Source organism: Bos indicus x Bos taurus, chromosome 13 (genome assembly GCF_003369695.1).
Source record: "Bos indicus x Bos taurus breed Angus x Brahman F1 hybrid chromosome 13, Bos_hybrid_MaternalHap_v2.0, whole genome shotgun sequence".
NCBI lineage: Eukaryota > Metazoa > Chordata > Mammalia > Artiodactyla > Bovidae > Bos > Bos indicus x Bos taurus.
The window spans coordinates 9,334,957-9,479,135 of NC_040088.1; the positions used below are offsets into that span (position 1 = coordinate 9,334,957).

The 144,179-nt window shown below is 43.0% G+C and overlaps 4 protein-coding genes across 6 annotated transcripts; all 4 read right to left on the reverse strand.

The window, feature by feature from the left end:
- Positions 1-25,568: 25,568 nt before the first annotated feature.
- Positions 25,569-33,940, reverse strand: LOC113902975 (trophoblast Kunitz domain protein 1-like). 2 transcript variants are annotated; one of them, XM_027558437.1, is made up of 6 exons: positions 33,767-33,940; positions 31,554-31,637; positions 30,301-30,360; positions 28,990-29,073; positions 26,597-26,789; positions 25,569-26,134 (listed from the first exon to the last, which is right to left on the reverse strand). In XM_027558437.1, the coding sequence occupies exons 1-6, from the start codon at positions 33,858-33,860 to the stop codon at positions 26,101-26,103; spliced, it is 549 nt and encodes a 182-aa protein (XP_027414238.1). In that variant the 5' UTR covers positions 33,861-33,940; the 3' UTR covers positions 25,569-26,100. The 2 variants fall into 2 exon arrangements, with proteins under 2 accessions (XP_027414238.1, XP_027414237.1); XM_027558436.1 differs by having other exon boundaries at positions 26,597-26,792; positions 33,767-33,895.
- A 14,517-nt stretch (positions 33,941-48,457) lies between these two features.
- Positions 48,458-65,258, reverse strand: LOC113902976 (trophoblast Kunitz domain protein 1). Of its 2 annotated transcripts, none has more exons than XM_027558439.1 (15): positions 65,156-65,258; positions 62,889-62,972; positions 61,749-61,820; positions 60,437-60,535; positions 59,858-59,941; positions 58,722-58,793; positions 57,409-57,507; positions 56,832-56,915; positions 55,652-55,723; positions 54,351-54,449; positions 53,771-53,854; positions 52,274-52,345; positions 50,986-51,084; positions 49,487-49,679; positions 48,458-49,041 (listed from the first exon to the last, which is right to left on the reverse strand). In XM_027558439.1, coding segments are annotated over exons 1-15 (1,308 nt in total). In that variant the 5' UTR covers positions 65,250-65,258; the 3' UTR covers positions 48,458-49,040. The 2 variants fall into 2 exon arrangements, with proteins under 2 accessions (XP_027414240.1, XP_027414239.1); XM_027558438.1 differs by having other exon boundaries at positions 49,487-49,682.
- A 40,388-nt stretch (positions 65,259-105,646) lies between these two features.
- On the reverse strand, positions 105,647-125,623 carry LOC113902865 (trophoblast Kunitz domain protein 1-like). The gene is made up of 11 exons (XM_027558208.1): positions 125,497-125,623; positions 124,141-124,224; positions 122,986-123,057; positions 113,090-113,188; positions 112,509-112,592; positions 111,351-111,422; positions 110,099-110,197; positions 109,529-109,612; positions 108,377-108,448; positions 107,084-107,182; positions 105,647-105,846 (listed from the first exon to the last, which is right to left on the reverse strand). Exons 1-11 carry the CDS (start codon positions 125,621-125,623, stop codon positions 105,647-105,649), a joined length of 1,092 nt encoding a protein of 363 aa, XP_027414009.1.
- Positions 125,624-126,047: 424 nt separating this feature from the next.
- Positions 126,048-136,197, reverse strand: LOC113902866 (trophoblast Kunitz domain protein 1). The gene is made up of 8 exons (XM_027558209.1): positions 136,104-136,197; positions 132,310-132,393; positions 131,844-131,915; positions 130,535-130,633; positions 129,955-130,038; positions 128,807-128,878; positions 127,499-127,597; positions 126,048-126,244 (listed from the first exon to the last, which is right to left on the reverse strand). The coding sequence occupies exons 1-8, from the start codon at positions 136,195-136,197 to the stop codon at positions 126,048-126,050; spliced, it is 801 nt and encodes a 266-aa protein (XP_027414010.1).
- Between the last annotated feature and the right edge of the window lie 7,982 nt (positions 136,198-144,179).

A 144,179-nucleotide genomic window follows, 5' to 3' on the forward strand; every position in this document is an offset into this window, starting at 1 on the left:
TCTTTGGGAGTCTAACCTCTGCTCTAGATTTTTAATCTCTGCTTTTTGGTATTTGTTATCAATTTTCTACCATTAAGAATCTAATCTTCAGTACCCATTTTTACTTAGGGGTGTGATTCATGGCTTGATTTCTCTCTCCTCTTTTGACTCTCCCTTTTCTCCCCCATGTCACCTCTATCTCCTCCCTCCCCCTTCTCTTCTCTACTGAACTCTGTGAATCTCTTTGGGTATTGAGGGCTGTGGAGAACAATTAAATAACTGATTACTGCCTAGATTGGTTGTTCCCCTTTTGAGTCCCTCTCTTTTCCTTCTGGTCAACTCTCTCTCCCTGCTCCCTTCTCTCTTCTCCATGTAATTCTGTGAACCTCTCTGGGTGTCCCTCACTATGGAGAATTTTTTCACCATTAACCTAGATGTTTTATCATCTGTGCTGTATGGATGGAGAAGTATTGAGGCTACTGTAAGAATAAGACTAAAAGTCTGAGGCAGGAAGCTTAAATCCAAAACTTGAGAACCCCAGAAAACTCCTGGCTCCAGGGAACATTAATTGACAGGAGCTCATCCAAAAGCCTCCATACCTACACTGAAATCAAGTTCCACCCAAGAGCCAACAAGTTCCAGAGCAATACATACCATGCTAATTCTCCAGAAATGCAGGAACATAGCCCTGTGCATTAAAATACAGGCTTCCCAAGGTTACACCAAACCCATAGACACCTAAAAACTCACTACTGGACACTTCATTGCACTCCAGAGAGGATACATACAGCTCCACCCACCAGAACACTGATGCAAGCCTCCCTATCCAGAAAACCTTGACAAGCCAATAGTCCAACCCCAGCCACAGGAAGCAACCTCCACAATAAAGAGGAACCACAAACTTCCAGCATACAGAAAGGCCACCCGAAACACAGCAATCTAAACAAAATGACAAGGCAGAGAAATATTCAACATCCAAACCAAACAAAAGAGGAGGAGATAGGGAGTCTACCTGAAAAAGAATTCAGAATAATTATAGGGAAGACGATCCAAAATCTTGAAAACAAAGTGGAGTTAAAGATATATAGACTAGTGACAAGGATTGAGAAGATGGAAGAAATGTTTAACAAGGACCTAAAAGAAATAAAAAAGAGTCAATCAATAATGAATAATGCAATAACTGAGATAAAAACTGCTCTGAGAGAACCAACAGTAGAATAACTGAGGCAGAAGATAGGATAAGTGAGGTGGAAGATAGAATGGTGGAAATAAATGAAGCAGAAAGGAAAAAAGAAAAATGAATTAAAAGAAATGAGAACAACCTCAGAGACCTCTGGGACAATGTTAAACACCCCAACATTGCAATCATAGGAGTCCCAGAAGAAGACAAAAAGAAAGTGCATGACAAAATACTTGAGGATATAATAGTTGAAAACTTTTGTACAATGGGGAAGGAAATGGTCACCCAAGTCCAACAAATCGAGAGTCCCAAACAGGTTAAACCCAAGCTGGAATACCCCAAGACACATATTAATCAAATTAATGAAGATCAAACACAAAGAGCAAATATTAAGAGCAGCAAAACAAAAACAACAAATAACACACAAGGGGATTCCCATAAGGATAACAGCTGATCTTTCAATAGAAACTCTTCAGGCCAGGAAGGAATGGCAGGACATACTTAAAGTGATGAAAGAGAAAAATCTACATCCCAGTATACTATACCCATTAAGGATCTCATTCAAATATGAAGGAGAAATCAAAAGCTTTACAGACAAGCAAAAGCGGAGAGAATTCAGCACCACCAAACCAGCTCTTCAACAAATGCTAAAGGATCTTCTCTAGACAAGAAACATAGAAAGTGTTTCTAACTCAAACCGAAACCAACCAACTAAATGGCAACAGGATCATACTTATCAATAATTACCTTAAATGTAAATGGGTTGAATGCCCCAACCAAAAGACAAAATCTGACTGAATGGATACAAAAAGAGACCCCTATATATGCTGTCTACAAGAGACCCACCTCCAAACAAGAGACACATACAGACTGAAAGTGAAGGGGTAGAAAACGATATTTCATGCAAATGGAGACCAACTAAGAACAGGAGTAGCCATACTCATATCAGATAAGATAGACTTTAAAATAAAGGCCATGAAAAGAGACAAAGAAGGAAACTACATAATGATCAAAGGCTCATTCCAAGAAAAAGATATAACAATTATATATGCACCCAACTTAGGAGCACTGCATATGTATGACAAATGATAACAAGTATGAAAGGGGAAATTAACAGTAACACAATAATATTGGGAGACTTTTATACTCCATGCACACCTACGGATAGATCAACTCAACAGAAAATTGACAAGGAAACACAAACTTTAAATGATGCAATGTACCAGTTAGACCTAATTGATATCTATAGGACATTTCACTCCAAAACAATGAATTTCACATTTTTCTCAAGTGCACACGGGATATTATTCAGGATAGATCACATCCTGGGCCATAATTCTAGCCTTAGTAAATTCAAAAAATTGAAATCATTTAAAGCATCTTTTCTGTTCACAATGCAGTAAGATTAGATATCAACTACAGGGAAAAAACCTATTAAAAATACAAACATATGGAGACTAAACAACATACTTCAGAATAACCAACAAATCATGAAAGAAATCAGAAAATAAGCCAACATATCCATATAAATGAATGAAAATGAAAACATGAGAACCCAAAACCTATGGGATTCAGTAAAAGTAGTGCTAAGGGGAAGGTTCATAGCAATCCAAGCTTACCTCAAGGAAGAAGAGAAAAATCAAATATATAACCTAACCACACTTAAAACAACTAGAAAAAGAAGAAATGAGGAACCCCAGGGTTAGTAGAAGGAAAAAAATCATAAAAATTAGAGCAGAAATAAATGAGAAAGAAACAAAGGAGACTATAGCAAAAATCAACCAAACTAAAAGCTGGTTATTTGAGAAGGTAAATAAAATAGACACACCGTTAGGCAGACTCATCAAGAAAAAAAGGGAGAAGAATCAAATGAACAAAATTAGAAATGAAAATGGAAAAATCACAACAGACAACACAGACATACAAAAGATCATAAGAGACTACTGTCAGAAACTATATGCCAATAAAATGAACAACTTGGAAGAAATGGACGAATTCTTAGAAAAGTATAACCTTCCAAAATTGAACCAGGAAGAAATAGAAAATCTTAACAGACCCATCACAAGCACCAAAATTGAAACTGTAATTTAAAAAAAAATCTTCCAAAAAACAAAAGCCCAGTACTAGATGGATTCACAGCTGAAATTTACCAAAAATTTAGAGAAGAGTTAACACCTATCCTACTCAAACTCTTCCAGAATATTGCATAGGAAGGTAAACTGCCAAACTCATTCTATGAGGCCACCATCACCCTAATACCAAAATCATACAAAGATGCCACACAAAAAAAGAAAACTACAGGCCAATATCACTGATGAATATAGATGCAAAAATCCTTCACAAAATTCTAGCAAACAGAATCCAACAACATTTTAAAAGATCATACATCATGACCAAGTGGGCTTTATCCTAGGGATGCAAGGATTCTTCAATATTGGCAAACCAATCAATGTGATACACCACATTAACAAATTGAAAGATTAAAAACTGTATGATTATCTCAATAGATGCGGAGAAAGTGTTTGACAAAATTCAACACCCATTTATGATAAAAAAAAAATCCTCCACAAAACAGGCATAGAAGGAACATACATCAACATAATAAAAGCCATATATGATAAATCCACAGCAAACATTATCCTCAATGGTGAAAAATTGGAAGCATTTCCCCTAAAGTCAGGAATGAGACAAGGGTGCCCACTCTCATCATTACTATTCAACATAGTTTTGGTAGTTTTAGCCACAACAATCAGAGAAGAAAAGGAAATGAAAGGAATCCAGATTGGAAAAGATGAAGTAAAACTCTCACTGTTTGCAGATGACATCATCGTCTACATAGAAAACCCTAAAGACACCACCAGAAAATTACTAGAGCTAATCAGTGAATATACTAAATATGCAAGATATAAAATTAACATACAGAAGTCCCTTGCATTCCTATACACTAACAATGAGAAAACAGAAAGAGAAATTAAGGAAACAATTCCATTCACCATTGCAAAGAAAATAATAAAATACTTAGGAATAAATCTACCCAAAGAAACAAAAGACCTATATGTAGAAAACAATAAAACACTGATGAAAGAAATCAAAGATGGCAGAAATAGAGAAATGTACCATGTTCATGGATCAGAAGAATCAACATAGTAAAAATGAGTATACTTCCCAGAGCAATCTATAGATTCAATGCAATCCCTAACAAGCAACCAATGGTATTTTTCAGAGAACTAGAACAAATGATTTCACAATTTGTATGGAAATGCAAAAAACCTCGAACAGCCAAAGCAATCTTGAGAAAGAAGAATGGAATGGGAGGAATCAACCTGCCTGACTTCAGACTATACTGCAAAGTTACAGTCATCAAGGCAGTATGGTACTGGCACAAAGACAGAAATATAGATCCATGGAACAAAATAGAAAGCCCAGAGATAAATCCAGGCACCTATGAACACCTAATCTTTGACAGAGGAGGCAAGAATATACAATGGAGAAAAGACAATCTCTTTAACAAGTGGTGCTGGGAAAACTGGTCAACCACTTGTGAAAGAATGAAACTAGAACACTTTCTAACACCATACACAAAAATAAGCTCAAAATGGACTACAGATCTAAATGTAAGAGCATAAATTATAAAACTCCAAGAGGAAAACATAAGCAAAACCCTGTCTGACATAAATCACAGCAGGATCCTCTATGTTCAACCCCCCAGAGAAATGGAAATAAAAGCAAAAATAAACAAATGGGACTTAATTAAACTTAAAAGCTTTTGCACAATGAAATAAACTCTAAGCAAGGTGAAAAGACAGCCTTCAGAATTGAAAAAAATAATAACAAATGAAGCAACTGACAAAAAATTAATCTCAAAAATATATAAGCAGCTCATGAAGCTCAATACCAGAAAAATAAATGACCCAATCGAAAAAATGGGCTGAAGAGCTAAACAGACCTTTCTCCACAGAAGTCATACAGATGGCTAACAAACACATGAAAAGATGGTCAATATCACTCATTATCAGAGAAATGCAATCAAAACCACAATGAGGTACCATCTCACGCCAGTCAGAATGGCTGCTATAAAAAAGTTTACAAACAATAAATGCTGGAGAGGCTGCGGAGGAAAGGGAACCCTCATACACTGTTGGTGGGAATGCAAACTTCTACAGCCACTGTGGAAAACAGCGCAAATATTCCTTATAACTTGGAAATATAACTGCTATATGACCCAGAAATCCCACTGCTGGGCATACACACCAAGGAAACCAGAGTTGAAAGTGACACATCTACCCCAGTGTTCATCAGAGCACTGTTTACAATAGCTAGGATATGGAAGCAATCTAGATGCCCATTGGCAGACAAATGGATAAGACAGCTGTGGTACATATACTCAGCAATTAAAAAGCACACATTTGAATCAGTTCTAATGAGATGGATGAAACTGGAGCCTATTATACAGAGTGACGTAAGTCAGAAAGAAAGCCACCAATACAGTATATTAATGCATATATATGGAATTTAGCAAATGGTAATGATGAAAGAAGAGGGTGAAAAAGTTGGCTTAAAGCTCAACATTCAGAAAACTAAGATCATGGTATCTGGTCCCATCACTTCATGGGAAATAGATGGGGAAACAGTGGAAACAGTGTCAGACTTTATTTTGGGGGGCTCCAAAATCACTGCAAATGGTGACTGCTGCCATGAAATTAAAAGATGCTTACTCCTTGGAAGGAAAGTTATGACCAACCTAGATAGCATATTCAAAAGCAGAGACATTACTTTGCCAACAAAGGTCTGTCTAGTCAAGGCTATGGTTCTTCCAGTGGTCATGTATGGGTGTGAGGGTTGGACTGTGAAGAAAACTGAGCACCGAAGAATTGATGCTTTTGAACTGTGGTGTTGGAAAAGACTCTTGAGAGTCCCTTGGACTGCAAGGAAATCCAACCAGTCCATTCTAAAGGAGATCAGCCCTGGGTGTTCTTCAGAAAGAATGATGCTAAAGCTGAAACTCCAGTACTTTGGCCACCTCATGTGAAGAGCTGACTCATTGGAAAAGACTCTGATGCTGGGAGGGGTTGGGGGCAGGAGGAGAAGGGGATGACAGAGGATGAGATGGCTGGATGGCATCACTGACTTGATGGACGTGAGTCTCAGTGAACTCCGGGAGTTGGTGATGGACAGGAGGCCTGGCGTGCTGCAATTCGTGGGTTCGCAAAGAGATGGACATGACTGAGCGACTGAACTCAACTTAACTTGGGAAGATCCCCTGGAGAAGGGAATGGCTACCCATTCTGGTATTGTGGCCTAGAGAATTCCATGGACTGTATAGTCCATGGGGTTGCAAAGAGTCGGATACAACTGAGTGACTTTCATTTTCACAGATAGGTCACAGTATCAGTATTCCCTCAATATTTCTTTATTCCGGTGCCAATAACCTAAACAAAATTAACACAATGATGGGTTTTCTTCCATGCCTTTCTTCATTAAATCATGATGCCTTCACACTTTCTTTTTAATAGTGGAAGCTTTCAACCAAACACATGTACAGAAAATAGTATTATAAACCCGTGGACCATTGTCCAGCTCCAATCATAATCAACATATGGAGAATATTCTTAATATGTATCTTTTATCCCAGATAATCTGGATGGTGTGATCACACACCTAGAGCCAGACATCCTGGAATGTGAAGTCAAGTGGGCCTTAGGAAGCATCACTACAAACAAAGCTAGTGGAGGTGAGAGAATTCCAGCTGAACTATTTCAAATCCTAAAAGATGATGCTCTGAAAGTGTTGCACTCAATATGCCAGCAAATTTTGGAAAACTCAGTAGTGACCATAGGATTGCAAAAGGTCAGGTTTCATTCCAATCCCTAAGAAAGGCAATGCCAAAGAATGCTCAAACTACTGCATAATTGCACTCATCTCACACGCTAGTAAAGTAATGCTCAAATACTCCAAGCCAGGCCTCAACAGTACGTGAACCGTGAGCTTCCAGATGTTCAAGCTGGTTTTTGAAAAGGCAGAGGAACCAGAGATCAAATTGCCAACAACCACTGGATCATCAAAAAAGCAATAGAGTTCCAGAAAGATATATATTTCTGTTTTATTGACTATGCCAAAGCCTTTGACTGTGTGGATCACAATAAACTGTGGAAAATTCTTCAAGAGATGGGAATACCAGACCACCTGACCTGCCTCTTGAGAAATCTGTATACAGGTCAGGAAGCAACAGTTAGAACTGTATATGGAACAACAGACTGGTTCAAAATAGGGAAAGGAGTACTTCAAGGCTATATATTGTCACCATGCTTATTTAACTTATATGCAGAGTACATCATAAGAAACGCTGGGCTGGATGATGCACAAGCTGGAATCAAGATTGCTGGGAGAAATATCAATAACCTCAGGTATGCAGAAGACACCACCTTTATGGCAGAAATTGAAGAAGATGTACAGAGCCTTTTGATGCAATTGAAAGAGGAGAGTGGAAAAGTTGGCTTAAAGTTCAACATTCAGAAAACAAGGATCATGGCCTCCAGTCCCATCACTTCATGGCAACTAGATGGCAAAACTGGAAACTGTGGCAGACTTTTTTGGGGGGGCTCCAAAATCACCGCAGATGGTGACTGCAGCCATGAAATAAAAAGACACTTACTTCTTGGAAGGAAAGTTATAACCAACCTAGACAGCATACTAAAAAGCAGAGACATTAGTTTGTCAACAAAGATCCGTCTAATTAAGGCTATGGTTTTTCCAGTAGTCATGTATGGATGTGAGAGTTGGACTATAAAGAAAGCTGAGTGCTGTAGAATTGATGCTTTTGAACTTTGGTGTTGGAGAAGACTCTTGAGAGTCCCTTGGATTGCAAGGAGATCCAACCACTCCATCCTAAAGGAGATTAGTCCTCAATGCTCATTGGAAGGACTGATGTTGAACCTGAAACTCCAATACTTTGGCCACCCGATGCGACGAACTGACTCATTTGAAAAGTCCCTGATGCTGGGAAAGATGGAAACCAAGAGGAGAAGGGGACAACAGAGGATGAGATGGTTGGGTGGCATTACCGACTCAATGGATGTGAGTTTGGGTGAACTCAGGGAGCTGGTGATGGTCAGGGAGGTCTGGCTTGCTGCAGTCCAAGGGGTTACAAAAAGTCAGACACGATAAAGTGACTGAACTGAACTGAGGGGCCTTGTTAGGACTTCCTATGGCTCAGGGGTAAAGTATCTACCTGAAATGCAGGAGCCACATGAAATGCCATTTCAATCTCTGGGTAGGGAAGATTCCCCTGAAGGAGGGCATAGCAACTTACTCCAGTATTTTTGCCTGGAGAATCCCATCCCAGACAGGAGTCTGGTGGGCTACAGTCAAAAAGAGTCAGCATGCACAGGGGCCTGGTTGCCAGGTTCTTTTATGGATCAGAGAAAAGAGAGGAGGTGAGGAAAAGAGAGAAAAAACTATTCAATCCTTGCAAATGTCCCCTAGAATGACAAGCCTCAGGCAGGGGAGTGTTTAGTTTCACCTCTTTACAGTCTTTTACAGGTGGGTGACTCAGGTTATCTCCCTGAGGCAGGCCATTATGTATGCCTCCAATAACAAGAAATCTGCAGGATGAGGGTTAAAGTCACAGAAGCAGATCCAGCATAAGTTCAAAATTAACCCTTCCGGTTATGAAATCAAGCCCATTACTTTGGGATGCTGTGAATGCACTTGAGAGAATGAATAGAGAATGCTCTGCTCTGTGCCCCTGGGTGATAGATGCTCAAAGATTCAGGGCTCCTCTTATGATCATCAGTATGACACCCAACTCCCAGTAGGAACATCTGGATCCTATTTCATGCCTGTGTTGAAATAAATATCTAGACTCAAGTTGTCCAAGGTGCCATGTCAGCAAACTGAAAAATAATTCTGTTTTTGTAAATGATCTACAGTTCTTTGAGTCCTTGGGAGTGGAGACTGCCCACTTAATGAAGTGTTAAGAAAAGTTTGAACTATCTTTTTTAAACATTTTTTTTCCTTAATCATTTTTAATGTGGAAAATGCCTCTTTTCTTTTGGGCTCTGGGACTTCCCTAAGGTCTAGGGCACAGGCAACGTATGTCCATGTGCCAGAGCACAGTAAAAACTCCCAGCCAGGAGTGAGCTTCTCTATTTGGTAACACCAAGGACATGTTGGGTTGAGGGAACCCAACAAACAAAAGCCTGGGCCTGTGTTCTTCCAGGTTCATCCCTTGCACTTTCTCCCTTTATTGATTCTTCTCTGCATCCATTTGCTATTAACTCAAGTATAAAAAAAAAAAAAAAGCCTTTGTGTCCTGTGAATCCTTTAATGAATTAAACCTGAATGTTGAGAAATGGAGTATTTCCTACCGTATCAGCAAACAAAGGATGTCACAGTCATCCACCACTGGAATGTGAGCTGGTGAGCCCTGAGGGAACTCAGTAAGAAAAGAATACTCTCCATCTAAACAGATAACAGACAGTAGCCACTTCCTAAGGTGAGCCCTTAGGAATGATGTAAAAACACAGAATACTGGCCCCTGATAGAGGAGATGCATATCAAAGGAATGACTTCAGTGAGCCCAGATTCTTGCATCTTTTCACACATAGAAAAGTGCTAAATTCCTTAATTTGAAATACTTGGTTTTCTTTAATTTACAATAATCCTTTGACATTCAGACTACCTGCTCTTTGTTGCAAAAGTTCTATATAACCTGACTCCCCCCCACCTTGCCTCCTCATAGCAGTTCTCTGAGGGTTGGTTACCTGAGATGCTGCCTCCTGGGCTTAAAGTCTTAAAAAATCGCACTGGATAAAACATAACTCTCAACTTTAAGATTGTGAATTTTTTTTTAGTCTACGGTGGTCTTAGGGATTCTAAGCACAAATAGCTGTGCTGTAGCACAAACTAGCTGAAGCCCCCTCATTATGTTTGTCCTTATTAAGCCCTTACGCTTTTCACCCATTCAAATCGGCTCCTACAGCTGGTGTTTACTCCCCCTCTTTCTTGCTTAATTGCATGCTGAAAATGATCTCTCGCTAGCTACAATTGTATTATGCACCTGATGTTTACTTCTCCAAGACAACATTACCTAACACTTGCCCTTTGTGAGCATTCTCCATCCAGAAAAAAGGTCTCAGAATGATAACTTTGAGACAACCAGAACCTGTTCCAGAACCACCTAACGATCTCACTGTCTCCAAGAGAAAAGAAGAATGCAAGACTACATCAGCTCCATCCTTATCTTCAGCCCTATTTTGTGGCCAGAAACTCTAAGACTCCTTCTTACTTCCCAGGAAGGGGTGGGGGAGGGCACTGTCTTGAGTGTTGGCCTGCTGTGCCTGGAAAAGTAATAAAGCTGCTCCTTTGTACTCCTGCAAAGCTCTGTCTCTGTGTTTTCTGTTTGGTACAGGTGAATGAAGGCTGGGTTTTCAGCAACAGTTTCTCTTATTTTCCCCAAATAGAAATTACATCCATAGAAGTTAAATAATTTGTCTGGATCACACAGATCATGAACAGTAAAGCTGGAATTTAAATTCCTCTATCACCAATGATGAGGCTTTTAACAACTACTGAACCACATGTGAAGCTAATCTAACATAACTGGTTTCTCATATAGAAAACTCAAATGGAAAAGAAAACTTTATTTCAAGATAGAGTATTGGTTTGGCAAAAAAAAGTCTCATAAGATGTTACAGAAAAACCCAAACAACTTTCTGGCCAATGAAATCAGTATAAGAAAATTTCCCTTTAAAAATATGTAGATTAAAAAACCATTCCATATTTCAGTACCAAAAAAAAAAAGATACAGAATGATCCCCAAATATGTCATCTTGAGAATAAGCAATGAGGCCTTTGTTTAGGTTTTCAGGTAGGAAAAAAGTCATCTCTAAGGCAGAAAAGCATTCTGGCCACTAAATGGGGACATTCCATGGCAGGATTCAGTCAAGGTCCACAGTTGTTCTGGGAAAAGAAAATCTGATCAAGAGTTTTTTATCCCATTGAATTGTCCCTGAACAGCCTGGCTGGAAGGGGGAGTTAGGGGGGAGATGGATACATGTTCACGTATGGCTGAGTCCCTACACTGTTCACCTGTGACTATTACAACTTTGTTAATCAGCTATAACCCAAACAAGATAAAAAGTTTTTTTAAAAATTGTCCTTCAAGTATAAAATCAATAAGCAAAACTAAGGGAAAATAATACCTATAAACCTTTTGTTTTTGTAGAATTGCTTAATCTACCTAACAAAATGTTTATGAGGATACCTTGTAAAGACACTGACTTCACGTGGTGGAATTTGACTGTCCACCATGGTAGCCATCAGCCACATCCGATTACTGAGCACAGGAAATGTGACTGTACCCTAAGTGCAAAATACACTGAGATTCCAGACAGTATAAAGAAAAATAAAAATCATATTACTCTTATTACATGTTGATTATATGTTGAAATTGCCCTATTTTGGATTTACTGAGTTGTTCTTTAGTCGCTCAGTAGTGTCCGACTCTTTGTGACCCCACGGACTGCAGCATGTCTGGCTTCCCTGTCCTTCACCATCTCGCGAAGTTGCTCAGACTCATGTCCATTGAGTAGATGATGCCATCCAACCACCTCATTCTCTGTCTTGGGTTAAATAAACTATTATAAAAAGTAGTTTTATCTCTTTTTTTTTACTCTTTAAAATATTGCTACTTAAAAAATGCTGGGAATTTCCTGTCAGTTCAGTGGTTAAGACTCAGTGCTTTCACTGCCCTGGAGGCCCGGGATTAGATCACTGGATGAAGAACTAAGTAATTCCATGTTCAGCACAGCCCCCCAAAAATGCTGGTACTAGAAAATTTAAAAGTCTTTTTGTGGCTTGGATTATGTTTCTGCTGCACAGCACTATGGTAGATTTGGAGGAGGAGTGATTTTGCCTTTCGCTTATGCTATTCATATTCACTATAGCTTGATCTTTTAGAAATAAATATGATGATGTATGCTGTGCCAAGTTGCTTTAGTTGTGTCCAACTCTCTGAGACCCTATGGATCATAGCCTTCCAGGCTCCCCTGTCCATGGGATTCTTCAGCCAAGAATACTGGAGTGGGCCACTATGCCCTCCTCCAGGGGATCTTCCTGACCCAGGGATGGAACCCAATTCTCTTATGTCTACTGCATTGGCAAACAGGTTCTTTACCGTTAGCACCATCTGGGAAGCCTATGAAGATATATATGAAACAATAAACTCATTATCCCAAAGTGAAATAAATAAACCAATGAACGAAGAGCTGTGTTCTCTCTCTTGGGATGTTGAGACACTAGCTGGGAGGCTCTGAATGGGAACCAATAATAATAGAATGGAGAAGAGCTGTGCTGGGCTTTCAGGGACAACGTGGTCCAGCCCACCTGTTTTACAGACAGGGAAGCTGAGGTCTCCAAAGGTCCCTTTTTAGTGCAAGGTCACAGGGACTCAAGTCTGCAATAGATGAGGCTGGGGAACACCTTCTAGATGCTACAGAAGCACCATCCTAGAGGACTTGCCCAATGCCCAGGAAGAATCTATCCAAGGACATTGGCACTGCCTCCAGGTAAGAAGTCCAGTTCTTGCAGCCAACACCTCTGGCCCAGGGTGCTTCTTATTCCAAGTAATGAAAAGCACAATGCTTCCCTTAACCCTGGGAACAGGGCGCCTTCTCTTTCAGCTGCAGCTATAAGTTCCAGCTTCCCAGCCTCACCCCAGAACATGAAGCTACTCACACCATGAAGCTCAGCTGCCTACTTGCCCTTTGCCTCACGCTCTGCCTGGTGGGCTTGGCGAGCTCAGGAGAGACCTCAGGTGAGCTAAGGTGCTGGACACAGGGTCCCTGATCATAGCCTGGTGGGGGAGTATTGGGTCCAACCAGCCATCTGGTCACTTCCACCTCAGGAGAAAACAAGGACCTAGACATGGGAAGAGGTTCCCTGTGGTCAGCATTCAGACTCAGAAAAATCTGGGGCTAGACCTCCCAGATGTCTCTTTGACATCAGCAGATTTTAATTTTTCTTAAAAAGCAAGACATATGTTTTTTTAAAAAAGACAAACCATATGTAAATGTGTGAAGTTTAAAAAGTGGGTTCCTTGTTTTACACAGCCCCAACAATCCTGCTCTCCAGAATCCTACTCCCTAGAATTCTTAAGCAAGAAAAGAATATTGATGATGCTTTGGACAGGAGGCCAGATTCTCAAACTTGGCTGCACACGCAAGTCCTCTGAGGTCTCTCTGGGTCCCACATTCAAAAATTCTGATTTAATGGGTCTGGGACAAAGCCTGGGCATCAGGATTTTTTTTTAACTCCCTCAAGAGGTTCTATTCTAACCAAGATTGAGAATTTGCTGCCTAAATAGAAGGTCTCGAGTTCCTTTCTACAATGCCTCTTCCCTATTCCAGGTTAAACTTCTAGGAAATCCAGCATGGTCAAAGTCACTCTCATTGGGGATTCACAAAATGGTTTGGTGGAGCTGAGTTGACATTTGTGCTTATAAGTTTGAGGAATGCTGTCCTTATTAGGGAAAGTGTCATTCTCAAAGTGCTGTGTGCTATATTCATAAAAAGATACACTGAGGTCCTGAGTGTCCAAGGCAGATGGTGTGGGATGTGTGTGTGTGTGTGTGTGTGTGTGTGTGTGTGTGTGTGCATGTTTGATAAATCACTGAGTTTGATACCCAGAGCTAGATGTGAAAGGAGTTAAAATCACAAGTGATTCAGTAAAAGAAGCCTGTTTCTTTATTTGCTGATTACCCATGATATTAAAGATTATTTAATATGAATATCTTTTTTCTGGCAGTGAAAAATGAAACTTGCCCATTGTCATTCAACTGACACTAAAAATAATTTTAGAAAATAAAAATCATTTGAAATTCCACCACCCAGAGATAACTGCTCTAAATATATTGAGGAATAACCTTCATGTCATCATTCTATGGGCTTATATGTATATTTTATAACCATAGGAACACACCAGGTGTCTTATTTTACAATTTGTTTTTTTTTATTCAACAAAAGGTAAGTGCCTCTCTCCATGTTGCTGTATATCATCAACTCTATGCTTTTTAGTGACTGCATAATGGTTCACTGATCCCCTGTTGGTAAACATGTACATTTTTTCCAAATTAGAAATTTTTCCCATTATAAACAAAACTCCAACCAATATCTTGATATCAAGTTATGAAAGGATACAGCACTTGGGATTTGAAAATGGATCTGGGTTTAAACCCCAGGCTTCTCTCAACTTACAGGCTTTATGATTTTGGGAAGATTCCCAAACCTCTCCAAGCCTTGGTTTCTACATTTGTGAAATGGGGAAGGTAATACCCTCTCCATTTGGTTGTCTAACTAATGGCAAGTATAGCAAATACCTAGGAGGGTGCTTGGTGTAGAGTAGGTGCTGGGAAAAAAGTGTTGATCAGTTCATTAACAAGACACATCAGTGACCATTCTGTTCTTTCTTACCCTTGCAGACAACCTTCAATTAGAAGCTTCCCAGGAGTTGTTTCAGACCACCCCTGCCATGTGCCAGCTTCCCCCCAGTCAGAGTCCCAGGCAGAGCTTCTTTGTTCTGATACTTCTATACCTCTACATCCAATGTGTGTGAGCCCTTTACCTACGGTGGTTATCAGGGCAATTATAAGAATTTTGAGACCACAGAGATGTGTTTGATGGTTTTTCAACCAGCTGGTGAACCCTCTGATAGACACAGGAAGAGTAATGGAGGTGATAGGATGCTGGGTGTGAAGGGAGAGGGTATTGGTGAGGATGCTGATGGAGATTCAGGGGGTTATGTTAATATGGGAGTTGGTGATGATGAGAATACCTGTCACTGAGTGCTGGGGTGTGAAGGTGTTGGAGGTGTAGACAGCATGGCTTTGGTGGATGATGACTTGGATAGTAAAGACGAAAGGAAGATTGGTTATTGTAGCAATCCCTCTTAAAATACATGGTGAGGGGTCTTCCCTGGTGGTCCAGTGGCTAAGATCCTACCTCCCAATGTGGGGGGCCTGGATTTGATCCCAGATCAGGGAACCAGATCCCTCATGCTACAACTAAAAGATAGCCCATGGCACACTGAAGACTCAGTGCAACCAGATAAATAAAAATAAATAAATAAAGTACGCAGTGGGGATGGCAGAGGTGAAGATGGAAATGTAACCTTTATGGGTGATCCTGTTGGCAGAGATGATAAACATGGTTGTAGTAATGATCATGGTGGGACGTGATAGAAGTGAGGAGGTCCCCAGGCTGGTGGATGTTGAAGGGGTTGGGTAAGGAGTCCAGCTTGATGGCTCTGGCTCTAGGATGCCAATGGGCCAGCCAAGAAGGGAGCAGACCGTCATCTCCATCACAGAGACTGAGGACAAGAGCTGACGGTGACACCTGCATGTTCCCAGGCTCTGACCAAAAGCTGGCTTGGCTGCTCTTCTTGCTCAGAGGCTGTTTTGAACCCATCCTGTATCCCTCCAGGACTGGATCAATAAAGTGTTCAAAGTTCATGTGGCTTGAAACCTTCCTACAAGGGCCCTGGGCTTGTCCTCAAAAATCACTCACAGTCAAAGGGGTGATCAAACCTGCATCACCCCACACCCAGCCCTCCAGGTCCTCACTGTCCTGTGTTCCTAGAATGAAGACAGGACAAAGGACAAAAGTTCCCCTTTCACCAGGGGCTCCTCAAGGAAGCCAGACTGAATGGAAATTTGGGGACCTTGGATGTCCGTCCCTGGATCCTGGCCTGCCGCTCTTTCTTATCCAGGGCTATATGATGGGCCAGAATGTTCTTCCCATCCAGCAGGAACCATGGCCTGGAGGAGTGTGGAGGGGTACAAATTCAGGGAATCTTGTTTTTCTCTTCTCCACCCAGAAGAATACTGGAAAAATTTTTTTACATATTTTAAAAATTGTGGTAAAATATGTACAACATGTAGCTTCCCAGGTGTCGCAGTTGTAAAGAATCTACCTGCCAATGAAGGAGACCCAAAAGATGTGGGTTCGATCCCTGAGTCCTGAAGATCCCCTGGAGGAGGAAAAGGCAACCCACTCAAGTATTCTTGCCTGGAAAATCCCTTGGATAGAGGAACCTGGTAGGCTAAAATCCATGGGGTGGAAAAGAGACACACAACTGAGCACACACAACAACATACTACATGAAATTTACCATTTTGACCATTTCTAAGTGTACCATAGAAAGGTCGTTGCTGAGCAAAAAGACGCCAGGATTCTTGGCCTCTGGAGAAGAATTCAATCCGGGTCCAGAGACGAGGCTTGATCACTCAGAGCTGCTGGGGACCAGCCCCAGCTGATCCAGGGTATTCGAAGGAGAGACGGCCTAGGCGACTATTTATATGCTAATTAGAGATATAAAGAATAATAGAATGAGGATAGCTCAGTAGGAAAATTCAGTGGAGAAAAGAGGCTGAATAGCTTGGTTTACGCGGGAAACCAATAAAACTTCAAGACAAGAAGTTTGCACCACTTACATAGGCCGCAGGCGCCCTCTCGAATAGCGGAAGATGCCTCACCCTAGACACCTTCTCGAGTGGGTCTTAGAAGCCCAGGCATAATTAGTAAGCGTGGTGGGTTCCGCGCTCCAGATGGAGACTCAGCTGGAAGTTAAAGGGAAGAATGACATGGGGAGACCAAGCGTTGGTGAACAAGGCCCGTAGCTTTATTTTTAACAGGGGCTTTTATACCCTAAGTTACACATAGAGGATAATAGGGGATGCAAAGTCAGCAGTCTTTGATTCTTATCAAAAACCAAGGTTTCTTTCCTGCAAATTTATCGTATACAAATGGTTTAGGTGATTTACATCATCTTCTGGCCAGAAGGCCTACTAACATTTTATGACTCTTGACAAGGACTTATCAACAAAGACTTATTTTCTCTAAGAGTAATTATTTTAAGGTTTGGCACCATCTTCCAAAGATAAAATTGCATTCCTATAGGGTGGATGTGTAATGGGTTTACAACAAAGGAAAGAATTTATTACCTTAAGGGTCTAAAGTTACTAACACCAAGGCCACTACTTATTTTTTTCTATATACCAACTATTAATTAATACACATTCAAGGATACAATTCAGGGGATGTGAAAACTTGGCAACAAGCATTGGCTCATCAATGAAATCCTTTACTAGTTTATTCTGACAGTTTTTAACTCTCTGAGAGGCTCTAAGCTATTTGAATATCTTAAGCTTCCCATGCCTCTGGAGGCTAGGAGACTGTAAACAATCGTATGCATAGCTGCAGGAGTCCGGCTAAACTTGTCAGGCGAGTTAGAGAGCCATCTGAGGGGTTTGGATTTAAACACTCGTAATTGCCCAGGAACTTTATTAATTGGAGCTGTAAGTTAACTCTTTGACAGAGAGAGCGAGATGGTGGTGGGGGACAGCCCCCAGTAAAGTCAGAGGTGAGAGCACAAAGCAATAAAGTAGGCAGACTCTGGTTTTTTGGGGGGAAAATGCTCGAGAATATCCGGGCGGACTCCTGAGGCTCGATCCCGCCTTTGCGTATGCCGAGCCTCCTTCCTCATGACCTTTGTCACGAGCGGAATGCCTCACCGGCTCCCGGCACAGAGCTTTTGTGTAATAAAGTTTTATTAAAGTATAAAGGAGATAGAGAAAGCTTCTGACATAGGCATCAGAAGGAGGCAGAAAGAGTACCCCCCTGCTAGTCTTCAGCTGGTTGTTATATAGTCACTAGCAGTCTGTTAATGAAAGAAAGGAATGTCTTAAAACTCAGAATGGCGCCAGGCCCCTCACCCATAAGATGCATTTTGGGATAATCTTGGCACCAAACGATTCATTCCCGGCCATAAAATGATTAACTTGAATCTTGTAGAAGGGCAGATTACCATACAAATAGTTTCATTTACATAGATGAGAGGAACTATATCTGAGTATAACATACTGGTTTGTCAAGTAGGTTCTGAGCCATTAGGCGGAACCGACTTGAAGACAGAGTTTGGGGTAAATGCATAGTACACTAACATAGCTTAAGACAAACATTTCCATAAGAAAAATGCTTTGGTTATCTCAAGGTTTGAGAATAGTTAACTTCAGGTGAAACCAGGTGTCATTATGGCAACACAGTATTTTAAGAGAAACCTTCTTTTAAATTTGTATAGAGAAGAAAACAATATTGATAGTTTGTTTCCTCCTGCCGCTTAAGAGAGATAAAAATGTCTGACACTTGCAGGCTATTTCCTCGATTTGGAGACCCCTGGCTGTCACCTCTCACCATTTAGTGGCATTACATAAACACACATTGTTGTGCTACCATGATCATCACTCACCTCAAGAACTTTTTCACCTTCCCAAATTGAAACTTTCTACCCATTAAAAATTAACTCCTCTTTCTCCCTACCTGCCATCCCTGGGTGCCACCACTCTAATTTCTGTCTCTATGAGTTTAACTACTTCAGAAACCTCATATACATGGAAGCATACAGTACTTGTCCTTTTGCGACTGGCTTGTTTCACATAGCATCATGTCCTCAAGTTTCAACCACGTTTTAGCCTATATAAAAATTTACGTTCTTTTTATTTGTTTATTTATTGGTTCATTTTGTTTAGTTGTTTGTTTTGGCTGCTCTGGGATCTTAGTTCCTTGACCAGGGATTGAACCTGTGCCTCCTGCACTGGGAGCTCAGAGTCTTAGCCACTGGACCACCAGTGGCTAAGAAGTCCCATACTCACCTTGGAAACCCCATACTCACCTGCATTCTTATGTCACACAAGGGGTGTTTACGGCTTGGAAGTAAACTTGAGTAAAAGCGTCTTGACCCAGTTGCTTTCGCCCATGGTCTGGACTAGCTCACTCATGCCACCTCTTGTCCTACACATGCACACACATCGTTTGTACATTCTAGAAGCTCTTGGAAAACCTTCAGAGGGAACCTGAACAGCCCCGTCTCTGTTAGCTGTACACTGGATGCATGCAGTGTATTAAAGACCCTGCACTCACACTGGTGAGGTTTCTAGAGAGCCCCTCGCCTTACCCATCCCTACCTGTAGACCCCAGGCCCCAAGCCACAGTAGCCCACACCCACTCATACAATCACGTTTGTTGACTGAGCACTGACAGCTTGTCCTGAGTGCTGATGCGTTCAGGTGGAAGACAGCCCCTGTGCCTCCAAGAAGCTCCTAGTCTAATGGAAGTTAAAGGACAGTAACAACCAGGGAGATAAGGAATATGAAAGCTGTCCAGGGAGGGGAGGGGCACCTACAGAACCTTGGTGTGTCAAGGAAGCCTTCCTGGAGGAAGCAACATGTCACTTGGTTTCGTAAATAGAGTAGGCCTGGCAGTTGAGAGGACCGTGGTGATTAGTGGAGCAAGGCCTTCTGTTTGATGAGTAATTCACAAAAAGACTGGGATGGGAGAACTGGGAGAGGGAGGGGCGGGCCACAAGTAATGTACACATTTGACAAACGCGTCAGAGGAAGAGAACGAAGGTGGGGGCAGGGCAGACACTTGCCAGAGGACTTGTTTCACAGGAATCTGGGGTTACACAGCCAGGACGTGGGCAGGGGCAGGCTTCAACCCAAGGGCCTCAAAGCCTGTGGGTGGTCTGAGGACCACCCAGAACACAAACTCTTGAGGAGCCAGATAAAAACTGAAAGGCTGGGCTCCACCCAAACTGACTGAATTCACGGGTCTGGATCCCAGGAACCTGCATTATTTCACAAGAGCCCCAAATGGCTGCAGTGCAGAATCTGGTTGGAAAGTGGTCACCCAAAGCTCTTCTGTGTCTCCAGCATCCCTCCAGCACAACCCCTGGTGATAGCCCTCTCAGGGCTCCTAAAAAGCACAGGATGATTCACTTTCATGGCCGTGGAGATGTTAACATAAACACTCCCCGTCAAACCCAGGGAGTTCTGGGAACCACTCAGAGGAGGATGCTGGGGGAGGAGGGAAGTGGGAGATGAGAAGGAATTTCTGGCAGGGGTGGGAGGAGGCAGGGGCCTTTGGTTGGTTGGTTGGTTGTTTTTTTGGCAGGGGAGGGGATTGGACAGGAGATCCAGTTCAGGTACCTCCCAAACACTCCCTAGGCCCCAGCTCTCCCCAGGCCTCAAGGACAGGAGACAAAGAACCAAGGAATTAGATACTTTTTATTCCACAACCAGTAATCTCCACCTACCACACAGTGGTATGAATATTTTAGCAAATCCTGTTACCCAGGCCCTTGTTGTCCAACAGAACTTTCTGCAGTGGTGGGAACATTTGTGTTCACGATGCCCAGTACAGCAGCCACTAATCACGTGTGGCTACTGAGCACTTGAAATGTGGCTAGTACACCTGAGGAAATGCACTTTCATTTTAAATTAATTTAAATTCAAATGCCATGTCTGACTCATGGCTACTGTCCTGAACAGTGCAGCTCTAAGTCTCCGGGGTAGGGGGAGGGGAAACTCCTCAGGCTCGTCGGATGAGTTTGGCCAGCCACTTGGTCAGGCCACCCTTTCTCGCCTCTTTGACACGGAAGGTGTGGGTGAATAGGCTGTAGGAAGAGCCATGGCACACGACCACCACCATGCATGTGAGGCAGATGACGTTGTAGGGTATGCTGAAGTCTGGCATAGGCAGGCTTACCAGCAGGGGCTCCAAATAGAGCCTCATGAAATAGCTCGAGCTGTGGGAGACTTAAAAGGTGGGCGTCAGGAGAGGGCAGTGAGGTGGAACCGGCTGCTTCCTCTCATCTCAACCCATCCCACCCCGTCCCCTCTCTCGGACCACACAAGGCCAATCTCAGAGGTGAGGGTTTTCAAGGCTTTCTTAGCCTCAAAGCCTTTTAAAACTCAATACAGAAATCAGGAAGCTCCTCTGGAGACAGAAATGGCAACCCACTCCAGCATTGTTGCCTGGAAAATCCCACAGACAGAGGAACCTGGAGGGCTACAGTCCAGGGGTTTGCACTTTAGCAGTGAAGTCAACATGGTTCTCAAAAGTACCCAAACCCGCTTATTGCTTAAGACAGATGCCATCATTCTATTTCACAAAGAAAGAATCTGTGACTCAGAGAGGTGAAGTGACTTGCCCAACATCACACAGCAACATAGTGAGTAACTGAAGCTAATCTTTCATTAATACCAAGTCATTTCATGATGCCGCTATAAACTAATAGCTATTAATAAAAATTAATATATATTTATAATATTACTATTACTTCTATCAGGAGAAGGCAATGGCACCCCACTCCAGTACTCTTGCCTGGAAAATCCCATGGATGGAGGAGCCTGGTAGGCTGCAGTCCATGGGGTCGCACAGAGTCGGACAAGACTGAGGGACTTCACTTTCACTTTTCACTTTCATGCATTGGAGAAGGAAATGGCAATCCACTCCAGTGTTCTTGCCTGGAGAATCCCAGGGACAGGGGAGCCTGGTGGGCTGCCGTCTATGGGGTCGCACAGAGTCGGACACGACTGAAGTGACTTAGCAGCATTACTTCTATCAGATCTGACATTCATTAAACAGTTATTCTGCCAGGACTTGAACAAAGCATTTAACACATACAACTTTTTTCTTCTTATCAGACAATATGAGATAGAGAAAGAGAAAAGCAACCTCTGAGTGTCAGGACCTGAGCTGGTACCACAATGGTCCTATGTTCTTCTGCTCAACATAAATATTTTACAAAATTTCAACATCAGATGAGGCCATTCTGCGTTTGTGAAAAATCTAGACTAAAATAGGACTTTGAATTATCATGCTTGAGCACTGATGAAAGGAGTTAAATTACACAAAGCACCAGTACGACCAAGCACCTTCCTATCTTGAATGATTGCTACTTCTTGACCAAGTACAGCTCTCACCTCTATCTAGTCTCCCCTTAGTAGAGTTAAAATCAAGATACCCATTTAGAGAACTGTCCCACTTCTTCACAGCCTTCATCCATGTAAGAAAGATACGATTTTTTCTATCAAAGAATTTATAAGAAATAAAGAAGCGATTCATTCCTAGAATAGTTGAACAGAAAGGTATATAGCCTAAAATGGCGGCTAGTTGGCAATTCTTTGTTCTTTTCATTTCCTGATTCTCCTTCTTCACAAGAACATTTTGGCGGGCTAATTTCGTAGGCTTTGTCCTGGCATCCTAATTTTGCGGGCTTTAGCCTGGACATGCGCAAAGAACTAAAAGGGTGGGGGAAATAGTTACTGTAAGTCGTCCAATCAAAAATTTAGGCAACATCAAGAAAGATAGTAACTCTGTGACTCTCAGCCTATGAGGCGCCGGAGGAGGGAACCTGCGTCTTAGGAATAAAAACTGAAGGGACTTTCGGCTCTGTGTGCTTGCTCCCAGACCTTCCTTTGTAGCGTGCCCTTTTGTAGAAGTAAAGACTACCTTGCGGAGCATTTTTGATTGTCTGTTCTATTCCTGCAACACAGTTTTGAGAGCATTTCCAACATCCAGAGCAAAGCCAAATTCCTGAAATCCTCCCCCAAATCACCTAACACAGCCCACATCCTGTAAGTTCTTTCTAACGTCTTAATGAGACAGCATATTGTTCCAAGATGATTCCTGTTCCTTGCTACTGTGAGTAATAAATCCAACGAGTTCAACTATAAATGGGGCATTAAACTAGGAATAGGGTGTTTCTACTGGTCTCTGGGTAGAAATATTAACAAGTAAGATTGTTATCCTTATTTTACAACTAAAGAAAAGAGAGCTCAGAGATGCTGAGAAATTTGCCCAAGACTACATGGGAGTAATAGCATCAGCACCATCTGTGTTCTTGTTTATTGCAATACTGTGCATACTGTATGGAATGAGGTTCGTGACATTGTACAGGAGACAGGGATCAAGACCATTCCCATAGAAAAGAAATGCAAAAAAAGCAAAATGGCTGTCTGGGGAGGCCTTACAAATAGCTGTGAAAAGAAGAGAAGCAAAAAGCAAAGGAGAAAAGGAAAGATATAAACATCTGAATGCAGAGTTCCAAAGAATAGCAAGAAGAGATAAGAAAGCCTTCTTCAGCGATCAATGCAAAGAAATAGAGGAAAACAACAGAATGGGAAAGACTAGGGATCGCTTCAAGAAAATCAGAGATACCAAAAGAACATTTCATGCAAAGATGAGCTCGATAAAGGACAGAAATGGTATGGACCTAACAGAAGCAGAAGATACTAAGAAGAGATGGCAAGAATACACAGAAGAACTGTACAAAAAAGATCTTCACGACCCAGATAATCACGATGGTGTGATCACTGACCTAGAGCCAGACATCCTGGAATGTGAAGTCAAGTGGGCCTTAGAAAGCATCACTATGAACAAAGCTAGTGGAGGTGATGGAATTCCAGTTGAGCTATTCCAAATCCTGAAAGATGATGCTGTGAAAGTGCTGCACTCAATATGCCAGCAAATTTGGAAAACTCAGCAGTGGCCACAGGACTGGAAAAGGTCAGCTTTCATTCCAATCCCAAAGAAAGGCAATGCCAAAGAATGCTCAAACTACCGCACAATTGCACTCATCTCACACGCTAGTAAAGTAATGCTCACAATTCTCCAAGCCAGGCTTCAGCAATATGTGAACCATGAACTTCCTGATGTTCAAGCTGGTTTTAGAAAAGGCAGAGGAACCAGAGATCAAATTGCCAACATCCACTGGATCATAGAAAAATCAAGAGAGTTCCAGAAAAACATCTATTTCTGCTTTATTGACAATGCCAAAGCCTTTGACTGTGTGGATCACAATAAACTGTGGAAAATTCTACAAGAGATGGGAATACCAGACCACCTGATCAGCCTCTTGAGAAATTTGTATGCAGGTCAGGAAGCAACAGTTAGAACTGGACATGGAACAACAGACTGGTTCCAAATAGGAAAAGGAGTTCATCCAGGCTGTATATTGTCACCCTGTTTATTTAACTTATATGCAGAGTACATCATGAGAAACACTGGACTGGAAGAAACACAAGCTGGAATCCAGATTGCAGGGAGAAATCTCAATAACCTCAGATATGCAGATGACACCACCCTTATGGCAGAAAGTGAAGAGGAACTCAAAAGCCTCTTGATGAAAGTGAAAGTGGAGAGTGAAAAAGTTGGCTTAAAGCTCAGCATTCAGAAAATGAAGATCATGGCATCCAGTCCCACCACTTCATGGGAAATAGGTGGGGAAACAGTGGAAACAGTGTCAGACTTTATTTTTCTGGGCTCCAAAATCACTACAGATGGTGACTGCAGCCATGAAATTAAAAGACGCTTACTCCTTGGAAGGAAAGTTATGACCAACCTAGATAGCATATTCAAAAGCAGAGACATTACTTTGCCAACAAAGGTTCGTCTAGTCAAGGCTATGGTTTTTCCTGTGGTCATGTATGGATGTGAGAGTTGGACTGTGAAGAAGGCTGAGCGCCAAAGAATTGATGCTTTTGAACTGTGGTGTTGGAGAAGACTCTTGAGAGTCTCTTGGACTGCAAGGAGATCCAACCAGTCCATTCTGAAGATCAGCCCTGGGATTTCTTTGGAAGGAATGATGCTAAAGCTGAAACTCCAGTACTTTGGACACCTCATGCGAAGAGTTGACTCATTGGAAAAGACTCTGATGCTGGGAGGGATTGGGGGCAGGAGGAGAAGGGGACGACAGAGGATGAGATTGCTGGATGGCATCACTGACTCGATGGATGTGAGTCTGGGTGAACTCTGGGAGTTGGTGAGGGACAGGGAGGCCTGGCGTGCTGCAGTTCATGGGGTCACAAAGAGTCGGACATGACTGAGCGACTGATCTGATCTGATCTGTGCATACTGTGGTCTCCATGGCTCACTTTACTCATCTGTCATGAAACAGATACTCTGTTTTCCCAAAGTGCCTCTATCCTACATCTTCTCTGACACAGACCAGGAAAACATCATCCACATGCCTCTACTTGAGAGTGGGAAGCTGCCATGTTAGGAAATGAATGCAGCAGCTAAGCGTCATCACTATGCCTCCATAGCCTCTCTTGAAGGACTCTTAGGATGGTTAATAGAACCGTGCAGGCAAAATGCAGGCTAACACAGAGCCTGGGGCACTAAAGGGTACTTGCTCTTCTTTAACTGAACTAAGAAACCTCCTCCCCACAAGTCACCTCAGGGTATTGGATTCTTTAGAAAAGTGGACAATAGAGCCTAAAGCGCATTCTCCTTCTGAGAATCCAGTAGGACAACTTGCCCCCAAATTTAACTGAACTTAGAAGAAAGGAATAAAAGCTGTCATGTAGAGGTGTCTGTCTCCCAGGTTTTGTGTAGCATGGGGGCCTACTAAGAGGTCGATGATGCTATAATGGATTTGCTTCCTATACCCAGTAGTGCACAGTCTGTGGACTGGGAAACAGGAGGTGCCCACTACTCTGCAGAACATTGAGAAGGACCACCATTTCCATGGACCCTATTGGTTAAGGTTTGTAGTTGCAAACTCCAGTCAGTTTAATTTTGAATATGCATTTATTGAAATATAAGCCACAGTGTGTGAAGCCACAGAAAAGAAAATGCAGCAAGGAGCTTCTTTATCCCAAACTCTTCTCTCATGACTGATGCTGAAAACTGGAGGCTGGAAATTCCACCTTGGCCACGCACAAAGAAAGCAGTGATGGTGGGGAAGGGGTTGAAAGTGAGGATGCCGTGAGGATGGGGGTTAAAACAAAAATCCTGTCGTAAAACCGCCAGCTCTCTAGTTACTCTGGTCATGGGGAATGTGTTTCTGCATCCCTTCCTTCCTTCCTCAAATAATTATGAACTGTCTCCTTAGCCAGGAACCGTGCAAAGTGCTAGGGATAAAGGGAAGACATGTTCTCATGGTACTGAGCCAACTGGATGAGACAGAATTAAGACATGTAGACCCATGGAGGAAAGGAAATGGACACGTCTGGCTGATGAGGGTAGAGGAGAGAACTGTGAGGAGACTGAACTGTTTCAGAAACAGCCAAAGCCCAGCCCTGCAGGGGTCCTCCTCAGACTTCAGGGTTTCTGGGGACCACTTTTTGCATGTTCCCTGCAAAAAAAAAAAAAAAAAAGAATTTGCTGAGTGCCAACATTGTAGGCCCAGACATCATTCTAGGCCTGTCATCTTGACAGATCCTATGTTTTCAAAAAAATATGGAACTATGGTCCCATGACCCAAATCACAAACAAGATGGAAGTGAATTTTCCAAGCCTAGGTGGGGTGCTCAGGAGCACTGCAGACCTTCCCTGGAGGGTGGCTGAGTCAGTGTTCCCAACTGAGAAAGGGGAGCATGTGATCAGTCTGAGATGATCACAAAGAGGCCTCCAGGGTTGACCTTCTGCCATCCTCTCCCTGGAGAACTCGCTCAGTGTGGTTTCACAGGACACTGCAGCCTCTCCTCCTGGCAGCAGTGAGGAGGAAGACTGTGCAGGGTGAATGGTGTGTGGTCCCCTGAGCTCCGCCCCTTTCCCCAGCCCTTCCCCTCCTCCTGTGCCCCGGGCCCTGTCTTACCGCAGGGAACCAGCCCCTTGACCGCAGGTCTTCATGCACTCCTCTTCTGTTATGAAGTTGTTTTTGTTCCCTCCGAGGCCGCCATATGTAAACTGCTCACAGTGACCGGTTTCGGCATTGTAGAAGTACCTGGGCCATGAGGACTTGCTGTGACCTGTTACTTTAGGCTCCAGGCAGAAGGCAGGCTTAGAATCTGCTGGAATGAGAGGGGAATCATCAGTTATGATGATGGTCATCACAGCTCTGTAAGAGGTCAACAACTAGAACCACCAGTTTGTTTGGAATAGAGAATGTTAGGGTTGTGGGGGGTGGTCAAATTGAAAAGCCCATTTAAATTGAAAGCCCAAATTGAAAAACCTCTTTCTGGAACGTAATTCTGAATGTTGCTAGGCATGACATGATACAGTTGTAGTTGTTCATTCGCTCAGTCGTGTTGGACTCTTTGCGACCCCATGGACTGCAGCCAGGCTTCCCTGTCCTTCACCATCTCCTGGATACAGTAATCATGTACAAATGTATACTTTTTCATGAAGTACCAAGCAAAATTGGGATAATGCCTTTGATTCACCTTAAAACTTCTATAAGGCTTCCCTGGTGGTCCAGTGGTTAAGAATCTGCCTTCCAAGAAAGAAATTCTGGGTTCAATCCATTGTCAGAAAACTAAACCCCAAATACTGTAGGCACTAAGTCGGTATGCCATAACTACTGAACCTGGGGTCTGCAACTACTAACTCACCCCAATAAACACAGAAATGCTCAAAAAAAACCCCCACAACTCTACAACATAAACAGGTCACAGGTAAGAAATATTCCTTATGTGTCACTAATTACTGGGTCTGGATGCCTGAGTTTTATAATACTATTAATATTCTCTGCACTTATGTGTATGGTTATTAATAAAATTTTAATAAAATCATTAGTAAAACTAATCATTAATAAAAATTTTGAAGGAATCGTGCTATAATGGAAAAAAGCATGAAGAAAACATAACACTGTGTTTACTTCGGTTACCTCACAGGGATTCTATAAATTGAATATTGATACTATTGATACTGTGATTGTAAGAAGAAATGTACGTATTTGTTTTTTCATGCTTTTCCTGACACTGTTCCTAAAAATCTTAATATTTCTCATGTGATGAGAACAATAAAAGTGTCTTTTGATATGTGAAGTTGATGAGTTTGGAAGACCCTCATGAGCCCAGAAAAGTGAAAGTGAAAGTGAAGTCACTCAGTCATTTCCAACTCTTTGCGACCCCATGGACTGTAGCCTACCAGGCTCCCTTGTCCATGGGATTCTCCAGGCAAGAATGCTAGAGTGGGTTTCCGTGCCCTTCTCCAGGGGATCTTCCTGACCCAGGGATCGAACTCAGGTCTCCCGCTTTGGCAGGTGGGTTCTTTACCACCAGCACCACCTGGGAAGTGGTAATAATCGTTATATGGCACCTAAATATACTTTCTTACTCGAACAAGTAGGTAGAGAAATTGTTTCCAGATTAAACTTCTTGGTGGAAAATGCCCAAAATTCACCATGAAATGTGATTCAAATCTTTATATTCATGACTGGTAATCTCTTCAAAAACCCATGCAACCTGCATCCCCTGTTTAGATGAGAAAATTGCAGATGTCTTGCCCCAGGACATGGCATGTGAGTGGCAGGGCCAGGACAAGATACTCTCAAATTACAACTCATCTGATACACTACCTGATTCTGCCAGGAAATCTGGAAAAATAGATAACTGAGAACAGTTTCTGGATGCAATGCCCTATTGTCATTGCTTCCCTTTTTTAGAACATCTCTGAGCCCCTGAATCACAAGGGAGAATGAGTCTGGGTTTTTCCCAGACAACAAATATGTGCTGTCCCTACAAAGACAAACCAATTTCCCAAACACCCACTGGGTGTCCAGCTAGCCCATTTACTTCTGATTTGAAATTCATGGAGTTACTGCAGATTCTGCAGGTTACGGGCTCAAGACTGTCCTCAGTTCGGCTGCCAGCCACGAGGTCTCAAGTCACTCATGCTTGTGACCAAATGGCTAAAATCAGGGAATCCATATCCCACCTTCACATTCAACAACTAAATAGAATCTGCAGCTAAACTGAGGAAAACCTTGCTTACTCTTCCCAGATTGATATACAAAATATAATTCAAGGCAGTACAATGGAGGAGATGTGTGGGGATGGGAGTGTGCGCAGCCTCTGTCCCCTAGTGAGCAGAACACCCTTACATTATCTTCCAGTATTTGCCAACCCACAAGCTTCCTGACCCCAGCGTTTATGTATTTCTTCCTAGATTTCACTAAACAGGCCTAGTGGTTGGATCATTAGCCATTGGTGATTGCTGTCATTCCCAGTGAACTTTCCTCTCCCCAGAGGTGCAGAAACTACAAACCTTTATTCTCTTCTCTGAGCGTTTGTGTTGGGAACACCTCTACTGCATGGTTCTCCAGTTGCCTTCCAGAAATCATCATCTGACCTATGAAAGGGAGTAAATTACAAGTGTGTCCAGGAGGCCTGGTCCATGAAACGGGGAAAGGATCAACGTGGATAAGAAAATAACAGTCAAAAAAGAACAAGGGAAAGGGCCTGGAGACTTTCGTAATATTGTACCAGCTTTGGTCCCACAGCCTACTACACAAGGGCTGTTTCTTGCTTTCCCTGAAGTTGCTTCCCTCCGTGGTTCCACATCTTTTAATTAGTTTTTAATAATAGAGGAATAATCATTACTTGATAAAGAAATGTTTTTATTTGTCCAAAGCAAGTAGGTAGAGAAATGCTTTTCAGATCAACATATTGTGGTGGAAAATGGACAAATCTGGCCATCAAAAGTGAATAAACTTTGTATTCGTGACTCGTCATCTGTTCAAAGAACTCATGGAACATGTTTCCCTTGTTCAGATGAGGAAACTGCAAATGAAGTTTCCTTGTATGTTGCCCCAGCACACAAGCATGTGGGTGGCCTCATCAGGACAAGCTTGTCAGGTCACAAGCCATTTGATACGCTACTGATTTGCTAGGAACTTGAGAATACAGATAACTGGTAAGAGTTTCTGGGAGACGTGTCCTACTTTCACTACTTACCTCTCCCCAAGCCTCATGTGAGCCCTCAAATCACAGGGGAAGGTGAATCTGGTTTTTTCCCTGACATGAAATACATGGTTTCTCCACAAACACCATCCAGTTCCCAACACTCAAGGGGTGAACCACAGTCAGCTGACTTCTAATACCGTATCTGTGGAGTTAGTGCTGATTCCACAGGTTGAGGGATCAATATTGTCCTGACTTCAGATATCAGCCATGTGTTCTCGAGTCACTCATGCTCTTGACCAAGTGACTAAAAGTGGGAGTTTCCATGACCCCACCTCAATGCTCAATAACAATAGAACAGGAGAACGAGCTCAGGAAGACTCTTATTGTTCTAAGGTTAAGGTACAGGATAAAACTCAGGAACCACGAACTGGAGGAGATGTTTAGGGCAAAGGAGGAGTGGAGGTGGGTGGAGCCTCCATGTCCTGGTGAGCACAGCACTCTCACATCACCACCACTGGTTTCTACTTCATAAGCTCTCTGAGCCTATATTGATGGATATTTTTTTGAGGTTTCACTTAATAGACATATTTATTAAATCATTGGCCAGTGGTGACCAATTTCAATCTCAGATCCCTCCCTTCTCCCCACAAGTAGAGAAAGTTCAAACCCTTACTCATTGTTTGAGGCAATCCTTTTAATTCATCGAATCCCACTCCTTTAAGAAGCTCGGCAACTATAAAAGACAAAAATTCCAACATTTTCATGAGTCTTGGACCATGAATCAGGAAGGGATCAAACATGGATAATAAAATGATAGTCAAAAGTGGACAAGGGAAAAGGCCTGGAGATTTTGCTAATATTGTATCAGCCTTGGTCCCATGAACCAGCTATAAAAGGGCTGTGTTTCATTCTTTCCCTGCAGTTACTCTGCTCAGGGGTCCCAGGTCTTTCTGATTAATTTTTATAATAGAGGGATAATCATTATTTGACACATAAATATACTTTCTGGCCCCAAGGAAGTAGGTAGAGGGATTTTTTCAAATGTACATATTGTGGTGGAAAATGACCAAATTGGCCATGGCATGCAAATAAACTCTTTATGCCTGGTAATATGTTCAAAGAATCCATGTAGCATGTACCTGCTGTTCAGATGAGGAAACTGTGGATGACTTGTCCCAGAACACACAGCATGTGGGTGGCAGGATTGGGACAAGAAATTGCCCTGTTTCAACTCATTTGCTATATTACACTATTCTGCCAGGAACTCTGAAAATATTGATAATTTGTGAGAGTTTCTGGGTGCAGTATTTTCATTACTCCCCTTCCCAAGACTCTCGCCAGCTCCCAAGCACAGGGAAAGTGAGTCTGGGTTACCCTGACACCAAATATGTGGTGTCTCCTGTAAGAAATCCAATACTCCAAACACCCACTAAATGTACAACAAGTCAATTTACTTCTGATATGAACTGAAGAAGTTAGCACAGATTCTGCATGTTGAGGGCTCAAAGTTGTCCTCAGTTCAGATGACAGCGAAGTGGTAGTGATTTGATAAAGTATACAAAACACAAAAGTTTCATTACCCCACTCCATGTTCAATAACTCAGTAAATCTGATGACCAAACTCAGGAAGACCACTCAAATGCGGATCTCACATTATTATAAAGGATAAATCTAGGCACAGCAAAATGAGTGAGATGTGCAAGGCAAAGTGGAAGTGGAGGTGTGGGGAGTCTCCACGCCCTAGAGAACACAGAGCCCTCAAATCACTGCCATGTGTTGCCACTCGAAAAGCTCCCTGAATGCCCACATTCATGGATTTGTATTGAGGTTTCACTAAACAGGTATATTGACTGAATCATTGGCCAGTGGTGACTGTTCTCAATCTTAGTGCCCTCTCCTCTCCCCAGAGGTGCAAGAAGTTCAAACCTATAACCATAGCATCCATGAAAGCTGAAATCAGATCTGTTACTGAACGCTTCTCAAGTCTCCTTCCATGGCTTGTCTCCAGACCTACGAAAGACAGGAAATTCCAGGAGTTTCAAGAGGCCTGGCCCATGAACCAGGGCAAGGATCAAATATACATTATAAAATGATAGCAGTTAACAAGGGATAGGACAAATGTGGATAATAAAATCATAGTCAAAAGAGGACAAAGGAAAGGTCCTGACTGCTGCTGCTGCTAAGTCACTTCAGTCGTGTCCGACTCTGTGTGACCCCATAGATGGCAGCCCACCAGGCTCCCCCGTCCCTGGGATTCTCCAGGCAAGAACACTGGAGTGGGTTGCCATTTCCTTCTCCAGACTTTACTAATATTGTATCAGCCTTGGTCCCAGGGGCAAATCTACACAGGGCTGTGTTTCTTGTTTTCTCTGCAGCGGCTCTGCTTATTCATCAGGCCTTCTGGTTGTTTTTCATATTAGAGGAATAATCATCATTTGAACCTAAATATCTTTCTTGCCCAAAGCAAGTAGGTAGAGAAATTGTTTTCAGATTAACACATCTTGGTGGAAAATGCACAGAATTCACCATGAAATGTGAGCCAACTCTTTATATTCATAACTGGTAATGTGTTCAAAACCCCATACAACATGTACCCCTCTTCAGATGAGAAAATTGCAGATGACTTACCCACGTGGCATGTGGGTGGTAGGGCCAGAACAAGATACTATCATGTTGCAACCCATTTGATACACTACCTGATTCTACCAGGAGTTCTGAAAATACAGATAACTGAGAACAGTTTCTGGGTGCAATGTCCTACTTTCATTACTCCTGCTTTCGAAGCATCACCTGAATCCCTAAATCACAGTGAATCTGGGTTTTTCTCTGACAACAAATATCTGGTATCTTTACCTACAGCAACCAGTTTTCCAAACACCCACTGGGTATCCAGCAAATCAGTTTACTTCTGATTTGAAATCTATGGAGTTAATGCAGATTCTGCAGGTTGAGGGCTCAAGACCATCCTCAGTTCAGATGCCAGCCATGAGGTTCAGAGTCACTCATGCTTGTGATCAAATAGGGAAAATCGGGGTATCCATGACCTCACTTTCAAATTCAACAGCACCATGGAACTGCCGGATAAATTTTGGAAAATGCCTTGCTAACTATTCCCAAATTAATATACAAAATATAACTCAAGCAAGTAGAATGGAGGAAATTTATATGGCAGAGAGGGAGGGAGGTGTGTCCAGCCTCTGTGCCCTAGTGAGCAGAGCACCCTCATGTCATCTTCGTGTACTCACCAATCCACAAGCCCTCTGAGACTAGTATTTATGTATTTCTTTCTAGGGTTCACTAAACACCCGTACTGGTTGGATCATCTGCCTTTGGTGATTGATGCCACTCTCAGTTCCCTCCCCTGTGCTCAGAGGTGCTAGAATGAGAGGTGGTGAAAACTGTAACCTCAAAATGGATATTTGAGGTTTCTTGGAGATCAACTGCATCTTGAGGTTACCTTGAGTCGCATTTTTTACTCTGTCTATAAAGTCAGTAAATTCCAAGAATTTTTAGGAGGCCTGGACCATTAACCAAGAGAAGGAACAAATATGCAACTTTCTATTACTACACTACAGTGAGGTTCAGGGACAAGGTAGGGACCAGGGATAGAGAGTCTTAGAAATGGGGTCCCTGATCTGGTAGACTTGGGTGGGATATATACATATTTAATATAAAATTTTAATATATATCCTTATGAGAATCATGATGCCAATGGAGACAAAAGTTTGCAAATTCAGACTTCCCTGGTGGTCCAGGGGATAAGAATTGGTCTGCCAATTCAGGGGACATGAGTTTGATTCCTGGTTTGGGAAGATTCCACATGCCTTGGGGCAACTAAGCAGGTGATCTGCAACTACTGAGCCCAGATGCCTAGAGTCCCTGATCTGCAACAAGAGAAGCCACCACGATGAGAAGCCCACACACCACAATGAGAACGTAACCCTGTAACTAGAGAATATTCTCTCTTAGGCAGGAAGACCAATGCTGCCAAAACCAGCCAGACAAACAAAAATCCTGGCCAATGTGACAGGAGAAATCCAGAGAGGGTTGGCAGCACCCACCTAACACCTGCCCTCCCCATTCCATGGACTTCCATCATTTCCCCAGAACCTGTAGAGGAGAGGTGAGCCTGGACCTACCTTGGTCCTGGGTATGGTGTTCATACACCGGAGTGCTGTCCACCAGGATAACCAGGAGGAAGAGAAGGGCTGCAGAGAGGCAGAGCCGGTTCATCTTGGTGGCCTTGCAGGAGGGCTCCTGAGGATGCTGGGGACGGACTGAGCTTCTAATATCCTGGCTGAGGGGTGGGATCAGGCAATGAGGAGGGGAGTGGGGAAGGGGAGGAGCTGGGTCAGTCTTGTTTATTGCAAAATCTCCCTCCAAGGCATGCCTCCTGCTTCTGTCTGCAGGGGCCAAATGTCCAGGAACAGCAGTTCTCAGACTTGCCTATGCCTATGGTCTCATGTAGACACAGATTGTGATCAGGCAGATGCAGTTTTGTCCAATATGATCCCTCAGGGAGCATCTCAGCACCTACAGTAGTGCATGGCACACGATGTATGGTCAATGGGTAGATGAGAGCAAATCACAAGACATGTGAGTGAAAAGTAGTGTGTTAGCCCAGGTCCTCCTTTTCAGCCTCGTGTAGGTGTCATCACATCTGGGCCTCCATGCCCTGACCCCCCTCACCTACCTCAGATGACAGGTGTGACACAGGTCACCTTCCTACAATCACTGCCCCAGCTTCTCCACTGGATGGACATTTGCCCTTCACCAGGCACTGGTCCGGGCAGGGACTTAGCTGGAGAAGGTGATTTTGCTCTGGCACATAAGCCTGTTTATGCATTGAAAAAGCAATAAGGGGAGGGGGCAGAGGGGGACCTGTGAGCTGAACATGTCTCCACAGCATAACCAATAGCTGCTCCTCACGTGGTTTCACCAACAGGAGAGCTGCCTGCCTAATTGGACTTCAGGGGACCTTGGATGATCACCTGGAGTCACCCCCTTACTCCTGCTCTCTCCCTCAGTGGTTTTGGGGTCAGATAACCTCAGTGTGGGAGCCACCTCTGCATTTTCCTAACTTTATTCCTGAGGATTTAAATCTCCTAGAATCCCGTGTCTTCAGGTATCACGTGAGATCCGCGCTGCCCACATCATGTGGTTGCTGTGGGATCAACGGATGCAACAGGCATATATTCCTTCTCCTTGAGAAGTCAATGTCCTTTGCAGTGTTAGTAATAACAGTAATGAGTAATTACTCCAGGTAAAACTTAAATTCTTCATTGTGGCAGGCATTATGCTAAGCACCTGACAAATATAACTCATCTAATCCTCAAAAATCTTTAAAGGGGAGAAACTGTTAATATGTCCTCATGTTACCTAGGAAGTACCTGAGATAAAAGAAATAAAGCAATTTCCTTAGCTCATAACTTGTAGAGAGAGGGTTGGACCCAAAGATCTGACTTTAAGAGTCTGTGCACATGCGCTCTGCTGCATTGCAAGCTGTAAATTACTGTGCACATGTGAGGGGTGTTGCTGCTGTTTAGGCGCCCAGTCATGTCCAGCTCTCTGAGACCCCATGGACTGCAGCCCATCCTCTACCCCTCTACAGTGCTGCCTCCTGTCTTAGCCCAGGCCCTGATAGCACCACTGTGGGTCAGGATAGTCCTCCCCCATCTTGACATTGTTCTTCTTTGCTTTGAAGCTGACAAATACAAAGGACTCAAAGATCCCAGACTTGGTTATTTTAGCCTTGCAGGGATCTGTGTATGGAGACTGCAGGCAGAAGTCAGGCCACAGGGTTGTAAAGATGGGAGGATCTTGGTCAAATAGAGGATGGTAATCACTGTTTGGTCTACCAGGTGAACAACTGAAACCACCAGTCTGTTTGCAATAGAGATGGTCGGGGTGCAGAGGGTGAATGTGGAAAGGCCCTTTGATATCCTTCTGTCCAGGGCATTATTACCAATGTTGTTAGGCATCACAGAGACAAGATAATGCTGCAAATAATTACATATTGTTGCTGAATATCTATAGATTAATTGGCATAATGCCTCTGACCAGCTCCAAAAGAACAAAAATAGAGGATACATATTAGGAATGTTCTCCACATGTTGGTAATGATTAGAGCTGAAAATGGTCTGTGGGTTTATAATACTATTTTCTGGATGTATATGATAGGAACTTTTCACCATTACCAAATAAAGTGTGAAGTTGGATAACCAACAAGACCTATTGTATAGCACATGCAAAGCCTCTCAGTGTTGTGTGGCATGTTTGATGGGAGGAGAGTTTAGGGGAGAATGGATACGTGTATATGTATGGCTGAGTCCCTTTGCTGACCACCTGAAACTATCACAATATTGTTAATTGATTACACTCCAATACAAATAAAGAGTTGAAAGAAAAAGTGGGAAGGCATTATGCTGTACTAGAGAAATGCATGGAAGAAGAGCCACCAGTGTGTTCACTTTCGTTACATCATGGGAGCTGGAATAATGGCGTATTGAGGCAATATCGACACTGTGACGTATATAAGAGATTTCCTGCTCTCCCTGCACTTGCCTCTGCAGGGCAGAAGCTCATTTGCCACTCAGTGTTCTGATGAATTTCATAACAGAAATGATCATGATTTGATACATAAGTTTTTTTAGAGGGGTAAAGAAATGTAGGTATACAAGTCTTTTGGAGTAAAACATTCTGGTGGAAAATGGACACCATTGACCACAAATGTGCAAACTTTTTGTACTCAGGACTGGTGATCCTTTCAAAAAATTCATGTAACTGGGTCCCCATGTTCAGGTGAGGAAACTGTAGATGACTTGCCCCAGGACACAAAGCATTTGAGTGTTAGGATCAGGATAAGTCACAACCTGTTTAATCAATACCTCATTCTGCCAACTATTCTGACAATGCAGAGAATAGGGAAGGGGTTCTGAGTGCTCTGCCCCACATAATATAATTGCAGAGCCCTGACCCTCATAGTAGACACAAATGGTAGAGAAGAGTCAGTTTGAGATTTGTCCCTGATTCCAAACATGCAGGGTCTCCACCAACAGTACCCAGTTCTCTCAAACCCACTGGGCATCCAGGAGTCAATTCACTTCTGACACTAAATCCACAGAGGTGACCCAGATCTCACAAGGGAGGGCTTGGTCTCTGAGGACTGTCATACCTTCAAGTGTTGATAACAAATCCTGCTGTCATTTACGTGTGTGACCAACTGGCTGTAAACTCAGAGGTTCCATGACCCATCTGCCGTATTATTTATTAGAAACCCTCACAGAACTCAGAAAAGCCCTTTACTTACTGCCCCAAGTTATTATAAAGCATAAAACTCAGGGAAAGCCAAATGGAGGAGAAGTGTAGGATAAATAGAGAGTTGGAGATGCTGAGCCTCCAGGCCCTTTTAGGGTTCTCCCTGCTCTCAATCTCTTGATGAGATCATCTCCTCTGAAGCTCTCTGAACCAAATGTTCATGTATGTTAATTGAGGGTTGGAAGTAGGAAAGTTGATTGAATCTTTGGCCACTGGTGATTAAACTCAGTATCTGTCCCCTCTCCTGTTCCCAGAGGGAATAGGGGTTAATAGTTTAAACCCTCTAATTACCTGATGGTGTGTTCTGGAGTCCAGTCCCATCCAGACTCTATCTCAGGTCCCATCCTTCACTCATCTCATGATTTTGAATATACCGAAAATTCCCAATGTTTCAGGGGTCCTGGGGCATGAACAGAGACAGGGATCAAATTTGCAACTTGTTATGACACTACAGTAGGTACAAGGCAGGGACCAGGACTAGGATCTCGGTTATGAGGTCCCTGATCTGATAGAGTCAAGTAGGATTTTGTTGTTGTTGTTGTTTACACTAAACACATAATTATACCTTTTGAGATCAAGAAATGTTCCTGCATTAAAAATGCCTAATTTGCCAGAAGAAATCCAGAGAGGCTTTGCTGCAGCCACTTGTAACCCCCTACTCTCTCCCCTCAACTCCTGTCTCGCCTCCTGTGCTTTTGGGGTCAGAGGACCTCAGTTTGTGTCCCAGTTCTGCCTTTTCCTAACTGTGTGATCTGTGGCCTGCAATTTCCCTCGTTTTCATTTGTTACTTGAGATCATGCTGCTGACATCGTGGGGTTGTTTTGAAAGCAGTGTCTATGGCCTCCATAGACATATATATTCTTTTCCCAGCAAAGCCAAAGTCCTTTGAAATAATAATAATGGGTAATTATGATAGTTAACACTAACTCTTTTGACCAGAGAGTCAAATAATGGCAAGGTGGGGTGGAAAAGGGGCTAGACCTGGGTAAGGTCACTCACTGAAGCAAGAAGGCTTTCAGTTACCTCTAAGAAAGAAGGAGACCTGTTTGGAAGAGACACCATGACTCCACTATGACACTCGGGGAACTTCCTGATGGTGAACTTCATCCTATTTGTCCCTTTATTTACTATAGTTGACAGCACATTTAAAGAGCAGCAGGAGCCGAGGAGACTAAAACTCGATTTGGTTCTAGACGATTAGCCTTGTTCTGTGGTGTTCAAAGCACATTAGTGAGTAATCAACATGATTTTCAAAAGTAACTGAGTCTGGCGATTTCTTAATGCAGACACCATCATTCTCTTTTACAAAAAAAAGAATCTGTGTTTCCAGGAGATGAAATGACTTGCCCAAGACCACACAGCAGCACAGTGAGTTACTTAAGCAAATCTCTTTTCATTAATACCAAGTCATTATCCCACTCTTGTTGTTGTTTAGTCCCTAAGTCCTCTCTGACTCTTTTTGTGACCCCATGGACTATAGCCCTCCAGGCTCCTCTGTCTGTGGGATTTCTCAAGCAAGAATACTGGAGTGGATTGCCATTCCCTACTCCAGGGCATCTCCCCAATCCAGTGGTCTAACCTGCTCTCCTGCATTGGCAGGCAGGCCCTTACCCGTGATGGGGTAAAGGCCGTTACCTCCTGAGGGATGCCCTCAGGAGAAGTTTGTTGTTATTCAGTTGCTAAGTCATGTTCCACTCTTTGGGACCCCATGGGCTGCAGCATTCCAGGCTTCCCTGTCCTTCACTGTCTCCAGGAATTTGCTCAAACTCATGTTCATTGAAACAATGATGCCATCCCACCATCTCATCCTCTGTTGTCCCCTTCTCCTCTTGCTTTCCATCCTTCCCAGCATCAGGGTCTTTCCAATGAGTCAGCTCTTCAAATCAGGTGGCCAAAGTATTGAAACTTCAGCTTCAGCATCAGTCCTTCCAATGTGTATTCAGGGTCGATTTCCTTTATCATTGACTGATTTGATCTCCTTGCTGTTCAAGGGACTCTGAAGAGTCTTCTCCAGCACCACAATTTGAAAGCATCAATTCTTTCGCACTCAGCCTTCTTTAAGGTCCAACTCTCACATCCATACAGGACTACTGGAAAAATAGTCATAGCTTTGACTATATGACCTTTGTTGGCAAAGTGATGTCTCTGGTTTTTAATATGCTGTCTAGGTTTGCCATAGATTTCTTCCAAGGAGCAAGCAAGTGTCTTTTAATTCCATGGCTGCAGTCTCTGTCTGCATTGATTTTGGAGCTCAGGAGAATAAAGTCTGTTACTGTTTCCATTTTTTCCTCATTTATTTGCCATGAAGTAATGGGACCAGATGACATTGTCTTAGTTCTCTGAATGTTGAGTTTTAAGCCAGATTTTTCACTTTCCTCTTTCACCCTCATCAAGAGGCTCATTGATTCTTCTTCATTTTCTGCCTTAGAGTGGTATCATCTGCATATCTGGGGTTGTTGATATTTCTCTGGGGAATCTTAATTCCAGCTTGTGATTCATCCAGCCCAGCATTTCGCATGATGTACTCTGCATATAAGTTAAATAAGGAGAGTGACAATATACAGCCTTGACGCATTCCTTTCCCAGTTTTGCACCAGTCTGTTAGTCAATGTCTGGTTCTTACTGTAGCTTCTTGTGGATTGCCATTTCCTTCTTGCGTGCAGGTATCTCAAAGATATATGAAGTGTTTTCCACAGTTTCCTGTGATCCATATAGTTGAAGACTTTAGCATTATCAATGAAGTGGAAGTAGATAGATGTTTTTCTGGAAATCTCTTGCTTTTTATACCATCCAAAGGATGTTTGCAGTTTGCTCTCTGGTTTCTCTTCCTTTTCTAAATCCAGCTTGCACATCAGGAAGTTCTCAGTTCACATATTGCTAAAGCCAAACTTGAAGGATTTTGAGCATTACCTTGCTAGCAAGTGAAATGAGCACAATGTATGGTCATTTGAACATTCTTTGGCATTTCCCTTCCTTGTGGTTGGGATGCAAATTGACATTTTCCAGTTCTGTGGCCACTGTAGAGTTTTCCAAATTTGCTGACATATTGAGTGTAGCACTTTAACAGCATCATCTCTTAGGATTTTAAACAGCTTAGCTGGAATTCCATCACCTCCACTAGCTTAGTTCATAGTAATACTTCCTAAGACCCACTTGAATTCACACTCCAAGAAAAGGTAGCTTGTTCTTATTTATCAACCTTATGAGTGAAGTATCATTATTCCTATTCTGGGGCTTCCCAAGTGGCTCAAGACACTCTTCTGTCACAATCCACTTAATCAAGTACCCGATTCTTCCAGAAATTCTGATGATGCAGAGAACTGGAAAGGGGTTCTGAGTTCTCTGCCCCACATAATATAGTCCCAGAGCCCCTGACCCTCACACCAGGCACAAATGGGAGAGAAGAGTTCCAGAATCGAAATATGCAGGGTCTCTGCCAACAGCAACCAGTTCCACAATACCCACTGAAATTCTAGGAGTCAAGTCACTTCTATCTAAATCCCTAGAGGTGACCCAGACCCCACAAGGTGAGGGCTCTATTTCTGAGGATGGCTACATTTCAAGTGTTGATCACAAGTCCTGTGATCATTTATACAAATGACCAATGAATATAAATTCAGAGGTTATATGACCCACTTCCACATTCAATAACGTATTAGAATCACTCACAGAACTCAGGAAAGCCCTTTACTTAGTGCTCTCAGTTATTATAAACCATAAAGAAATGTAGATGTGTAGGGAAAATGGGGACTTGAGGGTGCCGAACCTCCAAGTCCTCTCAGGACTTTTCCCTCTCACAATCTCTTGAAATGTTCACTTCCCCTGAGGCTCTCTGAACCCAGTATTTAGGGTTTTAATTGAAGATTGGATGTAGGCAATTTGATAGAATCATTGGCCATTGGTGACTGAACTCAGTATCAGTGGCCTCTCCTCTCCCCAGAGGGACTGAGAGTTGATAGTTCTAACCCTCTAAGCACCTGAAGGTATGTTCTGGAGTCCAGTCCCATCCAGACGCTATCTAGGTTTCCATCCTAGACTTATCTCATGACTTACAGTTAGACAGTAATTTCCAAGAGTCTCAGGAAGCCTGGGCATGAATGAGGTCAGAAAACAAACGTGGATCTTGTGATTCCACTACACTGATGTGTACACAGAAGATTGTGTCCAGGAAGGAAGTTTCAGTGATGGGGTCCCTCATCTGCTAGAGTTAGTTGGGATACTTTTGTTTAAAAACTGAACACATAGTAATACCTTTTAAGAGTCAAAAATTGTTCATGGAGTTATACTGCCCACTTCCCAGAAGATATCCAGAGATGGTTGGCAGCACTCACCCCACCCATGCAACCCAACCCCTTCCATAGACTCCCCTCATCCCCCACCTCCAGAGAGGAGAGAGGACAGACTTGCCCGGGGCCTGGTTGCTAGTTTCACACCCTGGTATACCAGCCACAAGGCTGCCCAGGAGGGCAAGATGGGTTGCCAAAAAGCAGAGCTGGCTTATCTCCATGGCCTGGTAGGTGGGCTCGTGAGGAAAGATGGCAGCTGACTGAGCTTCTCACACCCCAGTTCAGTGACTGGAAGAGAGACAAGGAGGGGAGTGAGGAAGAGAAGGGCTGGGGTCAGCACTGTACAGTGTGTACTCCCCCACTACGCACTGTCCTGGTTCAGCCTGCTGGGGAAAATTGTCCAGTACTAGCGCTGCTTAAACTCGACTTTGCTTGTGGGTCTCACGGAAACATGTTTTGTAGTTGTACAGGTGGAACTTTGTCCAATATGGTCACCCAGGGAGGATCCTAGCACCTAGAGCAGTGCACGGCATGAGTGGACAATCAGTGAGTGGATGAGAGCAAATCACAGGATGAATAAGTGAACAGCAGTGTATGAGCTCAAGTCCTCCTTTTTAGCCTCCTGTAGGGTTCATCACATCTGGTCATCACGTCTGGATATCAATTACTTCCCCCCACACACCCTCACGTAGCTCAGAAGACCAATGTGAAACAGACACCTTCCTGCATCCATTGCTACAGCTTCTCTACTGGATGGAGACCTGCTCTTTACCTTGCTGTTCCCTGTAGGAACTTAGCTGTGAAGGTGATGTCCTGCTGGGGCAACAACCCTGTTTTCTGTTTCAAATAAGGAGTAAGGGAAGGGGGCAGAGGGTAAGGATGGAGCTGAACACGTCTCCACAGCCTGACCACCTGTCCTCCTTCACCTGGTTTCATAAACAGGACAGATGCCTGCCTGAGTGGACTTCAGGGGACCTTGGAAGATTTCCTGCAACCACCCACTTCCTCCTCCTCTCTGTCCCAGTTGATTTTTGGGGTCACACGGCCTCCTTTTTATGACCGACTCTGCCTTTTGCCATCTTCGTGTCTACAGATGGAAATCTCCCAGAGTTCTCCTGTCTTCAGGTGTCAGGTGAGGTCAGCGCTGCCCACATCACGGGGTTGCTATGGAAGCAATGGACACAGCAGACATATGTTCCTTCTTCCTGAGAAGTCCGAGTCCTTTGTACTATTAATAATAAAAGTATGAGTAATCACAACAGATAAAATGTAAATTCTTTTATATGTCAGTCATTATCCAAGCACCTGACACATATTTACACATTTAATTCTCAGAAACTCTAAATGAGGGGATGAAGAAGTATTGATAATTCCTCATATTATAGAGGAGGAACCTGAGCTACACAAATAATGTAAGTTGGTTACAGTCATCGAGTGGAGAGAGAGGTTTTGAACCCAGGAATCTGGCTGCAGAGTTTGTGCACATGCACTCTGCTGCATTGATAGCTGTTATCTACAGGGGAGGTGTGAGGGGTGACACACCCACAGTCCCTTCACTCACTCCTGTATATTCACTCCCAGTTACAATCACGTAGCACTAGCCTCCCTCTGCACTCAGACAAGCATTTTCCACTCATGTGCACGCATGCAGGCACACACACACACACACACCCTGTGCTCCACTCCAGGCTCAAGGAGGAGGGAGCTGGGCTCAGTGCCCAGAAGCCCCAGGAGCAAGTCCATCCAAATGTCAAACAGGCACAGAGCTGGGTGATGAGCTGCAGAGGACGCAGGGGGCTGCCTTCCTGCACAGACACCCTTTCCCTGGAGAAGGGCAGGAGCTCTCAATAACGAGCTGCCCCAGGACAGAAGGGCATCAGTAGCCAGTAACTCACCAAACAAGCCACTGTGAGTGGAGGGTCTACTCTCTCCTGAGACATATCACATGGATGATTTCATTTAGCCTCATGTCCATCCTACAGCATCTGAGATTCTCATCCCGCTGTGTCAAGGAGAAAGCAGAGGCTCAGAGGTGAAGCCACTTGCCCAGGACACAAACCTGCAGACGGTACAATGAGGATTCTAGTTGGGGAGGCCCTCTGCCGCTTCTCCTCTTCCTGCCTCAGTCTCTGCATCTGAGACCAAGGAGTAGAAGAGACTCCCCTTAATATCAGAAGCTCCCCCTTCTCCCCCTGCCATCTGTCTTTTTCTCCCAGTGTCCTCCGCTCATGTTCCCCCCTCACTCTGGTCCAAGTTAGAGACCTCAAGATCTGCGAGCCCCCTGATGGGCCAGTTCTCCCTCCCTCTCCCCGTTCCCTGCTCACGGAAGTGTGTTCTCTAATTAGAAACAGTCCTGGCCCCTGCAGGCCTCTTTACAGAAATTACAGGACAGGAACAAAGCTACAGCTGACTTCTGGATGAAGACAAGTGATCTAACCCTCTGGGACCCCAGATCATATCTCTGTTTCTTTTTTTCTCAGTATCTCCTTCTGAAAAATGACAATCTAGGATTCCATGCTATCTAAGGCTGCATCTTCAAATGGATGGAATGATCTTGGGGCAGACAGAACATATTTAGATATTTGAGATGCTGTGCCCTCTGAGAGGTACATTCATATTCAAGTAATAGGTAACCATTGTCTCACTACATGATAAAGCAGCACCTCAATTTTTGGATCACATAGTATGTTTCTTAAAGATTATTATCGGGATTAAACAGAAGAGCATAAACCAGAGGTTGCAAAACTGGCTAGAATATATGTATGGTGAGCCCACAGAATATATTTTACCATTTTAAACATTTATACAATTTCACAAAGGAAATTTTCATATTAAAAAAATCATATGAATGCTGGAAAAAGTTAACAAACTGACATCACAGTCCTATAATTTAACAAGAGCCAAGGAGACAGAAATGGCAACCCATTCCAGTATTCTTGCCTGGAGAAACCCATGGACAGAGGAGCCTGGTGGGCTACAGTCCACGGGGTCGCAAAGAGTCGGACACAACTGAGCGACTTCACTTCACTTTCACTTAAGGGTCTATCTAAAACTTGCATAAGCATCAGAATCCCTTAGCCATTTGGTCAAACAGATTTGAGATCTTCATCCCCAGAGTTTTGATTCAGGAGTACAGGTTGGGACCTGAGTAGCTGCATCAACAAGGTTCCCCAGGTGCTGAGGGTGCTGCTCAAAGGACCACACTTTGAAACCCATATGGTAAACTAAAGAGAGTGGCTCTGCTCTCAGGAGGGGAGCATCTCTCCAGTTTCCATACTCACCGCCATTCTTTACGGTCCCCACGCTTCCATTTATATTACTCACATGTCCTGGAGGGCATTTAAACTTGTGACCTGTCACGTGGGCTCACAGTAAGTATTGAAAAAGAGATAGCTTATTCTTCTTTAACAATCTTATCACCTAAGTATTATTATTCTTTTTTAGAGATGGAGACACGGAACTACAGCTACGGAAAAGTGACTTGCTAGAAAGACAAACTGCTGAAAATCAGGAGGAAGACACTTGCCTGTTAGTCAAGTGTCTCCTGTTAGTCAGTGTCACTAATACACAAGCATACAAACACCACCCAGGCAAACCTGTTTGATATTAACACAGATGATGCATCAAAGATTTTGGACATGACTTCATGAATGTCAATTATATTTACAAGATTATGAGGTGGTCCCAGCCTTTCTGGCAGCATCCAGGCAGCCACGTTCCCAAGGCTCTCGAAGTGCTGCTGGGTGGAGGATGAAGGTTGGGACGTAGAGACAAAGAAGATTGCAGCAAGAATCATGAATTCACATCCCAAGCTCTACTCTCACTGCAGTCACGGGGAGCTTTTCTCCTGCACTGTTTCCATCCTTACTTCTATATTTATGGACTGTATCCTATGTGCCTGGAACTGTGCATGATTCTAGGGATAAAGGGAAGTCATATTCTCACGGTGCTTAGAGCCAACTGGATGAGACAGGAGTAAAGTAGTCCTATGGGAGAGGAAAGAGGCAGATTTCTGCTGAAGAAGGTAGGGTTGAGAAGCAAGAGGGAAAGGCTGAATATTATCACAAGCAGCCAGAGCTCAGCTCCTTGGACTTCAACCTCTCAGAGAAGCCCAGTTCCCACGGCCTCTGCAAAAGGAGTGGAACTTGCTGATTGAATCTCTGAAGCCCCAGACCTGTGTACCTGGACAGGACCTAAACCTTCCTAGAAATGAGCAACCACAGTGCTCTCAGGATCACAATGGCCACCAAGAAGGAAGTAATTTGTAATTATTTAAGGAAGGAGTTTTAATTCCTACCTTCTACTTTTCCCTGCCCCGACACCTCAAGGAAAGGAGAGGGTTTGGAGAGTGAATCTATCACAAATGGCTAAAGATTTAATGAATCATGATTGAGATGAAGCCTCCACCGAAACCTCAACAGAGCACATTATTCATGTTTTTCTAGTGAACTGAGATCGACCCAGGAAACAATGTGGGTACAACACTCCATCGTGGCTCACTGGACCACTGCAGCAGCCTGCCCAGGGGCCTCTGTCTTTGCCCTTCACCCCTTAGAGGTCATTCTTCAGCTGCAGCTGCAGGATTCTGTTTCAAAGTGAATCCTAGCCTATGTCCCCATGACCAATCCCTCAGTGACTCTGGTTTTCTGAGTCAGATCCTGATTCTTAAAGTTCTAAAAGGTTCTCCATGATCTGTCCCCATAGCCTCTCTGTCTGATTCCCTTCCGCTTCACTCCCCCTTAATCCACTCAGCTCCAGTCACCCTGGTCCTATCTGCCTCTCAAACACACTAAGCACATTTTTTGACAGACTCTGCTCAATGCCTCAGAGAAGGCAATGGCACCCCACTCCAATATTCTTGCCTGGAAAATCCCATGGATGGAGAAGCCTGGTAGGCTGCAGACCATGGGGTCGCTAGAGTCAGACACGACTGAGCGATTTCACTTTCACTTTTCACTTTCACTTTTCATGCATTGGAGAAGGAAATGGCAACCCACTCCAGTGTTCTTGCCTGGAGAATCCCAGGGACGGGGGCCTGGTGGGCTGCTGTCTATGAGGTCGCACAGAGTCGGACATGACTAAAGTGACGCAGCAGGCAGCAGCAGCAGCAGCTCAATGCCTCTTTATCACAGAGGGTTTCCCTGACTCTCTACCACCTTCTGAATTCCCATCACTCCCTTTCTTCATGACTCTCATCAAGACCTAGCATAGGATTTTCCCATTTTTATTGTCTGTCTCCCTCATAGAAAGATATATTATTCTTATTTACTGTATTTTGTTTACAGCTGTTTCCCTAATCAAGAAACTATGCTCTTGAAACCAAAAGGATAAATTTTGATAAATATTTATAAGTAAATGACTCTCCTATTTAATACTCATGCTAAGTGCCCCATCATTGAAGAGAGTGGATAAAGTAAAATTCCTGTGAGTCTCTATGAAGATGAGCCCTGTCTATAATTATGCATGTAGCTGTCATTGATATCATTATAGGAAAATAAAATATAGTCTGATAGGGGAGCAAGAGGAAGAACATTGAGTCTTGACTAACATCATACCAGTGTGGAAAAAGCTGTCTTGACCCCACAAGCAAACTCAAGGAAGTACTGCATCTTGCTCTGCCTACAGTTAACTTTGGAGGGAGTAGCCCTCATAATCAACAAAAGAGTCTGAAATTCAGTACTTGAGTGCAACTTCAAAAATGACAGCTGTTCTTGGGTCGTTTCCAAGGCAAGCCATTCAACATCACAGTAATTCAAGTCTATCCCCATACCACTGATGCTGAAGATACTGAAGTTGATCGGTTCTATGAAGACATAGAAGAACTCTGATAACTAACAACAACAACAAAAAAAATGTTCTATTCATCATTGGAGATTGGAATTCAAAAGTAGGAAGTCAAAAGATACTTGGAGTAACAGGCAAGTCTGGCCTTGGAGAACAAAATGAAACAAGGCAACTAGCTGAATTCTGCCAAGAGAACGCATGGTCACAGCCAATACCCTTTTTCAACAACACAATAGACGGTTTTACACATGGACATCACCAAATGGTCAACACTGAAATCAAATCAGTTTCGTTCTTTGTAGCTGAAGATGGAGAAACTGTGTAGAGTCAGTAAAAACAAGACCTGAAACTGACTGTGGCTCAGATCATCAGAGTCTTATAACAAAATTTAGGCTTAAACTAAAGAAAGCGAGAAAACTACTAGGCCAACCAAGTATGACTTAAATCCAATCCACTGTGAGTATATAATGGAGGTAACAAACAGATTCAAAGGATTAGAACTTGTGAACAGTGTGCCTGAAGACTTGTGTTTGGAGGTCCATAATACTGTACAGGAGGCAACAAACAAAACTATTCCAAAGAAAAAGAAAAGCAAGAAGACAAAGTGGAATATTTCAGTGGTCTCTGGCTGGAAACATTGATAAGTACAAGTCTTATCATTATTTATACTAAAGAAAGCAAAGCTCAGAGATGTTGAGAATTTGCCCAAGACTGGAAAGATATGAAAAACAGCACCAACACCCTGTGTGTCCTCATTTATTCAAATACTAATACTACTACTTGTGGAGGTCTCCGTGACAAACTTTACTAGTCTGTGGTGAAACAGATACTGTCTGTTTCCAAAGTTGCCTTCATTCTAAATCTTCCCAGAAGCAGAGCAGGAAAGCATCATCAAAGTCCCTTTGCTTGGAAGAGTCGGACCTGCTATGTTAGGCACTGAATACAGCAGCTAAGTGCCATCTCTACACCTCCATTTCCTCCCTTGATGAATTCTTAGCATGATTAATGGAAAAACGTAGGCAAAATGCTAACACAGAGCCAGGGATACTAAACAGTAGTTGACCTTTCTTTACCTGAAGTATGAACCCTCCTCCCTACACGTGACCTCAGGGAATCAGATATCTTAGATAAGTGGACAACTGAGTCTCATACCCATTCTCCTTCTGAGAGTCAGGAGGACAATTTGCTCCCCAGTTTGAGATTAAAAGTAACAAGGAAAAGTTGTCAAGTTGATGTGAATATCTCTCAGGGTTCTCTGTAGCTTGTGATGATATTAAGGAGTTGATGATGGTATAATGGGTTTGCTTCCTATACCCAATAGGGCACAGTCTCTGGAAAGGGGAATGGGAGGTGCCCACTGTCTGCAGAACAGTTAGGAGGACCACCATTTCCATGGACACTATTTGTTAAGGTTTGTAATTATAAACAACAGACTCCAGTCAATTTAATTTTAAATATACATTTATTGAAATATAAACCATAGTGTTTGAAGCTACAGAAATGAAAATTGCAACATCGTTGTGTGGAAAAGGGGCTTTTTTAAACCAAACTCTTCTCTCATTACTGATGTGGAGAACTGGATGCTGGAAATTCCACCTTAGCCACCCACAAGGAGAACGGTGATGGTGGGGACTGGGATGAAGGTGAAGATGCCTTGAGGACTGGGGTGAAAACAAAAATCCTGTGTTACACCGCAGGCTCTGCAGTTACTCTGGTCATGAGGGATGTGCTTCTACATTCCTTCCTACTTTCTTCAAATAACTATAAACTGTCTCATTGGTGTCAGGAACTGGGTGAAGTGCTAGGGGTAAAGGGAAGACGTGCTCTCATGGTGCTGAGAACCAGCTGGATGAGACAGAATTAGACACGTTGACCAATGGAGGAAAGGAAAAGGCAGGCTCTGCTAAGGATGGTTGGGGAGAGAAGGACTGTGAAGAGGCTGAAGAGGTTCAGACGCAGCCACAGCCCAGTCCTGCAGGGGCGCTCCTTGGACTTCAGAGTTCCTGAATCCACTCTTTGCATGTCCTCTGCAAAAAGAAAGGAACTTGTTGAGGGCCATCAGTGTAGCCCCAGACCTAGACAATGGTCAACTTAATAGATCCCATATTTTCAAATAAATATGGAACCACATTCCTGAATCATGAACAAGAAGGAAGTGAATTTTCCAAGACTATGTAGGGCACCCAGAAGCACTGCAGACCTGCCCTGAAGGGTGGCTGAATCAGTGTCCCCAACTGAGAAAGAGGAGCATGTGATCAGGCTCAGATGACCACAAAGAGGCATCAGTGGTTGACCTTCTGCCATCCTCTCCCTGGAGAACTCGCTCAGTGTGGTTTCACAGGACACTGCAGCCTCTCCTCCTGGCAGCAGCAAGGAGGAAGACACTGTGCAGGGTGAATGGTGTGTGGCCCCCTGAGCTCCGCCCCTTTCCCCAGCCCTTCCCCTCCTCCTGTGCCTTGGCCCCTGTCTTACCACAGGGACCCTGCCTCTTGAGAGCAGGTCTTCATGCAGTCCTCTAACTTTTCGAAGTTGTTTCCATTTCCTTCACAGCCATCATACACAAACTGCTCACAGAGGCCGGTCTGGGCATTGTAGAAGTACCTGGTCATCACGGCATTGCAGCCACCTGTTACTTTAGGCTCCAGGCAGAGGGCAGGCTTAGAAGCTGCTGGAATGAGAGGGGCAATGGCTCGTTATCAGGATGGTCATCAAGCTCCATACAAAGACAACAGCTAGAACCCCTAGTTTGTTTGCCATTGAGAATGTTAAGGTTGTGGAGGAATGCCAGATTGAAAAGACTATTTGAAAACCTCCTTTCTGGGACAGAATCATGAATGTTGCTAGCGGTGACATGATGTAGTAATCATATACAAACGTATATCTCCTCATGCAGTCTTCTAAGGAAGTTTGATATAATGCATTTGAATAGTCTTAAATCATCTGTGAGACTTCCAAGGTCGTCCAGTGGTTAAGAATCTGGCTTCCAATACTGGAGTCATAGGTTCAATCCTTTCTCAGGAAACTATACTCTCCAATGCTGTAGACACTAAGGCAGCAGGGCATAAATTCTTTATATTCATGATTGTTAACCTGTTCAAAGAATCCATATTTCCCCTCTTCAGATGAGGAAACTGCAGATAACTTTCCCCAGGAACAGAGCATGCAGGTGGTAGATTCAGGACAAATTGCTGATGTCACAACCCATCTAATACAATACCTAATTCTACCAGGAATTCGGAAAATACAGCGCACTTGTAAGAGTATCTGGAGTCAGTCCTATGCTCATTACTTCCTTGTACCCAAGGTAACAGAAGCCCCCAGCCACAGGCCAGAGCGAGCCTGGGTTTCTCCTAACACAAATCTGTGATGTCTCTGCTGCTGCTGCTGCTGCTGCTAAGTTGCTTCAGTTGTGTCCGACTCTGTGTGACCCCAGAGACCACAGCCCACCAGGCTCTACCATCAACAAATTCCCCAACACCCACTGGGCGTCCCTATTGAAATGACGTCTGATTTGAAATTCAAGCAATTAGTGCAGACTCCACAGGTTAAGCACTCATGTCCCCAGTTTAGTGCCGGACACGTGGTCCCTACTTACTTTGGCTTGTGACCCAATGGATAAAATGGGGAAGTCCATGAACTCACCTCCATGTTCAATAACTGACAGTTACTTATGACCAAACTGAGGAAAACACTTACTTGTTGTTCTCAGATAATATACATGAAGCATTCACAAACAGTGAAATGGAGGAGACATGTAGGGCAAAGGGGGCGTGGAGGTGTGCCGAGCCTCCATTTCTTTGTGAGAACTGCACCCTCACAATCGTATTCACCACCCAGAAAACTCTGAACCTATGTACTTATTCACTGTTGAGGTTCCAAGAAATGGGCATATTTATTGAATCATTTGTCACTGGTGATTGATCTGAATCTCTGTGTCCTTCACTCTTCCCAGAGGTGCAGAAACTACAAACCTTTATTCTCCTCGTTGAGTGCTGAGTATTCAATCTTGAGTGTTTGGTATTCCTCTAGTGTATGGTTATTGAATTGTATTCCAGAAATCATCACCTGACCTATGAAAGAGAGTACGTATTAAGAGTTTCAGGAGGCCTGCTTCATGAAACAAGAAATGGATCAAACATGGACAAGATAGAAACAGTCAAAAGACAATAAGATAAAGGGCCTGGAGACTTTTGTAATATTGTCTCACCCTCATCCCACATCCTACCACACAAGGGCTTTGTTTCTGGTTTCCCTGCAGTTGCCCTCTTCCGTGGTTCAACGTCTTTTGATTAACTTTAATAACACAGGAATAAACATTATTTGATAAAGAAATATTTTTACTTGGCCAAAGCAAGTAGGTAGGTAGAGAAATTATTTCAGAGTCACACATTATGGTGGAAAATGGACAAATCTGGCAATGACAAGTGAACAGTCTTTCCATTCATAACTCGTCACCTATTTGAAGAACTCATGGAATGTTTCCCCTGTTCAGATGAGGAAAGTGCAGATGACGTGCCCCAGCATACAAGCATGCGGGTGGCCTAGTCAGGACAAGACACAGCCATGTCCCAACCCATGTGATACACTACTGATTGGCTAGGAACTCGAAAATACAGAGAACTGGTGAGATTTTCCAGGTCCAGGGTCTTATTTTCTCTATTCACCTCTCCCCAAGCCTTGCATGAGCCCTCAAATCACAGGAGAGGGTGGGTCTGGGATTTTCCTGACACCAAATACATGGTTTTTCCACCAACCATGGAAACCAGCAGCCAAGGGATAGACCACTGTCAATTGACTTCTGATACCATATCTGTGGAGTTAGTGCCAATGCCACAGGTTGAGGTACCAAGACTGTCCTGACTTCAGATGCAGCCATGTGGGCTCACCTTATCATGCTCTGATCAAGAGACTGAAAGTTGAACTTTCCATGACCCCAACTCCATGCCCAAAAACTCAATCGAACCATCGACCAAACTCAGGAAACCTCTTACTCACTGTCCTCACTTTAAGGTAGAGGATAAAATCAGGAACAGTGAAATGGAGGAGATCTTTAGGGCATGGGAGGAGTGGAGGTGAGTGGGGCTTCCATGCCCTCCTGAGCAAAACACCCTCCCCTCAGGACCATTTGCTCTCCCCTCACTATTTATAGATTTTTACTGAAGTTTCACTCAATAGGCATAAGTATTGAATTGTCAGCCAGTGGTGACTGATCTCAGTCTCAGTGCCCTCCCTCTCCCCAGAGGTGCAGAAAGTTCTAACCTTTAATTGCTTTATTGATTATTTCAGCCAATCCAGTTAGTATACTGGTTCCCTTTTTGACAATCTTGGTACCTATAAGAAAAGATTTCAAATTTTTCAGTAATATTGGACCATGAATTAGGACAAGTTTCAAACATGGAAAATAAAATCATAGGCAAAAGTGGACAAAGGAAAAGGCTTGGAAATTTTGCTAATTTGTACCAGCCTTGGTCCAGGAGCCCAAGGAAGCAGGTAGAGAGATCTTTTCATGAATCTACCCTGGTGGAAAATGACCAAACTTGGCCATGAAATGAGAATAAGCTGTTTAGTTTTTTGATTGCTAAATTTTCAAAGAACTCATTTACCACTGATCTACTGGAGGGATTGGGGGCAGGAGGAAAAGGGGATGACAGAGGATGGGATGGCTGGATGGGATCACGGACTCAGTGGACGTGAGTTTGAGTGAACTCCGGGAGTTGGTGATGGACAGGGAGGCCTGGGGTGCTGCAATTCATGGGGCCGCAAAGAGCCGGACATGACTGAGCGACTGAACTGAACTGACTGTTCAGATGAGGACTATAGATGACTGCCTGAGGACTCATGGCATGAGGGTGATACGGTCCAAACAAGACACTTCTTTCTCAAAACCCACTTGATACATTATCCTATTCAGGCAGGAACTCTGAACATATGGATAAATGCTGAGAGCCTCTGGGTGCAGTGTCCTACTTTCATTACTCCCCTGTCCCCAGGACTCACCTGAGCTCCCAAAGCACAGGGAGACTGAGTCTGGCTTTCCCTGACACCAAATCTGTGGTCTCTAGAAACAACATGCCAGTTGCAGAAGGAAATGGTAACCCACTCCAGTATTCTTGCCTGGAGAATCCCAGGGACAGAGGAGCCTGGTGGGCTGCCCTCTATGGGGTCGCACAGAGTCTGACACAATGAAAGAGACTTAGCAGCAGCAGCAGAAACAACATGCAAATCCTCCAAATACCCACTGGGTGTCCAACAGGGCCATTTAACTCTGACAGCAAATCCAGGGAGTTAGTATAGAGTGTGTAAATTGAGGGCTCAGAACAGTCCTCATTTCAGATGCCAGCCATGTTATCCTGAGTCACTCCTGATTTGACAAAGTGTCTAAAATTGGGAAGTTCCATCACCCCACTCCATGTTCAATAACTCAGTAAATCTGATGACCATACTGAAGATGACCACTCCATATGGATGTCACGCTATCATAAAGGATAAATCTAGGCACAGCAAAATGAGTGAGAGGTGCAGGGCAAAGTGGAAGTGGAGGTGTGGGGAGCCTCCATGTCCTAGAGAACACATCACCTCATCACATCTTCACATCACCACCATGTGTTACCACCCCAAACGCTCTCTGAATATCCATATTAATGGATTCTTATAGAGGTTTCTTTAAATAGGCATTTTGATTGAATTCATAGGGCAGTGGTGCCTGTTCTCAAATCAGTACCCTCTCCTCTCCCCAGAGTTGCAGAAAGTTCACACCTGTAGCCACACCGTCGATGATACTTGTAACCACATCTATGACTGAACGCTTCTCAGGTCCCCTTCTACGGCTTGTCTCCACACCTATGAACAAAAGTAAATTCCAACAGTTTCAGGAAGCCTGGGACGTGAACCAAGTAAGGATCAAATATGCAAATAAAATAGTAGTCAAAACTGGAGAAGGAAAGGAACAATTATGGATAATAAAACGACAGTCAAAAAGGGACATGGGCAAGGACATGAAAACTTTCCTAATAATGTCTCAGCTTTGGAATCAAGAGTCATTCTATAAGGGCTCTTTGCTACATTCCTGGCAGAACATCAACCCACGTTTTTCTAATTATTTTTCATGAAAGAGGAATTCTCATTATTTGATATCTAAATATTCTTTCTTGCCCAAAGTAAAAGGTTAAAGACATGCTTTTAGATTAACACATCTTGGCAGAACATGCACAAAATTCACAATGAAATATTTATGCACCGTTGAGGTCTCAAGAAATAGGCTCATTGATTGAATCGCTGGTCATTAATCAGAATTTCAGTGTCCTTCCCTCTTTCCTGAGGTGCAGAATCTACAAACCTGTATTATCCTCACTGAGTGTTGAGTATTCAATATTGAGTTTTGGGAATTCCTCTAGTGTATAGTTATCAAATTGTATTCTGGAAATCATCACCTGACCTATGAAAGAGAATAAATTTCAAGAGATTCAGGAGGCCTGGTCCATGAAACAGGAAAAGGATCAAACATGGATAAGAAAATGACAGTCAAAAGACAACAAGGGAAAGGGCCTGGAGACTTTGGTTATATTGTATCAGCCTTGCTCCCACAGGCTATCCCACAAGGGCTGTTTTTCTTGTTTCACTGCTGTGTGCTGCTGCATGATTCAACCTCTTTTTATTATTTTAGTAATATAGGAATAAACATTATATGATAAAGTAATATTTTAACTTGGCCAAAGCAAGTAGGTATGTAGAGAAATTTTTTCAGATCAACACTTTGTGGTGAAAAATGGACAAATCTGGTTGTGACATGTGAACAAAGTCTTTCAATTCACAACTCTTCATCTATTCGAAGAACTCATGGAACATGTTTCCCCTGTTCTGATGAGGAACCTGCAGATGACTTGCCCAGGATACAGGCCTGTGAGTCCTGGTCAGGAATAGATACTTCTATGTCACAACCCATTTGATATACTATTGATTGGCTTGGAACTCGAAAATACAGAAAATTAGTGAGAGTTTCCAGGTCCTGGGTCTCACTTTCTCTACTCACCTCTCCCCAGGCCTCACGTGAGGCCTCAAATCACAGGGAGGGTGAGCCTGGGTTTTTCCTGACACCAAATACGTGGATTTTCCACCAACCATCCAGTGTCCAACAGCCAAGGGGCAGACCACTGTCAGTTAACATCTGATACCATATCTGTGGAGTTAATGCCAATGCCACAGGTTGAGTTATCAAGACTGCTCTGACTTCAGATGCCAGCCATGTGGACTCGTGTTATCATGTTTCTGACCAAGAGGCTGAAACTTGAAATTTCCATGGCCCCAACGCCATGCTCAAAAAGTCTGAACCAGGGACCAAACTCAGGAAACCTGTTATTCACTGTCCTCACATTAAGGTACAGCATAAGATCAGAAACAGTGAAATGGAGATCTTTAGGGTATGGGAGAAGTGGAGGTAGGTGGAGCATCCATGCCTTCCTGAGCAGAACACCCTCACCTCAGGACCATTTGCTTTGCCCTCATAAGCTCTTTGATCCAATATTTATGGATTTGTGCTGAGGTTTCACTCAACAGCCATAAGTATTGAATCATCAGCCAGTGGTACTGATCTCAGTCTTAGCGCCCTCCCCTCTCCCCATAGGTGCAGAAAGTTCAAACCTCTAATTGCTTTATTGATTATTTCAGCCAATCCTGTTAGTATACTGGCTCCCTTTGTGACAATCTTGGTACCTATGAAAGAAAAGATTTCAAAATTTTCAGCAATATTGGACCATGAACCAAGACAAGTTTCAAATATGGAAAATAAAATCATAGGCAGAAGTGGACAAATGAAAAGGCTTGGAGATTTGCTAATATTGTACCAGCCTTTGTCACACAACCCCAAGGAAGCAGGTAGTGAAATCTTTTCATGAATCTCTTCTGGTGGAAAATGACCAAACTTTGCCATGAAATGAAAAAAAATCTGTTTAGTTTTATGGCTGCTAAATTTCAAAAGACTCACTTAGCCTGATCTACTGTTCAGATGAGGACTATAGATGACTTGACTGAGGACACATGCCATGAGGGTGATAGGGTCCAAACAAGATATTTCCCTGCCAAAACCCAATTGATATACTATCCTCGTCTGTCAGGAACTCTGAACATATCAATAAATGCTGAGAGCTTCTGGGTGCAGTGTCCTACTTTCATTACTCCCCCAGGATTAGTGAGTAACTTTCATTACTCCCCAGGATTTATCTAAGCTTCCAAAGCACAGGGAGAGTGAGTCTGGGCTTCCCTGACACCAAGTCTGTGGTGTCTCTAGAAACAACATGCAATTCCTCCAAACACCCACTGGGTGTCCAACAAGGCAATTTAATTCTGACAGCAAATCCATGGAGTTAGTATAGATTGTGTAAGTTGAGGGCTCAGAACTGTCCTCAGCTCAGATGCCAGCCATGTTATCCCGAGTCACCCCTGATTTGATAAAGTGTCTAAAACTGGGAAGTTCCACTACCCCACTCCATGTTCAGTAACTCAGTAAATCTGATGACCATACTTAGGAAGACCACTCGAATTGGAGTGTCGCATTATCAAAAAGAATACATCCTGGCACAGCGAAACGAGTGAGAAGTTCAGGGCAAAGTGGAAGTTGAGGTGTGAGGAGCCTCCATGCCCTAGAGAGCACAGGATCCTCACATCACCACCGTGTGTTACCACTCCAACACTCTGAATGCCCACACTCATGGATTCTTATAGAGGTTTCTTTAAATAGGCACTGTGATTGAATCATAGACTGGTGGTTCTTTTTCTCAATCTAGTGCCCTCTCCTCTCCCCAGAGTTGCAGAAAGTTCACACCTGTAGCCACACCGTCGATGATACTTGTAACCACATCTATTACTGAACGTTTCTCAGGTCCCCTTCTATGGCTTGTCTCCACACCTATGAGAGACAGGAAATTCCAACAGATTCAGGAAGCCTGGGACATGAACCAAGTAAGGATCTAATATGCAAATAAAATAGTAGTCAACACTGGACAAGAAAAGGGACAATATGGATAATAAACAATAGTCAAAAGGGGACATGGGAAAGGGCCTGGAAACTTTCCAATAATGTCTCAGCTTTGGTATCAGGAGTCATCCTAGACAGGGCTCGTTCTTACATCCCTTGCAAAATATTCAACCCAAATTTTCTAATTATTTTTCATGAAAAAAGAATCCTCATTATTTGACATCTAAATATTCTTTGTTACCCAAAGTAAGAGATTAAAGACATGTTTTTAGATTTATACATCTTGGGGGAATATGGACAAAATTCACCATGAAAAATTTATGCACTGTTGAGGTTTCAAGAATTAGGCTTATTGATTGAAGCATTGGTCATTGATCACAATCTCAGTGTCATTCCCTCTTTCCCGAATGCAGAATCTACAAACCTGTATTATCCTCACTGAGTGTTGAGTATTCAATATTGAGTTTTGGGAATTCCTCTAGTGTATGGTTATCGAATTGTATTCTGGAAATCATCACCTGACCTATGAAAGAGAGTAAATTTCAAGAGTTTCAGGAGACCTGGTCCATGAAACAGGAAAAGGATCAAGCATGGATAAGAAAATGACAGTCAAAAGACAACAAGGGAAAGGGCCTGGAGACTTTGGTTATATTGTATCAGCCTTGCTCCCACAGGCTATCCCACAAGGGCTGTTTTTCTTGTTTCACTGCTGTGCGCTGCTGCATGATTCAACCTCTTTTTATTATTTTAGTAATACAGGAATAAACATTATATGATAAAGAAACATTTTAACTTGGCCAAAGCAAGTAGGTACATAGAGAAATTTTTTTCAGATCAACACTTTGTGGTGGAAAATGGACAAATCTGGCCATGATTCATTAACAAAGACTTTCCATTCATAACTCTTCATCTATTCAAAGAACTCATGGAATATGTTTCCCCTGTTCTGATGAGGAACCTGCAGATGACTTGCCCAGGATACAGGCCTGTGTGTGGACTGGTCAGGACTAGATACTGCCATGTCACAACCCACCCGATACACTACTGATTGGCTCGGAACTCGAAAATACTGAAAACTGGTGACAGTTTCCAGACCAGGGTCTCACTTTCTCTACTCACCTCTCCCCAGGCCTCACGTGAGGCCTCAAATCACAGAGGAGGGTGAGCCTGGGTTTTTTTCTGAAAAAAAATACATGGATTTTCCACCAACTATCCAATTCCCAACAGTCGAGGGGCAGATGACTGTCAGTTAACATCTGATACTATATCTGTGGAGTTAGTGCCGATGCCACAGGTTGAGTTATGAAGACTGTTCTGACTTCAGATGCCAGCCATGTGGACTCACATTATCATGTTTTGCCAAGTGACTGAAAGTGGCACTTTCTATGACCCCAATACCATGCTCAAAAACTCAGTTGAACCAGTGACCAAACTAAGGAAACCTCTTACTCACTGTCCTTACATTAAGGTACAGGATAAAATCAGAAACAGTGAAATGGAGGAGAATTTTAGGGCACAGGAGGAGTGAAGATAGGTGGAGCGTCCATGCCCTCCTGAGCAGAACACCCTCACCTCAAGACCATTTACCACCCCCCCGCCAACAAACTCTCTGAGCCAACATTTATGGATTTGTGCTGAGGTTTCACTCAACAGCCATAAGTACTGAATCGTCAGCCAGTGGTACTGATCTCAGTCTCAGTGCCCTCCCCTCTCCCCATAGGTGCAGAAAGTTCAAACCTCTAATTGCTTTATTGATTATTTCAGCCAATCCTGTTAGTATACTGGCTCCCTTTGTGACAATCTTGGTACCTATGAAAGAAAAGATTTCAAAAATTTCAGCAATATTGAACCATGAACCAGGATAAGTTTCAAATATGGAAAATAAAATCATAGGCAAATGTGGACAAAGGAAAAGGCTTGGAGATTTGCTAATATTGTACCAGCCTTCGTCCCAGGAGCCCAAGGAAGCAGGTAGAAAAAACTTCTCATGAATCTCTCCTGGTGGAAAATGACCAAACTTTGCCATGAAATGAGAATAAGCTGTTTAGTTTTATGACTGGTAAATGTTCAAAGAACTTATTTAGCACTTCTTTACTGTTCAGACGAGGACTACAGATGACTAGCCTTAAGTCACAAGCAAGAGGGTGATATGGTCCGAACAAGATACTTCCCTGTCAAACCCACTGGATATACTATCCTTTTCTGCCAGGAACTCTGAACATATCGATAAATGCTGAGAGGCTCTACTTTCATTACTCCCCTGTCCGCAGGACTCACCTGAGCTCCCAAAGCACAGGGAGAGTGAGTCTGGGCTTCCCTGACACCAGATCAGCGGTCTCTCTTGAAACAACATGCAATTCCTCCAAACACCACTGGGTGCCCAAAGAGCAATTTAATTCTGACAGCAGGGAGTTAGTATAGATTGTGTAAGTTGAGGGCTCAGAACAGTCCTCAATTCAGATGCTAGCCATGTTATCCCGAGTCACTCCTGATTTGACATGTGTCTAAAACTGGGAAGTTCCATTACCCCACTCCATGTTCAATAACTCAGTAATCTGATGACCATACTCAGGAAGAGACCACTCACATAGGGATGTCATGTTTTCATGAAGGATGAATCTAGGCACAGAGAGATGAGAGAGTAGTGCAAGGCAAAGTGCAAGTTGAGGTGTGGGGAGGCTCCATGCCCTGGAGAACACAGGACCCTCACATCACCGCCGTGTACTACCACCCCAAACACTCCCTGAGTGCCCATATTAATGGATTCTTATTGGGGTTTCACCAAACAGGCATTTTGATTGAATCATTGGCCAGTGGTGCCTGTTCTCAATCTAGTGCCCTCTTCTCTCCCCAGAGTTGCAGAAAGTTCACACCTGTAGCCACACCGTCGATGATACTTGTAACCACATCTATTACTGAACGTTTCTCAGGTCCCTTTCTATGGCTTGTCTCCACACCTATGAGAGACAGGAAATTCCAACAGTTTCAGGAAGTCTGGGACATGAACCAAGTAAGGATCAAATATGCCAAATAAAATAGTAGTCAACACTAGGCAAGGGAGGGAACAAATATGGATAATAAACAATAGTCAAAAGGGGACATGGGAAAGGGCCTGAAAACTTTCCTAATAATCTCTCAGTTTTGGTATCAGGAGTCATCCTCCACAGGGCTCTTTCTTACATTCCCTCTAGAACATTCATCCCAGGTTTTTCTAATTAGTTTTCATGAAAGAATAATACTCATTACTTGACACCTAAATATTTTTTCTGCCTAAAGTAAATAGTTAAAAAATTATTTAGATTAACACATCTTAGCGGAACATGCACAAAATTCACCATGAAATATTTATGCACTGTTGAGGTTTCAAGAAATAAGCTTATTGATTGAATCATTGGTCATTGATCAGAACCTCTGAGCCCTCCCCTCTTCCCTGAGATGCAGAAGCTACAAACCTTTATTTTCCTCACTGAGTGTTGAGTATTCAATGTTGAGTGTTGGCAATTCCTCTTGTGTATGGTTATCAAACTGTATTCTGGAAATCATCACCTGACCTATGAAAGAGAGTAAATTTCAAGAGTTTCAAGAGGCCTGGACCATGAAACAGGAAAAGGATCAAACATGGATAAGAAAATGACAGTCAAAAGACAACAAGGGAAAGGGCCTGGAGACTTTTGTTATATTGTATCAGCCTTGCTCCCACAGGCTACCCCACAGGGACTGTGTTTCTTGCTTTCCAGGCAGCTGTCCTCCTCTGTGGTTCGATATCTTTGGATTACTCTCAATAATACAGGAATAAACATTATTTGATAAAGAAATATTTTTACTTGGCCAAAGCATGCAGGTAGAGAATTTTTTTCAGATCAACACTTTGTGGTAGAAAATGGACAAATCTGGTCATGAGACGTGAGTAAAGTCTTTCTGTTCATAACTCATCATCTGTTCTAAGAACTCATGTACATGCTCCCCCTGCTCAGATGAGGAAACTGCAGATGACTTGTGCCGGGACACGAGCATGTGGGTGGACTGGTCAGGATACAGTATTCTCATGTCACAACCCATTTGATGCACTATTGATTGGCTAGGAACTCAACAATACAGAGTACTGGTGACAGTTTCCAGGTCCACGCGCTTACTTTCACTACTCACGTCTCCCCAAGCCTCACTTGAGACCACAAATCAAAGGAGAGCGTGAGTCTGGGTTTTGTCCTAATGCCAAATACGTGGTTTTCCCCCCAACCATCCAATTCCCAACACCCAACAGGCTCTCACTGTCCATTGATATCTGATACCGTATCTGTGGAGTCAGGGCCAATGCCACACATTGAGGTATCAAGGATGCCCTGACTTCAGAGGCCAGCCATGTGTTCTTGAGTTATCATGCTTCTGACCAAGTGACTGATACTCGAAATTTCCCTCGCTCCACCTCCATGCTCAAACACTCAATGGAATAAGCGACCAATCTCAGGAAAACTCTTAATCACTGTTCTCAAATTAATGTCCAGAAAAAAACTCAGAAACGGTGAAATGGAGGAGATCTTTAGGGCACGGGAGGAGTGGAGTTAGGCAGAGCATCTATGCCCTCCTGAGCAGAGCACCCTCACCTCAGGACCATTTGCTCCCCCTTCCTAAGCTCTCTCAGCCAATAGTTATGGATTTGTGCTGAGGTTTCACTCAACAGGCATAAGTATTGAATCGTCAGCCAGTGGTACTGATCTCAGTCTCAGTGAGTGCCCTCCTCTCCCCATAGGTGCAGAAAGTTCAAACCTTTAATTGCTTTAGTGATTATTTCAGCCAATCCTGTTAGTAATCCAGCTCCATTTTTGACAATCTTGGTACCTATGAAAGAAAAGAGGTCAAATTTTCAGAAATATTGAACCATTAACCAGTAAAAGTTTCAAATATGGAAAATAAAATTATAGGCAAAAATGGACAAAGGAAAAGGCCAGGAGAATTTTAATATTGTGCCAGCCTTTGTCACACAAGCCCAAGGGAGCAGGTAGAGAAATCTTTTCATGAATATTGTCTGGTGGAAAATGACCAAACGTGGTCATGAAATGTGAAAAGCTGTTTAGTTTTATGACTGGTAGATGTTCAAAGAAGTCATTTACCGCTTATCTGCTGTTCAGATGAGGACTATAAATGACCTGATGAGACGTCATGAGGTTGATAGGGTCTGAACAAGATACTTCCCTGTCACAACACTTGATGTACTATCCTCTTCTGCCTCTGAACATATGGATAAATGCTGAGAGCCTCTGGGTTCAGTGTCCTACCTTCATTACTCCCCTGTCCGCAGGACTCACCTGAGCTCCCAAAGCACAGGGAGAATGAGTCTGGGTTTCCGACACCAAATCTGTGGTGTCTCTAGAAACAACATGCAGTTCCTCCAATCACCCACTGGGTGTCCAACAAGGCCACTTAATTCTGACAGCAAATCCAGGGAGTTAGTATAGATTGTGCTAGTGGAGGGCTCAGAACTGTCCTCAGTTCAGATGCCAGCCATGTTATCCCGAGTCACTCCTGATTTGACAAAGTGTCTAAAACTGGGAAGTTCCACTACCCCACTCCATGTTCAATAACTCAGTAAATCTGATGGCCATACTCAGGAAGACCACTCACATAGGGATGTCACGCTATCATAAAGGATAAACTTAGGCACAGCAAAATGAGTGAGATGTGCAGGGCAAAGTGGAAGTGGAGGTTTGGGGAGCCTCCACGCCCTAGAAAACATAGGACCCTCACATCACATCGTGTGTTACCACCCCAAATGCTCCTTCAAATGCATATTTATGGATTCTTATTGAGGTTTCACCAAACAGGCATTTTGATCGAATCATTGGCCAGTGGTGCCTGTTCTCAATCTCAGTGTTCTCTCCTCTCCCCAGAGTTGCAGAAAGTTCACACCTGTAGCCACACCGTCGATGATGCTTGTAACCACATCTATTACTGAACGCTTCTCGGGTCCCCTTCTATGGCTTGTCTCCACACCTATGAAAGACAGTAAATTCCAACAGTTTCAGGAAGTCTGGGACATGAACCAAGTAAGGATCAAATATGCAAATAAAATAGAAGTCAACACTGGACAAGGGAGGGACAAATATGGATAATAAACAATACTCAGAAGGGAACATGGGATGGGCCTGGACACTTTCCTAATAATGTCTTAGCTTTGGTCCCAGTGCTCAACCTACACAGGCCTGTTTCTTACATTCCCTGCAACACATTTATTCCAGGTCTTTCTGATTATCTTTCATGATAGGTGAACACTCACTATTTGACACATAAATATTCTTTCTTGCACAAAATAAGTAGTAAAGGAAATTTTTTCAAATTTTTTTAGATTAACATATATTGGTGTACAATGTAGGAATTCAGCATGAAATGTGATTTATTTCCTCATACATATGAATGGTAATCTGTTCCAAAACCCATGTAACATGTATCCCCTGTTCTGATGAGAAAATTGCAGATGACTTGTTCCAGGACATGGCATGTGGGTGGCAGGGACAAGATACTAGCATGTTATAACCCATTTGATACACTCCCTGATTCTCCCAGGAACTCTGGAAATACAGATAACTGAGGTCAATTTCTGGTTGCAATGTGTACTTTCATTGCTCTCCCTTTTTGGAGCATCACCTGAGCCCCAAATCACAGGGGTGAGTGATTCTGCGTTTTTCCCTGGCACCAAATATGTGGTGTCTCTACCAACAGCAACCAATTCCCCAAACATCCACTAGGTGTCCAACAAGTCCATTTACATCTGATGGGAATCAATGGGGCTATTGCAGATTCTGTAGGTTGAGGGCTCAAGAATATTCAGTTCAGGTGCCAGCCATGAGACCCCATGTCAATCATGCTTGTGACCAAATAATTAAAATGGGAGGCTTGCAGGTCCATGACCCCATCTTCAAATTCAACAACTCAATAGAACCGGTGGCTGAACTTCGGAAAACCATTGCTTGCATTCCCAAAATAGAACTCGAGGCAGAAAAATGGAAGAGATGTGCAGGCAAAGAAGGAGGGAGGTGTGCCCAGCCTCTGTGCCCTAGTGAGCACAGCTTCACATCAGCTTCCTGTATTCACCAACCCACAAGCTCTCTGAGCCCAGTTCTTATGTATCTCTCCCTAGGGTTCACTAAGCAGGCATGTTGGCTGGAATATCAGCCACTGTGATTGATCTCACTCTCAGTTTCCTCCCTTCTCCTCAGAGGTGCTGGAATGGCAGTTGTTGAAAATTGTAAACAGTAAATGCATGCTTGTGATTTCTTGGACACCAACCACATCTTGAGGTTCCCTTGAGTTGCCTCTTCTGACTCATCTCATAACATCTAATGGTAGGAAACCCTAACAGTTTTAGGAGACCTAGGCCATTAACTAAGAGATGGTACAAATTTGAATCTTTTTATTACAATGCAGGGCTTTCCTGGTGGCTCAGCTGTTAAAGAAACCGCCTGCAATGCAGGAGACATGATTTCTATATGTGTTGAGAAGATCCCCTGGAGAAGGCAAAGGGATCCCCATCCCAGGATTCCAGCCTGGAGAATTCCATGGACTATACAGTTCATAGAGTTGCAAATAGTTGGATGTGACTGAGCAACTTTCACTTTACTTACTTTTATTACTACACTATAGTGAGGTTCAGGGACATGACAGGAATAGGAATAGAGAGTCTCCAAAATGGGGACCCTGGTCTGGTAGAGTTATATATGTATAAATTGTAATATATATCTTCATGAGAGTCAAGATATCAGTGGAGTTAAACCTTTGCAACTTAAGTCTTCCCTGATGGTCCAGTAGATAAGAATGCACATGCTAAGGGAGGGGACATGGGTTCTGTCCCAGGTTGGGAGGATTCCACATGCCTTGCAGGAACTAAGAAGGTGAACTGCAACTTATGAGCCCAATTCCTAGAGCCCTTGCTCTGCAGCAAAAAAGCCACTTCAACGAGAAGCCCACACACCACAACCCGAGAGTAGACTGCGGAACTAGAGAATATCCTTCCATAGGGAGGAAGCCCAGTGCTGCCAAAACCAAAGAAAAAACAGACAGTACCCTGACCATGACAGGAGAAATCCAGAGATGGTTGGAAATACCACTCCACACCTGCCCTTCTATGGACTTCTATCATTTTCCCAGAAGCTGTAGAAGAGAGGTGAGGCTGGACCTACCTTCATCCTGGATATGGTGTATATTCAGCGGGGTGCTGTCCACCAGGATAACCAGAAGGAAGAGAAGGGCTGAGGAGAGACAGAGGCGTCTCATCTTGGTGGCCTTGCAGGAGGGCTCCTGAGGATGCTGGGGATGCACTGAGCTTTAATATCCTGGCTGAGGGGTGGGATCAGGTGATGAGGAGGGGAGTGGGCAAGGGGAGGAGTTGGGTCAGTCCTGTTTATTGCGTAATCTCCCTACCTAACCATGCCTCCTGCTTCTGTCTGCAGGGCTCAAAAGCCCAGTAAAGAGCACTTCTCACTTGATGCCTGTGGGTCTCGTGTAAACACAGATTGTGATCAGAGAGATGGAGTTTGTCCTATATGGACAGTCAGGGAGCATCCCAGCCCCTACAGCAGCACCTGGCATGTGATGAATGATAAGTAGGTGGATGAGGACAGATCAGAGGACAGATAAGTGACCAGCAGTGTGGTAACCACGTCCTCCATTTCAGCCAGCTGCAGGTGTCGTCTCATCTGGACCTCAATGTCCTGACCCCCCCCACCTCAGATGACAACTGTGACACAGGTCACCTTCCTACAACCATTGCCACAGCTTCTCTGGTGGATGGACACTTGCACTTTACCAGACATTGGTCCAGAAAGGGACTTAGCTGGTGAAGGTGCTGTTGTCTTGGGCAATAACCCTGTTTATACATCAAAAAATGAGTAATGGGGTGGCTAAGGGGAAACAGGGAGCTGAATCTATCTCCACAGCATGTCCAGCAGTCATCCCTCACCTGGTTTCACCAACAGGAGAGCGGTCTCCCTGAGTGGACATCAGGCAACCTCAGAAGAACACTGTATCCACCTAGTTCTTCCTGCTCTCTTCCTCTCTGTCGATGGGACCATAGGACCTCAGTTTGGGTACCAGCTCTGCATTTTCTTACCTTTTTCCCTGAGGATTTAAACCTCTCAGAACCCCAAGTCTTCAGGAATCACATGAGACACGTGCTGTGCACCCACGTGGTTGCCATGGAAGCAATGGATATAACAGCCATATATTCCTTCTCCCGAGAAGGCAAAGTCCCTTCTAGTAGTAATAAAAACAGTAATGAGTAATTTCTCCAGGCAAAACTTCGATTCTTTAATGTAACTAGCATTATCCTAGACACATGAAATATGTAGTTCATCTAATCCTAAAACATCTTTAAAGAAAGGGGGAGAAATTGTTGACATATCCTTGTGTTACTGAGGAGGGACCTGAGATATAAAGAAATAAAGCAATTAGCTTATATCATAGCTTGTAGAGAGAGGATTTGGACCCAGCGATCTGACTTAGAGGCTGTGCACATGCACTCTGCTGCACTGCAAGCTGTAAATTAGAGTGCACACATACTACACCCACCATCCCTTCACTCACTCTTGTTTATTACTTGCAGTTACAAACATAGAACAGCATTAAGAATGGCGGGAGCTCTCAATACCAACAGCAGTGGGTTACTCACAAAACAAGCCACTGTGTGTCAAGGGTATACTCTCTCTGAGACATTCCACGTGTATGATTTCATTTAGCCTCATGTCAATCCTACAACATCTGGGAATCTCGCCCTTTGTCAAGCAGAAAGCAGAGGCTCGTAAGTAAAGCCACTTGCTCAGGACACACAGCCTGCTGATGGTAAAACAAGGATTCGCATTCAGGAGGCACTCCAGCCCTGCCCCTCTTTCTGAGTCAATCTCTGCATCTGAGACCAGGGAGTAGCTGAGACTCTCCCCTCAAATAACTCCTCTTTTCTCCCTTCTCATTTCTCATCAGTCTATCTTTCTCTCTCAATGTCCTCCTCTCCTGGTCTTCCTCACTATGGTCCTAATTACAGGTCCCCCAGATCCACAAGCCTCGTAATGGGCCAGTTCTCGCTCCAGCTCCCCCTCTCCTTGCTCATGGAAGTGTGGTCATTAATTAGAAAGCTCCCTGGTCCCTGAAGGCCTCTTTAGAGAAACTGAAAGACAGGAACAAACAGTCGCTGTATACTAGATGAAGATAAGTGGTGCCAGCCCACTGGGACCCCAGGTCATATCTCTGCTTCTGTTCCTCAGTATCTCCATCTGAATAATGAGAATCTTCAATTCCATGGTAATAAGGCCACATCTTCAAATGATGGAATGCACCTGGGGCAGACAGGAGATGTTTAGATATTTGAGATGCTGTGCCGTTGGAGAGGTATGTTCATATCTGCGTAATAGGTGATTACTTTCTTGCTACATGATAAAAAAGCACCTGATATTTTGAACCCTGTAGTATGTTTTTCCAGATTATATTCAAGATTAAGAGGGGATGTATCCTTAGGATGCACTTCTGGCTAAAATGTAAAAATATATGTTTCGTTAACTACAGAGTTCATTTTATAATTTTAGGCATTTATAAAATTTCATGGTGGGACATTTCATATAAAGTTTTTCCTCCAATTAAAGTAAATAAATTTATATTACAAAATTTTTTTATCAATGCAGGACAAGTAAACAAACTGGCATCACAGTCCCGGTATTTAAAAAGGACCATGGGTTTCAAATGTGAGTGAGCATCAGAATCCCTGAGTCATTTGGTCAAATACTGATTTCAGATCTTCATTTGGAGAGTTTTGATTCAGTAGCACAGGTTGGGACCTGACTAGCTGCATCAACAAGGTTCCCAACGTGCTGAGGGTGCTACTCAAGGGGCCACACTTGGAAAACCATGAACTAAGCAAAGAAGAGCAACCGTTTTCTCAGGAAGGGAGCATTCTCTCACTTTCCATAGTCTCCACCATTCCTTATTGTCCACCTGCCTCCACACCCACTTGGAATACTTCCATTTACATTACTCACCTGTCCAGGCAGGCATTTAAAATTGTTACCTGTGATGTGGGCTCACAGTAAGTGTTGATAAAAAGACACCTTGCTCTTCTTTAACAATTTTATCAATTAAGTAACATTTTTCCTTTTTTAGAGATGAAGATACTGAACCTCAGCTATGGAAAAGTGACTTTCTGGAAGACAAACAGATGAAAACCAGGAGGAAGACACTTGCTTATTTTTCACGTGTTTCCAGATATTTCAATTTCATTAATACACAAACAAATGAACACAACCCATGGAAATCTATTTGATATTAACACAGATGATGCATCAAATATACTGGACGTAACTTCATGAGTGTCACATTATATTTACAAGAATAGGAGGTTATGCCAGCCTCTCTAGCACATTAAGGCAGCCACATTCCAAGGCTCTCGAAGTGCTGGTGGGGTGGAGGATGAAGGTAAGGATGCAGTGAGGAAGACGCAAGAATCAAGAATTCGCATCCCAGGCTCTACTCTTACTGCTTCATGAGGCTCTTTTCTCCTGCATTGTTTCCATCCTTACTTAAACATCTGTGGACTATCCTCTGTGCCTGGAGCTGTGCAGAATTCTTTGGGAACTCTCATGGTGCTTAGAATCATGGTGCTGGATGAGGCAGGAGTAAAGCAAGTAGTCAAGTATGGGAGAGAGGAAAGAGGCAGATTTCTGCTGAGGTTGTAGGGTTGAGAAGCAAGAGGGAAAGGCTGAATGTTATCACAAGCAGCCCTGACTGGGTCCTCCTTGGACTTCAGCTTCTCAGGGAGCCCAGTTCCCGTGGCCTCTGCAAAAGGAGAGGAACTTGCTGACTGAATCTCTGAAGCCTCAGACCTGGACACTGTGTACCTGGACATGACCTTAAAGCATCCTGGAAATGAGCAACCACAGTGCTCTCAATATCACAATGACCACCAAAAAGGAAGTGAATTTTTGAGCTGAGGTGGGGGTAGAACTACAGACCTGCTCTGTGGCTGGCTGACTTACCCTTCCCACCCAAGAAAGGGGAGCATGAGAATAAGCTCAGATTATCAGGATGGTGCTTCTAGGGCTGACCATTTGCCAAGCTGGCCCCTGGAGGACATGCTCAGCCCATGATTTCTAAGGGCACTGCAGCCACTTCTCCCAGGAGGCAGCAAGGAAATAGTCACTGTGGGCGGGTTTGAGGAGTGCATACCCTCCTGAGCTCCACCTCTTTTCCCAGTCCTTCCCCTCTCCCAATTCTATACCTGCTACCTTATCCAGGATAGGATAGCACCCACAGGGTCTTAGCACAGCCTGGTCCCCTTTGTAATCTTTTTTCTTAACATTTTAGCTACCATATAAAAAATCCCAGAACCTGGACTTGGCGTTGCAGCTGTGTCTGGTTAGTGTGGCCTTGCAAGGACCCCTGTATGGAGGTGCCAGGCACACATCAGCCCACAGGGCTATAGGGATGGGAGGATCTCGGTGAAATATGAAGATCGTCAACACGGCTGGGTCCAAAAGGCCAATACAGAAAATACCAGTTTGTATGCATTAGAGACTGGTGGTGGTGCATGTGAAAAGGCCGTTTCGTATCCTGTTTTGTTAGATATTATTATTCATGTTTTTAGGCTTCTAATCAACAGGGTAATATTGTAAATAATTGAATATCATTACTGATATTTATACATGAATTGGCTTGTTGACACTGATTAGCTGCTAATAGAACAAAAAGAAAAGGTACATATTAAGAATATTCTCCAAGTGTTAATGATGACTGGAGCTGGACAATGGTCCATCAGTTTATAATATTAATATCTGTACGAATATAGCTGAAAGCTTCCAGTATAAAAAAGAGAGTGTGAAGGCATCATGATTTAATGGAGGAAGGCATGGAAGCAAATCCCCCACTGCATTCACATCATGGGCACTCGAATCAAGGAATATTGTGGGTATACTGATACTTTGACTTATATAAGAAGTATTAATTGGTCTTTTAACCATTCCTGGAAAAGAGTGTCTAAAACAATTGGATTTCCTAGGAAATGAAAGAACCAAGGGAGTCTTTCATGATGTGAGGGAGGTCACTAGCAAAACCTCAATCTAACCTTAGAATGGAGGTTTGTTGCCTGGGTAACTAATACCTGATTTGGTGGTTGAGTCATTTGTTGTTGTTGTTGTTGTTTCTAATTTATACATTTTTTTATTTGTAGGATAATTGCTTTACAGAATTTTTTTATTCTCTGTCAAACATCAACATGAGTCAGTGATAGATATAGGTTTTAATTCCCACTTTCTGCTTTTCTCTGACCCCAAAACTCATGGAGAGTTGAGAGTTTCAAGGGTGAATACATCACAAATGCCTAAAGATTTAATGAATCCTGATTTGTGATGAAGCCTCCACAGAAGTTTCAATACAGCAAGATATTCATGCTATTCTAATAAACTGAGATCAATCCAGGCAATAATATGGATACGCACTTCATCATGGCTCCCCTGGAAAATATAGCAGCCTGCCCAGGGCCCTAGAGGCCACTCTCCATACTACAGCCACAAGAATCCTGTTTCAAAGTGGATCCTATCCCCTGGCTCCCATGACCATCCCCCTCAGTGACCCCCTAGCTTTCTAAGAGTCAAATTCTAATTCTTAAAATTCTACAAGCCTCTTCATCACTTGTTCCCAGGCCCTCTCTGTCTCATCCCATCCACTCCCCTGCCCCTCAACCCTCTCAGCCTCAGCCACTATGGTCCTGGTTGTTGCTCTAACATTCAGGCACTTTTTTGCACAGCTCTGTCCAAAGCTTCCTTATCACAGAGTATTTCCCTGACCCTTGCCACCCTCCTAATTCCTAACACCCCTTCTCAACACTCATTATATCTGGCATAGGATATTCCCCAGTCTTCATTCTGTGTTTCCCTCCTTAATGTGTATATTATTTACTGTATTTTGTTTAGAGTTGTTTCCCTACTCAAAAAACTATGCTCTCAGAGTCAAAAGGATATATTTTCATAAATAATTCTCAAGTAAATGACTCTTCTATTTCATTCTCATGCAAAGTGCACCATCATTATAGAGAGTGGATAGAGTAAAATTCTTATTAGTCTCTATGATGATGAGGCCTATTTATATAATTATGAATGCACCTGTCGTCTATATCATTATAAGAAAATAAAATATAGTCTGATAGGTGAGCATAGGGAAGGGCATTGAGTCTTTTCTAAGATCTTACCAGCCTGGGAAAAGCATCTTGGCCCCAAGAACAAACTTAACAAGTACTTCATTTCTTGCACTGCCTACAGTTGCTTCTGAACTGAAGACCCCTGCTGTCACTCAACTCTCTGATGAATTTCATCACAAAAAAATGATCATTATTTGACACATATGTTCTTTTGCATATTTCATGGAGAAATAAATGTAGGTGGGTTGACAAGTCTTTCAGATGAAAATGCTTTTGGGGAAAACAGAAACCACTGGCCACAAAGGTGTAAATTCTTTGTCCTCATGACTAGTAATTCTTTGAAAAATCTCTAGAAACATGGTAACCCTGCTCTCATGAAAAAGCTGTAGGTGGGAATATCCCAGGACACACAGCATGTAGGTGGTAGGATGAGGACAAGATGCAGTCTGTCACAACCCATTTATCAAGTCCCTGATTCTGCTAGGAATTCTGAAAATGCAGAAAACTACTGAGGCGTTCTGAGTCCTCTGTTCAACATAATATAGTCCCCTTTCCCTAAGCCTCACCCCAGATACAAACAGAGGAAAAGAGTAAGTCTGGGTATGGTCCCTTTCACCAAAAATGTGGGGTCTCTGCCGACAGCAACCCGTTCCTCCACATCCACTGGACATCCAGGAGTCTATTCACTTCTGACACTAAATCTGCAGAGGTGATCCAGACCCTATAGAGTGAGGGCTCCGTCTGTGAACACAACCCACCCTTCAAGTTTTGATCACAGGTCCTGGGATCCTTTACACGTGTCACCAACTGGCTGTCAATTCAGAGATTCCTTGACCCAATTCCCATGTTGAACAAGTTATCAGAACCACTCACAGAACTAGATACCCTTTACTTATGGTCCCCAGTTATTATAAACTATGAAGCTCTGAGACAGCAGAAGAGAGGAGAAGCATAGGGCAAAGAGGGAGTAGGAATTGCCGAGCATCTTCACCATCGCCAGACACTCCTCCCTTACAAACCTTTGATGTTATCAACCCTCTGAAGCTTTCTGAATCCAAGTTTCATGGGTTTTAATTGATGGTTTGATGTGTGCAGTTTGATTGAATCTTTGGCCATTGTTGATGGAACTCATAATCTGTTCTCTTCTCCCCATGGGGACTGAAAATTCTAACCCTCTAATCATCTGACTGCATTTCTGGAGCCAGCTGCACACAGATACTATCTAAGTCCTGATACTTCAGAGATTTCAGTGCTTAAAGTAAGACAATAAATTCCAAGAGTTTCCAGAGTCCTGGGGCATGAACCAGGACAAGGATCAAATATGGATCTTCTTAGTGTTCTATAGTGGGATTTTAGGGAAGATACCAGGAATAGACGGTCTCAGAGATAAAGTTCATCATTTTGTAAAATGAGGCGGGACACTTTTATTAAAAGCAGAGCACATAATGATACTTTTGGAGAATCAAGAAATGTCCCTGGAGTTCAACTGCTCACTTCCCAGAAGAAATCCAGAGAGGGCTGGCAGCATCCTCCACACCCCTCTTCCTGCCCCTTCCATTCACTCACCTGCTTTCTCTCCAGTCTGCAGAGGAGAGGTGAGCTGGGACATACCCCAAACCCGGTTGCTGGCTTCACCCCCCAGAATGCCGGCCAGAAGGGTCCCCAGGAGGACGAGAAGGGCTGCAGAAAGTCAGAGTGGGCTCATGTTTTTGGACTTAAGAATGGCAATTTTGGAAAGGAGGATGCCTACAGATTTGTTTACGCATAGCTGGAGTGTAAGAACAAAGGAGAAGAGGGGAGTGTGGAAATGGAGGATTTGGGGTCAGCCATGTGCAATGTGAAATCTCATCACCTTATTGTCCTGCTTCTGCCTGTATGTGTGTGTCTGCTCAGTCACTCAGTATGATCTGACTCTTTGAGACCCCATGGACTGTAGACCACCAGGCTCCTCTGTCCTGTTTCTGTCTGTTTTGGCGAGGATGCCCAGGAAATACGATTCTCAAGCTTCACTCAGTCTGTGGTCTCGTGAGAAAGCAGAATGTGATTCAGTGTGTGGAATTCTGTGCAGTATAGTCACTCAAGGGGCATTCCAGCACCTAGAGCACTGCATGGCACGTGATGGATGGTCCATGAGTGGATGAGAGCTGATCAAAGACTGCTAGGTGACCAGCAGTGTGTTAGCCCAGATCCTCCTTTACATCCTCATGAGGAGACTTCATATATACCTGTCAATGCTCCCCCTCTCACATTAGCTCCACCTACATCAGAAGACAGGTATGACACAGGTAAGCTTCCTGGGACCATTGTAGCAGCATCTCTACTGGAACACACAAGCTGTTTACCTGACACTAATACAAAGAGATGTTGAACTGGGGAAGAGAAGTTCCATCTGGGGCACAAACCCTGATATTCTGGGTAGTAATAAAGTAAAGGGAGTGGGCAGAATGGAAGTAGAGACATAAACACATCTCCAGAGCATGACCACTCACTGCCCCTCACCTGGTTTCACCAAGAGGAGAGCTACCTGCCAGAGTGGACCTCAGGGGTAGAGTGGATCTTAGGGACTTTGGAGATTACCCATATACCCCCACCACAACTCTGGATGCTCACCTAGTGGTTTTTGAAACAGAGGAACTCAGTTTGAGTCTCAGTTCTGCCATTTCCTAGCTATGTGATCTAGGGGTGGAAAATTACCCTCTTCTTCACTTGTAACATATGTTGTTCATATCCTGTGGCTATTGTGAATCATTAGAGGCTATAGACATATATTCTTATGGCTGCAAACTCAAAGTCCTTTGAAATAATAGGATAACTAACACTTAACTGAGCTTTGGTTTTATGGAGTTAACAGCAAACACCCTCTGCAACACCGCAAGAGAAGACACTACACATAGACATCACCAGATGGTAAACACTGAAATCAGATTGATTATGTTATTTGCAGCCGAAGTTGGAGAAACTCCACTCAGTCAGCAAAAACAAGACTGGGACTGTGGCTCAGTTCCTGAACTCCTTATTGCCAAATTCAGATTTAAATTGAAGAAAGTAGGGAAAGCCACTAGACCATTCAGGTATGATCTAAACCAAAGCCTAACAATTATACAGTGAAAGTGACAAATAGATTAAAGGGATTAAATCTGATAGAATGCCTGAAGAGCTATTATACAGGAGGCAGTGATCAAGACCATCCCCAAAAAAAGAAATTGAAAAAGGCAAAATGGTTTTCTGAGGAGGCCTTACAAATAGTTGAGAAAAGGAGAGAAGTGAAGGGAAAGGAGAAGTGAAAGATTTACCTGTTTGAATGCAGAGTTACAAAGAATAGCAAGGAATGACAAGAAAGCCTTCCTTGGTGATCAGTACAAAGAAATAGAGGAAAACAATAGAATGGGAAAGACTAGAGATCTTTTCAAGAAAATTAGAAATACCAAGGGGCCATTTCATGCAAAGATGGTCACATTAAAGGCCAGAAATGGAATGAACCTAACAGAAGCAGAAGATGTTAAGAAAAAGTGGCAAGAATACATAGAAGAACTGTACAACAAAGATCTTCATGACCCAGATAACCACAATGGTGTGATCACTCACCTAGAACAGATGTCCTATAATGTCCTCCTATAATGTGAGGTCAGGTGGGCCTTAGGAAGCATCACTATGAATAAAGCTAGTGGAGGCAATGGAATTCCAGTTGAGCTATTTCAAATCCTAAAAGATAATACAGTGGAACTGCTGCACTCAATATCAGCCAATTTGGAAACGTCTGGAAAAGGTCAGTTTTCATTCCAATCCCAAAGACAGGCAATGCCAAAGACTGTTCAAACTAGCATACAGTTGCACTCATCTCACACGTGGTATAGCAGGATTGCTAACAATAAATATCAACATCTTAGGAATCAGTGAACGTACATGGGCAGGAATGGGTGAATTTAATTCAGATGATCTACTACTGTGGGCAAGAATCCCATTGAAGAAATGGAGTAACCCTCATAATCAACAAAACAGTCTGAAATGCAGTACTTAGTTGCAACCTCAAAAATGACAGCATGTTCTCGGTTTGTTTCCATGGCAAGCTATTCAACATCACAGTAACTCAAGTCTATCCCTCTACTACCGATGCTGAAGAAGATGTTGTTGATCATTTCTGTGAAGACCTAGAAGACATCCTAGAACTAAAACCAAAAAAAATATGTTCTACTCATCATTGAGGATTGGAATACAAAAGTAGGAAGTCAGTAGATACCTGGAGTAACAGGCAAGTTTGGCCTTTGAGAACAAAACAAAGCTAGGCAAAGTCACACTGAATTCGGCCAAAAAAGCACTGGTCATAGCAAATAGCCTTTATCAACAACACAAAAGACAACTTTCACATGAACCTCACCAAATGGTCAACACCTAAATTATATTGGTTGCATTCTATGTAGCAGAGATGGAAAAACTGTGTAGAGTTAGCAAAAGCAAGACCAAGAGCTGACTGTGGCTCAGATCATCAGTTTCTCATAGCAAAATTCAGGCTTAAACTAAAGAAAGGTGGAAACTTCTAGGGCAACCAGCTAAGACTTAAAGCTAATACACTGTGCATAAGGAGCAGAGGGAACAAATAGATTCAAGGGATTAGAACTTGTAAACAGTGTGCCTGAAGACCTTTGCATGGAGGTCTGTAATATGGTACAGGAGGCAGCAAACAAAACTATTCCAAAGAAAAGGAAAGCAACGAGGTAAAGTGGAGGATTTTAGTGGTTTCTGGCTGGAAATATGAACAAGTACAAGCCTTATTCTTATTTTAAACTAAAGATAAAAAATCTCAGACATGTTGAGAATTTTCCCAGGACTGGAAAGATATGAAACAGAGCACCAACACCCTGTGTGTTCTCATTCAATCAAATACTAATACTTTTGTGGTCTCCATGCCAACCTTTACTAATCTGTGTGAAACAGATACTGTCCATTTCCAAAGTTGCCTCCATTCTAAATCTTCCCAGAAGCAGAGCAGGAAAGCCTCATCAAAGTCCCTCTGCTTGGGAGAGCGAGGACCTGTCATGTTCAGTTCAGTTCAGTTCAGTTCAGCCGCTCAGTCGTGTCTGACTCTTTGTGACCCCATGAATCGCAGCACGCCAGGCCTCCCTGTCCATCACCATCTCCCAGAGTTCACTCAGACTCATGTCCATCGAGTCAGTGATGCCAGCCATCTCATCCTCTGTCGTCCCCTTCTCCTCCTGCCCCCAATCCCTCCCAGCACCAGAGTCTTCTCCAATGAGTCAACTCTTCACATGAGGTGGCCAAAGTACTGGAGTTTCAGCTTTAGCATCATTCCTTCCAAAGAAATCACAGGGCTGACCTCCTTCAGAATGGACTGGTTGGATCTCCTTGCAGTCCAAGGGGCGCTCAAGAGTCTTCTCCAACACCATGGTTCAAAAGCATCAGTTCTTCGGCACTCAGCTTTCTTCACAGTCCAACTCTCACATCCATAATGACCACAGGAAAAACCATAGCCTTGACTAGATGGACCTTTGTTGGCAAAGTAATGTCTCTGTTTTTCAATATGCTATCTAGGTTGGTCACAACTTTCCTTCCAAAGAGTAAGTGTCTTTTAATTTCATGGCTGCAGTCACCATCTGCAGTGATTTTGGAGCCCCCCCAAAATAAAGTCTGACACTGTTTCCACTGTTTCCCCATCTATTTCCCATGAAATGATGGGACCAGATGCCATGATCTTCGTTTTCTGAATGTTGAGCTTTAAGCCAACTTTTTCACTCTCCTCTTTCACTTTCATCAAGAGGCTTTTGAGTTCCTCTTCACTTTCTGCCATAAGGGTGGTGTCATCTGCATATCTGAGGTGATTGATATTTCTCCCAGCAGTCTTGATTCCAGCTTGTGCTTCTTCCAGCCCAGCGTTTCTCATGATGTACTCTGCATATAAATGAAGTAGGCAGGGTGACAATATACAGCCTTGACGTACTCCTTTTCCTATTTGGAACCAGTCTGTTGTTCCATGTCCAGTTCTAACTGTTGCTTCCTGAACTGCATATAGGTTTCTCAAGAGGCAGATCATGTTAGGCAATGAATAAAGCAGCTAAGTGCCATTTCTACGCCTCCATTTCCTCCCTTGAAGGATTCTTAGCATGATTAATCTAAAAATGTAGGCAAAATGATAACAAAGAGCCAGGGATACTAAACAGTTGTTATACTTTTTAAACTGACATAAGAAGCCCCCTCCCCACCTGTGACTTCAAGGAATTGGATTTCTTAGAAGAGTGGACAACTGAGTCTCCAACCACTTCTTCTTCTGTAAGTCTGGAGTATAACCTGCCCCCGTGTTTGCCTGAACTTAGAAGTAAGGATAAAAAGCTGCCATGTTGATGTGTGTAAATCCCAGGTTTCTGTGTAATGCGTGTTGCTATTAAGGAGTCAATGATGATATAATGGGTTTGCTTCCTATACCCGGTAGGGTACAGTCTCTGGAAAGGGAAAGGAGAGGGACCCACTATCTGCAGAACAATGAGAAGGGCCACCATTTCCAAGGATCCTGTTGGTTAAGGTTTGTAATTACAAACAACAGACTCCACTCATATCAGTTGAATTTTGAATATACATTTATTTAAATATAACCCAAAGTGTTCGAAGCTACAGAAATGAAACTTGCAACATCATTGTGCAGTCAAGAAGCTTTTGTAAAAAAAAAAACTCCTCTCATGACTGATGCTGAGAACTGGATGCTGGAAATTCCACCTTGGACACCCACAAGGAGTAGAGGTGTTGGGAAGGGTGATGAAGGTGAGGATGCTGTGAGGATGGGGTAAAACAAAAACCCTGTGTTACACCGCAGCCTTGCAGTTAATCTGGTCATGAGGAATGTGCTCCTACATTCCTTCCTTCCTTCCTCAAGTAATTACAAACTATCTCATTCATCTAGAAGCTGTGCAAAGTGTGAGGGGTAAACAGAAGACATGCTGTCATAGTGCTGACAGCCAGCTGGATAAGACAGAATTAGACATTCTGGCCAATAGGGGAAAGGAAATAGGCAGGCTCTGCTGGGGAGGGTAGAGGAGAGAAGGACTGTGAGGAGACTGAAGAGGTTCAGATGCAGCCAGAGCCCAGTCTGGCAAGAATCCTCCTCGGATTTCAGAGTTTCCAGGAACCACTCTTCACATGTCCTCTTCAAAAAGAAAGGAACTTGTTGACTGCCATCACTGTAGCCCCAGACTTGGACACCTGTCATCTTGACAGATACTATGTTTTCAAAACACTATGGAACTAGTCCCTATGACTTGAATGGCCAACAAGAAAGAAGTGAATTTTCCAAGCCTAGGTGTGGTGCTCAGGAGCATGCAGACCTGCCCTGTAGCATGGCTGAATCAGTGTTCCATTTGAGAAAGGGGAGCATGTGATCAGGCTCAGATGATCACAAAGAAGCATCAAGGGTTGACCTTCTGCCATCCTCTCCCTGGAGAACTTGCTCAGTGTGTGTTTTCACAGGACACTGCAGCCTCTTCTCCTGGCAGCAGCGAGGAGGAAGACACTGTGCAGGGTGAATGGTGTGTGGCCCCCTGAGCTCCACTTCTTTCCCCAGCCCTTCCCTCCTTCTGTGCCCTTGCCCCTGTCTTACCACAGGGACCCTGCCTCTTGAGAGCAGGTCTTTATGCAGTCCTCTAACTTTTCGAAGTTGTTTCCATTCCCTTCACAGCCACCATATACAAACTGCTTGCACAGTCTGATCTGGGTGTTGTAGGAGTACCTGCTCATCATGGCATTGCAGCCTCCTGTTACTTTAGGCTCCAGGCAGAAGGCAGGTTTAGAAGTTGCTGGAATGAGAGGGGCAATGGATCAGTTATAAGGATGGTCATCAAGCTCCATACAAGGACAACAATGAGAACCCCCAGTTTGTTTGCAGTAGAGAATGTTAGGATTGTGCAGGATGGTCAAGTTGGAAAGGCCATTTGAAAACCTCCTTTCTGGGACATAATTATGAATGTTGCTAGGGATTACATGATATAGTAGTCATGTACAAAAGTATATATCCTCATAAAGCTTTTAAAGAAAGATTGGTATAATGCCATAGATAAGCCTTAAAATATTGCAAGATTTCTGAGATCATCCAGTGGTTAAGAATCGCCTTCCAAAGAAGGAGTCATAGTTTCAATACCTTGTCAGGGAGATGAACTCCCAAATGCTGTAGACACTAAGGTGGCAGGGCATACATTCTTTATATTCATGACTCTGTTCAAAAGAATGCATGGAACATTTTTCCCCTCTTCAGATGAGGAAACTGCAGATAACTTTCCCCAGGAAACAGCACATGTGTGTGGTAGAGCCAGGACAGGTTCCTATGATGTCAAAACACGGCTGATACAATATCTGATTCTACCAGTAATTCAGAAAATACAGTTTACTTGCAAGTGTTTCTGGAGCCAGTGTCTTACTTTCAATACTACCTTGTACCCAAAGTAAGCCCCCAATTCACAGAGCAGAGTAAGCCTGGGTTTATCCTAACACAAATATGTGGTGTCTCTACGATATTCAATCAATTCCCCCAGACACCCACTGTGCGTCCCCCAGTCAATTGATGGCTGATAGGAAATCCATATAGTTGGTGCAGATCCCACAGGTTGAGCATTCCAAACTGTCCTCAATTTATGCCAGCCACGTGGTATTCACTTTCATTTACTCGTGACCAAATGCATGAAATGGGGAAGTAAATGACCCTACTTCCATGTTCAATAACTGAGTGTTACTGATGACAAAACTCAGGAAAACATCCTTACTGTTTTGAGTAAGGCAAATCTATATGATATTAACACAGAAGAAGCATCAAAGATTTTGGACATGACATCATGAGTGTCACATCATATTCACAAGAATAGGAGGCAGTCCCAGCGTCTCTGGCAGCATGCAGGTGGTCAAATTCCAAAGGCTATCGAAGTGCTGGTGGGGTGGAGGATGAAGATTGGGATGCAGAGACAAGGTAGATTGAGGCAAGAGTCAGGAATTCACATCCCATGCTCTACTCTCACTGCAGTCACAAGGAGCTTTTCTCTTGCACTGTTTCCATCCTTACATCAATATTTATGGACTGTATCCTCTCTGCCTGGAGCTGTGTAGAGTTCTACAAATAAAGGGAAGTCTTGCTCTCATGGTGCTTAGAGCCAACTGGGTGAGACAGGAGTAAAGCAAATAGTCATATGGGAGAGAAGATAGAGGCAGATTTCTGCTGAGGAAGGTAGGGCTGAGAAGCAAAAGGGAAAGGCTGAATATTATCACAAGCAGCCAGAGCTCAGCCCTGACTGGGTGCCCCTTGGACTTCAGTTTCTCAGGGAGCCCAGTTCCCATGGCCTCTGCAAAAGGAGCAGAACTTTCTGATTGAATCCCTGAAGCCCCACTCCTGGACACTGTGTACATGGACAGAACCTAGACCTTCCTAGAAAGGAGCAACCACAATGCACTCAGGATCACAATAACCACCAGTAGGAAGCAAATTTTTGAAGTCAAGGTGGGGAACTCAGTAACACTACCAACCTGCTCTGTGGGGTGCTGACTTACTCTTCCCATCTAAGAAAGAGGAGCATGAGAGTAAGCTCAGATTACCAGGATGGTGCTTCTAGGGCTGAACTTTCATCAAGTTGGCTCCTGGAAGTCATGCTCAATCCACAATTCCCAAGGACATTTCAGCCATTTCCCCTGGGAAGCAGAGAGGGAAACAGTCACTTTGGGCAGTTTTGAGGAGTGTGTACCCATCTGAGCTCCAACTATTTCCCCAGCCCTTCCCCCTGTCCCTATGCCTTGCCTGCTTCTGTCACCTATAAAAGATGTATAACTTGATAGTTGTGAATTAAGTTTTATTTGGGGCAAAATGAAGACTGCAGCCTGGAGGTGGCATTTCAGATAGTTCTGAGAGACTGCTCCAAAGTGACAGTGGGGGAAGGTCTGTATATAAAGTTTTGGTGAAGGAAGAGTTCAATACCACGAAGTACTCATTTTACAAAATGTTTTTTTGTTAGTCATGAGGATCTGATGAAGGGATTTAGTGCTCTAAATATGAGGAGATGTAAGGATTGAAACCATGAAATCTGTTCCTAAAAACATCCAGCTATCTAAAGACCTGTCCCACCAGATTCCCTGGAGCACAGAGTGCCTCAGTTCAGTTCTGTTCATTCACTGTCCTGTCTGACTCTTTGTGACCCCATGAACCACAGCACGCCAGGCTTCCCTGTCTATCACCAACTCCTGGAGCTTGCTCAAACATATCTCCATTGAGTCTGTGATGCCATCAGTCCTTCTCATCCTCTATTGTCCCCTTCTCCTCTCACCTTCAATCTTTCCCAGCATCAGGGTCTTTTCCAAGGAGTCATTTCTTCACATCAGATGGCCAAAGTATTGGAGTTTGAGTTTCAATATCAGACTTCCAGTGAATATTCAGGACTGATTTCCTTTAAGATTAACTGGTTTGATCTCCTTGCAGTTCAAGGCACTCTCAAAAGTCTTCTCCAATACCATAATTTAAAAGCATCAATTTCTAAATTCCATATATATACTTTAGTATACTGTATTGGTGTTTTTTCTTTCTGGCTTACCTCACTCTGTATAATAGGCTCCAGTTTCATCCACCTTATTAGAACTGATTCAAATGTATTCTTTTTAATGGCTGAGTAATACTCCATTGTGTATATGTACCATAGCCTTCTTATCCATTCATCTGCCGACGGACATCTAGTTTGCAACCATGTCCTGACTATTACAAACAGTGCTGCGATGAACATTGGGGTACAGGTGTCTCTTTCAATTCTGGTTTCCTCAGTGTATATTCCCAGTAGAGGGGTTGCTGGGTCATATGGCAGTTCTTTTTTTTTTTTTTTAACTTTCTAAAGTATAAATTTATTTTGATATAACGAGAGATTTGGCTATAAGTCATTAATAAATTATTCTTTTTTTTTTTTTTTTGCTGTCTCGTATACAGGGTTATCGTTACCATCTTTCTAAATTCCATATATATGCGTTAGTATACTGTATTGGTGTTTTTCCTTCTGGCTTACTTCACTCTGTATAATAGGCTCCAGTTTCATCCACCTCATTAGAACTGATTCAAATGTATTCTTTTTAATGGCTGAGTAATACTCCATTGTGCATGTAAAGCACAGCTTTCTTATCCATTCATCTGCTGATGGGCATCTAGGTTGCTTCCATGTCCTGGCTATTATAAACAGTGCTGCTATGAACATTGGGGTACACGTGTCTCTTTCCCTTCTGGTTTCCTCAGTGTGTATGCCCAGCAGTGGGATTGCTGGATCATAAGGCAGTTCTATTTCCAGTTTTTTTAGGGAATCTCCACACTGTTCTCCATAGTGGCTGTACTAGTTTGCATTCCCACCAACAGTGTAAGAGGGTTCCCTTTTCTCCACACCATCTCCAGCATTTATTGCTTGTAGACTTTTGGATAACATCCATTCTGGTTGGCTTGAAATTGTACCTCATTGTGGTTTTGATTTGCATTTCTCTGATAATGAGTGATGTTGAGCATCTTTTCATGTGTTTGTTAGCTATCTGTATGTCTCTTTAGAGAAATGTCTGTTTAGTTCTTTGGCCCATTTTTTGATTGGGTCATTTATTTTTCTGGAATTGAGTGCAGGAGTTGCTTGTATATTTTTTAGATTAATTATTTGTCAGTTCCTTCGTTTGCTATTATTTTCTCCCATTCTGAAGGCTGTCTTTTCACCTTGCTTATAGTTTCCTTTGTTGTGCAAAAGCTTTTAAGTTTAATTAGGTCCGATTTATTTATTTTTGCTTTATTTCCAATATTCTGGGAGGTGAGTCATAGAGGATCCTGCTGTGATTTATGTCGGAGAGTGTTTTGCCTATATTTTCCTCTAGGAGTTTTATAGTTTCTGGTCTTACATTTAGATCTTTAATCCATTTTGAATTTATTTTTGTGTATGGTGGTACAAAGTGTTCTAGTTTAATTCTTTTCCAAGTGGTTGACCAGTTTTCCCAGCACCACTTGTTAAAGAAATTATCTTTTCTCCATTGTATATTCTTGCCTCTTTGTCGAAGATAAGGTGTCCATAAATGCGTGCACTTATCTCTGGGCTTTGTATTCTTTTTCCACTGATCTATATTTCTGTCTTTGTGCCAGTACCATACCATCTTGATGACTGTGGCTTTGTAATACAGCCTGAAGTCAGGCAGGTTGATTCCACCAGTTCCATTCTTCTTTCTCAAGATTGCTTGGCTATTCAAGGTTTTTTTGTATTTCCATACAAATTGTAAAATTATTTGTTCTAGTTCTGTGAAAAATACCATTGGTAGCTTGATAGGGATTGCATTGAATCTATCGATTATTTTAGGCAGTATACTCATTTTCACTATATTGAGTCTTCCAATCCATGAACATGGTATATTTCTCCATCTATTTGTGTCCTCTTTGATTTCTTTCACCAGTGTTTTATAGTTTTCTATATATAGGTCTTTTGTTTCTTTCAGTTCAGTTCAATTCAGTCGCTCAGTCGTGTCCGACTCTTTGCAACCCCATGAATCGCAGCACGCCAGGCCTCCCTGTCCATCACCAACTCCTGGAGTTCACTCAAACTCACGTCCATCGAGTCGGTGATGCCATCCAGTCATCTCATCCTCTGCCGTCCCCTTTTCCTCCTGCCCCCAATCCCTCCCAGCATCAGAGTCTTTTCCAGTGAGTCAACACTTCGCATGAGGTGGCCAAAGTACTGGAGTTTCAGCTTTAGTATCATTCCTTCCAAAGAAATCCCAGGGCTGATCTCCTTCAGAATGGACTGGTTGGATCTCCTTGCAGTCCAAGGGATTCTCAAGAGTCTTCTCCAACACCACAGTTCAAAAGCATCAGTGCTTCTGTGTTCAGCTTTCTTCACAGTACAATTCTCACACCCATACATGACTACTGGAAAAACCATAGCCTTGACTAGACGGACCTTTGTGGGCAAAGTATTGTCTCTGCTTTTTAATATGCTATCTAAGTTGATCATAACTTTCCTTTCAAGGAGTGAGCATCTTTTAATTTAGGTAGATATATTCCAAAATATTTTATTCTTTTTGTTGCAATGGTGAATGGAATTGTTTCCTTAATTTCTCTTTCTGTTTTCTCATTGTTAGTGTATAAAAATGCAAGGGATTTCTGTGTGTTAATTTTACATCCTTCAACTTTACTATATTCATTGATTAGCTCTAGTAATTTTCCCGTGGAGTCTTTAGGGTATTCTATGTAGAGGATCATGTCATCAGCAAACAGTGAGAGTTTTACTTCTTTTTTTCCCAATCTGGATTCCTTTTATTTCTTTTTCTGCTCTGATTGCTGTGGCCAAAACTTCCAAAGCTATGTTGAATAGTAGTGGTGAGAGTAGGCACCTTTGTCTTGTTTCTTACTTTAGGGGAAATGCTTTCAATTTTTCACCATTGAGGATAATGTTTGCTGTGGGTTTGTCATATATATCTTTTATTTTGTTGAGATATGTTCCTTCTATTCCTGCTTTCTGGAGAGTTTTTAACATAAATGGATGTTGAGTTTTGTTAAAGGCATTCTCTGCATCTATTGAGATAATCATATGGTTTTTATCTTTCAATTTGTTAGTGTTGGTGTATTACGTTGATTGATTTGCAGATTTTGAAGAATCCTTTCATCCCTGGGATAAATCCCACTTGGTCATGATGTATGATCTTTTTAATATGTTGTTGGATTCTGTTTGCTAGAATTTTGTTAAGGATTTTTGCATCTATGTTCATCAGTGATATTGGCCTGTAGTTTTTTTTTTTTAATATAAATTTATTTATTTTAATTGGAGGCTAATTACTTTACAATATTGTATTGGTTTTGCCATACATCAACATGAATCTGCCACGGGTGTACATGTGTTCCCCATCCTGAACCCCCCTCCCACTTCCCTCCCTGTACCATCCCTCTGGGTCATCCCAGTGCACCAGCCCCAAGCATCCTGTATCCTGCATCGAACCTGGACTGGCGATTTGTTTCATATATGATATTACACATGTTTCAATGCCATCCTCCCAAATCATCCCACCCTCTCCCTCTCCCACAGAGTCCAAAAGACTGTTCTATACATCTGTGTCTCTTTTGCTGTCTTGTATACAGGGTTATTGTTACCATCTTTCTAAATTCCATATATATGCGTTAGTATACTGTATTGGTGTTTTTCTTTCTGGCTTACTTCACTCTGTCTAATAGGCTCCAGTTTTGTCCACCTCATTAGAACTGATTCAAATGTATTCTTTTTAGTGGCTGAGTAATACTCCATTGTGTATATGTACCACAGCTTTCTTATCCATTCATCTGCTGATGGACATCTAGGTTGGTCCATGTCCTGGCTATTATAAACAGTGCTGCGAAGAACTTAGGGTGATAGTGGCCTCATATAATGAGTTTGGCAGTTTACCTTCCTGTGTAATTTTCTGGAAGAGTTTGAGTAGGATAGGTGTTAGCTCTTCTCTAAATTTTTGGTAGAATTCAGCTGTGAAGCCATCTGGTCCTGGGCTTTTGTTTGCTGGAAGATTTCTGATTACAGTTTCAATTTCCATGCTTGTGATGGGTCTGTTAAGATTTTCTATTTCTTCCTGGTTCAGCTTTGGAAAGTTGTACTTTTCTAAGAGTTTGTCCATTTCTTCCAAGTTATCCATTTGATTGGCATATAGCTGCTGATAGTCTCTTATGATCCTTTGTATTTCTGTGTTGCCTGTTGTGATCTCTTCATTTTTATTTCTAATTTTGTTGATTTGATTTTTCTCCCTTTGTTTCTTGATGAGTCTGGCTAATGGTTTGTCAATTTTTATTTATCGTCTCAAAGAAGCAGCTTTTGGCTTTGTTGATTTTTGCTATGGTCTCTTTTGTTTCTTTTGCATTTATTTCTGCTTTAATTTTAGAGATTTATTTCCTTCTACTGCTTTTTACTACACTATCTAGGTTGGCCATGGCTTTTCTTCCAAGGAGCAAGTGTGTTTTAATTTCATGGCTGCAGTCACCATCTGCAGTGATTTTGGGGGTTCAAGAGTGCCTCACTCCACTCTGAACTCCCTCCAGGTTGTTGAAGGTCACAGCTATAGCAAGCAACATGGGGTTCGATCTCCGTAGAGGCAGATGGCAAATGCCTTTGCTTGTCACTCATTGCCAATGCCCTTGGTAAGTGCCAATTTGTAGTTGACACAGCCCTCTTGTGGTCATCAATCTGACCAATCTGGGGGTATTTCATGACCATTTTGTCTGGTGTTGCTTGGAAGGCTCGTTCCCAGTTCTGAGGAAGATTATTGCTGATAGGCCACTCAATGTGCTATTACTGGAGTAGGTCTTCATAGTCAAAGATCTCTGGACACCTCTCTTCTAGTTATGGTCCAAGAAAGTATTTCCTTCATTGCACCTTCCCATATCTAGAGTTACACTATCACAATCATTGATCATATATTGAGATATACATTTGATGAATTGCTTTAAGTCTGGTCATCATTATTTTCATTGGAGGCTCAGTCATACACTTGGTAATACAAGAAGCAATAATCCTGTGAAACAGGAAAAATACAAAGAGTATAGTTAATAAAAATTAGTGAAATTAAAAGTAAATATTTTAGCCATGTGCTTCCCACATCAAACCAGTTTTGTTTTGTTGTAAAGATCATCAAGACTGGGGAATGGGTCATTTAAAGCAGAAATCTGATTTTTCATGTGGTTCATCAAATGTGTTACATTTAAGGATTTATCAGGTATGAAAATAGAGCACTCACTTTGAACGAGAGCACAGACATCTCCTTGAGATTCTGTAAGGTGTCAAAGGCCTTGCAGTTGCATAGCACTGCCTTTCTCATCATAGAGATTTCAGAATTCAATAGGCTAATAGACCAGTTACTATCATTTAAAGCTTTTGAAAGTTGCTAAGGCATCGATATAGCCAATTACATCCTCCAACCCCATTGATGGAGAAGGCAATGGCACCCCACTCCAGTACTCTTGCCTGGAAAATCCCATGGACGGAGGAGCCTGGTAGGCTGCAGTCCATGGGGTCACTAAGGGTTGGACACGACTGAGCGACTTCACTTTCACTTTTCATTTTCATGCATTGGAGAAGGAAATGGCAACCCACTCCAGTGTTCTTGCCTGGAGAAGCCCAGGGATGGGGGAGCCTGGTGGGCTGCCATCTATGGGGTCACACAGAGTTGGACACGACTGAAGTATCTTAGCAGCAGCCCCATTGAAGACATGTACACACACACAAGCTGCTAAGTGGTCATACCAGTAGAGTACAGATCTTTAACCCATTGGGATCATGTGAATGGTAGATTGGTTGTGATGACCTCTAATTTGCTAACATGTATGACCTTAAATTCATGGGAATCCCAGGATACACCTTTGTATCCATACCTGTAGATGTCAAGGCCATAAATTAGTGCCACAAATCCACTGAGTTCCATACCAATCACTCTCTATGGGTAATAATAAGCATAGTTAATAAAGCACCCAGCCTTGTCTCATAATATTACCAGGTTAATCATTTTTAGTTTGATTTAATTTGATCCCAACATAGAGAAGCTTTTAAACTTAAATGACTATAGCCTGGTGTTAACCATATAGATCCATCCCATAATTGTGGGAGTTTTCCTTTTAAAGATGAGAGGTTAGATTTTTTTTCTTTTATTGTGACTTAGTTTGTCACTCTGAGTTTGAATGACCCTAAGAGAAGACTTGAATCTATGGCCGGCATCAGAACAGGTATTATTAATTGACCCAGTGAGAAGATCCCAACTAGTAATATCATGAATAGAGAGAACAGGACTGAACACTCATCTAAAATAAATTTCCTATGGGTATCCAATCAGAGCCCTGAAGGACAGAAATCCATCAGGGTAGAAATATTACCAAAAATACTGTCCAGAAATACTAGACACAGGGAATTGGTCACAACCCAACAACAGGATTGAGTTTTAAACTAGCATAGAATCATGTCCATAATAGAAAACATTTGATCGATAGGCACAGGTCCAAGGAATCAAGAAAATATTGTAAATGATCATGTGAATCAGTTCCAGCATCTTGGGCAAGCTATCTACTATTGAGGTCGTCTTCTCATCCCAGTGTAGTGCAGTTTCCTCTGTTTTGGCATTGGTAAGGTGAATTTGAGGTCAGCAGGCCTCTTTATAGACCAGTCCAGTTTAGGGGTCTTTGGAAGTCAATATCTCTTCAATTTCACTGGGCATGTGTTAGTCAAGAGTATCTGATAGAAAGGTCCTTCCATCCAGGTTGGAGACAGTTTCTTAAATTTTATCTTTTTCCAGTCTCGGTTGCAGGTCATTCATGACGCACCTGATCTTCATCCAAAGACAGATTACTGAGATAAGCTTCAGAAACAAACCTACAGTGTCCTTTAATAACTCAATTAAATTTTGCATTGATATACCCTAACAGCTAAGAACTGTGCAAGAAATGAGTCTTAGTAGATACAGACCCCCATTAACGAAGTGGGGTTTAACATTCATTGAAACTTCTTTTTCTTCCTAAAATCATCATCAGTTCAGTTCAGTCACTCAGTCGTATCCGGCTCTTTGCGACCCCATGAATCGCAGCACGCCAGGCCTCCCTGTCCATCACCAGCTCCCAGAGTTCACTCAGACTCACGTCCATCGAGTCAGTGATGCCATCCAGCCATGTCATCCTCTATCATCCCCTTCTCCTCCTGCCCCCAATCCCTCCCAGCATCAGAGTCTTTTCCAAAGAGTCAGCTCTTCGCATGAGGTGGCCAAAGTACTGGAGTTTCAGCTTTAGCATCATTCCTTCCAAAGAAATCCCAGGGCTGACCTCCTTCAGAATGGACTGGTTGGATCTCCTTGCAGTCCAAGGGATTCTCAAGAGTCTTCTCCAACACCACAGTTCAAAAGCATCAATTCTTCGGCACTCAGCTTTCTTCACAGTCCAACTCTCACATCCAAACATGACCACTGGAAAAATCATAGCCTTGACTAGATGGACCTTTGTTGGCAAAGTAATGTCTCTGCTTTTCAATATGCTATCTAGGTTGGTCATAACTTTCTTTCCAAGGAATAAGCATCTTTTAATTTCATGGCTGCAGTCACCATCTGCAATGATTTTGGAACCCCCAAAAATAAAGTCTGACACTGTTTCCACTGTTTCCCCATCTATTTCCCATGAAGTGATGGGACCGATAGAACCAAATTTGTGACATAGATCTGGCATCAATAGACTCGGCCTGCTGATTTATATAACCATAATTGATCATAGATCTTTTGCTTTGTTGAAACTTTTTATAGAGTCTAAGAATGAACTTTCAAAATAAAACCTTTCAGGGCTAGGAAAGTCACACCAAAGGCTTATCACATACTTTACCTAACAGATCTGAGTGAATTCCTCCCTTCTCAAGGTCTCCAAAATTCCTTGAGATGTCTGTACCTGTGAGTGAGATAACCTCCCTAACTTATCTATTAAAGTTACTGGAAACAGAGTTTCCAAACTCTGGAGGGCTCAGATAGAGGGAAAAGATAAATGTTTCAATTTGTTTACAAAATATAATTTTACCAAATTACTTTCAAAATTAGTTTGAAGGGAAGGTTTTTATCTTATACCCTGAAAACACAGATTCACATCAGTGATTTTTCAGATTAAAAACCATAAAAGTTAAAAGCATATCACCAGTTCATTCAGTCCCTTTGTTAACCTTTGTGAAGCCATCAGGTTTTCCATTAGAATCCTTACCCAGTTCAGAAACTGGTATTTACCCAAAAGTCCTTTCTATATATCTTCATGAGGAAGAACCATTTCTGTGAAACTTGGCTAGTGCTATGAAAATATTTTGAAATAGTAAGTAAAATTATGCTTGATAACATTTTACCCAAACACATCAGAATTTTAAGAACTCCATACAGTTTCTAGGATACCTATATTAGTAACATTAATCATACAGTATAACCTGAGACTTATTACTCACTTGACAATACTTCCCATGTCATTCTGCAAAATGAACCTAATTAGTGTAATATCTCTCTTTGGGATGTTTCAGGGGCCCTCTGAAGCATCCCAAAATTAGCTAGAAATCAAGTTGGTTATTAGGATAATTTAGGAAGTTTTTTCAATAAATATCAAAAAGCTTTAGAACACTCAGTGAGATAGAATTATCTGAATTTTGTATTAGCATTTTATAGATTTGTGAGCATAAATACCAGTGATAATTTTTAAAAACTTTGCTTTCTTAGCACATTTTAGAATGGCACCAAACATCATTCATTTTTAGTTCCAAATCTCTTTATTTCTCTGTAAGAGGAGATTAGTGTTCAGTAACAAATGTTCCAAAATTTTATTTTATTTGGAAATGACCTACCTATTCAATACACTTCCAACACTTAGTTTAGCATAACCCTTAGAAATTAAAGCTACACCAATCTGGAGAGACTATTTTAGACAGACATTCCTAAAGTATAATGATTCATAATAGAGTTTATCTAAAAGCTCATATCTCATTTATATTTTTGTGAAGTTTCTTCACTCGAGGTAATTTCCTTGTTGACAAACTTGTAACAAATATAATAATATTGAACAATATTAAACCTAGGTACAATGAAAATATTCTACTTAAGGTTAATTACTCTAAGACACGTATATATTAGCTAGATCAACAGACATTAATATCAGGTATTTAATACTGATTATTTCCCAGTTCATGTGAACCTGAAATTCATTTAGGTTAATTTCTCTTCTATTTAGAATTATTTGGTGTGTAAGTGCTTACATTTTTTTTCCCCCGAGGACAATTAGATTAGGGCTCATTTACAAACTGATCTCAGCATTCAGCAATATTATCCAAAAAACAAAGACACACAGACATACATATATCCAAATAGGCACAAGATATCCTATAGCTTTGCTTTCCAAACTTAGTTATGAATCAGATATCACAATACAAAGCTCACTAGTTGTAAACGATGAAGGGAATAGGATTTTAAAGGGCTTGTTCCCCTTTTATTTCCCTTTTGGTTTCAGGAATTAGAGATGGTTTAGATAAGTGATCCAGAGAGCTCTGGTGTAAAGGTATAGGAGGAGGTATTTCCTTAGGGCACAAATTCTTAAAGAGATAATTTTTTTCCTTCAAGCTTTTTCTCCAGTCTAAACAATATTGCAAAATTCAGACTTAAATTGAAGAAAGCAGGGAAAACCACTAGACCATTCAGGCATAACATAAATAAAATCCCTTATAATTATACAGTGGAAGTGACAAATAGATTCAAGGGATTAGATGTGATACAAGAGTACCTGAAGAACTATGAACCAAGATACGTGGCATTGTGGAGGAGGCAGGGATCAAGACCATCCCCTGAAGAAGAAAAGCAAAAGGCAAAAAGGTTGTCTGAGGAGGCCTTAAAAATAGCTGAGAAAAGAAGAGAAACTAAAGGCAAAGATGAAAAGGAAAAATATACCCATTTGAATTCAGAGTTCCAAAGAACAGCAAAGAAATTTTAAAAAATTTAAAAAAAAAAAAGAAAAAAGAAAAACCCTTGCTCAGTGACCAATGCAAATAAATAGAGGAAAACAATAGAATGGGAAAGACTAGAGATCTCTTCAAGAAAATTTGACATACCAAGGGAATATTTCATGCAAAGATGGGCAGAATAAAGGACAGAACTGGTATGGACCTAACAGAAGCAGAAGATATTAAGAAGAGGTGGCAACAATACACAGAAAAATATACAAAAAAGATCTTCATGACCCAGATAACCACAATGGTGTGATCACTGGATTAGAGCCAGACATCCTGGAATGTGAAGTCAAGTGGGCCTTAGGAAGCATCACTATGAACAAAGCTAGAGGAGGGGATGGAATTCCAGTTGAACTATTTCAAATCCCAAAAGATGATGCTGTGAAAGTGCTGCACTCAATATGCCAGCCAATTTGGAAAATCCAGCAGGGGCCACAGGACTGGAAAAGATCAGATTTCATTCCAATCCCAAAGAAGGGCAATGCCAAAGAATGTTCAAGCTCCCACACAATTGTACTCGTCTCACAGGCTAGCAAAGTAATGTTCAAAATTCTCCAAGCCAGCCTTCAACATACGTGAACTGTGAACTTCCAGATGTTCAAGCTGGGTTTAGAAAAGGCAGAGGAACTAGAGATCAAGTGGCCAGCATTCATTGGAAAATGAAAACAGCAAGAGAGTTCCAAAAAACATCTACTTCTTCCTTACTGACTACATCAAAGCCTTTGACTGTGTGGATCACAGCAAACTGTGGAAAATTCTTCAAGAGAGGGGGAATACCAGACCACCTGACCTGCCTCCTGAGAAATCAGTAAGAAAGCAACAGTTAGAACTGGACGTGGAGCAACAGACAGGTTCCAAATCGGGATATCAAGGCTGTATATTGTCACCCTGCTTATTTAACTTTTATGCAGAGTACGTCATGCAAAATGCCAGGCTCAATGAAACACAAGCTGGAATCAAGATTGCCCAGAGAAATGTGAACCTCAGGTATGCAGATGACACCACCCTCATGGCAGAAAGCGAACTAGAACTAAAGAGCCTCTTGATGAAAGTGGAAGAGGAGAGTGAAAACGTTAACTTAAAACCGACAATCAGAAAACTAAGATCATAGGATCTGGTCCCATCCCTTCATGGCAGATACATGGGGAAAGAGTGCAATGAGAGAATTTATTTTGGGGGCTACAAAATCACTGCAGATGGTGATTTGAGCCATGAAATTAAAAGATGCTTTCTCCATGGAAGAAAAGTTATGACCAATGTAGACAGTACATTAAAAAGCAGAGACATACTTTGGCAATAAAGTTCCATCTAGTGAAAGCCATGATTTTTCCAGTCATCATGTATGGATGTGAGAGTTGGATTATAAAGAAGCATGGCATTGAAGAATTGATGCTTTTGAACTGTGGTGTTGGAGAAGACTCTTAAGAGTCCCTTGAACTGCAAGGAGATCCAACCAGTCCATTCTAAAGGAGATCAGTCCTGAATATTCATTGGAAGAACTGATGCTGAAGCTGAAACTCCAATACTTTGGACACCTGATGCGAAGAGCTGACTCATTAGAAAAGACCCTGCTGCTGGGAAAGATTGAGGGCAGGAGGAGAAGGGGACGACAGAGGATGGGATGGTTGGATGGTATCACTGACTCGATAGACGTGAGTTTAAATAAGCTCCAGGAGTTGGTGATGGACAGGGAAGCCCGGCATGCTGCAGTCCATGGGTCGCAAAGAGTTGGACACGACTGAGCAACTGAACTGAACTGAAAACGTAACTACATTATCCAGAGAGTCAAAAAAGGACAAAGAGGACTGGGAAAAGGGATAGACTGGTAAAATCAATCACTGAATCAAGAGCGCTTTTGGTGACTGCTGAGGAAGAAGGACACCTAATTGAAATTGGAATGGTGACTCCACTCTGGCCCTGAGGGAGATTCCTGAGGGTGAAATTCTAGAAGATTACGCTAATACAGTTAATGTTATTTCTTCCTTTCTTACTTCAGTCAACAGCACATTTAAGAGCAGTCAGGAAGAGAGGAAAATAAAACTCTGTGAATCTAGACGATTTGCTTTAGTCTGTGGTGTTCAAAGCACTTTAGCACTGAAATCACCCTGGTTCTCAAAGTACCCAAATCTGGACATATCTTAATGCATATGTCATCTTCCTCTTTTTAGGAAAACAGAATCTGTGTCTCTAGGAGGTGAAATTACTTCCCCAAGACCAAAAAACACAGTGAGTTACTAAAGCCAAACTCCTTTCATTAATATCAATCATTTCATTACACTGTTATAAACTAAGAATGATTAAAAATTAAATAACAAATATTTATAATATGACTCCTCTTCATGGATCACTGCCTTGTTGTAGCAAAGGGACTTTGTGTACCTCAATGAATCTATGAGCCATGGCATTTTCAGTTCAGTTCAGTTCAGTTCAGTGACTCAGTTGTGTCCAACTCTTTGCGACCCCATGAATCGCAGCACACCAGGCCTCTCTGTCCATCACCAACACCCGGAGTTCACTCAAACTCACGTCCATCGAGTCGGTGATGCCATCCAGCCATCTCATCCTCTGTCATCCCCTTCTTCTCCTGCCCCCAATCCCTCCCAGCATCAGAGTCTTTCCAGTGAGTCAACTCTTCGCATGAGGTAGCCAAAGTATTAGAGTTTCAGCTTCAGCATCATTCCTTCCAAAGAACACCTAGGACTGATCTCCTTTAGAATGGACCGGTTGGATCTCTTTGCAATCCAAGGGACTCTCAAGAGTCTTCTCCAACACCATGGTTCAAAAGCATCAATTCTTCAGCACTCAGCTTTCTCCACAGTCCAACTCTCACATCCATACATGAGCACTGGAAAATCCATAGCCTTGACTAGATGGACCTTTGTTTGCAAAGTAATGTCTCTGCTTTTGAATATGCTATCTAGGTTGGTCATAACTTTCCTTCCAAGGAGTAAGCGTCCTTTAATTTCATGGCTGCAATCACCACCTGCAGTGATTTTGGAGCCCCAAAAACTAAAGTCAGCCACTGCTTCCACTCTTTCCCCATCTATTTCCCATGAGGTGATGGGACCAGATGTCATGATCTTTGTTTTCTGAATGTTGAACTTTAAGTCAACTTTTTCACTCTCCTCTTTCACTTTCATCAAGAGGCTTTTGAGTTCCTCTTCACTTTCTGCCATAAGGGTGGTGTCATCTGCATATCTGAGGTTATTGATATTTCTCCCAGCAACCTTGATTCCAGCTTGTGCTTCTTTCAGCCAAGCGTTTCTCATGATGTACTCTGCATAGAAGTTAAATAAGCAGGGTGACAGTATACAACCTTGACATACTCCTTTTCCCATTTGGAACCAGTCTGTTGTTCCATGTCCAGTTCTAACTGTTGCTTCCTGACCTGCATATAGGTTTCTCAAGAGGCAGGTCAGGTAGTCTGGTATTCCCATCCAAAAAGGACAGATCATAATGGAGAATTCTAACAAAATGTGATCCACTGGAGCAGGGAATGGCAAATCACCCCAGTATACTTACCATGAGAACCTCATGAACTGTATTAAAGGACAAAAAGATATGACCCTGAAAGATGAGTTCCCCATGTTGGAAGCTGAACAATATGCTACTGGGAAAGAGCAGAGAAGAACTACAAATAGCTTCAGAAGAATGAAGCGGCTGTACCTAACGACACTCAGTTGTGGATGTGTCGGTTGATGAAAGTAAAATCTGATGCTGCAAAGAACAGTACTGCATTGGAACCTTGAATGTTAGGTCAGTGAATCAAGGTAAATTGGACGTGGTCAAGCAGGATTGGAAACAATGAACATGAACATCTTAGGAATTGGTGAACCTAAATGGGAGGGAATGGGCGAATTTAATTCAGATGACCATTTTATCTACTACTATGGGCAAGGTCCCCATTGAAGAAATGGAGTAACCATCACAATCAACATAACAGTCTGAAATGCAGTACTTACTTGCAACCTCAAAAATGAAAGCGTGTTCTTGGTTCGTTTCCAAGGCAAGCCATTCAATATCACAGTAATTTAAGTCTATCCCCCTCCTATCGATGCTGAAGAAGCTGATGTTGATCATCTCTGTGAAGACCTAGAAGACCTCCCAGAACTAACACCAAAAAAAAATGTTCTACTCATCATTGAGCATTGGAATACAAAAGTAGGAAGTCAAGAGATATCTGGCTTAACAGGTAAATTTGGCCTTGGAGAACAAAACAAAGCAAGGCAAAGACACACTGAATTCTGCCAAGTATGCACTGGTCATAGCAAATACCCTTTATCAACAACACAAAAGACGACTCACACATGAACCTCACCAAATAGTCAATACCAAAATCATATTGGTGGCATTCTTTGTAGCGGAGATGGAAAAGCTGTGTGGAGTCAGTAAAAACAAGATCAGGAGCTGACTGTGACTCAGATCATCAGGTTCTCATAGCAAAACCCAGGCTTAAACTAAAGAAAGTTACCAGGCCATCCAGCTAAGAGTTAAACCCAATCCACTGTGAATATGTACTGGAGGTAACAAACAGATTCAAGGGATTAGAATTGTTTAAACAGTGATTGAAGACCTTTGCATGGAGGTCTGTAATATGGTACAGGAGGCAGCAAACAAAACTATTCTGAAGAGCAAGGAAAGCAAGGAGGTAAAGTGCAGGATTTTAGTGATCTCTGGCTGGAAATATGAGCTAGTACAAGCCTTATCCTTATTTTAAACTAAAGAAAAAAACCTCAGACATGTTGAGAATTTGCCCAGGACTGGAAAGATATGAAACAGAGCACCAACACCCTGTGTGTTCTCATTTAATCAAATACTAATACTTTTGTGGTCTCCATGCCAACCTTTACTAATCTCTGTGAAACAGATACTGTCCGTTTCCAAAGTTGCCTCCATTCTAAATCTTCCCAGAAGCAGAGCAGGAAAGCCTCATCAAAGTCCCTCTGCTTGGGAGAGCGAGGACCTGCCATGTTAGGCAATGAATAAAGCAGCTAAGTGCCATTTCTATGCTTCCATTTCCTCCCCTGAAGGATTCTTAGCATGATTAATCCAAAAATGTGGCAAAATGCTAACAAAGAGCCGGGGATACTAAACGGTCGTTGTACTTTTTTAACTGAAGTAAGAAGCCTGCTCCCAACCTGTGACTTCAGGGAATCGGATTTCTTAGAGGACTGGACAACCGAGGCTCCAATCCTTTCTTCTTCGGAGAGTCAGGAGGATGACCTGCCCCCATGTTTGCCTGAACTTACAAGTAAAGAAGAAAAGCTGGCATGTTGATGTGTGTAAATCCCAGGTTTCTGTGTAACTTGTGTTGCTATTAAGGAGCTGACGATGATATATCAGGTTTGCTTCCTATACCTGGTACGGTACAGTTGCTGGAACGGGAAAGGGAAGGGAACCCACTCTCTGCAGAACAATGAGAAGGGCCAGTTTTAGTGCCAGCCACGTGGTCCTCACTTTCATTTGCTCGTGACCAAATGGATGAAATGGAGAGGTAAATGAGCCCACTTCCATGTTCAATAACTGAGTGTTACTGATCACCAAACTTAGGAAAACATTCCTTACTGTTTTGAGTAAGGCAAATCTATTTTATATTAACACAGAAGAAGCATCAAAGATTTTGTACATGACATTATGAATGTCACATCATATTCACAAGAATAGGAAGTGGTCCCAGCTTCTCTGGCAGCATCCAGGCAGCCAAATTCTAAAGGCTATTGAAGTGCTGGTGAGGTGGAGGAAGAAGGTTGCCATGCAGAGATAAAAATTACAGAAAAATCATGAATTCGCATCCCAGGCTCTACTCTCACTGCAGTCACAAGGAGCTCTTCTCCTGCACTGTTTCCATCCTTACCTCTATATTTGTGGACTGTATCCTCTGTGCCTGGAGCTGTGCAGAGTTCTAGGGATAGAGGGAAGCCGTGCTCTCACGGCGTTTAGCGCCAACTGGATGAGACAGGATAAAGCAAGCAGTCGTATGGAAGAGAGGAAAGAGGCAGATTTCTGCTGAGGAAGGTAGGGTTGAGAAGCAAGAGGGAAAGGCTAATATTATCACAAGCAGCCAGAGCTCAGCCCTGACTGGGTGCCCCTTGGACTTCAGTTTCTCAGGGAGCCTAGTTCCCATGGCCTCTGCAAAAGGAGATGACCTTGCTGATTGAATCTCTGAAGCCCCAGACCTGTACACTGTGTACCTGGACAGGACCTAGATCTTCCTAGAAAGGAGCAACAACCATGCTCAGGATCACAATGACCACCAAGAAGGAAGTGAATTTTTGAAGCCAAGGTGGGGAACTCAGTAGCACTACCGACCTGCTCTGTGGGGTGCTGACTTACTCTTCCCATCTAGAAAGGGGAGCATGAGAGTTAGCTCAGATTACCAGGATGGTGCTTCTAGGGCTAACCTTTTGTCAAGCTGGCTCCTGAAAGATGCTCAATCCATGATTTCCAAGGACACTGTAGCCATTTTCCCCAGGAGGCAGAGAGAAAAACAGTCACTTTGGGTAGTTTTGAGGGGTGTGTACCCTCCTGAGCTCCACCTGCCCTTCCCCCTGTCCCTGTGGACTGCCTGATGCTGTCGACCATAAAAGATGTACAACTTGAGAGTTGCAAGTTAAGTTTTATTCGGGGCAAAATGAAAACTGCAGCCTGGGAGCATCTTAGATAGCTCTGAGAGACTGCTCCAAAGCGACAGTGAGGGAAGGTCAATATATAATGTTTTGGTGAAGAAGGAGTTCAATACCATGAAAAGCTCATTTTACAAAATGTATTTTTTGTTAGTCATGAGTGAGGATTTGATGTCACCATGAAGGGATTTATTGCTCTAGATATGAGGAGATGCAAGGACTGAGATCATGCAATCTGTTCCTAAAAACATCCAACTATCTACAAATCTGTCCCACCAGATTCCCTGGAGCACAGAGTGACTCAGTTCAGTTGCATCCAGTCACTGTTCTTTCCGACTCTTTGTGACCCCAGGGACTGCAGCACGGCAGGCCTCCCTGGCCATCACCAACTCTCAGAGCTTGCTCAAACTCATCTCCATCGAGTCGGTGATGCTATCCAACCATCTCATCCTCTGTCGTCCCCTTCTCCTCCTGCCCTCAATCTTTCCCAGCCACAGGGTCTTTTCAAATGAGTCAGCTCTTCGCATCAGGTGGCCAAAATATTGGAGTTTCAGCTTCAACATCAGTCCTTCCAGTGAACACCCAGGACTGATGTCCTTTAGAATGGACTGGTTGGATCTCCTTGTAGTCCAAGGGACTCTCAAGAGGCTTCTCCAACACTACAGTTCAAAGCATCAATGCTTCGGCGCTCAGCTTTCTTCACAGTCCAACTCTCACATCCATACGTGACCACTGGAAAAACCATAGCCTTGACTAGATGGACCTTTGTTGGCAAAGTAATATCTCTGCTTTTCCATATGCTGTCTAGGTTGGTCATGACTTCCTTCCAAGGAGTAAGCATCTTTTAATTTCATGGCTGCAGTCACCATCTGCAGTGATTTTGGAGCCCAGCAAAATAAAGTCAGCCACTGTTTCCACTGTTTCCCCATCTATTTCCCATGAAGTGATGGGACCAGATGCCATGATCTTAGTTTTCTGATGTTGAGCTTTAAGCTAACTTTTTCACTCTCCTCTTTCACTTTCATCAAGAGGCTTTTTAGTTCTTCTCCACTTTCTGCCATAAGGGTGGTGTCATCTGCATATCTGAGGTTATTGGTATTTCCCCAGCAATCTTGATTCCAGCTTGTGCTTCTTCCAGCCCAGCGTGTCTCATGATGTTCTCCACATATAAGTTAAATAAGCAGGGTGGCAATATACAGCCTTGACATACCCCTTTTCCTATTTGAAACCAGTGTGTTGTTCCATGTCCAGTTCTAACTGTTGCTCCCTGACCTACATACAGATTTCTCAAGAGGCAGGTCAGGTGGTCTGGTATTCTCATCTCTTTCAGAATTTTCCACAGTTTATTGTGATCCACACAAAGGCTTTGGCATAGTCAATAAAGCAGAAATAGATGTTTTTCTGGAACTCTCTTGCCTTTTTGATGATCCAGTGGATGTTGGCAATTTGATCTCTGGTTCCTCTGCCTTTTCTGAAACCAGCTTGAACATCGGGAAGTTCATGGTTCACACATTGCTGAAGCCTGGCTTGGAGAATTTTAAGCATCACTTTACTAGCGTGTGAGATGAGTGCAAATAGACCAAGCATAAAAGATATATATTAATAATATTTTCCATATGTTGATCATGACCGGTCCTGGACATTGGTCCATGAGTTCATAATACTAATATCTGTAAATGCGTGTAACTGAAAATAAAAGAAAGTGAAGTCTCTCAGTCATGTCCAACTCTTTGCGAACCCATGGACTGTAGCTTAACAGGCTCCCCCGTCCATGGGATTTTTCAGGCAAGAATGCTGGAGTGGGCTGCCATTTCCTTCTCCAAGAGATCTTCCCAACCCAAGGATTGAACCCTGGTCTCCCGCATTGTAGGCAGACACTTTACCGTCTGAGCCACCAAAGCTTCCAGTATAAAAAAAGAAAGTGTAAAGCCACCATGAACTCATGGAGGAAGGCTCGGAAGAAACCCCCACTTTGTGTTCACTTTGTTTACGTCATGGGCACAGGAATAAAGGAATATTGAGGGAACACTAATACTGTGACTTATGTAACAACTACTAATTTGGTCTTCTAATCATTTCTGAATCTGAGCTCTTAAATCTATTGGATTTCCTAAGAGATAACTGCACCAAGAGAGTTCTTCATGATGTGCGGGAGGTGACTAGCAAACCCTCAATCTAAACTTAGAATGAAGGTTGGTTGCCTGAGTAACTGATACCTGATTTGGTGGTTGAATGTTTTTTATTTTTAAATTTATATATTTTTTAATTGAAGGATAATTGCTTGACAGAATTTTCTTGTTTTCTGTCAAACCTCCATAAGAATCAGCCATAGATATAGGTTTTAATTCTCACCTTCTGCTTTTCCCTGACCCCACCCCTCAAAACAGGCTAGGGTTTGAAGGGTGAATACATCACAAATGGCTAAAGATTTAATGAATCCTGATTTGTGATGAAGCTGCCACAGAAGTCTCAATAGAGCACTTTATTCATGTTGTTCTAATGAGGTGAGATCAATCCAGACAACAATATGGATACACACTTCATCATGGCTCACCTGGAAAATGCAGCAGCCTGCCCAGGGGCCTCTGTTTCTGCCCTTCGCCCCCTAGAGGCCACTCTCCACACTACAGCCACAAGGATCCCGTGTCAAAGTGAAAAATAACCCATGGCTCCCATGACCATTCCCACAGTGACCCCCTAGCTTTTCCGAGAGTCAAATTCTGATTCTTAAAATTCTACAAGCCTCTTCCTGACTTGTCCCCAGGGCCTCTCTGTCACATCTCCTCCACTCCCCTTCCCCTCAACCCTCTCAGCCTCAGCCACTCTGGTCCTGGCTGCTGCTCAAACACTCAGGCACATTTTTCGAAGGCTCTGCTCAAAACCTCCTTATCACAGAGCATTTCCCTGACCCTTGCCAGCCACCTATATCCCTATCACTTTCTTTCTTCACAACACTCAGAAACCTGGCATAGGATTTTCCCCAACTTTACTATGTTTCCCTCCTTTCCTGTGTGTATATTATTTTACTATATATTGTTTAGAGCTGTTTCCCTACTCAAAAAAAAATATGCTCTCAGAATCAGAAAGATATATTTGAACAAATATCTCTCAAGTAAATGACTCTCCTATTTCATACTCATGCCAAGTGAACCATCATTGAAGAGAGTGGATAGAGTAAAATTCCTGTTAGTTGCTATGATAGTGAGGCCTATCTATATAATTATGAATATAACAGTCATTTATATCATTATAGGAAATTAAAGTATACTCTGATAGGAGGGCAAGGGGAAGGGCATTGAGTCCATTAATATCATATGAGCCTGGGAAATACAATCTTGGCCCCAGGAGCAAACTCAACAAAGTACTTCATTTCTTGCTTTGCCTGCAGTTACCTCTGAAGAGAAGACCCTCCTTTAGCTGTCACTCAACTCTCTGATTAATTTCATCACAGAGAAATGATCAGTATTTGACACATTTTTTTTTTGAAAAGTCATAGAGAAATGTAGATAGGTCAGCAAGTCTTTTAGACTAAAATGTGTTGGTGGAAAATAGACACCAGTGATCTTAAAGGTGTAAATTCTTTGCACTTATGATTGATAATCCTTTAAAAAAATCTCCAGAAACATGGTGCCCCGATCTCATGAAAAAGCTGTAGATGGGAAAGTCCCAGGACACACAGCATGTAGGTGGTAGGATGAGGACAAGACACAATCTGCCACAAGTCATTTAATCAGGTCCCTGATTCTGCCAGGAATTCTGAAAATGCAGAACACTACTGAGGGGTTCTGAGAGCCCTGTTCAACATAATATAACCCTCTGTCCTTGAACCTCACCCCAGATACAAATGGAGAAAAAGAGTAAGTCTGTCCCTGACACCAAACATGCAGGGTCTCTGCCAACAACAAACAGTTCCCCCATTATCACTGGGCGTCCAGCAGTCAATTTACTTCTGACACAAAATCTGCAGAAGTGACCCAGGCTGTACCCTGGGCCTGTTGCTGGTTTTACCGCCTGGAATGTCAGCCACTTCTGTTTCCAGGAGGATGAGCCAGGCTGCAGAAAAGCAGAATCTGCTCATGTTTTTGGCCTTGCAAGAGGGGCATCTATAGAAAGATGGCTGCTGACAGACCAGTTTACACCCCAGCTGATAGGTAAGAGCAGATGAGAAGGAGGGGAGTGAGGAAAAGGAGGATCTGGCGTCAGATGTAAATGTGTAATCTCCCCACCTTCCATTTCCTGCTTCTGCCTGTGTGTGTGTGTCTGCTCAGTCATTCAGTGTGGTCTGACTCTTTGAGACCCCATGGACTGTAGCATGCCCTGCTCCTTGGTCCGGGTTCTGTCTGCTCATGGAAAATGACCAGTGATTTCAGTCCTCAAACTTGACTGTGTCTGTGGTCTTGTGAAAACAGAATGTGATGCTATAGGTGGAAATTTGTCCGATATGGTCACACAGGAGCATCCCAGCACCTAGAGCCATGCATGGCACGTTATGGATGGTCTCCAAGATGTCTCCAAGATGACAGCAGACCAAAGGACTGCTAGGTGATCAGCCGTGTGTTAGCCCAGGTCCTCTTTACAGCCTCATTCACGGATCTTCATATCTATGTGTCAATGCTCCCCCTCTCACATTAACCCCACTTACTTCAGAAGACAGGTATGACACTGGTAACTTTCCTGAAACCATTGTGGCAGGACTTCTACTGGAACACACAAGCTCTTTAACTGGCACTGGCCCAGGCAGTTTTTGAGCTGGGGTAAGAGCATCTCCATCTGGGGCACAAACCCTAATAATCTGGGTAGAAATAAAGCAAAGGGAGTGGGCAGAAAGGAAGCAGAGACATAAACTCATCTCCAGACCATGACCACCCACTGTTCCTCCCTGGTTTCACCAGTAGGAGAGCTACCTGCCAGAGTGGACCTCGGGGGCTAGAGTGGATCTCAGGGACCTTGGAAGATTACCTACTGCCCATTTAACCCCACCACAACTCTTCCCCTACAAAGTCAAAGTCCTTTGAAATAATAACGATGAGTAATTATAATAATTCACACTTAACTACATTGTCCAGAGAGTCAAATAAAGATGAGGACGGGTGGGAAAGGGGCTGGACTGGGGTAAGATCAATCACTGAAGCAAGAGGGCTTTCAGTAACCTCTGAGGAAGAAGGAGACCGGATTGGAATTGGGACGATGACTCCACTCTAGCACTGAGGCCATTTCCTGAGGGTGAAATTCTAGAAGATGACACCACTACAGTCAGTGTTACTTCCCCCTGTCTTTAATACAGTAGACAGCACATTTAAAGGGCAGTCCGGAGCAGAGGAAAATAAAAAGCTGTGTTTCTAGACAATTTGTTTTAATCTGTGCTGGTGAAAGCACATTAGCACAGTGTTCACCACGGTTCTCAAAGTACCCAAATCTGGGCATTTTTAATGTAGATATCACCTTCCTCTTTTTATTAAAAATGAATCTGTATCTCAGGGAGATAAAATGACTTGCCCAAGATCACAAAACACAGTGAGTTACTGAAGCCAAACTCTTTTCATTAATATCAAGTCACTTTCATTATACTGTTATAAACTGATAAATATTAAAAATTAAATAACATATATTATAGTATTACTCCTCTTCATGGATCACTGCCTTGTGGCAAAAGGGGCCTGTGTAACTTGATGAATCTATGAGCCATACCGTGTAGGACCACATAAGACGGACGGGTCATATTGGCGAGTTCTGACAAAACGTGATCCACTGGAGCAGGGAGTGGTGTACTACCGCACTACAGTTGCCATGACAACCTCATGAACTGTACTAAAGGACAAAAAGATATGACCCCAAAAGGTGAACCCACCAAGTCGGAAGCTGTCCAATATGCTACTGGGGAAGAGCAGAGAACTACTAATAGCCCCAGAAAGAATGAGAGGAAACAATGCTCAGTTGTGGATGTGTGTGGTGATGAAAGTAAAATCTGATGCTGCAAAGAACAGTACTGCATAAGAACCTGGAATGTTAGGTTCGTGAATCAAGTTAAATTGCACGTGGTCAAGTAGGAGATGGTAAGAATAAACATTGACGTCTTAGCAACCTGTGCCCCCCTGCCCCCGTTTGACTGAACTTACAAGTAGGAAGAAAAGCTGTCACATTGATGTGTGTATCTTTCAGGGTTCTCTGTAGCTTGTGTTGCTATTAAGGAGTCAATGATGATATAATGGGCTTGCATCCTATACCCAGTAGGTCACAGTCTCTGCAAAGAGGAACGGGAGGTGCCCACTGTCTCCAAAACAGTTAGAAGGACCACCATTTCCATGAACCCTATTTGTTAATGTTTGTAATTATAAACAACAAACTCCACTCCAGTCAGTTTAATTTTGAATATATATTTATTGAAATATGAACCATAGTGTTTGAAGCTACAGAAATGAAAATTGCAACATCATTGTGTGGAAAGGGGGCTTTTTTAAAACCAAACTCTTCTTTCATTGCTGATGTTGAGAACTGGATGCTGGAAATTCAACCTTGGACACCCACAAGGAGAATAGTGATGGAGGGAATGGGGATGAAGGTGAAGATGCCTTGAGGATGGGGGCGAAAACAAAAGTCCTGTGTTACACCGCAGGCTCTGTAGTTACTTTGGTCATGAGGAATGTGTTCCTACATTCCTTCCTTCCTTCCTCAAATAGTTATGAACTGTCTCATTGGTGCCAGGTCCTGTGGGAAGAGCTAAGGGTAAAGGGAAGACATGCTCTTATGGTGCTGAGAACCAGCTGGATGAGACAGAATTAGACATGTTGACCAACAGAGAAAAGGAAATGGGCAGACTCTGCACAGGACGGTTGAGGAGAGAAGGACTGAGGAGACTGAAGAGGTTCAGACACAGCCACAGACCAGTCCTGCAGGGGTCCTCCTCAGACTTCAGAGTTTCTGAATCCACTCTTTGCATGTCCTCTGCAAAAAGAAAGGAACTTGTTGAGTGCCATCAGTGTAGCCCCAGACCTAGACAATGGTCAACTTAATAGAGCCCATATTTAAAAAAAAAAAATATGGAACCACATTCCCAAATAACAAACAAGAAGAAAGTGAATTTTCCAAGCCTATGTAGGATACACAGAAGCACTGCAGACGTGCCCTGCAGAGTAGCTGAATCAGTGTTCCCAACTGAGAAAGAGGAGCATGTGATCAGGCTGAGATGATCACAAAGAGACCACCAGGGTGGACCTTCTGCCATCCTCTCCCTGGAGAACTCGCTCAGTGTGTGGTTTCACAGGACACTGCAGCCTCTCCTCCTGGCAGCAGCGAGGAGGAAGACACCGTGCAGGGTGAATGGTGTGTGGCCCCCTGAGCTCCGCCCCTTCCCCAGCCCTTCCCTCCCCCTGTGCCTTGGCCCCTGTCTTACCACAGGGACCCTGCCTCTTGAGAGCAGGTCTTCAGGCAGTCCTCTAACTTTTCGAAGTTGTTTCCATTCCCTTCACAGCCACCATACGCAAACTGCTCACAGAGGCCGGTCTGGGCGTTGTAGAAGTACCTGGTCATCATGGAATTGCAGCCACCTGTTACTTTAGGCTCCAGGCAGAGGGCAGGCTTAGAAGCTGCTGGAAGGAGAGGGGCAATGGCTCAGTTATGAGGATGGTCATCAAGCTCCATACAAGGACAACAGCTAGAACCCCCAGTTTGTTTGCCATAGAGGGTGTTAAGGTTGTGGAGGAATGCCAGATTGAAAAGACCATTTGAAAACCTGCTTTCTGGGACAGAATCATGAATGTTGCTAGGGGTGACATGATGTAGTAATCATGTACAAACGTATATCTCCTCATGCAGTCTTCTAAGGAGGTTTGGTACAGTGCCTGAATAGCCTCAAAACATCTGTAAGGCATCCAAGGCTGTCCAGGGGTTAAGAATCTGGCTTCCAGTACTGGAGTCCTAGATTCAATCCCTTGTCAGGAAACTAAACTCTCAAATGCTCCAGACACTAAGGCGGCAGGGCATAAAATCTTTATATTCATGACAGGTAACCTGTTCAAAGAATGCATGTAACACATTTCCCCTCTTCAGATGAAGAAACTGCAGATAACTGTCCCACGAACAGAGCATGTGGGTGGTAGAGTCAGGACAAATTGCTATGATGTCACAACCCATCTGATACAATACCTGATTCTACCAGGAATTCGGAAAGTACAGCGCACTTGTAAGAGTATCTGGAGTCAGTGTCCTACATTCATCACTTCCTTGTACCCAAGGTAACAGTAGCTCCCAACCATCGGCCAGAGTGAGCCTGGGTTTCTCCTAACACAAATCTGTGATGTCTCTACCATCAACCAATTCCCCAACACCCACTGGGCCTCCCCCATTCAATTGCTGTCTGATATGAAATTCATGCAGTTAGTGCAGACCCCACAGGTTAAGCGCTCAAGACTGTCCTCAGTTTAGTGCCAGCCATGTGGTCCCTACTTACTTTTGCTTGTGACCAAATGGATGAAATGGGGAAGTCCATGACCTCACCTCCATGTTCAGTAACTGAAGGTTACTTATGACCAAACTGAGGAAAACACTTACTTGCTAATCTCAAATGAACAAATAGGAAACATTCACAAACAGTGAAATGGAGGAGACGTGTAGGGCAAAGGGATGTATCTTTGTGTGGAGATTCCATTCCCTTGTGAGCACAGCACCCTCACAATCATATTCACCATCTAGAAAACTCTCTGAACCAAATATTTATGCACTGTTGAGGTTTCAAGAAACAGGCTTCTTGATTGAAGCATTGGTGTTTGGTCATTGATCTGAATCTCAGTGCCCGTCCCTCTTCCCCGAGATGCAGAAACTATGAACCTTTATTCTCCTCATTGAGTGTTGAGTATTCAGTTTTGAGTGTTTGGTACTCCTCCAGTGTGTGGTTATCGAATTGTATTCCAGAAATCATCACCTGACCTATGAAACAGAATACATTTCAAGAGTTTCAGGAGGCCTGCTTCATGAAACAGGAAAAGGATCAAACATGGAAAAGATAATAACAGTTAAAAGACAACAAGGGGAAGGGCCTGGAGACTTTTGTAGTATTCTCTGCTTTCATCCAACATCCTCCTTCACAAGTGCTGTTACTTGGTTCCCCGCCGTTGCCCTCCTCCGTGGCTCAACGTCTTTTGATTTCTTTTAATAATACAGGAATAAATATTATTTGATAAAGAAGTATTTTTACTTGGCCAGAGCAAGTAGGTAGGCAGAGAATTTCTTTCAGAGTAACACATATCTGGTCATGACACGTGAATAGTCTTTCTGTTCATAACTCGTCCTCTATTTGAAGAACTCATGTAACACGTTTCCCCTGTTCAGATGAGGAAACTGCAGATGACTTTCCCCAGGACACAAGCATGTGTGTGGCCTGGTCAGGACAAGATACTGTCGTGCCACAACCCATCTGATACACTATTGATTGGCCGGGAACTCGAAAATACAGAAAACCGGTGACAGTGTCCAGGTCCTGGGTCTCACTTTCTCTACTCACCTCTCCCCAAGCCTTACATGGGCCCTCAAATCACAGCGGAGGGTGAGTCTGGGTTTTTTCCTGACATCAACCATGTGGTTTTTTACACCAACCATCCAATTCCCAACAGTCAAGGGGCGGACCACTGTCAGTTGACTTCTGATACCATATCTGTGGAGTGTGTGCCAATGCCACAAGTTGAGTTATCAAGACTGCTCTGACTTCAGATGCCAGTCATGTGGTCTCGTGTTACCACGCTTCTGCCAAGTGACTGAAAGTTGAACTTTCCATGACCCCAACTTCATGCTCAAAAACTCAGTCGACCCAGCGACCAAACTCAGGAAACCACTTACTCACTGTCCTCACATTAAGGTACAGGATAAAATCAGAAAGAGTGAAATCAGGGAGATCTTCAGGGCATGGGAGGAGTGGAGTTAGGCAGAGTGTCCACGCCCTCCTGAGCAGAGCGCCCTCACCTCAGGACCATTTGTTCCCCCTTCCTAAGTTCTCTCAGCCAATATCTACGGATTTGTGCTGAGGTTTCACTTAACAGGCATAAGTATTGAATTGTCAGCCAGTGGTACTGATCTCAGTCTCAGTGAGTGCCCTCCTCTTTCCCCATAGGTGCAGAAATTTCAAACCTTTAATTGCTTTAGTGATTATTTCAGCCAATCCTGTTAGTAAACCAGCTCCCTTTTTGACAATCTTGGTACCTATGAACAAAAAGATTTCAAAATATTCAGGAATATTTGACCATGAACCAGGATAAATTTCAAATTCAAAAATAAAATCATAGGCAAATGTGGACAAAGGAAAAGGCCTCAAGAATTGGCTAATAATGTACCAGCCTGGGTCCAAGGGGCTCAAGGAAGCAGCTAGAGAAATCTTTTTAAATCTCTCCTGGTGGAAAATGACCAAATGTGGCCATGAAATGCAAATAAGCTGTTTATTTTTATGACTGGTAAATGTTCAAAGAACTCATTTAGCACTGATCTACTCTTCAGATGAGGACTATAGATGACGCCTGAGGACACATGCCATGAGGGTGATAGGGTCCAAACAAGATACTTCCCTCTCAAAACCCACTTGATATGCTATTCTATTAAACCAGGAACTCTGAACATATGGATAAATGCTGAGAGCTTCTGGGTGCAGTGTCCTACTTTCATTACTCCCTTGTCCCCAGGACTCACCTGAGCTCCCAAAGCACAGGGACAGTGAGTCTGGGCTTCCAACACCAAATCTGTGGTGTCTCTAGAAACAACATGCAGTTCCTCCAATCACCCACTGGGTGTCCATCAAGGCCATTTAATTCTGACAGCAAATCCAGGGAGTTAGTATAGATTGTGCAAGTGGAGGGCTCAGAACTGTCCTCAGTTCAGATGCCGGCCATGTTATCCCGAGTCATTCCTGATTTGACAAAGTGTCTAAAACTGGGAAGTTCCATTACTCCACTCCTTGTTCAATAACTCAGTAAATCTGATGACCATACCGAGGATGACCACTCCACATGGATATCATGCCATCATAAAGGATAAACCTAGGCACAGCAAAATGAGTGACAAGTGCAAGGCAAAGTGGAAGTGGAGGTGTGGGGAGCCTCCACACCCTAGACCACACAGGACCCTCACATCACATCGTGCGTTACCACCCAAATGCTCTCTGAATGCCCATATTAATGGATTCTTACTGAGATTTCACTAAACAGGCATTTTGATTGAATCATGGGCCAGTGGTGCCTGTTCTCATTCTCAGTGCCCTCTCCTCTCCCCAGAGTTGCAGAAAATTCACACCTGAAGCCACACCGTTGATGATACTTGTAACCACATCTATGACTGAACCCTTCACAGGTCCCCTTCTATGGCTTGTCTCCACACCTATGAGAGACAGTAAATTCCAACAGATTCAAGAAGCCTGTTACATGAACCAAGTAAGGACCAAATATGCAAACAAAATAGTCAACAGTGGACAAGGGAGGGAACAAATAAGGAAAATAAACAATAGTCAAAAGGAGACATGGGAAAGGGCCTGGAAACTTCCCTAATAATCTCTCAGCTTTGGTATCAGGATTCAACCTACACAGGGCTCTTTGTTACATTCCTTCCAGAACATTCGTCCCAGGTTTTTCTGATTATTTTTCATGAAGGAGGAATACTCATTATTTAACACCTAAATACTCCCTCCGGCCTAAAGTAAGTAGTTAAAGAATTTTTTTATATTAATATATCTAGCCAGAACAAGCACAAAATTTACCATGATATTTTTATGCACTGTTGAAGTTTCAAGAAACAGGCTTACTGACTGAATCACTGATCAGAATCTCAGTGCCCTTCCCTCTTCCCCGAGGTGCACAAACTACAAACCTTTGTTCTCCTCACTGAGTGTTGAGAATTCAGTATTGAGTGTTGGCAATTCCTCCCGTGTATGGTTATCAAATTGTCTTCTGGAAATCATCACCTGACCTATGAAAGAGAGTAAAATTCAAGAGTTTCAGGAGGCCTGGCCCATGAAACAGGAAAAGGATCAAACATGGATAAGATAATAATAGTCAAAATACAACAATGGAAAGGGTTTGGACACTTTCATTATTTCTTGCTTTCCCTTCAGTTGCCCTTCTCTGTGGTTCGACATCTTTTGATTGCTCTTAATAATACGGGAATAAACATTATTTGATAAAGAAATATCTTTACTTGGCCAAAGCAAGTTGGTAGAGACTTTTTTTCAGATCAACACTTTGTGGTGGAAAATGGACAAATCTGGTCGTGACACAGGAATAAAGTCTTTCTGTTTATAACTCATCATCTATTCTAAGAACGCATGTACATGTTTCCCCTGCAGATGACTTGTGCCAGGACACAGCATGTACGTGGCCTGGTCAAGACAAGAGAGTGTCACGTCACAACCCATTTGATGCACTATAGATTGGCTAGGAACTCGACAATACAGAGAACTGGAGAGACTTTCCAGGTCCAAGGTCTTACTTTGACTACTCACCTCTCCCCAAGCCTCACCTGAGCCCTCAAATCACAGGAGAGGGTGAGTCTGCATTTGTTTCTGACACCACATACACGGTTTTTCCCCCAACCATCCAATTCCCAATACCCAACAGGCCTCCCACTGTCCATTGATTTCTGATACCGTATCTGTGGAGTCAGGGCCAATGCCACACGTTGAGGTATCAAGAATGCCCTGACTTCAGAGGCCAGCCATGTGTTCTTGAGTTATCATGCTTCTGACCAAGTGACTGAAACTTGAAAATTATGTGACTCCACGTCCATGGTCAAAAACTCAATCAAACAAGTGACTAAACTCAGGAAAGATCTTAATCACTGTTCTCAAATTAATGTACAGAAAAAAACTCAGAAAAAGTGAAATGGAGGAGATCTTCAGGGCACAGGAGGAGTGGAGTTAAGCGGAGCATCCATGCCCTCCTGAGCAGAGCACCCTCACCTCAGGACCATTTGTTCCCCCTTCCTAAGCTCTCTCAGCCAATATTTATGGATTTGTGCTGAGGTTTCACTCAACAGGCATAAGTATTGAATTGTGAGCCAGAGGTACTGATCTCAGTCTCAGTGAGTGCCCTCCTCTCTCCCCATAGGTGCAGAAAGTTCAAACCTTTAATGGCTTTAGTGATTATTTCAGCCAATCCTGTTAGTATACCAGCTCCCTTTTTGACAATCTTGGTACCTATGAAAGAACAGATTTCAAAATTTTCAGGAATACTGGGCCATGAACCAGGACAAGTTTCAAATACAGAAAATAAAATTATAGGAAAAAGTGGACAAAGGAAAAGGCCTCGAGAATTGGTTAATAATGTACCAGCCTTGTTACCAGGAGCTCAAGGAAGCAGCTAGAGAACTCTTTTCATGAATATATCCTGATGGAAAATGACCAAACTTGCCCATGTAGTACAAATGAGAATCTTTTTATGACTGGTAAATGTTCAAAGAACTCATTTAGCAGTGATCCACTCTTCAGATGAGGACAATAGATGACTTGACTCAGGACATATCTCATGGGGATGATAGGGTCCGAAAAAGACACTTCCCTATCAAAACCCACTTGATATACTATCCTCTTCGGCCAGGAACTCTGAACATATCGATAAATGCTGAGAGCTTCTGGGTGCAGTGTCCTACTTTCATTACTCCCCTGTCCCCAGGACTCATCTGAGCTCCCAAAGCACAGGGAGACTGAGTCTGGGCTTCCCTGAGACCAAATCTGTGGTGTCTCTAGAAACAACATGCAATTCCTCCAAACACCACTGGGTGTCCAACAAGGCCATTTAATTCTGACAGTAAATTCAGGGCGTTAGTATAGACTGTGCAAGTGGAGGGCTCAGAACTGTCCTCAGTTCAGATGCCAGCCCTGTCATCCCAAGTCACTCCTGATTTGACAAAGTGTCTAAAACTGGGAAGTTCCACTACCCCACTCCATCTTCAATAACTCAGTAAATCAGATGACCATTCTAACAAGGACCACTTTCGTAAGAATGTCATGTTTTCATGAAGGATGAATCTAGGCACAGAGAGATGAGAGTGTAGTGCAAGACAAAGTGGAAGTTGAGGGGTGAGGAGGATCCATGCCCTGGAGAACACAGGACCCTCACATCACCACCGTGTGTTAACCACCCCACACGCTCTCTGAAAAGCGTATTTATGTATTCCTATTGAGGTTTCATTAAATAGGCACTGTGATTGAATCATTGGCCAATGGTGCCTGTTCTCATTCTCAGTGCCCTCTCCTCTCCCCAGTGTTGCAGAAAGTTCACACCTGTAGCCACACCATTGATGATACTTGTAACCACATCTATTACTGAACGCTTCTGAAGTCCCCTTCTATGGCTTGTCTCTACACCTATGAAAGACAGAAAATTCCAACAGTTTTAGGAAGCCTGGGACATGAACCAAGTAAGGATGAAATATGCACAAAAAATAGTAGTCTACTGTGAACAAGGGAGGGAACAAATATGGATAATAAACAATAGTCAAACAGGGACATGGGAAAGGGCCTGGAAACTTTCCAAATAATGTCTCAGCTTTGGTAGCAGGAGTCATCCTACAGAGGGCTCTTTCTTACTTTTGCTTCAGAACATTCATCCCAGGTATTTCTAATTACTTTTCATGAAAGAGGAATACTCATTTTTTGACGCCCAAATCTTCTTTCCCAACTAAAGTTAATAGTTAAAGACATTTTTTTAGATGAACACATCTTGGTGAAACATGCACAAAATTCACCATGAAATATTTATGCACCGTTGAGGTTTCAAGAAATAGGCTTATTGATTGAAGCGTGGGTCATTGATCAGAACCTCAGTGCCCTTCCCCCTTCCCCGAGGTGCAGAAACTACAAACCATTATTCTCTTCACTGAGTGTTGAGTATTCAAGCTGGAGTGTTGGCAATTCCTCTAGTGTATGGTTATCAAACTGTATTCTGGAAATCATCACCTGACCTATGAAAGAGAGCAAATTTTAAGAGTTTCAGGAGGCCTGGTCCATGAAACAAAAAAAGAATCAAACATGGATAAGACAATAACACTCAAAAGACAACAAAGGAAAGGGCCTGGAGACTTTCGTTATATTGATTAAGCCTTCCTCCCACAGGCTACCCTACAGGGCTGGGTTTCTTCCTTTCCCGGCAATTGCCCTCCTCTGTGCTTCAACATCTTTTCATTACTGTTAATAATACAGGAATAAACATTATTTGATAAAGAAATAGTTTTACTCAGCCAAAGCAAGTAAGTAGACAATTATTTATAGATTAAAACATTGTGGTGAAAAATGGACAAATCTGTCGTGACACATGAATAAAGTCTTTCTATTCATAACTCATTATCTTTTCTAAGAACTCATGTACCTGTTTCCCCTGTTCAGTTGAGGAAACTGCAGATGACTTGCCCGAGGACGCAAGCCTGTGGGTGGCCAAGTCAGGGCAAGATATTGTCATGTCACAACCCATCTGATGCACGATTGATTGGCTAGGAACTCAACAATACAGAGAACTGGGGAAAGTTTCCAGGTCCAGGGTCTTACTTTGACTACTCACCTCTCTCCAAGCCTCACCTGAGCCCTCAAATCACAGGAGAAGGTGAGTCTGGGTATTTTCCTGGCACTAAATACATGGTTTTTACACCAACCACCCATTTTCCAACATCCAGCGGGCTGCCCACTCTCCACTGACTTCTGATACTGTATCTGTGGAGTCAGGGCCAATGCCACAGGTTGAGGTATCAAGAATGCCATGACTTCAGAGGCCAGTCATGTGTTCTTGAGTTATCATGCTTCTGACCAAGTGACTGAAACTCAAAATTTCCCTGACTCCACTGAGAGAGTCATTTCCTAGGCAGGTTGATAGGGAGTCTAGGGGTCCCCAAAGAGAGAGGGGTCTGGAATTCTCAAGGAGGAAAAAAGGACAAACTTTTTTTCTTTCTCCACATTCCTTAGGATTATATACCAATAATGTATCCTGCCTAAGGACAGTCTTTGGATTCAACCTTGTTATTTTAAAATGTAAATTATGGGAGTAGGTCGGAGGAGGTCTTTACAACCTCCAGACATTCTTTGGATTATATAACCTCATTATTAACACTAGCAAGCGGGTACTCTTTCTGCCCCCTTCTGATGCCTATGTCAGAAGCTTTCTCTATCTCCTTTATACTTTAATAAAACTTTACTACACAAAAGCTCTGAGCGATCAAGCCTCGTCTCTGGCCCCGGATTGAATTCTTCTCCTCCGGGGGCCAAGAATCCCGGTGTATTCGCGTGATTCAACAACAACCTTTCATCTTGGGGGCTCGTCCGGGATCCGTCAGGACAAGGTAAGGATGCTTGGAGCTTTAGTTCTTTGTTCTCTTAGCGAACACGTTTTCTGCTGTGCTTTACTAACTCTACCGTGTGCTTGTGTGAATGAATGGCATGCCCTGCGTGAAACAAGTAAGGAGCTCTGCTCTGCGGTTCCACGGTGATCTCATAGGGCTTATGGCAGAAACCTGTCGGGGCGTTATACCGACCTGCCAATGCCAAGAGGCACCCAATGTCTCCTTCGGGAACCGACCAGAAATGGGCAAAGCGTGTGGACCGAACTCTCCTTTCTCGGTCAAACTTTTCGGTCTCTTTGACCATTTCATAACTCCTTGGGAATTAGAAGTACTAACCTAATCTATCGGATCATAGACTTTCAAGAGACTTGTGATCTATACTGTTACTGTGTACTGTGGCTTAGGTCCCAAACTTGGATTCGTAGTCAAGAAAGTGTCTAGCCTCGCTAGGAATCGAAAGTTCGGAAGCTAGATGGAGCTCTAGCTCCCAGAACATCTCTGAGGTTAAAGGTTACTCAGATTGGGACTGCGATGGGTTTTTTTTCTTTGGTAATGCCAGCTCTTAGTGGATCAGAAGAGGCTGTTATACTGGTGTGGTGATGCTTGGAAAGAACATCTCAGTTTTATGTTCACATCGGTCTTATTGTGGTCAGGAAATACTCAGGGTCGTGCACAGGCACTCAGGTGACGAATGTTTCCCACAATGGTCTTAGCTTGGGAGGCATTCCAGAAGGTTATTCTGATTCACCCCGGGTGACATCAGAGGCAAGCAAGGTTAAGGGTGAAGAGCTGGACGTCAAGTAGGGATGCTATCAAGTCTACCCCTGGTACATCCCCACCCCATCCCGGTGGTAGAACCGGGAGGGACGAGTATGGCGCCTGCGTCGGTAAGGGACAGACTAAGTCCGACCAGGAAGGAAAAGCTTTTGGTGTAACGTCTGTCTACACCCCCATCTAGAGCAGGGAGGGACGCCTCCGGTAGAAAAAATGGCGCTGGTCGCTTTTTTTCTCTCTTACAGATGGGAGCTAACAATTCCAGCCTCACTCCTTTGAACTGTATCCTGAAAAACTGGGATAGATTTGATCCCCAGGGCTTAAAAAAGACACACCTGGTCTTCCTATGTGATACTGCATGGCCACGGTATCCATTGGAGGACGGCGAACGGTGGCCAGTTGGAGGGTCTCTTAAGTATAATACTGTTCTGCAATTAGACCGGTTCTGTAAGGAACAAGGGAAATGGGTAGAAGTAGCATATGTGTTGCCCTTTTTCTCTCTGCGAAATATGCCAGACTTACGTCCTAAGGGTATAGATTTGGGCGTGAAATCTTCAGTTCCCTCCTGTCCTCTTCCTTTGCCCCCGTACCAGGGACTCCAAACTGGGATTCAAACTGCCCACATGGAAGTCCAAACAACTCCTGTCTCAGTACGACCTCAGACTACTCTGGTTTCAGTAGAAACTCAGACCATCGAAGTAAGCGATGAGATGGAGGACAGGAGACAAAGAGAAGAGGAAAAACAGGTTTCTCCAATCTATCCCTGGGATCATATGCGCAGAGCAGCCAGAGAGACTGAGGAACAGCCACACAAGCTGTTGCCTCTTTATGAAACACCCACCGGGAGAAATAATCAGTCCATGAGAGTTAATAAGCCTTTTTCTTATCAAGAAATACAAAGAATCAAGGAGGATCTGGGAGACTATTTAGAGGACCCAGAAAAATATATTAGAGCTTTTAAAGGTGTTACTCTGCTTTATGACCTCACTTGGAAGGATGTGATGTATATCTTGGGACAAACGCTGACTCCTGAGTCAAAGACTCGAGTTTTGGGAAAAGCGGTTGCTTATGGAGATGAGTGGCTTGGTAATGAATCAGTAGAGAAGAGGGAGAATGAGATAGCGGCCCTCCCCACTGGGAATCAGGCGGTCCCAACTATAGAACCAGACTGGGACTACAACACAGCTAAAGGAAGATGGGATCAGAGTCATTTTGTTAGATGTATTCTTGAAGGACTTAGGCAGGCGCGTTCTAAGCCTTTAAACTATGGCAAATTGGCAGATATAGAACAGGAAGAGAAAGAAGCTCCTGGTAAATTCCTAGATAGACTGAGAGAAGGCCTTCGCAGATTCACTGAGATTGATCCCGAAAGTGAAGAGGGAAAAGTGATCTTAAAGGATAGATTTCTCACTCAGTCGGCTCCAGATATCCGCCGTAAGCTATTAAAACAGGCGTATGGACCAAATCAGTCTTTAGATACTCTGTTACAACTGGCTCAGACAGTCTATTATGGTAGGGAATATGAGGAAAAGAAAGAAAGGCAAAAAAAGACAAAGGAAAAGGCGGAAGCCTTCGCCATGGCTATGAAAAATGTTCTTAAACAGCCTGAGAAAAATGCCCAGAGGGGCCCAGGTGAAAAGGGATGGGCTTGCTACTACTGTGGAAAGGAGGGGCACCTCAAGTGGGATTGCCCTCAGGCATCTAAGCCGCCCCCGGCTCCATGTCCGGTCTGCAAAGGACCACACTGGAAGAGAGACTGCCCCCAGAGGCGTAGGTCTCCAGGGTCGGACTCTCAAGACAATCAGGACTGAAGGTGCCCGGGGGTCCCCACACAAGCTCCCGTCCTAATTACACCTGAAGAACCCCGGGTATTAATAGTTGTGGGGGGCCAATCCGTCGATTTCCTTTTAGATACTGGGGCAACTTATTCTGTGCTTACTGAAGCCCCTGGCCCACTTTCTTCCCGATCCGCTTCCGTAATGGGACTGTCTGGACGAGCCAAAAGATATTATTTCAGTTATTCTTTATCTTGCAACTGGGATTCTGTGCTGTTTTCACACGAGTTTCTGATTGTGCCAGAATCTCCCTCACCCCTTTTGGGAAGGGATATACTGAGCAAGGTCCATGCCTCTGTTTTCATGAATATGGAGCCCTCCCTTTCTCTCCCTTTAGTTGAACAAAATGTAAATCCTAGAGTATGGGCTGATGGAAAATCTGTGGGTCGAGCACAAAATGCTATTCCTATAGTTGTTAAGCTCAAAGACCCACACGTACTTCCACATAAGAAGCAGTATCCACTGAAACCTGAAGTTAAAGAAGGGTTAAAACCCATCATCAAAAATTTAAAAGAACAGGGACTATTAATTCCCTGTAACAGTCCTTGCAACACTCCTATTTTGGGTATAAAGAAATCAAATGGTAAATGGAGACTAGTTCAAGACTTACGAATAATAAATGAGGCTGTAGTTCCTTTACACCCCGTGGTGCCTAATCCTTATACTCTATTGTCTGAAATTCCTGAACGGGCCAAATATTTCTCAGTAATTGATTTAAAGGATGCTTTCTATTCAGTGCCTTTGGCGGAAGAAAGTCAATTCCTATTTGCCTTTGAAGACCCTACGCAGCCAGCTTCTCAGTTAACCTGGACAGTTTTGCCCCAGGGATTTCGTGACAGTCCTCACTTATTCGGACAAACTTTGTCACGGGATCTACAAAATTTTAATAGCTCTGAAGCAGTGGTGTTACAATATGTAGATGATATTTTGCTCTGTGCTGAGACAGAGGAAGCTTGTTCGCGAGCCTCAGAAGATTTCTTAAACTTTCTGGCAGGCTGTGGTTACAAGGCATCAAGAGAAAAGGCTCAGCTTTGTCAACAATCGGTTAGATATCTGGGCCTAATCATATCAGAAGGGACTAGGGCCATAGGCCCTGAGAGAATTAAACCTATACTAAATCACCCCCTACCTATGACTTTAAGACAATTGAGAGGATTTTTGGGAATCACAGGTTACTGTCGCATTTGGATTCCGGGTTATGGGGAACTTGCCCGGCCTTTATATAAACTTATAGCTGAAACTCAGCAGGCCCAAACCGACAAACTGGTTTGGTCTCCAGAAACTCAAAAGTCTTTTAAGGTTCTTCAGACTGCTCTCCTGCAAGCTCCAGCTCTGAGCTTGCCCACAGGGTCAGAATTTAATTTGTTTGTCACTGAAAGAAAAGGTGTGGCATTGGGAGTTTTGACACAACCCCGAGGGCCTCACCAACAACCTATTGCTTATCTAAGCAGAGAATTAGATGTAGTTGCATGTGGGTGGCCCCACTGCCTAAGAGTAATTGGGGCAACGGCTTTATTAGCACCTGAAGCTTTAAAAATAATTAATGGACGAAACCTTACTGTACTGACTTCTCATGATGTGAGTGGAATCTTAAATTCTAAGGTTAATATTTGGATGACAGACAGTAGGCTTCTTAAGTATCAGTCATTGTTGTTAGAAGGACCAGTAACTAAGCTTAAAGTTTGTGGAAATTTAAATCCTGCCACTTTCCTTCCTGAGAAGGAAAATGAAACACCTGATCACGATTGTTCTCAATTCCTAACTTTAAACTATGCAGCTCGGGAGGATCTAAAGGATACCCCATTAGACAATCCTGACATGGAAATATTTACAGATGGCAGTTCTTTTGTTCAGGATGGAAAGCGTAAAGCAGGTTACGCCGTGGTGACTGCTGAACAGGTTTTAGAAGCAAAATCTCTCCCCCAGGGAACTAGTGCTCAGTTAGCGGAGCTTGTGGCCCTGACCCGAGCTCTAGAGTTAAGCAAAGGGCAGCGGGTAAATATCTATACAGATTCTAAGTATGCTTATTTGACTTTACATGCTCATGCTGCAATATGGAAAGAGAGACACTTTAAAGCAGCAACAGGAGAACCTATTAAGCATTTCAGAGAGATCGAGAGACTTTTAACTGCTATATATTGTCCTAAAGAAGTAGCTGTTATGCACTGCAAAGGGCACAGCAGGGATGGGAGTAAAATAGCCGAAGGTAATCATCTGGCTGACTGTCAAGCCAGAAAAGCGGCTCTTTACGAAACCCCTTCACTACAGACGCCTTTGATCTGGACAGGTCCTGTGGAACAGGAAAGACCACAATATACTGAGGAAGAATTAGAAAGATATGAGAAACGAGGAGCCAAGATTACTGATAAAAGATGGTTACAGTCCGAGGATGGACGATTAATAATTCCTGAAAATGCTCAGTGGAAAATTCTTAAGGGTTTACATCAGAGTTTTCATTTGGGTGCTGAGAGTACTTACCAAATGGTTTCTCGTTTGTTTGAAGGTAAAAATGTAATGAAAACTTTAAAGAATATTATCAAAAGGTGTGAGATTTGTCAAAAAAATAACCCAAAGACTGAAAAGCTAGCAAAATCTGGATTACAACGAAGTGGGAAGTATCCTGGAGAGGATTGGGAAATTGATTTTACTCATATGCCAAAAGCTAATGGATATTCTTGCTTACAAGTTTGGGTAGATACCTTTACTGGATGGATTGAGGCTTTTCCCTGTCGTAGTGAACAGGCTAAGGAGGTTATAAAGATTTTAATTCATGAAATTATCCCCAGGTTTGGGCTGCCACGGAGCCTTCAGAGTGACAATGGCTCCGCCTTTAAAGCTGCTGTAACTCAGGGGGTGTCTAAAGCTCTAGGAATAGAATATCACTTACACTGTTCCTGGAGACCCCAATCCTCCGGGAAAGTTGAAAAAGCTAATGACATTATCAAAAGACATCTGCGCAAATTAACTCAAGAGACGCAGGACAAATGGATTAAAGTCCTACCCATAGCTTTAATGAGGGCTCGAACTACTCCAAAAAAAGAGGGACTGTCCCCCTTTGAATGTATTTATGGAAGGCCTTTCTTACGCACAGACATTGTTATAGACCCTGAAGCCTTGGAATTAACTAATTATGTAACTCAGCTCTCAGCTTTTCAACAGACATTAACAGAACTCCGGGAGAAGACTCCTGACCCAGCCTCCGAGTCAAGCAGGCCTCTCTTTGAGCCAGGAACCGAGGTCCTCATAAAAACAGTGGGATCTGGGGGGCCATCCCTCGAGCCTCTCTGGGAAGGTCCTTACCAGGTTATTCTTTCCTCTCCCACAGCTGTCAAAGTGCCAGGAATTGATTCGTGGGTACATCATACTCGAGTTAAGAGGTGGCACCCTGACCAAAATTAAGTGACTTCATTTTATGTCTTTACTTTCTATGCTCTGACTTTGTACCTTTTAGATGGGCCTGATAACCTATGTGAGCTTACTTCTGCTGACTCCAAATATCCTGCGTCTGCCGTTGGATCCTCAAGACAATGTCTTCCTGTCCTGGGCTCACTCCTATGCTGCATTCTACAATCGGTCTAACTGCTGGGTCTGCGGAGCGCTCCCCTCTTCATCAGTGGAAGGCTTCCCGTGGTGGACATCCCCACTTCAAGGAAAAGACTTTCTCCAAGTCTGTGAATACCTTCGACAACAATCACATGCGATGCCTCTTCGTCATCTGATGACATCTACCAACCGTAAAATGGACTGGTGCAACACTTTGTACTCTAACTATGGACATAATGTGACTTTTAATTTTGATTATACATTGTCTCGGTTCAATAACTATTTTGCTACATATAAGGTAAATAGGTCTAGATCTAATGGCTTTTTACCTGACGTTTATCAAATATGGGATGAGGTTACATGGCTAACTCCTGAAAAAGGACATTTAATATCTACTGCCTCTATATGCTGGGAACAAACAGAGCCGTCCCCAAAAGTTAGCCAACAACTTAATTACAATGATTGGAAACAAATGGGATATTTGTCTCAGGAAACATGCAATGTAATCATTCCCGTGTTTTCCAATCCCAGTTCAGGTTCTCCCTTTGTCTGGCCAGGCACAAATTGGGACTGGATATCTCAGTCGCGCTGGCTTGCTCCAAACGGGACTTATTGGATATGTGGCTCTTACCTATGGGCATGCCTTCCCCCTGGTTGGATAGGGAGATGCACCCTGGGTCTAGCCTTTACTCATGGCTTTATATTTTCAGAGCTTCCAGAAAAGCCTGCTAATTTACCCCACCTTAGAACTCGGTGGGCAAGGTCTGTATTTTATTGGTATGATTATTTGGCTGCAGCGTTTGTTCCCTCTTTGGGAACTACAGATGTTATGTTACGAGTGGATGCTTTGACTAATTTTACTCAACAGGCATTACAAGATTCTCAAAAGGCTATTTCAGCTCTTAATGCTGAACAAGCACAAATTAGAAAGGTGGTTTTACAAAACAGATTGGCTCTAGATATTCTGACAGCTGCACAAGGAGGAACTTGTGCCATTATTCATACCCAATGCTGTACATATATACCTGATATGAGCACGAATGTTACTCATTTTACTAACCACATGAACAAGATGATTAGGGCCATGGACACTCCTGAAGCCTCAATTGCTTCACTTTGGAAAACGTTAACTAATTCCCCATGGTGGACAACTATCTTAATTACAATAATTCTGGTTGTTTTGTTCTTGCTGTTTGCTCCCTGCATCTGTAATTGTATAACTGGATTTGTTTCTAGCCGCATGAAAGCTTTTAAGTTACAAATGGTTGCTCAAACTCCTGCTACTGCTGTAGCTTCCTCCAGCTACTATTTGGGGCCCCTGGATCAGATATCCTCAATATGAGGATTAGGAGAATATGTTGCCTCACCAATTTAGGGACAGTGCCCCTTATCAGCTTGGAAGCAGTTATGGAACGAGAATGACGCCCCTTTTCCCTAGGCAACATAATTCTCCTAAAAGAAAAGGGGGGAATGAGAGAGTCATTTCCTAGGCAGGTTGATAGGGAGTCTAGGGGTCCCCAAAGAGAGAGGGGTCTGGAATTCTCAAGGAGGAAAAAAGGACAAACTTTTTTTCTTTCTCCACATTCCTTAGGATTATATACCAATAATGTATCCTGCCTAAGGACAGTCTTTGGATTCAACCTTCTGTTATTTTAAAATGTAAATTATGGGAGTAGGTCGGAGGAGGTCTTTACAACCTCCAGACATTCTTTGGATTATATAACCTCATTATTAACACTAGCAAGCGGGTACTCTTTCTGCCCCCTTCTGATGCCTATGTCAGAAGCTTTCTCTATCTCCTTTATACTTTAATAAAACTTTACTACACAAAAGCTCTGAGCGATCAAGCCTTGTCTCTGGCCCCGGATTGAATTCTTCTCCTCCGGGGGCCAAGAATCCCGGTGTATTCGCGTGATTCAACAACAACCTTTCACCACCTCCATGCTCAAACACTCAATGGAACAAGCGACCAAACTCAGGAAAACTCTAAATCACTGTTTTCAAATTAGTGTCTAGGAGAAAACTCAGAAAGAGTGAAATGGACGAGATCTTTAGGGCAAGGGAGGAGTGGAGTTAGGCGGAGCATCCACGCCCTCCTGAGCAGAGCACCCTCACCTCAGGACCATTTGTTCCCCCTTCCTAAGCTCTCTCAGCCAATATTTACGGATTTGTGCTGAGGTTTCACTCAACAGGCATGAGTATTGAATCGTCAGCCAGAGGTACTGATCTCAGTCTCAGTGAGTGCCCTCCTCTCTCCCCATAGGTGCAGAAAGTTCAAACCTTTAATTGCTTTAGTGATTATTTCAGCCAATCCTGTTAGTATACCGGCTCCCTTTTCGACAATCTTGGTACCTATGAAAGAACAGATTTCAAAATTCTCAGGAATACTGGGCCATGAACCAGGACAAGTTTCAAATATGGAAAATAAAATCATAGGCAAATGTGGACAAAGGAAAAGGCCAGGAGAATTTGCTAATATTGTACCAGCCTTGGTCCCACGATACCAAGGAAGCAGGTAGAGAAATCTTTTCATGTGTCTATTCTGGTGGGAAATGACCAAACTTGGCCATGAAAGAGAATAAGCTGTTAGTTTTATGACTGGTAAACGTTCAAAGAACTCCTTTAGCACTTCTTTCCTGTTCAGACGAGGACTATAGATGACTTGCCTGAGGACACATAGCAAGAGGCTGATAGGGTCCAAAGAGGATATTCCCTGTCAAAACCCACTGGATACACTGTCCTATTCGGCCAGGAACTCTGAACAGATGGATAAATGCTGAGAGCTTCTGGGTGCAGTGTCCTACTTTCATTACTCCCCTGTCCCCAGGACCACCTGAGCTCCCAAAGCACAGGGAGACTGAGTCTGGGCTTCCCTGAGACCACATCTGTGATGCGTCAAGAAACAACATGCAATTCCTCCAATCACCTGCTGGGTGTCCTACAGGGCCATTTAATTCTGACAGCAAACCCAGGGAGTTAGTATAGATTGTACAAGTGGAGGGCTCAGAACTGTCCTCAGTTCAGATGCCAGCCATGTTATCCCAAGTCACTCCTGATTTGACAAAGTGTCTAAAACTGGGAAGTTCCACTACCCCACTCCATCTTCAATAACTCAGTAAATCAGATGACCATTCTAACGAGGACCACTTTCATAAGAATGTCATGTTTTCATGAAGGATGAATCTAGGCACAGAGAGATGAGTGAGAAGTGCATGTCAAGGTGGAAGTGGACTGTGAGGAGCCTACTTGCCCTAGAAGGCACGGAACCCTTACAGCACCACCATGAGCTACAACCCAAACGCTCTCTGAATCGCATATTTAGGGATTTGTATTGAGGTTTCATTAAATAGGCATTGTGACTGAATCATTGGCCAGTGGTGCCTGTTCTCAATCTCAGTGTTCTCTCCTCTCCCCAGAGTTGCAGAAAGTTCACACCTGTAGCCACACCGTTGATGATACTTGTAACCACATCTATTACTGAACGCTTCTCAACTCCCCTTGTATGGCTTGTCTTCAGACCTATGAAAGACAGGAAATTCCAACAGTTTCAGGAAACCTGGGACATGAACCAACTAAGGATGAAATATGCACAAAAAATAGTAGTTTACTGTGAACAAGGATATGAAAAAGAGCACCAGCACCCTGTGTGTTCTCATTAATTCTAATACTAATACTTCTGTGGTCTCCATGCCAAACTTTACTAATCTGTGGTGAAACAGATGCTGTCTGTTTCCAAATTTGCCTCCATTCTAAATCTTCCCAGAAGCAGAGCAGGAAAGCATCATCAAAGTTCCTCTGCTTGGGAAATCAGGATGTGCTATGTTAGGCAATGAATACAGCAGCTAAGTGCCATCTCTACACCTCCATTTCCTCCCTTGAAGGATTCTTAGCATGATTAATCAAAAAATGTAGGCAAAATGCTAACTCAGAGCCTGGGATGCTAAACAGTAGCTTGCATTTCTTTAACTGAAATATGAAGCCTCCTCCCCACATGTGACCTTAGGGATGTGGATTTCTTGGAAAAGTGGATAACTGAGTCTAATACACATTCTCCTTCTGAGGCCCAGGAAGAAAACCTGCCCCCCAGTTTGACTGAACTTAGAAGGAAGGAAGAAAAGCTGTCATGTTGACGTATGAATCTCCCAGAATTCTGTGTAGCTTCTGTTGTGATTAAGGAGTCGATGATGATATAGTGGGTTTGCTTCCTATGCCCATTAGGGCACAGTCTCTGGAAAGGGGAACAGGAGATGCCCGCTGTCTGCAGAACAGTTAGAAGGACAATGATTTCCATGGACCCTATTGGTTAAGGTTTGTAATTACAAACAACAGAATCTACTTCAGTCAGTTTAATTTTGAATATACATTTACTGAAATATAAACTATAGTGTTTGAAGCTACAGAAATGAAAATTGCAACATCACTGTGTGGAAAAGGGGGCTTTTTAAACCAAACTCTTCTCTCATTACAATGTTGAGAACTAGATGCTGGAAATTCCACCTTGGCCACCCACAAGGAAAGCAGTGATGGTGGGCAGGGGGATGAAGGTGAGGATGCCTTGAGGATGGGGGTGAAAACAAAAATCCTGTGTTACACCGCAGGCTCTGCAGTTACTCTGGTCATGAGAAAGTGCTCCTACATTCCTTCCTTGCACAAATAATTTTGAACTGTCCCATTAGTGTCAGGAACTGGGTGAAGAGCTAGGGGTAAAGGAAAGACATGCTCTCGTGGTGCTGAGAACCAGCTGGATGAGACAGAATTAGACATGTTGACCAATGGAGGAAAGGAAAAGACAGGCTCCGCTAAGGATGGTCGGGGAGAGAAGGACTGTGAGGAGACTGAAGAGGTTCAGACGCAGCCACAGCCCAGTCCTGCAGGGGTCCTCCTCGGACTTGAGAGTTTCCGAATCCACTCTTCGCATGTCCTCCGCAAAAAGAAAGGAAGTTGTTGAGTGCCATCTGTGTAGCCCCAGACCAGGACAATGGTCAACTTAATAGATCCCATATTTTCAAAAAAACATGGAACAAGAAGGAAGTGAATTTTCAAAGCCTGCACAGGGCACTCAGAAGCAGTGCAGTCCCACCCAGGAGGGTGGCTGAATCAGTGTTCCCAACTGAGAAACAGGAGCATGTGAGCAGGCTGAGATGCCAAAAGAGACCTCAGGGATTGACCTTCTGCCATCCTCTCCCTGGAGAACTCGCTCAGTGTGTGGTTTCACAGGACACTGCAGCCTCTCCTCCTGGCAGCAGCGAGGAGGAAGACACTGTGCAGGGTGAATGGTGTGTGGCCCCCTGAGCTCCGCCCCTTCCCCAGCCCTTCCCTCCCCCTGTGCCTTGGCCCCTGTCTTACCACAGGGACCCTGCCTCTTGAGAGCAGGTCTTCATGCAGTCCTCTAACTTTTTGAAGTTGTTTCCATTCCCTTCACAGCCACCATACACAAACTGCTCACAGAGGCCAGTCTGGGCATTGTAGAAGTACCTGGTCATCATGGAATTGCAGCCACCTGTTAATTTTGGCTCCAGGCAGAGGGCAGGCTTAGAAGCTGCTGGAAGGAGAGGGGCAATGGCTCAGTTATGAGGATGGTCATCAAGCTCCATACAAGGACAACAGCTAGAACCCCCAGTTTGTTTGCCATAGAGAATGTTAAGGTTGTGGAGGAATGCCAGATTGAAAAGACCATTTGAAAACCTCCTTTCTGGGATAGAATCATGAATGTTGCTAGGGGTGACATGATGTAGTAATCATGTATGAACGTATATCTCCTCATGCAGTCTTCTAAGGAGGTTTGGTACAGTGACTGAATAGCCTTAAAACATCTGTAAGGCATCCAAGGTCGTCCAGTGGTTAAGAATCTGGCTTCCAATATTGGAGCCATATGTTCAATCCCTTGTCAGGAAACTATACTCTCCAATGCTGTAGACACTAAGGCAGCAGGGCATAAATTCTTTATATTCATGATTGGTAACCTGTTCAAAGAATGCATGTAACACATTTCCCCTCTTCAGATGAGGAAACTGCAGATAACTTTCCCAGGAACAGAGCATGTGGGTGGTAGAGTCAGGACAAATTGCTATGATGTCACAACCCATCTGATACAATACCTGATTCTACCAGGAATTCGGAAAGTACAGCACACTTGTAAGAGTATCTGGAGTCAGTCCTTTGTTCATCGCTTCCTTGTACCCAAGGTAACAATAGCCCCCAACACAGAACCAGAGTAAACTTGGGTTTCTCCTAACACAAATCTGTGATGTCTCTACCATCAACCAATTCCCCAACACCCACTGGGCATCCCCCATTCAACTGACGTCTGATATGAATACCAAGCAGTCGGTGCAGACCCCACAGGCTGAGCACTCAAGACTGTCCCCAATTTAATGCCAGACACGTGGTCCCCACTTACTTTGGCTTGTGACCAAACGGCTAAAATGGGGAAGTCCACAACCTCACCTCCATGGTCAATAACTGACGGTTACTTATGACCAAACTGAGGAAAACACTTACTTGCTGTTCTTAGATAAATATACAGGAAACACTCACAGTGAAATGGAGGAGACGTGTAGGGCAAAGGGATGTGTGTGTGTGTGTGTGTGTGTGTGTGTGTGTGGAGATTCCATTCCCTTGTGAGTACAGCACCCTCAGAATCATATTCACCACCTATAAAACTCTCTGAACCCAAATATTTATGCACTGTTGAGGTTTCAAGAAACAGGCTTCTTGATTGAAGCATTGGTGTTGGTCATTGATCTGAATCTCAGTGCCCGTCCCTCTTCCCCGAGGTGCAGAAACTACAAACCTTTATTCTCCTTGTTGAGTGCTGAGTATTTAATCTTGAGTGTTTGGTATTCCTCCAGTGTGTGGTTATCGAATTGTATTCCAGAAATCATCACCTGACCTATGAAAGAAAGTAAATTTCAAGAGTTTCAGGAGGCCTGCTTCAATGAAACAGGAAACGGCTCAAACATGGAAAAGATAATAACAGTCAAAAGACAACAAGGGAAAGGGCCTGGAGACTTTTGTAGTATTGTCTCAGCCATGATCCCACATCCTACCTCACAAGGGCTCTGTTTCTTGTTCCACTGCATTTGTCCTCCTCTGTGGTTCAAAGTCTTTTGATTACTTTTAATAATACATGAATAAACATTGTTTGATAAAGAAAATTTTTACTTGGCCCAAGCGAGTAGGTAGGCACAGAAATTTTTTCAAAGTAACACATTGGGTGGAAAATGGACAAATCTGGTCGTGACACGTGAATAAAGTCTTTCCATTCATAACTCGTCATCTATTTGAAGAACTCATGTAACATGTTTCCCCTATACAGATGAGGAAACTTCAGATGACTTGCCACAGGACACAACCCTGCGAGTGGCCATGTCAGGACAAATTACTCTCATGTCAATACCTATTTGCTACACTACTGATTGGCTAAGAACTTGAAAATACAGAGAAATGGTGAGAGTTTCCAGGTCCAGGGTCTTACTTTCATTACTCACCTCTCCCCAAGACTCTCCTGAGCCCTAAAATCACATGGGAGGGTGAGTCTCAGCTTTTTCCTGACACCAAATACTTGGTTTTTCCACCAACCGTCCAATTCCCAACAGCCAAGGGGCAGCCCACTGTAAATTCACATCTGATACCGTATCTGTGGAGTTAGTGCCGATGCCACAGGTTGAGTTATAAAGACTGTTCTGACTTCAGATGCCAGCCATGTGGCCTCGCATTATGCTTCCGACCAAGTGACTGAAAGTTGAACTTTTCCATCACTCCAACTCTATGCTCAAAAACTCAGTCGAACCAGAAACCAGACTCAGGAAATCTTTTACTCACTGTCCTCACTTTAAGTTACAGGATAAAATCAGAAAGAGTGAAATGAAGGAGACGTTTAGGCCAAAGGGGGAGTGGAGGTGAGAGGAGCCTTCATGCCCTGGTGAGCACAGCACCCTCCCATCAACATTGGTTCCCATCTCATAAGCTCTCTGAGCCAACATTTATGGATTTTTACTGAGGTTTCACTCAATATGCATAAGTATTGAATCTTCAGCCAGAGGTACTGATCTCAGTCTCAGTGCCCTCCTCTCTCCCCATAGGTGAAGAAAATTCAAACCTCTAATTGCTTTATTGATTATTTCAGCCAATCCCGTTAGTATACAGGCTCCCTTTGTGACAATCTTGGTACCTATGAAAGAAAAGATGTCAAATTTTTCAGAAACATTGGACCATGAACCAGAACAAGTTTCAAATAAGGGGAAAAAAAAGTCATAGGAAAAAGTGGACAAAGGAAAAGACTTGGAAAATTTGCTAATATTGTACGAGCCCAAGGAAGTATGTAGAGAAATCTTCTCATGTGTCTATCCTGGTGGAAAATGACCAAACTTGGCCATGAAAGAGAATAAGCTGTTAGTTTTATGACTGGTAAACGTTCAAAGAACTCCTTTAGCACTTCTTTCCTGTTCAGACGAGGACTATAGATGACTTGCCTGAGGACACATAGCAAGAGGCTGATAGGGTCCAAAGAGGATATTCCCTGTCAAAACCCACTGGATACACTGTCCTATTTGGCCAGGAACTCTGAACAGATGGATAAATGCTGAGAGCTTCTGGGTGCAGTGTCCTACTTTCATTACTCCCCTGTCCCCAGGACCCACCTGAGCTCCCAAAGCACAGGGAGACTGAGTCTGGGCTTCCCTGACACCAAATCTGTGATGCATAAAGAAACAACACGCAATTCCTCCAAACACCCCCTGGGTGTCCAACAGGGCCATTTAATTCTGACAGCAAATCCAGGGAGATAGTATGGATTGTGCAAGTGGAGAGCTCAGAACTGTCCTCAGTTCAGATGCCAGCCATGTTATCCCGAGTCACCCCTGATTTGACAATGTGTCTAAAACTGGGAAGTTCCATTACCCCACTCCATGTTCAATAACTCAGTAAATCAGATGACTATACTCAGGAAGATCACTCACATAAGGATGTCATGTTTTCATGAAGGATGAATCTAGGCACAGAGAGATGAGAGTGTAGTGCAAGGCAAAGTGGAAGTTGAGGTGTGGGGAGGCTCCATGCCCTGGAGAGCACAGGACCCTCACATCACCACCGTGTGTTACCACCCCAAACGCTCTCTGAATGCCCACATTCATGAATTCTTATAGAGGTTTCATTAAATAGGCATTTTGATAAAATCATTGGCCAGTGGTGCCTGTTCTCATTCTCAGTGCTCTCTCTCCTCTCCCCAGAGTTGCAGAAAGTTCACACCTGTAGCCACACCATTGATGATACTTGTAACCACATCTATTACTGAACGCTTCTCAACTCCCCTTCTATGGCTTGTCTCCACACCTATGAAAGACAGGAAATTCCAACAGTTTTAGGAAGCCTGGGACATGAACCAAGTAAGGATGAAATATGCACATAAAATAGTAGTCTACTGTGAACAAGGGAGGGAACAAATATGGATAATAAACAATAGTCAAAAGGGGACATGGGAAAGGGCCTGGAAACTTTCCAATAATGTCTCAGCTTTGGTATCAGGAGTCATCCTACACAGGGCTCTTTCTTACATTTCCTCCAGAACATTCATCCCAGGTGTTTCTAATTATTTTTAATGAAAAAGGAATACTCATTATTTGAAACCTAAATATTCTTTCCTGCCTAAAGTAAGTAGTTAAAGAAAAAATTTTAGATGAACACATCTTGGAGAAACATGCACAAAATTCACCATGAAATATTTATGCACCGTTGAGGTTTCAAGAAATAGGCTTATTGATTGAATCATTGGTCATTGATCACAACTTCAGCGTCCTTCCTTCTTCCCTGAGGTGCAGAAACTACAAACCTTTATTCTCCCCACTTAATATAGAGTATTCAATGTTGAGTGTTGGCAATTCTTCCCATGTATGGTTATAAAATTGTATTCTGGAAATCATCACCTGACCTATGAAAGAAAGCAAATTTCAAGAGTTTCAGGAGGCCTGGTCAATGAAACAGGGAAAGGATCAAACATGGATAAGATAATAACAGTCAAAAGACAACAATGGAAAGGGCCTGGAGACTTTCGTTATATTGATTAAGCCTTCCTCCCACAGGCTACCCCACAAGGGCTGCATTTCTTGCTTTCTCTGCAATTGCCCTCCTCCATGGTTTGACATCTTTTGATTACTGTTAATAATACAGGAATAAACATTATTTGATAAAGAAATAGTTTTACTCAGCCAAAGCAAGTAGGTAGACAATTATTTTCAGATTAAAACATTGTGGTGAAAAATGGAGAAATCTGGTCATGACACATGAATAAAGTCTTTCTATTCATAACTCATCATCTGTTCTAAGAACTCATGTACCTGTTTCCCCCGTTCAGATGAGGAAACTGCAGAAGACTTGCTGCAGGACACAAGCCTGTAGGTGGCCAAGTCAGGACAAGATACTGTCATGTCACAACCCATTTGATGCACGATTGATTGGCTAGGAACTCAAAAATACAGAGAACTGGGGAGAGTTTCCAGGTCCAGGGTCTTACTTTGAGTACTCACCTCTCTCCAAGCCTCACCTGAGCCCTCAAATCACAGGAGAGGGTGAGTCTGGGTTTTTTCCTTGCACTAAATACATGGTTTTTCCCCCAACCATCCAATTCCCACACCCAACCTGCCGCCCACTGTCCACTGACTTCTGATACCGTATCTGTGGAGTCAGGGCCAATGCCAAGGTTGAGGTATCAAGAATGCCCTAACTTCAGATGCCAGCCATGTGTTCTCGAGTTATCATGCCTCTGACCAAGTGACTAAAACTTGAAAATTCCCTGACTCCACCTCCATGCTCAAACACTCAATGGAACAGGTGACCAAACTCAGGAAAACTCTAAATCACTGTTTTCAAATTAATGTCTAGGAGAAAACTCAGAAACAGTGAAATGGACGAGAGTTTTAGGGTATGGGAGGAGTGGAGTAGGCAGAGTGTCCACACCCTCCTGAGCAGAGCACCCTCACCTCAGCACCATTTTGTTTCCCTTTCACAAGCCCTCTGAGCCAATATTTATGGATTTGTGCTGAGGTTTCACTCAACAGGCATAAGTATTGAATCATCAGCCAGTGGTACTGATCTCAGTCTCAGCGCCCTTCTCTCTCCCCAGAGGTACAGAAAGTTCAAACCTTTAATTGCTTTTGTGATTATTTCAGCCAATCCTGTTAGTATACCAGCTCCCTTTTTGACAATCTTGGTACCTATGAAAGAAAAATTTTAAATTTTCAGGTATGTTGGACCATGAACCAGGACAAGTTTCAAATATGGAAAATAAAGTCACAGGCAAAAGTGGACAAAGGAAAAGGCCTGAAAGACTTGCTAATATTGTACGAGCCTTGGTCCCACCAGCCCAAGGAAGCAGGCAGAGAATCTTTTCATGAATATATCCCGAAGGAAAATGACCAAACGTGACCTGAAATGCGAAGGAGCAGTTTCTTTTTTGGCTGGTAAATGTTCAAAGAACTCATTTAGCACTGATCTACTGTTCTTCTTGAGGTTTCACTAAATAGGCATTTTGATTGAATCATTATCCAGTGGGGCCTGTTCTCAATTTCAGTGCCCTCTTCTTTCCCCAGAGTAGCAGAAAATTCACACCTGTATCAATACCGTCGATGATACTTGTAGCCACATCTATTACTGAACGCTTCTCAGGTCCCCTTCTATGGCCTGTCTCCAAACCTATGAATGACAGTAAATTCCAACAGTTTCAGCAAGCCTGTGGCATGAAACAAGTAAGGATGAAATATGCAAATAAAATAGTGTCAACAGTGGACAAGGGAGAAATCAAATATGGAGAATGAACTATAGTCAAAAGGAGACATGGAAAAAAAAAAAAAAAGGAGACATGGGGAAGGGCCTGGACACTTTCCTAATATTGTCTCAGCCTTGGTCCATTGGTCAGCCTACAGAGGGCTCTTTCTTACAATTCCCTGCAGCACATTCATTCCAGGTCTTTCTGATTAGTTTTCATGATAGAAGAACACTCATTATTTGACATGTAAATATTCTTTCTTGCCCAAAGTAAATAGTAAAGTAAATTTTTTCAGATTTTTTCTGATTAACACATATTGGTGGAAAATGTATAAAATTCAGCATGAAATGTCATTCACCTCCTTATACATATGAATGGTAATCGGTTCAAAACCCATGTAACATATGTCCCCTGTTTGAGAAGAAAATTGCAGACGACCTGCCCCAGGCATGTGCGTGGCAGGGCCAGGACAAGATATTAGCATGTTACAACCCATCTGATACACTCCCTGATTCTCCCAGGAACTCTGAAAATACATACAACTGAGAACAGTTTCTGGCTGCAATGTGAACATTCATTACTCCCCCTTTTTGGAGCATTACCTGAGCCCCAAATCACAAGGGAGAGTGATTCTGTGTTTTTCCCTGACACCAAATATGTGGAGTCTCTACCAACAGCACCCAATTCCCCAAACACCCACTGGATGTGCAACAAGTCCATTTACATCTGACGGGAATCCATGGAGCTACTGCCGATTCTGCAGGTTGAGGGCTGAAAACTCCTTAGTTCAGATGGCAGCCATGAGGTCCCAAGTCAATCATGCTTGTGACCAAATAATTAAAAGGGGGGATTGTGGGTCCATGACCCCATCTTCAAATTCAACAACTCAATAGAACCAGTGGCTAAACTTCAGAAAACCATTGTTTATATTCCCAAAATATAACTCAACACAAGAAAAATGGAAAAGATGTGCCAGCAAAGAGGGAGGGAGCTGTGCCCAGCCTCTGTGCCCTAGTGAGCACAGCACCCTCAGATCAGCTTCCTGTATTCATCAACCCACAAGCTCTCTGAGCCCAGTTCTTATGTATTTCTCCCGAGGGTTCACTAAGCAGGCATGTTGGCTGGAATATCAGCCACTGTGATTGATCTCACTCTCAGTTTCCTCCCTTCTCCTCAGAGGTGCTGGAATGGCAGTTGTTGAAAACTGTAAACAGTAAAGGCATGCTTGTCATTTCTTGGACACCAACCACATCTTGAGGTTCCCTTGAGTTGCCTCTTCTGACTCATCTCATAACATCTAATGGCAGGAAACCCCAACAGTTTTAGGAGACCTAGGCCATTAACTAAGAGATGGTACAAATTTGAAGCTTTCTATTACTATGCAAGGCTTTCCTGGTGGCTCAGCTGTTGAAGAAACCACCTGCCTTGCGGGAGACCTGGGTTTGATCCCTGTGTTGGGAAGATCCCCTGAAGAAGGCAAAGGGATCCCATTCCAGGATTCTAGCCTGGAGAATTCCATGGACTATGCAGTTCAAGGGGTCACAAAGAGTTGGACATGAATGAGTGCCTTTCACTTTACTTATTTTATTACTACAATACAGTGAGGTTCAGGGACATGGCAAGGAACAGGAAAAGAGGGTCTCAGAAATGGGGACCCTGATCTGGCAGAATTATTTTATATATTATTTTATATATATATATATATATATATATATATATAAAATATATATACATATATACTCAGCAGTGGCCACAGGACTGGAAAAGGTCAGTTTTCATTACGATCCCAAAGAAATGCAATGCCAAGAATGCTCAAAGTACTGCACAATTGCACTCATCTCACATGCTAGTAAAGTAATGCTCAAAATTCTCCAAGCCAGGCTTCAGCAATATGTGAGCCATGAAATTCCAGACGTTCAAGCTGGTTTTAGAAGAGGCAGAGGAAGCAGAGATCAATATGCCAACATTTGCTTGCTCATTGAAAAAGCAAGAGAATTCCAGAAAAACATCTATTTCTGCTTTATTGACTATGCCAAATCCTTTGAATGTGTGGATCACAATAAACTGTGGAAAATTCTACAAGAGATGGGAATACCAGACCATCTGACATGCTTCTTGAGAAACCTCTGTGCAGGTCAGGAAGCAACAGTTAGAACTGGACATGGAACAACAGACTGGTTCCAAATGGGAAAAGGAGTACATCAAGGCTGTATATTGTCACCCTGCTTATTTAACTTATATGCAGAGTATATCATGAGAAATGCTGGGCTGGAAAAAGCACAAGCTGGAATCAAGATTTCCGGGAGAAATATCAATAACCTCAGATATGCAGATGACACCACCCTTATGGCAGAAAGTGAAGAAGAACTAAAAAGCCTCTTGATGAAAGTGAAAGTGGAGAGTGAAAAAGCTGGCTTAAAGCTCAACATTGAGAAAACTAAGATCATGGCCTCCGGTCCCATCACTTCATGGCAAATAGATGAGGAAACAGTGAAAACAGTGGCTGACTTTATTTTGGGGTGTTCCAATTTCACTGCTGATGCTGATTGCAGCCATGAAATTAAAAGATGGTAACTCCTTGGAAGGAAAGTTATGACCAACCTAGACAGCATATTAAAAAGCAGAGACATTACTCTGTCAACAAAGGTCCATCTAGTCAAGGCTATGGTTTTTCCAGTAGTCATGTATGGATGTGAGAGTGGGACTATAAAGAAAGCTGAGTGTTGAAGAATTGATGCTTTTGAACTGTGATGTTGGAGAAGACTCTTGAGAGTCCCTTGCACTACAAGGAGATCCAACCAGTCCAACATAAAGGAAATCAGTCCTGGGTGTTCATTGGAAGGACTGATGTTGAAGGTGAAACTCCAATATTTTGGCCACCTTATGTGAAGAGCTGACTCATTTGAAAAGATGCTGATGTTGGGAAAGTTGAAGGCAGGAGGAGAAGGGGATACAGAAGGTGAGATGGTTGGATGGCATCACCGACTCAATGGACATGAGTTTGGGTAAACTCCAGGAGTTGGTGATGGACAGGGAGGCCTAGCATGCTGTGGTTCATGGGGTCGTGAAGAGTCAGACACAACTGAGTGACTGAACTGAACTGATATATATATATACATACAAACTGAACTGATATATATATATATATATACACACATAATAAAATATAATAAAATTGTAATATATATCCTCTTGATAGTCAACATATCAGTGGAGTCAAATCTTTGCAATTTAAGTCTTCCCTGATGGTCCAGTAGATAAGAATGCACATGCTAAGGCAGGGGACATGGGTTCTGTCCCTGGTCAGGAAGATTCCACATGCCTGGCAGCAACTAAGAAGGTAAACTGCAACTTATGAGCCCAATTCCTAGAGCCCTTGCTCTGCAACCAGAGAAGCCACTCCTACAAGAAGCCCACACACCGCAGCCAGAGAGTAGACCACGGAACTAGAGATATCCTTTCTTAGGGAGGAAGCCCAGTGCTGCCAAAACCAAAGAAACAGACAGTAATCCTGACCAACATGACAGGAGAAATCCAAAGATGCTTAGCAATACCCGCTCCACACCTGTTCTGCCCCCTTCCATGGAGTTCTATCATTTTCCCAGAAGCTGTAGAGGAGAGGTGAGGCTGGATCTACCTTCATCCTGGATATGGTGTATATTCAGCGGGGTGCTGTCCACCAGGATAACCAGGAGGAAGAGAAGGGCTGCAGAGAGGCAGAGCCGTCTCATCTTGGTGGCCTTGCAGGAGGGCTCCTGAGGATGCTGAGGATGGACAGGCTGACCTTTTAATATCCTGGCTGAGGGGTGGGATCAGGTGATGAGGAGGGGAGTGGGGAACGGGAGGAGTTGGGTCAGTCCTGTTTATTGCGTAATCTCCCTACCTAACCATCCCTCCTGCTTCTGTCTGCAGGGCTCAAATGCCCAGTAAGAGCACTTCTCACTTGATGATACCTGTGGGTCTCATGTAAATACAGATTGTGATCAGCGAGATGGAGTTTGTCCTATATGGACAGTCAGGGAGCATCCCAGCCCCTACAGCAGTGCCTGGCATGTGATGAATGATAAGCAGGTGAATGAGGGCAGATCAGAGGACAGACCAGTGACCAGCAGTGTGATAACCAGGTCTGCCATTTCAGCCAGCTGCAGGTGCACCTCAATGTCCCAACCCCCCTCCCCTACCTCAGATGACAACTGTGACACAGGTCACCTTCCTACAACCATTGCCACAGCTTCTCCGGTGGATGGACACTTGCACTTTACCAGACATTGGTCCAGGAAGGGACTTAGCTGGTGAAGGTGATGTTGTCCTGGGCAATAACCCTGTTTATGCATCAAAAAATGAGTAATGGGTGTGGCTGAGGGGAAACAGGGAGCTGAATCTGTCTCCACAGCATATCCAGCAATCATCCCTCACCTGGTTTCACCAACAGGAGAGCGGTCTCCCTGAGTGGACATCAGGCAACCTTGGAAGAACACTGTAGCCACCCACTTCCTCCTTCTCTCTCCCTCTCTGTCGATGGGGCCACGGGACCTCAGTTTGGGTACCAGCTCTGCATTTTCTTACCTTTTCCCTGAGGATTTAAACTTCTCAGAACCCCGGGTCTTCAGGAATCACATGAGATACGTGCTGTGCACCCACGTGGTTGCCATGGAAGCAATGGATGCAACAGCCATATATTCCTTCTCCCGAGAAGGCAAAGTCCTTTGTAATAGTAATAAAAACAGTAATGAGTAACTTCTCCAGGCAAAACTTCAATTCTTTATTATAACAGGCATTATCCTAGACACGTGAAATATGTAGTTCATCTAATCCTAAAAAATCTTTAAAGAAAGGGGGATAAATTGTTGACATATCCTCGTATTACTGAGGAGGGACCTGAGATATAAAGAAATAAAGTAATTTTCTTAGATCATAGCTTGTAGAGAGAGGATTTGGACCCAGCGATCTGACTTAGAGTCTGTGCACGTACACTCTGCTGCACTGCAAGCTGTAAATTAGAGTGCACACATGTCACACCACCATCCCTCCACTCACTCTTGTTTATTACTTGTAGTTACAAACATAGAACACCATTGAGAATGGTGGGAGCTCTCAATACCAAGCTGGGTTAGTACACATGTGCAACAGCAGTGTATTACTCACAAAACAAGCCACTGTGAGTCAAGGGTCTACTCACTTCAGAGACATTCCACGTGCATGATTTCGTTTAGCCTCATGTCAATCCTACAACATCTGGGATTCTCTCCCTTTATGTCAAGCAGAAAGCAGAGGCTCAAAGGTAAAGCCACTTGCTCAGGACACACAGCCTGCTGATGGTAAAACAAGGATTTGCATTTAGGAGGTGCTCTGGCCCTGCCCCTCTTTCTGAGTCAATCTCTGCATCTGAGACCAGGGAGTAGCTGAGACTCTCCCCAGAAGAAATTCCTCTTTTCTCTCTTCTCGTCTCTCATCAGTCTGTCTTTCTCTCCCAATACCCTCCTCTCCTGATCCTCCTCACTCTTGTCGTAATTAGAGGTCCCCCGGGTCCACAAGCCTTCTGATGGGCCAGTTCTCACTCCAGCTCCCCCCTCCCTGTTCATGGATGTCTGGTCTCTAATTAGAAACCTCCCTGGCTCCTGCAGGCCTCTTTAGAGAAATTGAAGAACAGGAACAAACAGTCGCTGTATACTGGATGAAGACAAGCGGCCCCAACCCTCTGGGACCCCAGGTCATATCTCTGCTTCTGTTCCTCAGTATCTCCATCTGAATAATGAGAACCTTCGATTCCTTGGTATCAAAGGCCACATGTTCAAATGGATGGAATGCACCTGGGGCAGACAGAAGATGTTTAGGTATTTGACATGCTGTGCCATCAGAGAGGTATGTTCATATCCGAGTAATGGCTGATTACTTTCTGCTACATGATAAAAGAGCACCGGACTTTTTGAACCCTGTAATATGTTTTTCCAGATTATATTGAAGATTAAAAGGGAGTGTAACCAGAGGATGCACATCTGGCTAAAATATATTTATCATTAACAGCAGAGTTCATTTTACAATTTTAGGCATTTATAAGATTTCACAGTGGGACATTTCATATAAAAACTTTCTATCAATGCAGGACAAGTAAACAAGCTGGCATCACAGTCCCGGTATTTAACAAGGACCGTGGGTCTCAAGTACGATTGAGCATCAGAATCCCTTAGCCATTTGGCCAAACACAGATTTGAGATCTTCATCCCCAGAGTTTCAATTCAGTAGGACAGATTGGGATCTGAGTAGCTGCACCAACAAGGTTCCCAAGGTGCTGCTCAAGGGACCACACTTTGAAAACCACGAACTAAGCTAAGAAGAGCAACCCTCTTCTCGGGAAGGGAGCATTTTCTCAGTTTCCATAGTCTCCACCATTCCTTATTGTCCACCTGCCTCCACTCCGAACTTCCATTTACATTACTCACCTGTCCTGGAGGGAATTTAAAATTGTGACCTGAGATGTGGGCCCACAGTAAGTGTTGATAAAAAGATATCTTGCTCTTCTTTAACAATCTTAGCAATTAAGTATCATTATTCCTTTTTTACAGATGAAGACACTGAACCTCAGCTATGGAAAAGTGACTTTCTGGAAGACAAATAGATGAAAATCAGGAGGAAGATACTTGCCTGCTTTTCATGTGTTTTCAGATATTTCAATTTCAACAATATACAAACAAATGAACACAACCCATGTATATCTATTTGATATTAACACAGATGATGCCTCAAAGGTATTGAACATAATTTCATGAGTGTCACATCATATTTACAAGAATAAGAGGTGGTCCCAGCCTCTTTGGCAGCATTCAGGCAGCCACATTCCCAAGTCTCTTGAAGTGTTGATGGGTGGAGGATGGAGGTGAGGATGCAGTGAGAAAGACGATTACAGCAAGAATCATGAATTCGCATCCCAGGCTCTACTCTCACTGCTTCACGAGGAGCTTTTCTCCTGCACTGTTTCCATCCTTACTTCTATATTTGTGGACTATCCTCTGTGCCTGGAGCTGTGCAAAGTTCTACGGATAAAGGGAAGTCCTGCTCTCACGGTGCTTAGAGCCAACTGGATGAGGCAGGAGCAAAGCAAGTATCATATGAGAGAGAGGATAGAGGCAGATTTCTGCTGAGGAAGGTAGGGTTGAGAAGCAACAGCGAAAGGCTGAGTATTATCACAAAGAGCCAGAGCTCAGCCCTGATTGGGTCCTCTTCGGACTTCAGCTTCTCAGGGGAGCCCAGTTCTCATGGCCTCTGTAAAAGGAGAGGAACTTGATGATTGAATCTCGGAAGCCCCAGACCCGGACACTATGTACCTGGACAGGACCTAAGCCATCCTGGAAATGAGCAACCACAGTGCTCTCAGTATCACAATGACAACCAAAAAGGAAGTGAATTTTCAAGCCGAGGAGAGGTAGAACTACAGACCTGCTCTGTGGCATGGCAGACTTACTCTTCCCATGCAAGAAGGGGAGAATGAGTAAGCTCAGATTATCAGGACGGTGCTTCTAGGGCTGATCTTTTGCTAAGCTGGCACCTGGAGGACATGCTCAGCACATGTTTCTAAGGGCACTGCAGCCACTTCTCCCAGGAGGTAGCTAGGAAAATAGTCGCTGTGGGTGATTTTGAGGAGTGTGTATCCTCATGAGCTCCACCTCTTTCCCAGCCCCTTCCCTCTCCCCATTCTATGCCTTCTATCTTACCCAGGATAGGATAGCACCTGCATGGGTCTTAACACAGCCTGGTCCCCACAGTAATCTTTTTTTTTTAAATTTAAATTTATTTATTTTAATTGGAGGCTAATTACTTTACAATATCGTATTGGTTCTGCCACACATCAACATGAATCCGCCACGGGGGTACACGTGTTCCCCATCCTGAACTCCCCTCACACCTCCCTCCCTGTACCATCCCTCCGGGTCATCCCAGTGCACCAGCCCCAAGCATCCTGTATCGAACCTGGACTGGTGATTCGTTTCTTATATGATATTATACATGTTTCAGTGCCATTCCCCCAAATCGTCTCACCCTCTCCCTCTCCCACAGAGTCCAAAAGACTGTTCTATACATCTGTGTCTCTTTTGCTGTCTCGCATACAGGGTTATCGTTACCATCTTTCTAAATTCCATATATATGCGTTAGTATACTGTATTGGTGTTTTTCTTTCTGGCTTACTTCACTCTGTATAATAGGCTCCAGTTTCATCTACCTCATTAGAACTGATTCAAATGTATTCTTTTTAATGGCTGAATAGTACTCCGTTTGTATATATACCACAGCTTTCTTATCCATTCATCTGCTGATGGACATCTAGGTTGCTTCCATATCCTGGCTATTATAAACAGTGCTGCAATGAACATTGGGGTACACGTGTCTCTTTCAATTCTGGTTTCCTCGGTGTGTATGCCCAGCACTAGGATTGCTGGGTCATAAGGCAGTTCTATTTCCAGTTTTTTAAGGAATCTCCACACTGTTCTCCATAGTGGCTGTACTAGTTTGCATTCCCACCAACAGTGTAAGAGGGTTCCCTTTTCTCTTTATTCTTATCATTTTAGCTACCATATACAAAAATATCCCAGAAGCTGGACTTGGTGTTGTAGCTGTGTCTGATTAGTTTGGTCTTGCAGGGACCTGTGTATGGAGGCTCCAGGCACATGTCAGGCTATAGGGATGGGAGGATCTCAGTGAAATAGGAAGATGGTTATCACAGCTGGGCCTAAACGGTCAATACAGAAAATACCAGTTTGTTTGCAATAAAGACTGGTAGGGGTGCATGTGAAAAGGCTGTTTCATATCCTGCTTTGTAGGACAATATTATTCATGTTTTTAGGCTTCAGATCGACAGGGTAATATTGTAAATAATTACATATCATTACTGATATTTTTACATGAATTGGCATGTTGCCACTGATTAGCTGCTAATAGGACAGGAATAAAAGATACATATTAAGAATATTCTCCATATGTTGATCATGACTGGAGCTGGACATTTGTCCATGAGTTTATAATACTAATATCTGTACATGTATGTAGCTGAAAGCTTCCAGTACAAAAAAAGAAAGTGTGAAGGCATTATGATTTAATGGAGGAAGACTTGGAAGAAAATCCCCCACTGTGTTCACATAATGGGCACTGGAATTAAGGAATATTGTGGGTATACTGATACTTTGACTTATATAAGAAGTATTAATTGGTCTTTTAACCATTCTTGGAAACAAGCTTTAAAACGATTGGCTTTCCTAAGAGATGACAGAACCAAGGGAGTCTTTCATGATGTGAGGGAGGTCACTAGCAAAACCTCAATCTAACCTTAGAATGGAGGTTTGTTGCCTGGGTAACTAACCTGATTTGGTGGTTGAGTACTTTGCTTTTTTAAATTTATACATTTTTTTTATTTGTAGGAAATTACTTCACAGAATTTTGTTATTCTCTGTCAATCATCAACATGAGTCAGTGATAGATAAAGGCTTTAATCCTCACCTTCTGCTTTTCCCTGACCCCAAACCTCATGGAAAGTTGAGAGTTTCATGGGTGAATACATCACAAATGCCTGAAGATTTAATGAATCCTGATTTGTGATTAAGCTGCCACAGAAGTCTCAATAGAGCAAGTCTATTCAGGTTATTCTAATGAACTGAGATCAATCCAGACAACAATATGAATACACACTTCATCATGGCTCCCCTGGAAAATACAGCAGCCTGCCCAGGGGCCTCTGTCTCTGCCTATCACCCCCTAGAGGCCACTCTCCATACTACAGCCACAAGAATCCTGTTTCAAACTGAATCCTATCCCCTGGGTCCCAGGACCATTCCCTCAGTAAACCCCTAGCTTTCTAAGAGTTAAATTCTGATTTTTAAAATTCTACAAGCCTCTTCATGACTTGTCCCCAGGCCCTCTCTGTCTCATCCCGTCCACTCCCCTGCCCCTCAACCTTCTCAGCCTCAGCCATTCTGTTCCTGGTTGCTGCTCTAACATTCAGGCACTTTTTTGTACAGCTCTGTCCAAAGCTACCCTATCACAGAGTATTTCCCTGACCCTTGCCACACTCTGAATTCCCAAAACTTCTTCTTCACAGCACCCATTGTAGGCATAAGATATTCTCCAGTCTTCACTGTGTGTTTCCCTCCTTAATGTGTATATTATTTTACTGTATTTTGTTTAGAGCTGTTTCCTTACTTTAAAAAACTATGCTTTCAAATCAGAAAGATCCATTTTGATAAATAATCCTCAAGTAAATAACTCTTATATTTCATACTCATGTCAAGTGCATCATCATTGTAGGGAGTCAATAGAGTAATATTCCTATTAGTCTCTATGATGATGAGGCCTATCTATATAATTATGAATGCAACTGTCATCAATATTATTATAGAAAAATAAAATATAGTCTGATATGTGAGCAAAGGGAAGGGCATTGAGTCTTTACTAAGATCATACCAGCCTGGGAAAAACAATCTCAGCCCCAAGAGCAAACTCAACAAAGTACTTCATTTCTTGCTCTGCCTACAATTGCCTCTGAACTGATTGCCTCCACTGGCACGCAACTCTCTGATTAATTTCATCACAAAGAAATGACCGTTTTGTGACACTTTTTTTTTTTTTTTGCACATCATGGAGAAGTAAATGTAGGTAGGTTGACAAGTCTTTCAGATGAAAATGCTTTGGGGGAAAATGGAAACCACTGGCCACAAAGGTGTAAATTCTTTGTCCTCATGACTAGTAATCCTTTCAAAAATCTCTAGGAACATGGTGACCCCGCTCTCATGAAAAAGCTGTAGGTGGGAATATCCCCGGAGGCACAGCATGTAGGTGGTAGGATGAGGACAAGACGCAGTCTGTCACAACCCATCTTATCAAGTCCGATTCTGCTAAGAATTCTGAAAATGCAGAAAACTACTGAGGCGTTCTGAGTGCTCTGTTCAACATAATATAGTCAACTGTCCCTGAGCCTCACCCCAGACAGAAACGGAGGAAAAGTGTAAGTCTGGGTGTTGTCCCTGACACCAAACATGTGAGGTCTTTGCCGACAGCAGCCCGTTTCTCCACACCGACTGGACATCCAGGAGTCAGTTCACTTCTGACACTAAATCTGCAGAGGTGATCCAGACCCTATAGGGTGAGGGCTCCATCTGTGAACACAGCCCACCCTTCAAGTTTTGATCACAGGTCCTGGGATCATTTACACGTGTGACCAACTGGCTGTCAATTCAGATTCCTTGACCCAATTCCCATGTTGAACAAGTTATCAGAACCACTCACAGAACTAGATACCCTTTACTTATGGTCCCCAGTTATTATAAACTATAAAACTCTGAGACAGCTAGAGAGAGGAAAAGCATAAGGCAAAGAGGGAGTAGGAATTGCCGAGCGTCTACACCATCTCCAGACACTCCTCCCTTACAAACTCTTGATGTTATCAACCCTCTGAAGCTTTCTGAATCCAGTGTTCTTGGATTTTAATTGATGGTTTGATGTGTTCAATTTGAGTAAATCTTTGGCCATTATTGATGGAATTCAGAATCTATTCTCTTCTCCCCAGGGAGACTGATAATTCTAACCCTCTAAACATCTGATGGCATTTCTGGAGTCCAGCTGTACACAGATACTATCTAAGTTCTTTTCCTTCAGAGATTTCAGTGCTTAAAGTAAGACAATAAATTCCAAGAGTTTCCAGTGTCCTGGGGCATAAACCAGGATAAGGATC

What these genes read in the sequence shown, in the direction of transcription:
- LOC113902975 (XM_027558436.1), bottom strand. Translation starts at nt 33,860, where the DNA reads ATGAACCGGCTCTGCCTCTCTGCAGCCCTTCTCTTCCTCCTGGTTATC. An exon ending in CATGGATGCTATGGTTATAG is followed by an intron (nt 30,361 to 31,553) that starts GTTTGAACTTCT and finishes TGTCTTTTATAG; the next exon opens with TTGCCGAGCTTCTTAAAGGA. An exon ending in AGGATTGCCTCAAACAATGA is followed by an intron (nt 29,074 to 30,300) that starts GTAAGGGTTTGA and finishes TCCCTTTCATAG; the next exon opens with GTCAGATGATGATTTCTGGA.
- LOC113902865 (XM_027558208.1), bottom strand. Translation starts at nt 125,623, where the DNA reads ATGCGAAGAGTGGATTCGGAAACTCTCAAGTCCGAGGAGGACCCCTGC. An exon ending in ACTCAGTGAAGAGAATAATG is followed by an intron (nt 112,593 to 113,089) that starts GTTTGTAGTTTC and finishes TGTCTTTCATAG; the next exon opens with GTGTAGAGACAAGCCATAGA. An exon ending in AATCACTAAAGCAATTAAAG is followed by an intron (nt 107,183 to 108,376) that starts GTTTGAAATTTC and finishes TCTGTTTCATAG; the next exon opens with GTCAGGTGATGATTTCTGGA.
- LOC113902866 (XM_027558209.1), bottom strand. Translation starts at nt 136,197, where the DNA reads ATGAGACGGCTCTGCCTCTCTGCAGCCCTTCTCTTCCTCCTGGTTATC. An exon ending in ACACCATATCCAGGATGAAG is followed by an intron (nt 132,394 to 136,103) that starts GTAGATCCAGCC and finishes TGTCATTCATAG; the next exon opens with GTTTGGAGACAGGCCATAGA. An exon ending in ATTAAGTGGGGAGAATAAAG is followed by an intron (nt 130,039 to 130,534) that starts GTTTGTAGTTTC and finishes TGTCTTTCATAG; the next exon opens with GTGTGGAGACAAGCCATAGA.
- LOC113902976 (XM_027558438.1), bottom strand. Translation starts at nt 65,249, where the DNA reads ATGAGACGCCTCTGTCTCTCCTCAGCCCTTCTCTTCCTTCTGGTTATC. An exon ending in CATCGACGGTGTGGCTACAG is followed by an intron (nt 58,794 to 59,857) that starts GTGTGAACTTTC and finishes TTTCTTTCATAG; the next exon opens with GTACCAAGATTGTCACAAAG. An exon ending in AATCAATAAAGCAATTAAAG is followed by an intron (nt 51,085 to 52,273) that starts GTTAGAACTTTC and finishes TCTCTTTCATAG; the next exon opens with GTCAGGTGATGATTTCTGGA.